Source organism: Rutidosis leptorrhynchoides, chromosome 3 (assembly GCF_046630445.1).
Source record: "Rutidosis leptorrhynchoides isolate AG116_Rl617_1_P2 chromosome 3, CSIRO_AGI_Rlap_v1, whole genome shotgun sequence".
NCBI lineage: Eukaryota > Viridiplantae > Streptophyta > Magnoliopsida > Asterales > Asteraceae > Rutidosis > Rutidosis leptorrhynchoides.
This window is the reverse complement of record NC_092335.1, coordinates 544,869,622-545,013,800: the sequence shown is the minus strand read 5'-3', so window position 1 is coordinate 545,013,800 and position 144,179 is coordinate 544,869,622. Positions and strand designations below refer to the sequence as shown.

The window sequence follows — 144,179 nt, the reverse complement described above, 5'->3', positions numbered from 1 at the left end:
ATAAAGGATTTCGTCCTTTGTAACCTGAGTTTGAACCGCTACCCGCACCTTGCGTGGTTTCTTGTTTCTTGTTGGATTGTTGATGATTACCTTCCCACTTTCTTTTGTTTCCCGATGTCTTGACATCGGTGTTCTTATCCAGAATAATCTGGTCCATCAATTCGTTCGCCATGGTGATAGCTTCATGAATAGTCTTGGGTTTGGATGCTGTAACATTTGCCTTGACCTTTTTAGGCAAACCGTCTTTGTACAGCTCAATCTTCCGTTCTTCGGTTGGTACCAATTCAGGACATAGCAAAGCTAATTCCATGAATCGCTGATTGTAGTTGGTGAGTTCAGTACCAATAGCTTTCAGGCTTCGTAATTCAGCTTCCAACTTCCTAACCTCGTTCCTTGGACAATATTCGTTGATTAGCATTGTTTTGAATTCTTCCCAAGGAGTATCATAAGCTACATCTCCTCCTACGGCCTTCACATAGTTTTTCCACCACGTGAGTGTACTATCTTGTAGGGTGCACGATGCATACTTGGTCATGTCCTTCTCAATACAACCACTGATTTTAAACACAGACTCAATCTTTTCGATCCACCGGGTTAAACCGACCGGTCCTTCTGTTCCACTGAATGATGAGGGCTTGCAACCTTGAAAAGTTTTGTAAGTGCACCCCACACGAGGATTTGGGTTAACTGCAGCACCTCTTGCAGCCTCGACCCATAACATTCTGTCGTTCACTCGCTGATTGATGAGTTCCTGGATTTCTTGTTCCGTCATTCGGTTCAATCGCGCCATAATCTTCAATAAGAATGAAAAAAAATAATTATTCACATGGAATATTATAGATGTAGTATGTATTTACAGTACATCGTAGCTTATTAATAATATGAACCAGTTATTATTATAAAAGCCTTTTCTTCTTATTAGCATTTTATAATTATATCTAGGGTAGTACCTACCCGTTAAAGTTCATACTTAATAGCTTAGTACGAAAATCAATTACTACCACCCAAATAATACTTAACCATGGAAAATTATTGCATTTCACACTTCACTATTTTACATATGCTTATCTTACATCAAACATTAAGCAAACCACACTAGTAATATTATACAAAACATTATATGATCCCATGGTTTAAAACAACAGCGCATCATTTAACCCAAAGCGTTTGTGTTCAAAGAAATCGCTTAAAGGTTATCCTGGTTGTCTCCCTGCGTTTTGGCTGAGGAACCGAAGAACTGGATGTCGGGATAGAACTAATAGGAATAGCGGGAATAGGTGTGGAAGTATCTGGTGGAGTTGGTTCCACAACATCCTCTCTAGACTCGGAATTTAGATTTTCCATTTCAGTAGCCTTTCGTTTCTTTCCTCGTTCGAACTTGTGTTTCGTAATTTCCTGTATTTCTTCCTCCTCAGGATCATTTTCCGGTTCCTCTTCAATTGATTCATCTGGAACTTGTGAGTCTTCCCCAAAGGTGTCGTTTTCATCATCGGATAGATTAATGACTGGAACACCATCTGAAGAGTCTGGTTCGGAGTCGCTGAATGTGATAATAAGTTCTAAGCCAGACATCTATCACATAACAACTAGCACGTTAATACTACATAATATTTACATATTAATTTTTAACCAACAAGGATAAGCAATAGTTTTCGAAATCAAACACGGTCAAAGTCCAGACTCACTAATGCATCCTAACAAACTCGATAAGACACACTAATGCAAATTCTCTGGTTCTCTAAGACCAACGCTCTGATACCACATGTCATAACCCGACCTTAACCATAAGGACGAATACAATAACATATGATTTCATCGCGAGGTATTGACCTCTATATGCGACACTTTTCAAAAACTGCATTCGTTTTTACAATACAAACCATAGCTTTTATTACAAATACAAGGTTTAAACAACTTAATAATGATTATCGTTTAGCGAAAATCTTAGACTTACAAACTTTACATGTGATAATAACAATACGACCTCCAACATATTTTACATTACAAATCCTCCGATATGCAGTTTTATATTTGACACAAATATGCATACTCAAGATCTTGCTTAAATTCAACATGTTGCAGCGGAAGCTTTTAGTTATCACCTGAGAATAAACATGCTTAAAACGTCAACATAAAGTTGGTGAGATATAGGTTTAATGCCGGCAGCGTTATAAATATAGACCACAAGATTTCATATATAAACGTTTCAATAAAAATATTCTAAGTTGTTGAGCACTTGATAACCATACTTAACATTTAATCAACGTCGCATATTCCCTTTATTATGAAATCTTACTACACCGTACCAAGTGTAGTCACCGAAACGAAGTACTGTGCAACCGTTGAATACTGGTCGTCCAGTCCGGTTGGGGTTGTCAGGCCCGATAGATCTATCAACAGGATTCGCGTTTACAATACCGCATGTAAATAGTAGTTACCAAGTTACAGGGAGATATGCCAGTGGTACAACTCAACGTAGAATATATTTTTAAGTACTTGTGTCTATAACGTAAATCATAAAATGCATGTATTCTCATCCCGAAATATTTAGAGTTTAAAAGTGGGACTATATACTCACCTTTTCCTTGAAGGTATTTAACTCGACTTGGTCTTCGATAGATATCACGAACCTAACCATATATATGATATATCAACATATTTTCTTTTTAAGAAATAAACGTTTCATATATATACTTTTAATACTTTTAATAATTTCTTAGTCCGTAGTTAGCAGTCCGATGTTAGTAGTCCACAATTAGTTGCTAAAAAAAATAAAGACCCCATCGTATTCATGTTGATCGGAATTAATCTTGACCCACGGTACCGTGTTGTCAAATGACGTGTTGCGTACATAAAGTACCGTGTTGTCAAATGACGTGTTGCGTACGTACATGAGGTCTTATGATTAATCTTCTCGTGTTGTTTACGGGTGTCCTGAAATATATAAAATTAAATCATGAGTAAATATATATGAAATATCATATTAATTAGGAAAGATATGATTTATTTAATTTTTCTCCAATTATTTTCGTTGTTAAACAAGCTTTGGATACCCGATCTTATTTTAGTCGTAGTTTCTTCGTTACAACTCCGTTTTTGTTGATTCAACTTGCCACTTCCTTGGATCGAGTCAAATTTTAAGAATATGAACTGTAAATACCTTGGTTTACATTCGAAATCACAGGTTATAGTCCAAACTCTAGGTGAATCTTATGAAAGTAATCATTTTTGTCATAAAAACAACATTTAATGGTCATTTTTCTAAAAATACTTATACTTTGAATTAAACCATGAAATTTTTATGTGTTAACATATTCATAAGAAATATCATTTTTCCAGAACATTAACTTCTAATTCAAAGTTCAAGATGGTTTTTAATTATCCAACCCAAAACAGCCTCCGGTTACACTCCGACGACATAGATTCAGTTTTAAGGAGTTCTTTGTAAAAACAAGTTGTATCTTGTTAAATTAGCATATCATTATGATATATTACAAGTCTTGAAGTATTTTAAAAGTTAAGTTAGAAGGATCTATTTAGTTTACGAACAAATTTGAAATCATTCAAACTATGTTCTTGTTGTTAAAATTTTATATCACAAAATAAGATAGCTATATAAATATGAATCGAATAAAACTATGAACAAGGTTACTACCTCAAGTTACTTGGACAAGATTGCTGTAAAAGATGAGTAAAATCCTAGAACCAAAAGAGTGGTGGAGTTGGATCAAAAGGTTGGAAGTAAACTTGTAAATTTGGAAGGATTTTTGAAGTGTTCTTGGAAAGATTTTCTTATGATGTTAAAGTGTTGTTTTTGAAGCTAGATCTTCATGGTTGTTTGCTGAGATATTTAAGGTGTTTAAGGCTCATGAATATGTGTGTGTTTAGCTAGGAAATGAAGGTAAAAGATTGAATTAGAAATGGAATGGGGGGAGGTCTTAAAAACGTGAAAATGGGGAACATGGACAAATTTTCATTTTTGTTATTTTGTAAAATTAGTCATGCATACTTCCAATTCTAATTACCTAGCCTTAAAGGCATGAACAATAGCTGAATAGATGTTGATTTTACATGTATATACCAATAGTAAATACATCTAGAAGATGGGTATGATACCGGTACATATACCCTAGGTATACGTATAGAAATCTTTGAGAAAACGGAACGAGAATTCAAATATAGCTATCTTTTGTAAATATACTTATATTGTTTTATGTATGTAAGCCCTTTAAAAGTGATTAAATACATATCTATACGATGCATGTATAAGTATTATAGATTATAAGTATTTATGTCAAAGAACGTTACGTATAGTTATCGTTTTGAAAACTTAAGTTAGTAGTTTCAAAATATACCTACAACTCATTGTTATTAGTACACAATGAGATGTTAAACATCCTTAGATCATGTTAAATATATATAGATACATATATATACCCAGACGTATAATTATCGTATGTTATATAGTTCGTGATATCATCGGTCAAATTGGACGGTCAAACGTTGTGTAAAACTCTTTTCAAAAACATAAATCTAAACAATTTAGATTGCTTATCATGTTGGTAAGGTTTAATTTATGTAAATATTAATCTTATATGCAATAAACGATCGGAAAAATCCGGGTCGTTAAAGTTCATGTGGTCCATGAACATAGCTGGTGTGTTATTCAATCCAAACGGCATAAACATAAACTCATAATGCCCGTAACGCATTCTAAAAGCAGTCTTTGGGATATCATCCTCCTTAACCCGCATTTGATGATAACCGGAACGTAAATCGATCTTCAAAAAAACAGACGAACCTTGTAGTTGATCAAATAAATCGTCGATTCTTGGTAGTGGATAACGGTTCTTGATGGTAAGCTTGTTCAACTCTCGGTAGTCGATACACAACCTGAACGTACCATCCTTCTTCTTGACAAACAAAACGGGAGCTCCCCACGGTGATGTGCTTGGTCGAATAAAACCACGCTCCAATAGTTCTTGTAGTTGACTTTGTAATTCCTTCATTTCAGTGGGTGCAAGTCTATATGGACCACAAGCTATAGGTGCTACTCCTGGTACAAGATTAATTTGAAATTCGACGGATCGGTGTGGAGGTAGTCCCAGTAATTCTTTCGGAAATACATCGGGAAATTCTTTTGCGACGGAAACATCATTGATGTTCTTTTCTTCAGGTTTGACTTTCTAGACGTTTGCTAGAATGGCATAGCAACCTTTTCTTATTAGCTTTTGCGCCTTCAAGCTACTAATAAGATTTAACTTCGCATTACCTTTTTCTCAGTACACCATTAAGGGTCTTCCCTTTTCGCGCAGAATGCGAATCGCATTCTTGTAACAAACGACCTCTGCTTTTTCTTTGATCATCTAGTCCATGCCAATTATTACATCAAAACTCCCCAATTCTACTAGTATCAAATTAATTTCAAACGTTTCGCCAACCAATTTAATTTTTCGGTTACGGCATATTTTATCGGCTTTAACTAGTTTACCGTTTGCTAATTCGAGTAAACACTTATTATCCAAAGGCGTTAATGGACAACTTAATTTGGCACAAAAATCTCTACTCATATAGCTTCTATCCGCACCCGAATCAAATAAAACATAAGCGGGTTTATCGTCAATAAGAAACGTACCCGTAACAAGCTCCAGGTCTTCCTGCGCTTCTGCCGCATTAATGTTGAAGGCTCTTCCACGGCCTTGCCTATTATCATTCCCCTGGTTTGGGCACTCATTTCTGAAATGACCCGGCTTTCCGCATTCGAAACAAAATAACGGCGGCATTATTTGCTCCGACATTATTTGTTCCTTTATTTCTGTAGGCCGTTGGTCCATAGATTTCACACTTCACTGCACCATAACCAGATCTATTGCATTTGGTGTATAACTCCTTACAAAAACTATCCGGATGGTATTTCTCACACCTTGGGCATTTAGTTTTCTGCCTCTTGTTGTCATTGTTGTTGTTGTTGTTGGGATTGTTGTTGCGGTTGTTATTGTTGTTGGAATGGTTGTTGTAGTTGTTGTTGGGGTTACGATTGTTGTTGCGATTGTTGTTGCGATTAATGTTGCACTTGTTGTTGTGATTGTTGTTGTATTGGTGACCTCTGTCACTGTTTTCTTCCCACTTTCTCTTGCCTTCTTTCATTTTTGCCCCCTCGGACGCCTACCCTTCCATTCTTTCCTCAATCTGGCCCATGAGTTTGTGAGCCATTCTACTTGCGTTCTGCATTGAGGTGGGTGTGTATGAACTTACATTCTCCTGAATTCTCACAGACAGTCCCTTCACAAATGCGTCAATTTGTTCTTCATCATCCTCAAACACTCCCGGACACAATAGAGATAACTCTGTGAATCGTTGCTCGAATGTGGTGATATCGAATCCTTGAGTTCGTAATTCTCTCATCTCAGTCTTGAGCTTATTGACCTCATTCCTGGGACGGTACTGCTCATTCATAATGTGTTTGAATGCTGACCACGGTAGTGCGTAAGCAGTATTTTGTCCCACTTGCTCGAGATAGATGTTTCACCATGTTAACGCAATACCTGTGAAAGTATATGCGTGGCGTATTTCACTCTATCCTCTTCCACACATTTTCTTATTGCAAATACAGATTCAACCTTCTCGGTCCACCGTTTTAGTCCGACTGGCCCTTCAGTTCCATCGAACTAAAGGGGTTTACAGGCAGTGAAAACCTTGTAGGAGCATCCTACACGATTTCCTATGGAGTTAGTTCCACTGCTAGACCCTGACTGATTATTATTGTTGTTGTGCAATGCAGCTTGCACTGCGGCTATGTTCGCAGCAAGCAAAGCACTAAAATCTTCCTCACTCATGTTCAAGGTTTGTCTGGTTGTTGGAGCCATTTCCTTTTAAAAATAGCCAAAAGAGTTAAGTTAATCATATAGAATATTAGGAGTAGTCAATAGTATTTTGTAGCATAATATAAACTTATTATTATAAATGCCTTTTCTTCATATTAGCGTTTTATAATTGTAATTCGGGTAGTACCTACTCGTTAAAGTTCATACTTAATAGCTAATACACAAATTAACTACTACAATTATATCATGAAAAACTATGGTAAGTTATTATGTTATCACATAATAAGTAGTAATATTAATAATAAACCTTCCATGCTTATTTTTATTATTATACAGGAATAAGGAAAATTACATCGCAGATTTTCACACAAACTTAAACACACGTTATAATACATATATTACAAGGCATGGTAAAAGGTAATAACTGCGAGCTCTTCCTTCGGATTTATTTTCTTCTTTTTCTTCGGATTTAGTTCGTTTTGACAATTGCTTGCCGATGCCCATGCCACCCCTAATACGAGCAGTCTTTTTCTCACACTTTTCACAAAAATCTAGCCTCTTAGATGTTCCAGGTCGATAATCAAAGTTTAAGTAGTACGGGTGTGATGTTAAAGCTAAGGGGTATAAAATACTATTAAATTTTACAAGAAAATACTATTAAATACGATACAATTTTACACAAGATATTTATTTATTTATAGAATGGATATACTTAAACCTTGCTACAACATTTAAAGGCAGTGTACCTAATCGTACAGTAGTGTAGTTTTTAGTAAGTTCGGTTCGTTCCACAGGGAATCTTTTAAACAAAGCTTAACGCTATATTAGTTTAATTTATAAAAATACAAATATATATATAAGTAATATTATTATTATAAAAGGGGGGTTTTTACCGTTTAATGACCGGTTTGTCGATTTTAAAACTTAGTCGCAGTTAAAACCTAATGTAAAATATTAAAAATAAATACAAGACTTAATTTAAAGCGCAAAGTAAATAACGATAAGGAAATTGCGATAAATAAAAGTGCGATAAAATAAAATTGCGATAATTAAAAAGTACGATAATTAAAAGTGCAATTAAATACAAAAACAATAAATAAAAGTGCAAAAATTAAAAGTGCAATTAAATATAAAATAAAGGAAATTAAATATGAAATAAAAGAATTATGCTTATTTAAACTTTCGTAATCATGATGTTTGCCGTGTTGATTTTAGTTTTATGCCCATGGGTTAATTGTCCTTTGTCCTGGATTATTTAATATGTACGTCTGGTTTTTGTCCATAACAGTCCATCAGACATAAATATAAAGTGCGAGTGTCCTCGTCAAATTATCCTTATACCCGAAGTTAAATATTCCCACTAATTGGGGACTTAAACTGTAACAAGGTTTTAATACTTAATTTAATAATTACACCAGGATATCGACTGCGTGTAACCCAAGGTTTTAATACTTTGTTAACAATTACGCCAAGTGTCCTTGTACATAATTTCACCCCTGTTTTAATAATTCCATAGACTATTAATTCATTCCCGTGTCCGGTTAAATGAACGATTATTCGTACATATAAATACCCCGCCCATCGTGTCCGATCGAGTGTATATGGTTATTTATAGGTACGTCCAATTGTAAATCTTTATATTAAAATTAACAAACTATCATTTAGTTAAACAAATATAAAGCCCATTAATAGCCCATAGTCTAATTTCCACAAGTGTCGTTCTTTTGTCCAAACCCCAATTATGGTACAAAGCCCAATTACCCATTTTAGTATTTTTAGCCCAACATCATGATTACTTCGATTTAAATAAGCATAATAATAACTTAGCTACGAGACATTAAATTAAAAAGGTTGAACATAACTTACAATGATTAAAAATAGCGTAGCGTTACACGGACAGAATTTCGACTTACACCCTTACAATATGCGCTAACATACCCTTATTATTAGAAATTAAAATTAAAATTAAAATATAAATATATATATATACGTTTAGATAGAGAGATTGATATCTGATATGATGCTCACCAGAATGCGAATTTTTATAGGCATGTGGGCTGGAAAAGGAGCTCATGCGATCACATGAGCTTTGCCCTTCAGGCTCATGCGATCGCATGGCCAGCTGGGGAGGCTCAAAAGTCTACAAAAACGTGGGCTGCTTATTTATTTATTATATAATATAATATATATAATTAAATTTAATTATATATATTATATTATATTCTTGTACTCCGTTGATTTGTAATTTTTAGTCCGTTGCGTCGAGCGTTAAGAGTTGACTCTGGTCCCGGTTCCGGATTTTCGAACGTCTTTTCGTATAATTTAATATCTTGTACTTTGCGTTTTTAATCTTGTACTCTTGTAATTTGTAGACGTTTCTTATCAATAATTGTAACCTCTTTGCTTGTACTTTACACTTTTTAGCTTTTTGGTCATTTGCGTCTTCAATTTGTCGAATCTGTCTTTTGTCTTCACCTTTTATTATTTAAACGAATATCACTTGTAAATAGAACAATTGAAACTAAAAGCTTGTCTTTCTTGAGGGATAATGCTATGAAATATATATTCGTTTTTAGCATTATCAAATATTCCCACACTTGAGTGTTGCTTGTCCTCAAGCAATATAGTCTTAAAATACTATAATCACCTCTTTATTCTTCACACTTTGTACATCAGTGATTTCTATACGGCGGTATAAACAATGGTAGTAACGATGTGGTTTACAGTCCCACATGAGTATAAAATTTAGATCCTTTAAGGAAATTGGATCTTTATGAAAACATTTGATCTTTTGAAAATTAAATCTAGTTTTTTACCCTAGATAAGTTTTCCAGAATAACCCTTCACCAGTGTTTGCAAATTGTTTTTGTGGGTTTAGTGGGTTTCAGATTTGAAAATTTTAGCTCAAAATTTGCGGTTTTGTGTCACCCACTTGCTAACCTTGTATTGGGAAAGCAACACGTCCAGTATACTTGCTCCGTATATTACCTTTCGGTAAACTACCGTCCGGTTATAAAGGAAAGCGTTAAACAAGCAACTGTTAAGGCAATGTCCCCTGACATGCTTTTGTTCATGGTCTAAAACGTATCGGATGCTATTACTATCCTTTGTAGGAGCAATAGTAAAGATCATCCTATAATTTTTCTGGTCTGGCACAAGGTCCTGTCTTCGACCATGCTATACAACCACCGTTCTTACGGTTGACACCCGATTTGGTTCAGGTGACCTAATGAATTTCAGGTGAATTCCTAGGATTTTACGTTCAATGGTAATGAACGCATTGAAAATAGGTTTTCAGAAAACAAATCGGTTTGAAATTTTGATCAAAATATTTTCTCGTTCAAGCTCGAGTTTAGATATCATTGAATTCCATGAGTTTGTAATTCTCAATCTTTAAGGTCAATCTCTAGGATTGAGTAATATCAGTCTTAAAAGCTGATTTTTGATCTTTAAGGAGATTATCCTTTCTGGGGATCTGATTCATTAGTCTTATCAAGCTAATTTGCACGGTGCCCCCATTGTACGAGACAGATCCTCTCATGGTTAGGATAAGTCTGACCACTTGGCGACCCTATTTTATGCTGAGGTTCGTGGATTTCCTGCTGATTTTAGAGATGACTTTTCTAGATTTTTCATCAACCTACAGCTGGTCTGGACGACAACTTCATGACCTAAATCAAGAAGCGCGTTTCTTTTTTGGAAGACTTTACTTCCTTTTAATAATGGAATTGATTCATCGTGTAGATCCATCTTTCTTACAGTAACTCGGGTAAAACTGTTTAGTTTAGTTCAAAGCAAAAGTATCTTCAATTATTTGTTATAGAAATATGTGACATATGTTTAAAATAACTTGGTAAATTTTTCCACACTTGGCTTTTATTTTCTTTTATTTGCCTTTTTATTGTCCTCTATTCCATTTTAAATGAATTCTAACATTTTGGTTTGTTTCTCAATTTATGTCCTTTCCGAGGTAACAATAATTTCGGTGTTAACACCTAGTTTTATCGTTCATAAATATGTATAAACATGATTTTGAGTTCATTTAATTGAAAATTTTGAAAAATTTTACTAGAATTGGGTAGTCAGTATATAAGACTAGGGCTGTTCTTTATTATCAGAGAGCACTAGATTCTAATACAACTACTGTGTTACTAGTATTTTTAATGGTAACCAAGTGTATAAGTTAAAAATTTTAAAAATCCGAAAGAATTTAACCCCTTCCCACACTTAAGATCTTGCAATGCCCTCATTTGCAAGAAATCAGTAATAATTTAAATTATTGAGGGTGATTAGCGTAGAAAAATGATTAAATTTTACCAAAGTTTCCAAACATATTGGCGTTTGTTTTCTGAATGATAAATGGTGCACATCATTTGTTCATTCCGTCTTGTTGTTACATCACATTTATTTTTCATCTTGTCGTCAAAATTAGTAGCTTTTGCTGAACTTAATGCAGTCTTTGAAAATGCGCTGTTTTACACTGTTTTGTACAATCGACAATATACATACATACAAATATAAACATGCATGGCAATTTGAAATGGGATTTAATATCCCACTTTCAAATCCTAAAGGTAAAATATTAGTACACAATAATAATAAAAATGATAAAAATTACATAAATATATCCAATAACATAAGTTTAAACATGAATAATTAAAAAGATAAAAATATAAAAATCATAAAAATAACCAAATGGAACTAAATCAGTCTGGATAGGGGTTCCAGTTCATCTCGTCAGGTGGGTTCCATTGTTGGTTATAGGTGTCCTGATAGGCTTAGTTATAGTCATACCGGTTAAAGGGTGGTCGGATGTCGGGGTTGTGTCGCGGAAAATGAGCAGGTCGAGTAGGCACGTAATTATTTGGTACCTGATATGATACCTGGCTCATGATTTGGTGCTGATGAACTAACCAGCTATCGTGTTGGCGTCGCCTATAATCCTCGTATACTCGCTCGGAGTTCCACTGCTCGTACATACTATGTCTGGTCGCGCTCGTCATTGCTTCCTCATCTATACGAACGTGGACGTCAAGAATAGCATCTCGAAAGACATCCCTAATGTCTTCCGCTTCCTCCATTTCCTCGTCTGAGCCTCTCTCTACCTGAGGATGAGGGCCCTCATAGGGAAGTGCCTGGTTGCGTCTACTCTTCAATACCTTAGCACCTACATAAACTTTCAATCCTAAAGGCTCAACCTGTTCTCTACAAAGCTGTAATGGACCCCCTTGGTTCCTATCAACACCTAAATACTCTCCAATGAGAGTAACAAAAATACCTCCTCCTATTATACTCCCGTCCTGCATTCCTTCTACCATTTTAGATAAATAAAAACCAATACAGTAAGGGATATTGACAAAGCTTCTAGGATCCCGAATACACTTTAGGTAGAATAAATCATGTAAGGTCATTTTTTCCTTATTGTGACCTCTCTGTGTAATCGAGTTAGCCAAAAATCTATGAATGATACGAAGCTCGGCTCTGTCAATATGTGTATAGGAGTGTCCTCCCGCTCGTGTAAAAACATCAAAATGTGACATACGCCTCCAAATGGTGTCAGCGTCAAAGTTGCTATCTACCCTTTCACCATAATGAATCAAATTTGTACAATCGGGTAGTAGCAACTCTCCAGGAGTATATATCTGTAAAGCCCTGGCCATATCCAGCATGGATATTCTGTACATCCTACCGCCAAGGATAAACCTAAGAAATCTTCTATCATCTATTCTAACTATATTTGTATCAAGTGATACAGTACTCATCAACTCAACACACCATTCCTTATATACAGGCCTACGAATGGTGAAAAGACGTTCCCAATCTGTAAAAGAAGAGTTCCCGTACCTCTGAATCAGTAGCAGTCTGACTCTATTAGCTAGTTGAACTCTCTCCAAAGGATCCCAATCGATTACCCTTGGCACCTCTACGTTTTTTGTTACCAATTTAAATTTGTTCCTTTGATATGTCTCGTAATCTCTCCATCTTCTATCAAATCTCAGATTAGGATGCAAAGTGTGCTCAGTAATTGTTGGAAATTCTACTGGCGGCCTCATCGGGAATACTATGAATTCATTAACAAACTGTACCGGATCATAATAAGGTACGTGTTGATCAGGCTGTTGTTGTGGTTCCTGTTGTGGTTCTTGTTCGGGTTCTGGCTCGTGTTGCATTTCTGGTTCTGGTTCTGGTGCTGGAGCAGGTCGTCTAGATGATGATGCTCCTGAACCTCCAGTATCGGCTTTCTGCAAAACACATTAAACACAAAATTTGTGCATTCAAATATGCATTATTGTTAGCAAAATAACAACTTAAATCAATCATAATAACATGTTAAATCAAAATTTAACTTATACACATTTTCACAATTTTTACAATTCTATACTTTTTCAAATAAGCACATATGGAAATGTAGACAAAGTTCATAAGCATTTAACTCAAATAACATGTCAAAATAGTCATTACTAACAATTAAACAAGTCTCAAATGGCAATTATATCAAATTAATCAAGTTCATGAATTTTCGCCTAAAAAGTCCACTTTAATCTTTAAAAATCATGTTTAGGATCAATGTTTGGATCATTTAACTACCTAAACATGTTACACTACTCAATTAAGCAATAATTCATGACAAAAATCGGCCATAACCTGTTTATATCAAAAAACCCCAAATTGCTCAAGAACACAAACCCTAGATTTCTAAAAATTTTGAAGTTTTTGGCTTCAAATCATGTTAAATAGCATCAATCTAGGTTATACATGCATAAAATACTAACAATTTAACACAAATTATACTAGAAATTAACAAAATTGTATTAGGTAAAATATTGGTAATTATAACAAAAACTAGGAATTTATAGAGTTTAGGGGTGTAATTTTTACCTTTTTGCTGAAGAATGAGAATCTAGGCATGATTAGAGCAAGAAAAATGACGAATTACGATGGAAAAATGATGAAATTTGGTGAGATTTTGAGAGAGTTTCGTATATGTGTGTGTGTTGTGGTGAGGAAGACAGACTCGCTGTCTGTTTTGTATCAGGCCAGATTTTTGCCTCCATGCGATCGCATGGAGGTATAAGGAGAATCCCATGCGATCCCATGGGTGCCCGGCTACAGTGATTTCAGGGTTTGTTTTTTTTTTTTTTAATAAAAACTTATACTTTATAAATTATATAATTAATAAAATTTTAAAAATTTGTTTCTTTTTAGGATGAGGGCTTTTCGGATCGATGTCCTAGTCTGTCCCTCGACAAAATTTTAAAATTTGTCAATTCAAAGCGCGGTTTTAAAAGTAAAGATTTTTGGGTTTTTTTAATGTTTTTGGCATACTTTAATTCAATAAGATTAAAAATAATGATAATAAAAGTTCTCGTCCCGCCCTCGGGTAAAGCAATTTCGGTTCAACGACCTAATCTTCAACTCACGACGAATTTTAAAAATCATATTTTTTAACTTAATGAGATAAAGTAAATTTTTTTTTTTTAAATTCACACCAAACTTAAATTTAAAATGCATAAAATTAAAAATTCATATTTTAAAAATTAAAAATTTACACCAAACTTATATTATATTTTTGTTTTTATACATACAAACTTATATTAAAAATATTAAAATTTTCAAATATTTACAATTTTAAAGAAGTATTAATTTTAACAAGTTTATAATATTATTTTAGTATTAATTTTAAAAACAAAGTAAAAATAAAATTAAAAATCTTTTTGGTCTTTTATCCCACTTTAATCAATCAAATATTATCAAAAACATACGCCCCTCTTTTCGGTAAAGTAATTTCGGTTTCATAACCTAATTTAACTCATGACGAATTTTTGAAATATTTTGGTTTGATTGATTAAAGATATTTATACCTTAAGAATAAACGTTAAATTTCGCAGTGATGTAATAAATTTTTGTATGATATCAATAATTTTGTTCGCAAGACCTAATTTTATTGAATACCAATTTAATACTTTATAGCGAATAAATTAGCGTTTATTATCAAAAGGTTAAAAATAAAAATAAAAAATAAAAATAAAAATTGTACAAACTTACCTGTGAAATATATTTCTTAGTGATATGCTATAGTCCACTCATAAGATAGTCGGGTTAATTGGTTTTCCATGGCTACATAGGCGTAACCTCGAGCATTTAAGGTTTTTTCTTCTAAACATATGAACGGTCCGTCTCTGCATAAAGTAACAAATTCGGTATTTGAATAAGTTTGATTATTTGAACATTTACCTTCATGTGACCATTTTCCGCATTTGTGACATTTTTCAAGGTGTCGTGCTCTTGTTTTCGCTGTGGATTTTGATTTTCCTTTATCAAATTGTAACTTATTATCTTTGCATCTGGATTCTTTTCTTACTCCGTCCAATTTACCTCTGATTAATGATACGATTTCATTTGGAAGTGTGTCATTATTACGTTTAGTGATCAAAGCGTGTAGCATTAGACCATGGTTTAATTCACAGGAAGTCTTCATTTCGAAAACCTAAAAAAAATAAAAATTCAGAATGGGGAGAGAAGACTAGTTCTTTAGGGTCTGCTAGGGAAAGACCATTCGGGTTCCATTTTCGAGAACTACACGAAAACAAAAAATCTAACTCTAACAGAAATACATATTATCCTTTAAAGACTTATTTCTCCCCACACTTAGTTAGCTGTGGTATCGAAATTGTGATTAACTTCGTTGTCAATTTCCATCGGACTATCTATGTAATGTTTAACTCTGTGACCATTAACCTTAAATTCAATCCCATTTGAATTTATTAATTCTACTGTTCCGTATGGGAAAACTCTTTTGACTATGAATGGTCCAGACCATCTTGATTTCAATTTTCCAGGAAATAGCTTGAATCGTGAATTGAAAAGAAGAACTCTGTCTCCTTCTTTAAATTCTTTTGAACTTCTGATTCTTTTATCATGCCATTTCTTCGTTCTTTCTTTATAGATTAACGAATTTTCGTATGCTTCATGTCTTAATTCTTCTAATTCGTTTAATTGACTTAACCGTAGACGTCCAGCTTCATGTAAATCAAGATTACATGTCTTCAAAGCCCAAAATGCTTTGTGTTCAATTTCTACTGGAAGATGACATGCTTTTCCGTAAACGAGTTTAAAAGGTGTGGTTCCAATTGGAGTTTTGTAGGCTGTTCTAAAAGCCCAGAGTGCATCCTCCAATTTAATGGACCATTCCTTCGGATTTGATCCTACGGTTTTCTATAAAATACGTTTTAAAGCTCGGTTGGTATTTTCAACTTGTCCACTTGTTTGTGGATGATAAGCGGTGGAGATTTTATGAGTTACTCCATATCTTTTGAGAACTTTCTCAAGTTGATTATTACAAAAATGAGTTCCCCGATCACTTATTAAAGCTTTCGGTGTTCCAAACCTTGCAAAAAGACGTTTTAAAAAGTTAACTACAACTCGTGCATCGTTAGTTGGGAGAGCTTGTGCTTCCGCCCATTTAGATACATAATCAATGGCTACGAGAATGTAGAGATTATTATGAGATTTTGGAAATGGACCCATAAAGTCAATACCCCAAATGTCAAATACTTCACATACTTGAATGACATTTTGTGGCATTTCATCACGTTGAATTATTTTTCTGGCCCTTTGACAAGCATCACAGGATTTGCAAAGAAGGTGTGCATCTTTGTAAATTGTAGGCCAATAGAATCTAGCATCATAAACTTTTCTTGCTGTGAGTTGAGGCCCATAATACCCTCCTGTTGGTCCTATGTGATAATGGTTTAAGATTTGATTGGCTTCATCTTCGAATACACATCGGCGTATTATTCCATCTGGATAACTTTTAAACAAATGTGGATCTTCCCAGAAATAGCGTTTTATATCACTGAAGAATTTCTTTCGTTTTTGGTACGATAATCCTTTTTCATGGAATCCACATACTAAGTAGTTTGCATAGTCAGCAAATCATGGAATTTCATTATAATCTATCTTCCATAGATATTCATCAGGAAAGTTGTCTTATATGGCCGATTCATTTAGAACTTCTAATTCGGGATTTTCAAGACGAGAAAGATGATCATTGGCGAGATTTTCTGCTCCCTTTTTATCTCGGATTTCAATATCAAACTCTTGTAAGAGTAAGATCCAACGTAGTAATCTTGGTTTGGCATCTTGTTTCGAAAATAGGTATCTAAGAGCAGAATGGTCGGTATAGACCACCGTTTTTGCTAGAACGAGATATGAACGAAATTTGTCAAAAGCAAAGACAATAGCAAGGAGTTCTTTTTCAGTAGTTGTATAGTTCGTTTGTGCTCCTTGTAACGTCTTACTAGCATAATATATAGGTTGAAATCGTTTTTCAATCCTTTGTCCTAAAACGGCTCCCATTGCAAAATCACTTGCATCGCACATAAGTTCAAACGGTAGATTCCAATTTGGTGTTATCATGATCGGCGCATTAATGAGTTTTTCTTTAAGTATATTAAAAGATTTGATACATTCATCTGAAAAGATGAATGGAGCATCCTTTTCTAGGAGTTTATTCATAGGAGTGGCAGTTTTAGAAAAATCTTTTATGAAACATCGGTAAAAACCGGCATGCCCTAGAAAACTCCTAACTCCTCTAACATTGGTGGGATGTGGAAGTTTAGCAATTACATCTACTTTAGCTCTATCTACTTCAATTCCTTTCTTTGAGATTTTATGTCCAAGAACGATGCCTTCTTTAACCATGAAATGGCATTTCTCCCAATTAAGTAATAGATTTGATTATTCGCATCTAATAAGCATTCGTTCAAGATTAACTAAACATGATTCAAAAGTATCACCGAATACTGAAAAGTCATCCATGAAAACTTCCATGCACTCTTCTATCATGTCATGAAAAATCGCCATCATGCACCTTTGAAAGGTTGCAGGGGCGTTGCAAAGTCCAAATGGCATTCGTTTGTAAGAAAAAGTACCATAAGGGCACGTGAATGTGGTTTTCTCTTGGTCTTCGGGTGCTATTGGAATTTGAAAATATCCGGAAAAACCATCTAGAAAACAATAGTAACTGTTTCCGGCTAACCTTTCCAACATTTGATCAATGAAAGGTAAGGGAAAGTGATCTTTTCTGGTGGCGTCATTTAATTTTCTATAATCAATACTCACACGCCATCCGGTTACAGTCCTAGTAGGAATAAGCTCATTTTTCTCATTTGTAATGACAGTCATGCCACCCTTCTTAGGCACGCATTGAACTGGGCTTACCCATGGACTATCAGAGATTGGATAAATTAAACCTGCATCAAGCAGTTTAATAATTTCTTTCTTAACTACATCTTGCATATTAGGATTTAGTCTTCGTTGGCGTTGCACATACGTTTTATGACCTTCTTCCATAAGGATTTTATGTGTGCAATACGAAGGACTTATTCCTTTTATATCATGAATCTTCCATGCAATGGCTGGTTTATGAGCTTTCAACACAGAAATGAGTTGAGATTTCTCATTTTCAGTAAGAGAAGACGATATTATTACAGGTAATTCAGATTCACCATGTAAATAAGCATATTCCAAATGGTTTGGAAGTGGCTTTAACTCTAATGTCGGAGGTTCTTCTATCGATGATTTATATCGATATCTGTCTTCTTCTTTTAGCATTTGAATTTCTTCTGTTGTTGGTTCATATCCATTAGCTATTAGTGTAGCTAACATTTCGGTTTCATCAATTGGTTCAGTTCCTTCTCCTAAAGAACATTCTCCTGTTCCTTGTAATTCTGGAAATTCTTCTAACAATTCTGCATGTGATTCTATAGTTTGAATATAATAATATGTATCATCTGCAGATTGCGATTGTTGTATAGCTCTATCAACTGAAAAAGTAACACTCTCGTCCTCTATACTTAGGGTCAGTTTCTTACCAAACACGTCTATCATTGCTTTAGCCGTGTTTAAGAATGGTCTTCCTAATATGAGAGGAACTTGAGAATCTTCTTCCATGTCCAGAACAACAAAATCTACTGGAAATACTAAAGTACCAACTTTAACTAGCATGTTCTCCATTATCCCTCTAGGATATTTTATTGATCGATCGGCTAGTTGTATGCTTATTCTTGTTGGTTTCAATTCTCCAAGGTCTAGTTTAGCGTATAGTGAATACGGCATTAAATTTATACTAGCACCTAAGTCTGCCAATGCTTCTATTGAACTAAGACTACCCAGAAAACATGGAATTGTGAAACTTCCTGGATCAGATAATTTTTCTGGTATCTTATTCAACAGCACTGCTGAACAATTAGCATTCATAGTAACGGCCGAGAGTTCTTCCATTTTCTTTCTATTCGAGATTAGATCTTTCAGAAATTTAGCATATCTAGGCATTCCTGAAATTACATCAATGAAAGGAAGATTGACATTTATTTGTTTAAATATATCCAAGAATTTGGATTGCTCGGCTTCAAGTTTCTCTTTTTCATTTTACTCGGGTAAGGAAGTGGTGGTTGGTATGGTTTAACATAAGGTTTAGCCTTAACTGTGTTATCTTCATTAACCTTTTCAACTACCGGTTCTTTTTCCTTATCTTGTTCAGGTTGTGGTTCTTGTGGAGTAGGAATAGTTTTCTCAGAAATTACAGGTATTTCAGGTGGTTTAAGTGTTGTACCACTTCTTGTGGTAATGGCTTTAGCTGTTTCATTCCGGGGGTTAGCATTTGTATCACTAGGTAGACTTCCCGGTTTTCTTTCACCTATTAACCTTGCTAGGTTACTTACTTCTTGTTCCAGATTTTGAATAGAAGCTTTATGATTTCTAAATGCTTGAGCATTTTGTTCATTAGTTTGTTTCTGAGATGTGAAAAACTGCGTTTGAGTTTCAACTAGCTTCGTCATCATATCTTCTAAATTCGGCTTTTTATCATCGGTTTGTGGTGGTTTGTTTTGAAAATTAGGTCTTTGTTGATTGTAAGTATTATTGGATACTTGTTGATTGCTAGGACCTTGTTGGTTGTTGTATGGAATATTTCGGTTATAATTCTGGTTTTGATTGTAAATTGGTCTTGGCGGTTGATAATTATTCTGATAATTATTTCCAGGCCTTTGGTTTATGTATGAAATATTCTCTCTTTGTTCCATTGTTAGTTCAATACTGAGACAATCTTTTGTCAAATGTGGTCCTCCACACTGCTCACAACTAATTCGTATTGAGTGTATATCCTTAGTCATCTTTTCCAATCGTCTCTCGACAGCGTCTATCTTTGCGGAAATGGAATCTAACTCATGGCTAGAATCGGCTCTAGTTGCTTTAGATGATCTAACGATATCTTTTTCTTGGTGCCACTCATGTGAGTGGGAAGCAGTGTTATCAATAATTTTGTAAGCATCAGTTTCGGTTTTCTTCATAATAGAACCACCAGCTGCTATATCGGTGTCTTTCCTTGTAATGATGTCGCATCCTTGGTAGAATATTTGTACTATTTGACAGGTGTCTAAACCATGTTGCGGACATCCTCTTAATAACTTTTCAAATCTGGTCCACGCCTCATATAGAGTTTCATTTGGTTTCTGTGTGAACGTAACAATTTCTCCTTGAAGTCTTACGGCTTTAGATGCCGGAAAGAATTGTTTAAGAAATTTTTCAACTAAAACGTCCCATGTATCAATCGCCCCTTCAGGTAACGATTCCAACCAATCTTTGGCTTCTCCCTTTAAAGTCCAGGGAAATAACATGAGATATATCTGTTCATCCTCAACTTCTCGGATTTTAAATAGAGTGCAGATCCTATTAAAGGTACGAAGATGTTCGTTTGGATCTTCCTTCGGCGCACCACTAAATTGGCATTGATTAGTCACCATATGTAGAATTTGTCCTTTGATTTCATAATCTGGCGCATTAATGTCAGGATGAATAATTGCGTGACCTTGGCCAGTGCGTTTAGCTCGCATTTGGTCTTCCATACTTAAAGGTTCCAGATTCTCCATAATTGAATTTGTTGAATCTGAATCACTAGAGGATTCTGATTTAATGGTTCGTTCCTCAATAATCTCTGTTTGAATGATTGGTGGTTCCGGAGGAAAAATTAATGGTTCAGGATCTATGAATTGTCCCTGAATATTCTCCGGATTCTCAATTGTGAGGTCGGGTTCAAAAAATGGATAATCGGAAATTTGAATTGGAGTACTTGGTCGACTGGATGATGATTCTAAAGAAAAATCAACGGCGACAATATTTGCTAGATGTCTTGATCTGGTTACAGGTGGTGAACGTACAAAAGGTAGTGAACGTCTTGCTCGGTGCATTCACTGAATATCCTATTAGTTTTTAAAAGGAAAGAAAAATTATATAAGTTATCCAATTAATAGACTTTTCTGATTTTGCCCACGTTTCGAATAGCCAAAAGATGCAGCAGAGGGGCATGATTCGTTTGGTCTCAATATAATTGAGTACTGTTTGGCTCCAATAACCCGGTCCACGTACAAATCCAACTATTACTACGAACCAGAAAATTTTGATGTCTATCAATTTAACCACTTAAAATAAATTTTCGTAATTTTAAGAAATTTAGATAAGAAATAGAATAAAAATCTATGTCCTAAAACTAGAATGGCGAGAAATAAGAAAGAAAAAGATTGCGCGTCGAAAAATGTCGAAAAATAAAAGGGTTGAAAAATAAAAGGCGTCAAAAAATAAGAAAGAAAAAAAAAATGACTATAAAACTTTAAAACACTCGACTAACCCAACCTTATTATTATCACTAACTTAAAATTAAAATTGCAAATTGAGATTACTAATTGGAGTGATAATTGATACATAGGTAAAAGGCGTCGAAAAATGAAAGTAAGAAAGTAGCGCGTTGAAACTTAAAAAGGAACTAAAAACTAAGAATTAAAAGTTGCGTCTAAAAATATTAAAGCTTACAAGTAAAACTATATCTCAAATGGCAATAACTTAAAAAGGTACTAAAATTTAAAAACGGCGTCGCAAAATTCTAAAGCACTTAAATCTTAGTCTAAAGAAAAAGCACTTAAGGGATTTTACGGCAAAGCCTAAAAATCTAGAAATAAAAATAACTATGGCAAAAACTAAGTTTAAAACTAAGTACGAACGAAAAATATAAAAATTATGCTAAAACAATTAAAAAGGGACAAAATATAAAAATATACTAAAAGTTGTAAAAAGTACAATTTTTATATTATTTATTTTATAAAAGTATTAATTTTTATATATTTATAAAACTAATTAAAACTTTAAATACAAATTAAATAACAAAACTAAATTAACTAATAAAATACTAAACCCTAATTAGGGTTTAAGTATAATTAATAATAATACTCCGTAATGATTACTGAATTAGGGTTGTATGTGGCCTGTCAAAAGACCTCATGCGATCGCTTGAGTTTATGCCTTCGGGCTCATGCGATCGCATGAGCTTGAATTTTGGGCCAGTTTACGGGCTGTAACAGTACCGGGCTCGAGTATTTATTATTTTTTTTTTTCGGTTTTAAATATTTATATAATATAATTACAAAATATTTAAATAAAATTTATATTTTTACAAACTAAAATAAAAATAAAGAAACTTTATAAAACTTATATATTTAACAAAATCTTAAAAATATTTATATTTTTGTTTTCTTTTTATATTTTTGAATTTTTAAAACGTATTTTTACAAAAGCGTATTTTAATAAAAGTAAACTAAAAATAAAAATCATTTTTTTTTATATTAGCGTTACGCTTCCGGCTTTTAAGCTAGATTTCAATCCCCGGCAGCGGCGCCAAAAATACTTGATGTTAAAGCTAAGGGGTATAAAATACTATTAAATTTTACAAGAAAATACTATTAAATACGATACAATTTTACACAAGATATTTATTTATTTATAGAATGGATATACTTAAACCTTGCTACAACGCTTATAGGCAGTGTACCTAATCATACAGTAGTGTAGTTTTTAGTAAGTCCGGTTCGTTCCACAGGGAATCTTTTAAACAAAGCTTAACGCTATATTAGTTTAATTTATAAAAATACAAATATATATATAAGTAATATTATTATTATAAAAGGGGGGGTTTTTACCGTTTAATGACCGGTTTGTCGATTTTAAAACTTAGTCGCAGTTAAAACCTAATGTAAAATATTAAAAATAAATACAAGACTTAATTTAAAGCGTAAAGTAAATAACGATAAGGAAATTAAGATAAATTAAAGTGCGATAAAATAAAATTGCGATAATTAAAAAGTACGATAATTAAAAGTGCAATTAAATACAAAAACAATAAATAAAAGTGCAATAATTAAAAGTACAATTAAATATAAAATAGAAGAAATTAAATATGAAATAAAAGAATTATGCTTATTTAAACTTCCGTAATGATGATGTTTGACATGTTGATTTTAGTTTTATGCCCATGGGTTAATTGTCCTTTGTCCTGGATTATTTAATATGTCCGTCTGGTTTTTGTCCATAACAGTCCATCAGTCATAAATATAAAGTGCGAGTGTCCTCGTCAAATTATCCTTATACCCGAAGTTAAATATTCCAACTAATTGGGGACTTAAACTGTAACAAGGTTTTAATACTTTATTTAATAATTACACCAGGATATCGAATGCGTGTAACCCAAGGTTTTAATATTTTGTTAACAATTACGCCAAGTGTCCTTGTACATAATTTCACCCCTGTTTTAATAATTCCATAGACTATTAATTCATTCCCGTGTTCGGTTAAATGAACGATTATTCGTACATATAAATACCTCGCCCATCGTGTCCGATCGAGTGTATATGGTTATTTATAGGTGCGTTCAATTGTAAATCTTTATATTAAAATTAACAAACTATCATTTAGTTAAACAAATATAGAGCCCATTAATAGCCCATAGTCTAATTTCCACAAGTGTCGTTCTTTTGTCCAAACCCCAATTATGGTACAAAGCCCAATTACCCATTTTAGTATTTTTATCCCAACATCATGATTACTTCGATTTAAATAAGCATAATAATAACTTAGCTACGAGACATTAAATTAAAAAGGTTGAACATAACTTACAATGATTAAAAATAGCGTAGCGTTACACGGACAGAATTTTGACTTACACCCTTACAATATGCGCTAACATACCCTTATTATTAGAAATTAAAATTAAAATTAAAATATAAATATATATATACGTTTAGATAGAGAGATTGATATCTGATATGATGCTCACCAGAATGCGAATTTTTATAGGCATGTGGGCTGGAAAAGGAGCTCATGCGATCGCATGAGCTTTGCCCTTCAGGCTCATGCGATCACATGGCCAGCTGGGGAGGCTCAAAAGTCTACAAAAACGTGGGCTGCTTATTTATTTATTATATAATATAATATATATATAATTAAATTTAATTATATATATATATTATATTATATTCTTGTACTCCGTTGATTTGTAATTTTTATTCCGTTACGTCGAGCGTTGAGAGTTGACTCTGGTCCCGGTTTCGGATTTTTGAACGTCTTTTCGTATAATTTAATATCTTGTACTTTGCATTTTGAATCTTGTACTCGTACTTTGCATTTTGAATCTTGTACTCTTGTAATTTTGAGACGTTTCTTATCAATAATTGGAACCTCTTTGCTTGTACTTTGCACTTTTTAGCTTCTTGGTCATTTGCGTCTTCAATTTGTCGAATCTGTCTTTTGTCTTCACCTTTTATTATTTAAACGAATATCACTTGTAAATAGAACAATTGCAACTAAAAGCTTGTCTTTCTTGAGGGATAATGCTATGAAATATATGTTCGTTTTTAGCTTTATCAGGGTGTTTACGGTATGATTAATCAGGGTTATTCCTGATAACTAAAGGTCCATAGGGTTTGGGATCGGGTTTCTCTATTTTGATAGATAAATATTTCCTCCAATTATTTTTCTTTCCTTTATTATACTGTGCCGGTGTAATTTCTACTACTTTATCAGATTCTTCTTCGAAATCCTTCTCAGAATCCTCTTTCGGTTCCTCGGGAAATTGTGAATCTTCCCAGTATTTTTCTTCTTCAGCGGTGACACCATTGACTAACTTTATCCTTGGTATAATGGTTAAAGGTTTTGACTCAATATCTGAGTCGCTTGAGAGACTAAGGTGATCGGAGTCGCTTGATAGACTAATGTGATCGGATGAAGTCATCTATCACATAATAGCAAGCACGTTAAGAGATTAATATATCTTATAATATGTACATGTTAAGAATATATAGTTTCCAACAAAAGTGATAAGCAATCGTTTTTAAAGCAGACACGGTCGAAGTCCAGACTCACTAATGCATCCTAACAAACTCGGTTAGACACACTAATGCAAATTTCTGGTTCTCTAAGACCAACGCTCTGATACCAACTAAAATGCCCTATTCATATCGATTATAAATGTTTCATATTAATTGGTTTCATTGCGAGATTTTGACCTCTATATGAGACATTTTTTAAAGCTTACATTCGTTTTAAAAAGATACCATAACCTTTATTTCATCCATAAAGGTTTAATTGACATAAAATAGATTATCAATCAACGATAATCTAACCATACAGAGTTTTCCACACAACTATTACATGATGGTTAACAATATATTACAAAAGATGTTTCCGAATGCAGTTTTAAACAATATAATACAAGCATGCTGACTCCAAATCTTGTCTTTAAATAGCATGAAATAGCGGAAGCTCTTAATAACCACATGAGAATAAAACATGCTTTAAAACGTCAACAAAAAATGTTGGTGAGTCATAGGTTTAACCTAAATAATAAATCGTCATAATAGACTACACGATTTCATTTTTCATAAACAACATATAGGCATATCGCAATCTATATAAAAATCATTCATATAATGAACACCTGGTAACCGACATTAACAAAATGCATATGGAATATCCCCAATATACAGGCAATCGCAATCTATATACCAAAACTCGAAGTACTAAAGCAGTTCAAATTCTCTGACTGGGGCATTATAAAGGCCCGTCCTAATCCACCTGGACGAACACATCAACATTTGGTCCCATTGCGAGGTACTGACCTCTATATGATACGTTTTACAAACATTGCATTCTTTTAAAAGACAACTCATTTCAAAATATAACATTTCGATACAAATGACATACGTTTTCCATAATATGAATGACTAAACTGTCATTGACTTAATAATACTCTTGTTAAAATCGAACTACTTTAATGCAACGTCTTTTGAAATATGCTATGAACGACTCCAAGTAATGTCTTTAAAATAAGCAAATGCACAGTGGAAGATTTCTTTCATACCTGAGAATAAACGTGTTTAAAAGTGTCAACCAAAAGGTTGGTGAGTTCATAAGTTTATCATAAATAATAAAATTCAGTAATTTTGATAGACCACAAGGTTTAAATGCTAGGCACAAATGGGTCCGTATCCTATACCCACCTGTAAGCTACATTATGATTTTTAAATACAGTACACCTATCTTGTGTATGAAACCATTTTTCATAATGCTTAGCAGAGGAGGGACGTACCATTTTCTCCCCCGTAGGTTGCCTCGCGAATTTTAATAACCATACACATATCTTGTGTACAAAAAAACATAAGCAGGAACACTCATCTGCTAAAATTATTCTCTCTATAAACTTTCCTGGTAACCAACCTTAACATATAAATCGCATCAAGAATATCCCCAAAATAAACAGACTTCGTCTGTAATACAGTTAATCTCATCTGTATATATATAAACCTCGAAGTACTAAAGCATCCATAACCTGGATGGGGGTTGTTAGGCCCAGTAGATCTACCTTTAGGATTCGCGTCAATTAGGGTGTCGTTCCCTAATTCTTAGGTTACCAAGCTATAATAAGCAGGGGTGATATTCGGTATAACAATTTCATTCGAGGATTGTTTTACATGTGTCTATCGCGTCAAACATTTATAAAAGCATTTTATATATTCTCAGTCCTAAAAATATATATTTCAAAAATAAGTAAAAAGGGAGCAAATGAACTCACGATACGATATTTTGTAGTAAAAATATGCATACGACTGAACTGAACAATTGCACGGTTAGCCTCAGATTCACGAACCTATATCAGTAATATATATTAAAACATATAATCGTAATCGAACCAATTTATATATATTTAGTTATGTATTAAGATTAATATTTATATATAATTTTATTAATACTTATAATATATTATAATGTTTATTTGATATACAATTTAATTAACGTTATATCAATATAAATAATATTATATTAGTTAAAACATAATATTATGTAATATTAGTATACTTATGTAATAAATATATTTTTATATAAATATCTTCTGTTTGCAAAAAAATTAATAATTGTAATAATACTAGGTTAAGGATAATAATAATAATGATAGTAATAATTGTAATAATAATAATAATAATAATAATAATAATAATAATAATAATAATAATAATAATAATAATAATAATAATGTTAATTTTAATAATGATAATTTTAATAAAGATAATGATAACAAAATGATAATTTTATTAAAAATGTTAATTTCAATGATAATACTAATTTTAATAAAAATGATAGATTTAAAAGTAATAATACTTTTAGTAATAATGATAATAATTTTAATGATAACAATACTAATAATGATAATCATATTAATAATAATAATGATAATATTAATAATAATACTTATGTTAATAATAATAATAATAATAATAATAATAATTATTATTATTATTATTATTATTATTATAAAATGATACTAATACTAATATTAATGAAAATAATAATAAATTATGTTATTTTCATAATATCACTAATAATAATAATAATAATCATAACCATAATAATAATAATAATACTTATATCAATATTAATAATAATAATAATAATAATAATACTAATACTACTTAATGATATTACTTAGTAATAACAAAAATGATAATAATATTAATCCTATTATTTATATTAACATAATAACAAGAATAATTAATATTAATAACAATAATAATAGTAATAATAATAATAATAATAATAATAATAATAATAATAATAATAATAATAATAATAATAATAATAATAATAATAAAAATAGACTACCTTTAAAAGCTTTTTCCAAAAAAAAATGGCACAGACCGGGCTCGAACCCGCAACCTCTCGCTAACCTGAACACTCTATAAACCAATCGTCTGTCATTGTTTTTCTGAAATCATACAATCCTAATATTTATTTAACCCTTTTTCTGTTTACCTTCTTCTTCTTCAAAATTTAAATTGATCAGAGATCGATTAATAATCAATCCAGCTAGTTCAAGTCTTGAACTATTATGTGAAATCAAAATTCAAACAACCAGTTGTAATTGATTTGCGTTAACAGAAAAAATAAAAAAAAACAGAAATAGACGTGAAGAACACGACTATGAACTCAAACTTCAATTCAACAATTTAGATCATTTTAGATTGTAATTTCAACATGATATATGCTCTAAATCATTCATGGAAATTTCTGAAGTCCTTAATTTAACTTGAATCATAACAGAAAATTCGAATTTGTTCTAAGAACCATCGGTTGACTTTTATTTCAAAAACTTTGACCTCAAAATTAGAATTCGATAGGAAAAATTGGTGTTTGAAACTTTGAAGATAATTTGATTACAAGTTTCCTAACAACACTACATTTATACATTTTGAAATTTGATTCGAAATCGAGTTGTTGGTAAAATTGCATCAAGAACAGGGGACAGCTATAATTTCTTCAAATTTTCGTTTAAATTCAATCAGACAAGGGTTGTAATGGTTTTAATTCATAATGATAATGAAAGAACTGAATGACTCTTCTCTAATATCATGATTTAATTGGTTGTTTTATAGCAAATCAAGTCGACAAACTTTATTCCATCAGACAGAAAATTAAATAAAATAAAAATAAAAATTGACATCGATTTGTAACTGAATTTGTTTGTTATTGTGACTTGATTTTGACAGGTAACAAGTTTAGAGATAGGAAACAAAAATCAATACAGTTTAGATAGTGATTTGAAACTGATTCCATTTATAAAATTCATTGTTATATTATTTTTAATAATAAATAAATATAAATATATTAATAATAATAATTCTATTAATATTAATAATAATAAATGATAATAATAATTATTAATAATAATTTTCATAGTACTATATTGATAAAGATAATAATAATAATAACAATAAGGATAATGATAAAAGTAAATTAGATAATGAAAATAATAATTTTAAATGAAATTGATGATTTTTAGTAATAATAATAATAATAATCATAATAATAACTAAATTTATAATTTTAATCATTCTTATAATAATCGTTATATTTAACATCTTTATTTTGATAATTATAACCTTAAAATTATAATTATAACAACAATAATAATAATAATAATATTAATAATATTAATACTAATATTGGTATTAATACCAAAAATAATAATGAAAGTAATGATAATATTACTATAACAACTATATTTTAACTTTAATTACATTAAATATATTAATATTATGATAACCACTTTATCATCTTGTATATTATTTTACATATTTAATTCTACTGATTAAATTTTATTTTATTATTTTAAATTATTATATATACTTATATTTATATTTAAATATATATATATATATATATATATATATATATATATATATATATATATATATATATATATATATATATATATATACATATTTATTTACAAATAATTGTTCGTGAATCGTCAAAAACAGTCAAAGGTCAAATGAATTCATGTAAACAGTTCAAAAATTTTGAGACTCAACATTACAGACTTTGCTTATCCTGTCGAAATCATATAAAGATTAAGTTTAAATTTGGTCAGAAATTTTTGGGTCATCAAAGTACCTACCCGTTAAAGAAATTTCGTCCCGAAATTTGAGTGAGGTCGTCATGGTTATCAATAAGAATGTTTTCATGACGAATATGAGTTGGAAAAAAAATGAATTTTATCACGACTGAGTAATATGGATAAAATAATTCGATTACTCGAAGCGTATGAGTGAAGCTATCACAAAAGGGTGAAATGAAGAAAATAAAGATTCGTCTTAACGTTTGACATAGTTACGGTTGATTTCCGGGATTCAAGGGATTTAAAGAAAATCTTTGTAATCTATATAAGATCTGATTCTTCGGTAAATAAGGAAATTAGGATCCTTTTAATTAAATGCAGTAATCTATCTCGATGGTTATGTCTGATATTTCACTATAAATTCATCTCTCCCATTCCATTATTTTCACCACTCCAATACTTTCTTCCTTAATTCATACTTCCAAAAGATTGTGAAAATGCTTAATCCAGTTCTAATCCTTGATATTTTCCTAACCATCGCATCTTTCATTCTTCTTTTTCATTTACCACCAGAGAAATCTGTTTACTTTTACCATTACCTTGGAGTTATGATGGTTTTAATTCTCCCATGTCTTTATATTGCTATACGCATTGATATATACGGTTTGTAATTTCTATGTTGTTATCTTACTTATATTTTCCCTTATATTTCGGAGTTCCATGTCTTTGTTTTCTATTCTCGAATTTAAGTAAAGCAAGTAATGGTCCTGAATTAGTAGGTATGGAGTTTCGAATGAACCTAATGTTCTAAGCAGAAAGGAAAAGTAATAGCACGATTTGATTTGGTAAATTACCAGAAATAACAGAAAGATAGAAATATCAAGAAAATATTTTCTTGATATGTTTAGAGATTAAGTAGAATGAAAGAGTTATGTAACATAGCACATGATGAGTGTAAGATCTGTAAATCATCACGTTCCATTAGAAATTCAGCATGACTTACTGTAATATAACCACGTTGGCCAGACGTCATTATATTATACTAACTCATGCTTTAATTCTCAACACTTCTCCAGAAATTATTCATAATTTAAACTCGAATGTTATAGAATTTAGAAACTAAAACAGTTTCATATATGATGTAACACAGATAGCACGAAGAGATAAATAATCTCGGACAAGAATATTTATGAAGATATCTTCAGAAATATCGAAGATATTTATAATGAAAGATACAATAATATTTTGAAATTTTTAAGATCGAAGGATGATGAAGAAAATTCTTTCGCAAGGATTTCAAATAAGTAAGGAGCAAGATATTCACTAAAGATTTCATCAGAAACAGAATCATCTGGATTACTTAAGTACAAGTTTAGCCTTTGTGATTTGTCTACAGTCCCTTTTATGGTTTGCTCAATCCGTTTTCAGTTCCAAATCTGAGTTTTTTCAACACACCATTCTTTATTATCAAATCTTTGGCCATTACGACCATCCATAACTTTTGCTGCTTCATCAGCATTCACTGTTACCATATCTGAATCATTGGTTATCAATCCGAGGTGTTTTCAAGAGTTTGAAGAGTTTGAATGAAGATTGTAATTGTCAAGATACAAATGATGTTTAAGATGGAATCAAGTGGCAAATTTTGAAGAAATGTTTAGTTTCATATGTTATAATCAATATTTTAATACCTTTTAATTGTCCATTGTTAGTAGTCCAATGTTAGCAGTCCAAATATAGTCCAATAGTCCAATAGATAATCTAATTAATCAAGACGTATTGTAAACGTATTGTCTAAGACTCAATCACGACCCATTGTACAACTATTGTCTTAGAATTAATCTAGACGTATTGTGTACATGTGCCTTACGATTTATCCGACGTATTGCATATCTATTGTCTTAACTAACCAAGATTATATTATATTGTCTTAGGTTTAACCAAGACTAGTATATTATAAGGAAATAGTCATAACGGATATAGGAACAGTTAGCTAGGATATTGTTAGCGTGGATTCTTAACAAAATTTTACATACATAATTAGTTTGTTTCTAATAAATTTTATTTTGTCCAATATTTTCTTCATTATGCGACCTGTTAAAACTTGACTTAGATTCTGATCGGTAAAAATTCGTATATGAAATTGAATTGGAATGAAAATGGTTATTCGTGGAAGAACGAATACGTATATCTGTGGTTGTAAGTAGAATAGTAAATGATTGTTGAATCCGAATCGAAGAATGTACAATGTAACTTATTAATGTGAAATTTAAATATTTCTCGAGTATTACCTACCCGTTAAAATATTCTCGTCATTAACAGTTTGTACAAAAGAATTTTTAAATTACAATCTTTATGAAAATATACTTACATATATATTTTCTTCAGATGTAATCATGGATTTAATGAGTCAATATGATATTAAACTCTTCTGATTTACCGTTAGAACTAGAATACATAATCTCTAAAACATTAGAGATTACATAGTTGCCATGAAGAATGAAGATAAATGATGTAGAACGATACGTGGAATGAAGATAATTGATGTAGAACAAGATGTAGAACGAAGGTAGTTGATGTAGAACAAGATGTAGAACGAAGATAATTGATGTAGAACAAGATGTAGAACAAAGATTATACTCGAGATATAGTTTGTGATGTTGAGGTTTGTGATGCGGATGTTATTGTTGGTGGTACTGGTGGTGTTGCTGGTGCTTGTAATCTTTGCACCATATTCTCCAAAGCCACTACTCGAGCGCGAAGCTCGTTGATTTCTTCGATTACTCCGGGATGATTGGCGATTGAAACAAGTGGATGAATAAGGTTTAGAATAGTAGATATTGTGTAATCATTGCGAGCTATTCTGGAAATGAGGGTGTAAATGGTGTTCCGGATCGGTTCGCTGGTAAGTGCTTCAGTTTCTTCGCCAAGAGGTGAATTCGGTTGGTGGAAAGGATTGCCTTCTTCTTGTCTCCATTGATTAAGTCGACTACAAACCCATCCCCAATTCATCCAAAATTGATGATGGCTAATTGGTTGATCCATTTCGGTTACACTGCTTTCGGAGCTCGAGTGCAAATCCATATCGGAATAATTGTCGGAATCTGAGGAACTTGAACTGGTTGCAGAATTAATCTTACACGGTTAGATAAAGGATTTTTGATATGCAATGATTTTAGGATATAAGATGATACTCTATTTACATAGAAAACCTATATATAGAAGATCCCGTAGATTATGGAGGAACTTTCGAAAGCTGTCAGGCAAAGTTTACAGTAACAGATACGCTAAGAGATGAATTTGTCTATACACTATCTATGCAGTAAATGCAGTTAGACGTGTCTAGACTTAAGAATGATAAGCAGGTAATTTTTGACAAGAAATGATAAACAAAATTTTGACATGCAGACACGGTCAAAGTCCAGACTCGCTAATGTATCTTAACAACTATCAGTTAGACACACTAATGCAATTTCTGGTTCGCTAAGACCAACGCTCTGATACCAACTGTAAAGGCCCGTAGTAATCCACCTGGACGAACACATCAACATTTGGTCCCATTGCGAGGTACTAACCTCTATATGATACGTTTTACAAACATTGCATTCTTTTAAAAGACAACTCATTTCAAAATATAACCTTTCGATACAAATGACATACATTTTCCATAATATGAATGACTAAACTGTCATTAACTTAATAATACTCTTGTTAAACTCGAATGACTTGAATGCAACGTCTTTTGAAATATGCTATGAACCACTCCAAGTAATGTCTTTAAAATTAGTAAATGCACAGCGAAAGATTTCTTTCATACCTGAGAATAAACATGCTTAAAAGTGTCAACCAAAAGGTTGGTGAGTTCATAAGTTTATCATAAATAATAAAATTCAATAATTTTTATAGACCACAAGGTTTAAATGTTAGGCACAAATGGGTCCGTATCCTATACCCACATGTAAGCTACCTTGTGATTTTTAAATACAGTACACCTATCTCGTGTACGAAACCATTTTTCATAATGCTTAGCAGAGGAGGGACGTACCCTTTTCTCCCCCGTAGGTTGCCTCGCGAATTTTAATAACCATACACATATCTTGTGTACAAAAAAACATAAGCAGGAACATTCATCTGCTAAAATCATTCTCTCTATAAACTTGCCTGGTAACCGACCTTAACATATAAAGCGCATTAAAAATATCCTCAAAATAAACAGAACTCATCTGTAATACAGTTAATCTCATCTGTATATATATAAACCGCGAAGTACTAAAGCATCCATAACCTGGATGTGGGTTTTTAGGCCCAGTAGATCCACCTTTAGGATTCGCGTCAATTAGGGTGTCGTTCCCTAATTCTTAGGTTACCAAGCTATAATAAGCATGGGTGATATTCGGTATAACAATTTCATTCGAGGAATGTTTTACATGTGTCTATCGCGTCAAACATTTATAAAAGCATTTTATGTATTCTTAGTCCCAAAAATATATATTTCAAAAATAAGTAAAAAGGGAGCAAATGAACTCACGATACGATATTTTGTAGTAAAAATATGCATACGACTGAACTGAACAATTGCAGGGTTGTCCTCGGATTCACGAACCTATATCAGTAATATATATTAAAACATATAATCATAATCGAATAAATTTATATATATTTAGTTATGTATTAAGATTAATATTTATATATAATTTTATTAATACTTATAATATATTATAATGTTTATTTGATATATAATTTAATTAACGTTATATGAATATAAATAATATTATATTAGTTAAAACATAATATTATGTAATATTAGTATACTTATATAATAAATATATTTTTATATAAATATCTTCTGTTTGCCAAAAAATAATAATTGTAATAATACTAGGTTAAGGATAATAATAATAATGATAGTAATAATTGTAATAATAATAATAATAATAATAATAATAATAATAATAATAATAATAATAATAATAATAATAATAATAATAATAATAATAATAATAATAATAATAATAATAATAATAATAATAATTTTAATAATGATAATTTTAATAAAGATAATGATAACAAAATGATAATTTTATTAAAAATGTTAATTTCAATGATAATACTAATTTTAATAAAAATGATAGATTTTAAAAGTAATAATACTTTTAGTAATAATGATAATAATGATAATAATTTTAATGATAACAATACTAATAATGATAATCATATAAATAATAATAATGATAATATTAATAATAATACTTATGTTATTAATAATAATAATAATAATAATAATTATAAAATGATACTAATACTAATATTAATGAAAATAATAATAAATTGTGTTATTTTCATAATATCACTAATAATAATAATCATAACCATAATAATAATAATACTTATATCAATATTAATAATAATAATAATAATAATACTAATACTACTTAATGATATTACTTAGTAATAACAAAAATGATAATAATATTAATCCTATTATTTATCTTAACATAATAACAACAATAATTAATAATAATAATAATAATAATAATAATAATAATAATAATAATAATAATAATAATAATAATAATAATAATAATAATAATAATAATAAAAATAGACTACCTTTAAAAGCTTTTTCCAAAAAAAATGGCACAGACCGGCTCGAACCTGTGACCTCTCGATAACCCGAATACTCCTTAAATCATTCATCTGTCATTGTTTTTCTGAAATCATACGATCCTAATATTTATTTAACCCTTTTTCTGTTTACCTTTTTGTTCTTCAAAATTTAAATTGATCAGAGATCGATTAATAATCAATCCAGCTAGTTCAAGTCTTGAACTATTATGTGAAATCAAAATTCAAACAACCAGTTGTAATTGCTTTGCATTAACAGAAAAAAAAAGACCTGAAGAACACGACTATGAACTCAAACTTCAATTCAACAATTTAGACCGTTTTAGATTGTAATTTCAACATGAAATATGCTCTAAATCATTCATGGAAACTTCTGAAGTCATTAATTTAACTTGAATCAAAACAGGAAATTCAAATTTGTTCTAAGAACAATCGGTTGACTTTTATTTTAAAAACTTTGACCTCAAAATTAGAATTCGATAGGAAAAATTAGAGTTTGAAACTTTACAGATAGTTTGATTACAAGTTTCCTAACAACACTACATTTATACATTTTGAAATTTGATTCGAAATCGAGCTGTTGGTAAAATTGCATCAAGAACAGGGGACGGCTATAATTTCTTCAAATTTTCGTTTAAATTCAATCAGACAAGGGTTGTAATGGTTTTAATTGATAATGATAATGAAAGAACTGAATGACTCTTCTCTAATATCATGATTTAATTGGTTGTTTTATAGCAAATCAAGTAGACAAAATTTATTCCATCAGACAGAAAATTAAATAAAATAAAAATAAAAATTGACATCAATTTGTAACTGAATTTGTTTGTTATTGTGACTTGATTTTGACTGGTAACAAGTTTAGAGACATGAAATAAAAATCAATACAGTTTAGATAGTGATTTGAAACTGATTCCAGTTATAAAATTTATTGTTATATTATTTTTAATAATAAATAAATATAAATATAATAATAATAATAATAATAATAATAATAATAATAATTCTATTAATATTAATAATAATAAATGATAATAATACTGATAATAATAATTATTAATAATAATGTTCATAGTACTATAATGATAAAGATAATAAGGATAATAATAACAATAAGGATAATGATAAAAGTAAATAAGATAATAAAAATAATAATTTTAAATAAAAATGATGATTTTTAGTAATAATAATAATAATAATAATAATAATAATCATAATAATAACTAAAATTATAATTTTAATCATTCTTATAATAATAGTTATATTTAACATCTTTATTTTGATAATTATAACCTTAAAATTATAAATATAACAATAATAATAATTATATTAATAATACTAATATTGATATTAATACCAATAATAATAATGAAAGTAATGATAATATTACTATAACAACTATATTTTAACTTGTAATTACATTTAATATATTAATATTATGTATTATTAATTATGTAATATTTAATAATTATATATTATATATTATATAATAGTGTATATTGAATATTGAATATTTATACCTTTTAATATATATTTCAATATACATATAATAATAATTACATACAGAAATCATATATATGTATTTATATTTATTTTGATAACCACTTTATCATCTTGTATATTATTTTACATATTTAATTCTAATGATTAAATTGTATTTTATTATTTCAAATTATTATATATACTTGTATGTATATATATATATATATATATATATATATATATATATATATATATATATACATATTAATTTACAAATAATTGTTCGTGAATTATCGGAAACAGTCAAAGGTCAAATGAATTCATGTAAATAGTTCAAAAATTTTGAGACTCAACATTACAGACTTTGCTTATCGTGTCGAAATCATATAAAGATTAAGTTTAAATTTGGTCAGAAATTTCCGGGTCGTCACAGGCGTGTCAATGCCCATAGATCCATCTTTAGGATTCGCATCAATTAGTGGTCAGTTCACTAATTCTTAGGTTACCAAGCAAAAACAGGGATATCCGGTATAATAATTCAATCATAGAATGTAGTTTCAAGTACTTATGTCTATTTTGTAAAACACTTACAAAACTGCATGTATTCTCATCCCAAAAATATTAGATAGTAAAAATGGGACTATAACTCACTTGAATAGATTTTTTCAATTTGTTAAAAAATTAGACTTGGTCTCGAAATGATTCACGAACCTATAACAATTATATATATATCAAAATATAATACAATTACATTCATATCATATTTTTAATTACGTGTGATGATTTAAGTTGTCAAGTTAGTGGTCATCGTTAGTATTCCAATAGTCCAATAGTCTAATAGTCTAATATATAATCTTAGAATTTAATCAAGACTTATTGTATACGTATTATTCTAGACTCAATCACGACCCATTGTACACGTATTGTCTTAGAATTAGCCCAGATGTATTGTGTACATGGTGTCTTACGATTTATCTGAACGTACTACATAACTGTTGTCTTAACTAATCAAGATTATATTATATTGTCTTAGAATTAACCAAGACTAGTGTATTACAAGGAAATAGTCATGAAATATTTAAATACATATAGAATATAGGAAAAGTTAGCTAGGATATGGTTAGTATAGATTTTGTTAAATTAATCACGTAGCTAAAACTAGTTTTCCTAACCAATATTGTTTTGGCCATAATTTCTTCATTACAAATCAGTTTTGAGTGAATCAAATTGCTATGGTTTTGTAATGAACTCAATTTTCCAAAACTAGACTATAAAAGTGTTGGTTTATAGTCAGAGTTACAGTTTACAAATCAATTTAGAAGAAGGTGGTCGTATCCGTCGTAAAAACGACATCTTAATGACCATTTTGAAAAACATACATTCACTTTGAGTTTAACCATGATTTTTGGATATATTATCATCTTCATATGAAATAAAATTTTTCTAGAACACAAACTTTCAATTCAAAGTTTAAGATAGGTTTTAAATATCCAACCCAAAACAGCCCCCGATTTCTCTACAACGGTGTATGTTCAGATTTACGGTGTTCTTTATATTTACAAGTTATAAATTCTAATGTTAGCATATCATATAGATATATTAAATGTGTTTAAGTGTTTTTAAAAGTCAATTTAGAAGGATTAACTTTGTTTGCAAACAAGTTTAGAATTAACTAAACTATGTTTTAGTGATTACAAGTTATATATTCCGAATAAGATAGCTATATGAATATGAATCGAACAAGATTATGAACAAGGTTACTACCTCAAATCAAATGAATAAGGTTGCTGGAAAAATATGGAATTGCTCTTGAGCTTGATGATGTTCTTGAAAGCTTGGAAATTTTTGAAGTAGAATCATGGAATGAAACAAAGTTCAAGTAAGATTACTACTTGATTTAAGATAATTATGTTTATAGAAATTGAATCAAAGCTTGAATATGATTATTACCTTGATTTAGAATGAAAAGTTGATGAGATTAGATGAAAGTTATTGATCTTGGATGATTGCTTGGAATGGATTTGAAAGATTGAAAGTAATCTTGCAAACTTGAAAGGTTTCTTGAAGTGTTCTTGAATGATTATTTTTATGATGATTAAAACTTGGATTTTGATCTAGTTTTTGATGTAGATTACTTAAGGTTACCGAGTTCTTGAGTAGGTGTTTAAGAAGAATGATGTAGATGAATAAAACTTGAAAGAAAATTGGAAATGAAAGTGTATGTGTGTGTGAGATGTATGTCGTGATTATGTATATAGATATATAGATGTATTTTGTTTTGTTTTCTTGCTCATAAGTCATGCTAGTTGTCAAATGGTTAGTTCCACATGTTTCTTAATTATTTAAGGCTGCTAAGGAGCATAATTTTATTGGTATATACCAATAGTAAATACATCTAGAAGCTGCGTATAATACGGGTAAAAATATCGTATGAATACGAGTAGAATTCTTAAGAAAATTGAATGGGAAAATGAGTATAGCTATCTTTGTTGAGTATTAGTATATTGACATTTTTATTTAAGTCTTTCAAAAGTGTATTAATACATCATAATACAATACATATGTATTCATTTTAATTTAGGAGTTATTACGTCGTTAAACGTTATATATATATATATATATATATATATATATATATATATATATATATATATATATATCGTTTCGAAAACCTTAAGTTAGTAGTCTCATTTTATGTATATAATTCATTGTTAATATACTTAATGAGATACTTAATTACCATTTTATCAAGTTATATATATATATATATATATATATATATATATATATATATATATATATATATATATATATATATATATATATATATATATATATGTCCATATATATACTATTATATCATTTTTACAAGTTATGACGTTCGTGAATTGTCGGACGAACTGGGTGGTCAAACGTTTATATAAAACCCGTTTCAAATATTCAAGTCTTAACAACTTTCATTGCTTAACATGTTGGAAATATTTATTTATGTAAATATTAATCTCATATATATATATATATATATATATATATATATATATATATATATACATATATATATATATATTTACGGAAAAATCTGGGACGTTACAAAATGAGCTTGCAAATGAGGAAAACATCTTCTCTTGAGACTTTTATCATTGATTTCAAATAAGGTAAATGCAGATTTTTGTCCCTTGACAAACCACTAGCATCCAAACTTCATTACCCAAATCTTTAAACCCTTGTCTTCATCTTTGATGGAAGTATCTTGCTTCATTGGTGCTTGTTACAAGTCAATTGTATTTGTTTGAATGTAGTTGGAAATACTTTGACTAGTTGCATTAATCATAAAGAGATAAACCATTACATTCCAAACCTCATATCCCATGCCACAACACTCCAATTTTAATTTCCCAAGTCTTCTCTATTTTTTCAACTTATGAGTGGAAGTATCTATCTTCATTGGTGGCTTACAACATGCCAAAGATGACCATTTTAACACAAGTGAAGACTTCTTGAAAGTTACACTAATCTTCCAAGTTAATTATACTTAACCATGTAAGTATAGTTTCAAGGGTTAAGAGGAGAGCATCTCTTTCGTTGGGACTTAATGACCATCCTAATTATGTCTAGATAAACTTTAGGATTAAAATGATATCTTGCAACACTTATGTGTATAACCTTAATTGCAAGCTAAATTGTCATTATGACGTCATTAGGGGTGATTAACCAAGATTAGTGTTTTAGTGATCAAAACTCATTTGGATATGAACGAGGCAACTATTCTAAGAATGTTTAAACAAGTTTCATAAATTATAGATGCCCCGAAGTAGTTAAACATTTTTCGATAAAAAATCCGGACAGGAGAAACTGCGGTCGACCCACGGCTGACCATGGAGTCGACCGTGTACCTTGTTTCGTGGAACCAAGGTACATGTCATCCCACAGTCAGACTTGCGGTCGACCGTGAACCTAAGTGTGCTCCTTCAGTATTTTTTCAAATGACTGTTTTGACTTTAACGGTTTTGTGTATTGGTCGTTTGCTAGAGATTGTGTAGGCTTGTGAACTTGTGTTGTTCTATATGCTGCTTAAGCACACAAGACTTGGTGTCATCATCAAAACAAAGTGGTTAACATTTGAATATTATCATTGGGTCACTAACCAACAAATTCTTTTAGTTTAAACAAAGGTTGTAATAGTTAAGTATATTTAATCAAGTAATTAAATAAGAGTCATGGGTAATTTTCAACTTATTCTTTTATTGATATCAATCCCAAAGAATCACAACTATTCAAAGGCGGAACAAATAGTTAGTTGATACAGATTACACCTAAAATAGCTAAAGAGGATATCTTAAGCTTTTACAAAATTTGGACTCTATTTAACCCACACCACTAAATATTACAATAGTGGATATATCTATTTACAAGAGTCCTATTAACCATGTAATAGATCTATTATCCACTGGTACATAGGATGTTTGTACTTGTGCCGACAACATCATCAGAGAGCGTGCTCTCCTTCTTTCATCTTTGGTGGCTATTTGCCGGAACACCCCAAATTTGTTTGGCAATACTATTTGAATTAAGAAATAGAATGTTGGGTTCCCTAGGCGTTGACAAAGGAATAACCCATGTCTGCACATGCGTTAAACTTCTATATTCCCACGTGGTCTTGTAAGGTCTCTTGTCAGTCGCCGATACGTGCCCTTTTCTGTTCAACTTTGTCTTCGACTTCTGTTGATTAGTACAATTGATGTAGACCATACAGAAAACTATTATGCTTGTAATGGAGCATAATTGTCTAAGTGTTGTATGCTGCTACCAGCTATGCTGGTTCTTCTACTGGTTCACTTGATCTTCTACATTTGCTGGGCACACATCCTGTGCTGGTTGAAGAATACTGTCTATCTTGTGCTAATAGACCAGGCAGCATACTGAGACAGTTGACACAACAATAAATGCTGTCTATACATAAATAAACCTATGCTGGCCGCACATAACAATTAGTGTATATAAGACTATTTTGTCATAATTAAATCCTTAAACATTTTGGGGACTCAACAGAGGTCGATGTCGGTTAGAGAGGTTGGTCTTGTTATTTAATATGGGTCTTTGTCGTTATGTAGTTTGTATTTTCAGTTTTTTCAATTCCTTATATCTGTATGTCGTGTGGTATTTAGTTTTATGGCGAGACTCGGGTTTAGTTAGCTCTAGTTTTGAGCCGGTTGCATTGGTAGGTGAGTTTACTGTCCTCGAGTTCCGTATGTATTTTTTTCTCTTTTGTTATATCGTGTTCTTTTTTGTCTCTTCCGATATAAAGATTTTGATATAGAATTTTCGTTTTTTTGCAAGGAAAAAAAATCTATGGCTGGATCACATAATGACCGGGTATGCCTAAGTGAAACTAAGATACATTTATATTAGAACGTGTCATGTTTAATTTAACTAGTAGTAATATATGTTGAGATGGTAAAAAAAAATAATGATTAAATAAATGTTAAAAACTACATAGTAGTCATGGCCGTGCGTGGCTGTGAGCATCTGCGTTTTACTCACTTGTATAGATATTGCGGGCGGGATGGTCACCCTTGTACAAAACTATATGTTTCTTTTTAAAATATTTTATATGTTACGTGTTTAACAAAATTAAAAGAATTTAGTTAAACCTACCAAATTCAAATAATTTAATTTCAATAATATAACTAATCAAACTCAAATAAATTACTCCCTCCGTCCCGAATTAATTGTCCAGTATTCCTTTTTGGGACGTCCCAGATTAATTGTCTACTTCCAAATATGGAAAGTAAATTTGATAAAGTTTACAATATTGTCCCTAATGAATTAATTAAATTACAAAGTTGAGAGAGATTTATAATTAATTAGTTGAGGGTAAAACAGTAAAGTAAGAAAAAAGTACAGAAAGAGTACAGTGTGATAATGACATTTCTTAAACTGTGTGTTTTTTGTCTGGAGACAATTAATCTGGGACGGAGGGAGTATATGTTTAATATTCCCGAACAAAAGAAAATTTGTAATAAAAATTATATTAAATAAAAGTAAATAATTTAACATTTAATAGGGTTACCATTAAACAAATTAAAAAAATATATATATGTTATTGTACAAAGTTAATATTAAAGCTACAAATTAATAAAATTTAAAACAATCTCACAAAATAAAAAAATTAAACATTTAAAAAAATTGTAATGTAATTAAAAAAATCATGACTTTGAAAACCCGCTACTTTGAAACTATAAAGAAATGCATGTGACTTTCACGTTTAGCTGATTAAACGTCAAATCAGAAGGGACTTTTGAAAAATAGTACAGTAAAGATTAGATTTAGATTGTTATATGTGTTATAACCAAGTTTCCTAACTTCAAAGGTCACTAAATAATTAATTAATTAATGATGTGATTTGCTACCTAAAACCACTATTATATACCACGTCTCTTTCGTCCGTTGCGACTGTAACATTTTAGTACTAAACCATCTCGACTTCGTCCCGTCTTCTAATAAGTTGATCAACGGTCAAAAGTCAGGTCAAATACAGGAAAAATTGGGTCAACGCGGGTCAAAAGTCAATATTCGGTTAAAATCGATTATAAGTCAGTCAAATCATTCAAAATTGACGTAATTTAGTGTCCCCCTTTTGTATTATATTAACGATAATAATAGCGATTACAGTACAAACTTGCTAACGAAATTTTTTGACTTTAAAATATTTGTATATATATAATAAAGTTAACATTTGTCAAAGTCCGTCGGCTCTATTTTTGAGTCAACAGCAAATGTCGATTTATTGGCGTATTGACTGCCGTTTAGAGCCTAAATTGAATTCCAGGCATGATTTAAAACTCATCGAAATTTGATTCTACCATTTTCATGGCGTCTCAATTTTATTTTACTATTTTTTTTAAAAAGATTTCCTACTTATTGGCCAGATCTCCACTCGAAAGCAATCTCTTTATCCGTCGAATAGAGAGATTGATGATTTTCTCTACTTTTGAGAGTGTTTCACCGTGGGTGGAAAAATAACTTGTTTTTATTCTCGGATAGGTAAGAAATTTCTACATCTCTCCTCCTCATACAACACTAATGTGGTATTTGATTTTGTTGTTGTTGTATTAGTCAACGTCCGTCTCGACATCCATTTTGACCGTCACGACGTTTTAAAGGTCCGACCGTCTCGACCCCGTCTCCAATCTCACCTTGCCTAAAACACACCTCAAAAATAACGTGTGTTTTTGTATATATGATTAATAATTTGACTAGGTCATATATACCTAAAGCAAAACATTCGTCCACGTGATAACATGAACATTTTGGAAAATAGCCAAAAGCTTTTTCTCATTCTACGCCTAAATCCAATCCAATCCAACTAAATACATTCGTCTATGTTAAATAAGGGATAAAATATATGCACATTGCTAGTCAGTGACTGATCAATTATATTTGTATTTGTATATAACTGAAAAAAAACGAAGAAATCAACAATAAGATTATGGGTCCTACCTGCCTTGGCCTATCTTCAAAGATATTTTTGTGTGGTGCATATGTATCTTATCGAAACAACTCCAGATATATCTATCGAATTATTATTTCCAATTTCTAAACAAAATCTAACCGAGAAAAAACCGCACCATCTTGTTTCGGTAAGCTCTATCATACTCATATTTTTTCATATTTGCTAAAAATCATACAGTTTAACAAAAATATAATCATCACATTGGTAATCAATCGAGTTTTCTTCTTTTTCGACTTAACTCATGCACTATTCATTCATTCATTAAGATTGAAACTAGACGCTTATTTTTTTAACATAAAATAATAGATATAGACTGAGAGGAATTGTGAATTTAACGTTCAATGTTAGATTTTAGGTCAAACTTTTATTAGTAACGTGATTGTGGTCTGATAAGAGTACAAACATGTAGATAGACATTTTTTTCCGAGTCTATTATTTTATAAACGATTTTTTTAACGTAGAAACATCAAAAACTCAACCACTCAGGATCACGACGATGAAGTAAGCAACCTGATATTCTTTAAATACTATCTAATCGTTTATTTTTGCAGCAACAAAATGAACGATATATCGGCTTCGAATCCGCAATGGGTGTATGACAGTCCAATACTCTCCGATGTTGAGGAAAAATTAAGGCGTTTCTTGGTTGAGTTAGGGATTGCTGGTCGAATCACTGGCATCCAGGTTCATATATAATCATCAGTTTTTAACTATTGTTTTAGTGGTTGCAGTAGCGGATCTAGAATCACGGGTGTTAGTAGTTAAAAACCCAAAAAAGTTTAACTATCCAATGGTGTCAGTCAAAAAAATATACACATGAATCACTAGTTAAAATACCAAACAAGTTTTCACTACATCGCGCGTATTTAATTGATAGTTAGTCTGTGCTACAGTGCCAATGCATTAGGTCCGCCCTTGAGTGGTTGTGGTTTAGACAACCGTACAAAGTATGAATGCACACTCATAGATTTACAAAATAAAAAATAAAAAAATAAAAAGACCATGACGAATTTTTTTTGTTATTTTGTGATTGTTAGGTTTGTGCGTACAAGGACGGGAAAGTGATTATTGATACTGCAGCTGGAGTGTTAGGAAAAGATGATCCCCGTCCAGTACAAAATGATAGTTTATTTCCTGTTTTCTCTACGACTAAGGGCGTGACAGCAGGAATGGTTCATTGGCTTGCTGATAAAGGGTATGTTCTCAAGCTAGTTAGAGGTGTCAAAATGGGCATGTTGGGTTTACGGGTTAAAAGTGTGTATATTTTTTAGTTTAAGTTGGTTGATTGACCTGATAACTAACGGTATGTGTTTTCATCATAGGAAATTGAAGCTGGATGAAAACGTTGCAAACATTTGGCCAGAGTTTGGTAACAAGGGGAAAGATCAAATAAAGGTTTACTGATTCAGATACTTTTATTTTCAAACTTTATTATGGTACTGCAGGAACCTCATCATTATCATTATGGTAAAATAAAGATCGTTGACTAGAATAACTTAATACAGGAGGGTGGACTTGAATTACTTAAAGAGTAATAAGAAGTGAAAAGGGTACATGTGACAATTTTGACCCATTCAACTTTCAATATCTCTATTTGGGTTATGTTTATCACTGATCACATATGTTGATTGATAGTTATCTTACGTTCAAAATCATAGCAAACAGTGAAAAAAAATTGGACAAACTAATAAAATGACATCATTCTTTTACATGCTTGGGTACAAAGCTAGTAGATTGTAAATTATTAACTCCGTATTTATTTAATTCTAAGGAATGCTTGAGATCGGATCATCTCAACGCTGTTAGAGTATAGATTACAAACTATTATTTCGACCCATGCCTATATTTAATCTTCTAGGTGAGTCGGTTACAAGGAACGATCTGGTCACTTACTTTTTGCATTTTCTAATACTATGTACACAATTTTGTAGGTTAATCATGTACTTAATCATACAGCTGGTTTACACAATGCTCTCGCCAGTATTACTAAAGATGCTACATCTTATTGTGACTGGGACGAGTGTCTAAAGCGCATTGCTATGGAGGAACCTGAGACTGAACCTGGTCGTCAACAGTTGTATCATTATTTATCATATGGTTGGTTATGTGGCGGAATAATTGAGGTACTACATATTACACATCCTTTCTATTCTCACTTTCATTAATCACTCTTTTGTTTTTAGGGGTCATGTTAATTTCTTTAGGTTATATTTTTAGTGGTCAACGCTAGAAAGTCATGGATAACAGCAATGGAAAATGACCATTTCTACGAATTTTCCACTAAAAATTTCCTTCAAAAGTACATGGAAAAAAAGTTCTCCCATGAACTTTTCAACACGTGGTTGATATCATCCGTACCAAAAATTAGAATAAAAACAAATTTTTTTTAATCACCGAATCTTGACTTGAGTGGTATGGGGTGAGATCCAACTTGGGGTACTACCAACCTAGGTTCGATTCTCACTTCAAGCAGGGCTCTGAGGGGGTTTTCTCAACCTTCGATGGTACTGCCAACATCGTTGCGAATTTGGTTTTCTCCTAACACATATGTGGGTGATAAATGAGAGTATTCGATGTCGATATCGCCGTTAAAAAAAGAATAAAAACATTTTTATAAGAGTGCTACCCATATAATATATTCTTAAAAGACATTTTTAAACAATAATTTGGTTAGGTATGATTTGTTAATATCCAAACTCCCAAACAAACCAAATTACTCTTGTTCTGTCGGTAGGTGGTTGCAACTATAATGCAAAATCCCTACTTTTAGTTGTAGACAGAATTGGAAGGCAGCAACGACGACATTATTGTAATGGTAATTTCCTTGATCAAATAATGGTACAAAGCTAGCTATAACTAGATAGAATGAATCAAACTCAAAAGCTAGAAAGGCCATACAAAGGGCCATGCAAAATAAGCCGTTACATAGTTAGATATAGTACACACTCTGCATTTCGAGCGGAAGAGGAACAATCACTCAAACTTGGGCGAAATTTCTCAAACGGGCAATGAAGCTCATGAAAGGTTGTGTAACCAGCAGGTCTCAGTAACTGCATTAGCAACACCGCGATACTTAGCTTCTAAACTAGATCGGGAGGGTGTGTGTTGGCGCTTTGACGACCAATATATCAAGTTGTTATCGAGAAAAAATCAGTAACCAGATGTGGAGTGACGAGTGGTAGAGCATCATGTCCAGTCAGCATCCGAATAACCAATAAGGAAAGTAGTTGATGATACAAATAGCTAAAGTGTCATATCAAGAGTCCCCTGAATGTAGCAAATAATCCGTTTGAGGGTCAAGAAATAGGGCTCCCTAGGATCATGCATGAACAAACATATCTTCTGAATGGCATAAGCGAGGTCGGGCCGCATGAAAGTAAGGTACTGGAGAGCATCAGCAAGGCTGCGATAGAAGGTAGGGTCAGACATATGCGTGCCCTCTACCCCTAGTATAGAGATGGTGTCAAGGTTACACTGTAACATGTCTGCACGGTCGAGAATCTTAGTAGCATACTTCTTTTGGGAGAGAAGCATAGTAGTAGAAGTGCGAATAACCGAAATCCGCAAGAAATGATTCAACATATCTAAATCAGTCATTGAAATTTCTTGATGAAGAGGTCTTGAAGTAGAGGAGTAGAGGATATTGTCAGAATGTCGTCAACATAAAGCAGTAGATAAGCCTTGTCATAACCCCGTCGATATATAAATAATGAAGAATCACGACTATGCAAAATGCTAATACCAGGCCCGCGTGGCCTGTTTGAGGCCATATTGAGACTTACGGAGAGGGAAAAAGTAATCAGGGTGTTCTAGATCTCGAAAACCAAGAGGTTGATTCATATAGATGGTCTAAGTAAGACTTTTGTTAAGAAATGGAGTATTGACATCAAGATGATGAACATGCCAATGATGAGAAATGGAAAGACTAAGTATTGTACGTATGGTTGCCGGCTTAGCAACCAGATTAAATGTCTCATCATAATCAATCATGATCTGTTGGTTGCGCCATGCTTGCAACCAATCACGCTTTGTAGAGACTAAGAGAACCATCTGCATTATGCTTGTGCTTGAAGAGCCACATGAAACTAACAATGTTCACATCCGGTGGGCAAGGCCTATTATTGTATTTAATCAAGGAATTATATATGTCTTGCATATCATTTTCCTAATTTGGGTCAGAGAGGGTTTGGGGGTAGGACTTCGGAACCGTAGGAATATTTGATACATTGAGATTTAGGCGTTGAAGTGGTTGGTGTGTACCAACACGCCAGCGAGTAATCTTGAGATGAGTGGATGGGAAATGTCTACTCATGGGATGAGCGAGTGATCACGCGAGCCATTAATTATGGGAAACATGTTTTCATCAAAAGTGACATGTCGAGATATAATAATTTTATTTGAGGCAAGATCGAGGCACATTATCATCGGTGGTTGGGGACATTCGAGGTAGACCTTGGTTCCAAATTATTTGTGTTATTAAGGTGAGGGTTTTATAGATAACCTAAGACTCGGAGAAAGGCGTAGTTTGATTTTTAATTATAGAGACGAGAGGGAGGAATCTCCTTATTGATTGCAAAAGAGTGAAGGATGTAAAGAAGACAGACAGCCATGTGTAATGCTTTTACCCAGAATTTAGGAGGTAAATGTTCTTGAAAAAGAAGTGTGCGAATTATGTTGCTTATGGTTCATATTATGCGTTCTGATTTCACATTTCTTGGGAAATTTAAGGACAAGAGATATGTATATGAATGTCATTTGAATCAAAAAGTTAGAGAATTGATTTAATAAATTTACTCCATGATCAAAGTGAAAAGCTTTTATTACACGATTAAATTGTGTTTTAACAAATGAACGAAAGTGAAAATATTTATGATATGCATATATCTATTATGCAAAAGATAAACCCAAAGATAATGTCAAAAATGATCTAAGAAACATATATAATATTTAATTCCACTAAAACTTGGGAGTGGAGAAGTCTACAGATCGGAGAGTGAATAACACAAAAGAAGAGCTTACTTTAGATATCGAATTAGAAAATGGAAGTCTCAAGTGCTTGCCAAGTTGACATGTGAAATGCCCCGTTCATATCGGTTATAAACGTTTCATATTAATTGATTTCATTGCGAGGTTTTGACCTCTATATGAGACGTTTTTCAAAGCCCGCATTCATTTTAAAAACAAACCATAACATTTATTTTATCGTCAAAGGTTTAAAAGTCATAACCTAGATTATCAATCATTGATAATCTAAAAATACTAAGTTTTTACACAACCATTACAATATATTACAATCACAGACATCCGAATGCAGTTTTTAAACAATATCATACAAGCATGCTGACTCCAAATCTTGTCTTTAAATATCATGCAACAGCGGAAGTCTTTTAATAATCACCTGAGAATAAACATGCTTAAAATGTCAAAAAAAATGTTAGTGAGTTATAGGTTTAACCTATATAATAAATCTTCGTAATAGACCACAAGATTTCATTTTCTTAAATAGCATACATGCATATAGCAATCTATATAAAAATCATTCATATGTTGAACACCAGGTAACCGACATTAACAAAATGCATATAGAATATCCCCCGCATACCGGCACTCGCAATCAATATGCTATATACCGGCAATCGCAATCAGTATATATATAAATCGAAGTATTAAAGCAGTTCATATCTCTGACTGGGGCGTGTCAATGCCCATAGATCTATCTTTAGGATTCGCGTCAATTAGGGGTCATTTTCCTAATTCTTAGGTTACCAAGCTAAAAGGGGTGATATTCGGTATAGTAATCCAACCATAGAATGTAGTTTCAAGTACTTGTGTCTATTTTGTAAAACATTTACAAAGCTGCATGTATTCTCATCTCAAAAATATTAGATAGTAAAAATTGGGACTATAACTCACTTGCACAGATTTTCAATTCGTTGAAAATCAGACTTGGCCACGGATCGATTCACGAACCTATAACAAATATATATATATATATATATATATATATATATATATATATATATATATATATATATATATATATATATATATATATATATATATATATATATATATATATATATATATATATATATATATATATATATATCGAAGTATGATAAAAATACATTCATATCATATTTTTATTTACGTGTTGATGATTTAAGTTGTCAAGTTAGCAGTCCAATGTTAATAGTCCATATATAGTCCAATAGTCGAATATATAATCTTGGAATTTAATCAAGACGTATTGTATACGTATTGTACAAGACTCAATCATGACTCATTGAACATGTATTGTCTTAGAATTAACCCAGACGTATTGTGTACATGTGTCTTACGATTTATCCGACGTATTGTATAACTATTGTCTTAATCAATCAAGATTATATTATATTGTCTCGGACTTAACCAAGACTAGTATATTACAAGGAAATAGTCATAACATGTTTAAATATATGTATAATATAGAAAAAGTTAGCTAGGATATGGGTAGTACAGATTTTATCAAAATAATCCCGTAGCCATTTTAGGCTATTTCTAACCAATATTGTTTTGCCCATAATTTCTTCGTTACAAATCGGTTTTGAGTGAATCAAATTGCTATGGTTTTGTAATGAACTCAATTTTCAAAAACTAAACAGAAAGAGTGGTGGTTTATAGTCGAAGTTACAGTTTACAAGTCCATATTGAAAGAGGTAGTCATATCTGTCGAAAGAACGACACCTTGATGACCATTTTGAAAAACATACTTCTACTTTGAGTTTAACCACCATTTTTAGATATATTATCATGTTCATATAAAATATCATTTTCCCAGAAAACAAATTTAAATTCAAAGTTTAAGGTAGCTTTTAATTATCCAACCCAAAACAGCCACCGGTTTCACTACGACGGCGTATGTTCAGTTTTACGGTGTTCTTTGTGTTTTCCAGTTTTAAATCCTTAAGTTAGCATATCATATAGATATAATACATGTGTTTAGTTATTTTTAAAAGTCAAGTTATAAGGATTAATTTTGTTTGCGAACAAGTTTAGAATTAACTAAACTATGTTCTAGTAATTACAAGTTATTTTCTTCGAATAAGATAGTTATATAAGTATGAATCGAACGAGGTTATGAACATCGTTACTACCTCAAGTATAGTAGGTAAACCTACTGGAAGTGATGAGAATTAATCTTGAGCTTCAAATGATCTTTTATGGCTTGGAAGTTCTTGAAGTAGAATCATGGAATGAAAACAAGTTCAAGTAAGATTACTTCTTGATTTAAGATATTATGTTTATAGAATTTAATCAAAGCTTAAATATAATTATTACCTTGATTTAGAATGAACACCTACTAATATAAATGAAGATTTCTTGAGGTTGGATGATCACTTGAAATGGATTTGCAAGATTGAAAGTAATCTAGCAAACTTGAAAGGGTTTTCGAAGTGTTCTTGAGTGATTGTTTTGTATGATGCTCTATGTTAGGATTTTTGAGATAGATTGAGCTAAATTTTGATGAAGATGATGAAGAACACTTAGAACATAAAGATAGAACTTGAGAGAGATTAATTTGATGCAAGAAAATTGAAATGAGAATGTGTTTGTGTGTATGATCATTCACGTGAATGTTGCCTCATCATATAGGCTCCATTAGTTTGTAATTTTGCTAATTATTTGATGCTAGATGTTAAATGATGGTTCCCAAATGTTTGTTGACTCATTAAGGGCTGCTAAGAGCTGATCATTTGAGTGTATATACCAATAGCATATACATCTAGAAGCTGGGTATTATACGGGTGAAAATACTGTATGAATACGAGTAGAATTTTTGATGAAAACGAATGGAAATACGATTTTAGCTATCTTTGTTATGTATAAGTATTTTGATATATGTATTTAAGTCTTTCAAAAGTGTATTGATACATCTTAATACAATATATATATATACATTTTAGTTAATTCGTTAATTCGTCGTTAATCGTTACATATATGTAACGTTTCGAAACCCTTAAGTTAGTAGTCTCATTTTATGTATATAGTTCATTGTTAATACACTTAATGATATACTTAATTATCATTTTATTATTTTAAACATAGTGTATTAATATATCTTAATACGATACATATGTATTTATTTTAGTTAAGACGTTATTATGTCGACAATCGTTACATATATATATCGTTTCGAAATCCTTAATTTAGTAGTCTCATTTTATGTATCTAACCCATTGTTAATATACTTAATGGGATACTTACTTATCATTTTATCTTGTTATATATATATATATATATATATATATATATATATATATATATATATATATATATATATATATATATATCATCATCATGTCGTTTTTACAAGTTTTAATGTTCGTGAATCGTCGGACAAACTGGGTGGTCAAATGTTTATGTAAAATTCATTTCAAACATTCAAGTCTTAATAAGTTTGATTGCTTAACATGTTGGAAAAATTTAATCATGTAAATATTAATCTCATATATATATATATATATTCATGGAAAAATACGGGTCGTTACAGTACCTACCCGTTAAATAAATTTCGTCCCGAAATTTTAAGTAGGTGTAGATGTTGACGCATCTTCTGGGAATAGGTGCGGGTATTTCTGCTTCATCTGATCGTCATGCTCCCATGTGAAATCGGGTCCTCTACGAGCATTCCATCGAACCTTAACGATTGGTATTTTGCTTTGCTTACGTCCTTTAACCTCACGATCCATTATTTCGACGGGTTCTTCAACGAATTTAAGTTTTTCCTCCATCTTAATTTCGTCTAAAGGAATAGTGAGATCTTCTTTAGCCAAGCATTTCTTAAAATTCGAGACGTGGAAGGTGTTATGTACGCCGGCGAGTTGCTGAGGTAGTTCAAGTCGATAAGCCACTGGTCCAACACGATCAATTATCTTGAATGGCCCAATGTATCTCGGGTTTAGTTTCCCCCGTTTTCCAAAACGAATGACACCTTTCCAAGGTGATACCTTAAGCATGACCATGTCACCAACCTCAAATTCTAAAGGTTTTCTTCTGACATCGGCTTAGCTCTTTTGCCGACTCCTGGCTGTTTTCAACCGTTGTTGAATCTGAATGATCTTCTCAGTAGTTTCCTGGATAATTTTTGGACCCGTAATCTATTTATTCCCCACTTCGCTCCAACAAATCGGAGACCTGCACTTCCTACCATAAAGTGCCTCGAATGGTGCCACATCAATACTCGAGCGGTAACTGTTATTGTAGGAAAATTCTGCTAATGGTAAATGTCGATCCCAACCATTTCCAAAATCAATAACACATGCTCGTAGCATGTATTCAAGTGTCTGTATCGTCCTTTCACTTTGCCCATCTGTTTGTGGATGGTAGGTAGTACTCATGTCTAGACGAGTTCCCAATGCTTGATGTAACGTCTGCCAAAATCTTAAAATAAATCTGCCATCCCGATAAGTGATAATAGAGATTGGTATTCCATGTCTGGAGACGACTTCCTTCAAGTATAGTCGTGCCAATTTCTCCATTTTATCTTCTTCTTTCATTGGTAGAAAGTGTGCTGATTTGGTAAGATGATCGACAATTACCCAAATTGTATCATAACCACTAGCAGTCCTTGGCAATTTAGTAATGAAATCCATGGTAATGTTTTCCCATTTCCATTCCGGAATTTCAGGTTGTTGAAGTAGACCTGATGGTTTCTGATGTTCAGCTTTGACTTTAGAATAAGTCAAACATTCTCCTACGTATGTAGCAATATTGGCTTTCATACCTGACCACCAAAAGTGTTTCTTGAGGTCTTGGTACATTTTCCGCGCTCCAGGATGTATTGAGTATCTGGTTTTATGTGCTTCCCTAAGTACCATTTTTCTCAAATCCCCAAACTTTGGTACCCAAATTCTTTCAGCCAAATACCAGGTTCCGTCCTCCCGAATAGTAAGCTGTTTATCCAATCATTTGGGTATTTCCTTTTTAAAACTTCCTTCTTTCAAAACCCCTTGTTGCGCCTCTTTTATTTGAGTAGTAAGGCTGGTATGAATAATTATATTCATAGCTTTTACTCGGATAGGTTCCCTATCCTTTCTACTCAAAGCGTCGGCTACCACATTCGCTTTCCCCGGGTGATAACGAATTTCATAATCATAATCATTTAGCAGCTCAACCCACCTACGCTGCCTCATGTTCAGTTGCTTCTGATCAAATATATGTTGGAGACTTTTGTGGTTGGTATATATGGTACATTTGACCCCATATAAGTAATATCTCCACATCTTCAATGCAAAAACAACAGCGCCCAATTCCAAATCGTGAGTCATATAATTCTGCTCGTGAATCTTCAATTGTCTAGACGCATAAGCAATTACCTTCATTCGTTGCATTAATACACAACCGAGACCTTGCTTTGAAGCGTCACAATAAATCACAAAATCATCATTCCCTTCAGGCAATGACAATATAGGTGTCGTAGTTAACTTTTTCTTCAACAATTGAAACGCATTCTCTTGCTCATCCTTCCAGTCAAATTTCTTCCCTTTATGCGTTAATGCAGTCAAGGATTTTGCTACACTAGAAAAATCTTGGATGAATCTTCTGTAGTAACCAGCCAATCCTAAGAATTGACGTATATGCGTTGGAGTTTTCAGGGTTTCCCACTTGTCTATAGATTCAATCTTTGTCGGATCAACCTGAATGCCTTCCTTGCTCACTACATGACCGAGAAATTGCACTTTTTTCAACCAAAATGCACACTTAGAAAACTTAGCGTACAGTTCTTCCTTCCTCAACAATTCTAGCACCATTTTCAAATGTTCTTCGTGCTCTTGGTCATTCTTAGAGTAAATAAGTATGTCATCGATGAAAACAATGACAAATTTGTCTAGATATGGCCACACACCTGGTTCATGAGGTTCATAAACACAGCTGGTGCGTTAGTCAATCCAAACGGCATAACCATAAACTCATAATGACCATAACGCGTCCTAAAAGCAGTCTTTGGAATATCATCCTCCTTCACCCGCATTTGATGATAACCGGAACGTAAATCAATCTTCGAATAAACCGACGAACCTTGCAATTATTTCTAGGTAGTGGATAACGGTTCTTGATGGTAAGCTTGTTCAACTCTCGGTAGTCGATACACAACCTGAACGTACCATCCTTCTTCTTGGCAAACAACACATGAGCTCCCCAAGGTGATGTGCTTGGTCGAATGAAACCACGCTCCAAAAGCTCTTGTAATTGACTTTGTAATTCCTTCATTTCGCTGGGTGCAAGTCTGCCAGGAGTATGAGCTATCGGTGCAGCTCTCGGTACAAGATCTATTTGAAATTCAACGGATCGGTGTGGAGGTAGTCCCGGTAATTTCTTCGGAAATACATCGGGAAATTCCATTGTAACGGGAACATCATTGATGTTCTTTTCTTCGGATTTGACTTTCTCGACGTGTGCTAAAATTGCATAGCAACCTTTTCTTATTAGATTTTGCGCCTTCAAGCTACTAATAAGATTTAACCTCGTGTTACCCTTTCCTCCGTACACCATTAAGGGTTTTCCCTTCTTGCGCATAATACAAATCGCATTCTTGTAACAAACGATCTCTGCTTTCTCTTTGATCATCCAGTCTATGCCGATTATTACATTAAAACTCCACAATTCTACCGGTATCAAATTAATTTTAAACATTTCGTCAACCATTTTAATTTTTCAGTTCCGGCATATTTTATTGGCTTTAACTAATTTACCGTTTGCTAATTCAAGTAAACACTTATTATCTAAAGGCGTTAATGGACAAATTAATTTGGCACAAAAATCTCTACTCATATAGCTTTTATCCACACCCGAATCAAATAAAATATAAGCATGTTTATCGTCAATTAGAAACGTACCCGTAAAAAGCTCCGGATCTTCCTGCGCTTCTGCCGCATTAATATTGAAGACTCTTCCACTACCTTGCCCATTATTATTCTCTTGGTTTCGGCATTCGCTTCTGAAATGACCCGGCTTTCCGCGTCCATAACAAATAACGGTGGCATTATTTACCCCGACATTATCTGTTCCTTTATTTCTGTTAGCCAATGGTCCGTAGACTTCACACTTCGTCGCACCATGACCCTTTCTATTACACTTGGTACATGATGCCAAACAGTACCCAGTCGGATGGTACCCTTCACACCTTTGGCAAGGAATTTTATGCCTCTTGTTGTCATTATTGTTATTGTTGTTGTTGCGGTTTTTATTGTTGTTGGGACGGTTGTTGTTGTTGGGGTTACGATTGTTGTTGCAATAAATGCTGCGATTGTTGTTGTAATAGTTGTTGTTGTTGTATTGGTGACCCTTGTCACTTTCTTCCCACTTCCTCTTGCCTTCTTTTATTTTCGCCTCCCCGGCCGTCTGTTCTTTATTTCTTCCCTCAATCTAGCCCATGTGTTTGTGAGCCATTCTACTTGCGTTCTGCATTGAGGTAGGTGCGGATTCACTTAAGTTCTCCTGAATTCTCACTGGCAGCCCCTTCACAAATGCATCGATCTGTTCTTCCTCGTCCTCAAACATACCAGGACACATTAGAGACAACTCTGTGAATCGTCGCTCGTATGTGGTGATATCGTTTCCTTGCGTTCGTAGTTCTCTAAGCTCTGTCTTGAGCTTATTGACCTCATTCCTGGGATGGTACTGCTCATTCAACATGTGCTTGAATGCTGACCACGGTAGTGCATAAGCAGTATCTTGTCCCACCTGCTCGAGATAGGTGTTCCACCATGTTAACGCAGTACCTGTGAAAGTACGCGTGGCGTATTTCACCCTATCCTCTTTAGTACATTTGCTTATAGCAAACACAGATTCGATCTTTTCGGTCCACCGTTTCAGTCCGACTGGTCCTTCGGTTCCATCGAACTCAAGGGGTTTACTGGCTGTGAAAGCCTTGTAGGAGCATCCTACGCGATTTCCTGTGGAGTTAACTCTACTGCTAGACCCTGAGTGATTGTTGTTGTGCAACGCAGCCTGCACTGTGGCTATGTTCGCAGCAAGAAAGACACGGAATTATTCCTCGCTCATGTTCAGGGTTTGTCTGGTAGTCGGTGCCATTTCCTTCAAAGATAGCCAAAAGAGTTAAGTTAATCATATTGAATATTAGGAGTAGTCATTAGTATTTTGTACCATAATATGAACTTATTATTATAAAAGTCTTTTCTTCATATTAGCGTTTTATAATTCGGGTAATATCTACCCGTTAAAGTTCATACTTAATAGCTAACACACAATTTAACTACTACCATTCTATCATGAAAAACTAAATACATTAATACTTCACGCTTAAACTTTTGATACAATATCTTACAATCATACAATACCACTATTTTACATAGCACACGATAACTATTATACACGGCGTGAAGTATGGTCGCTGCTGAAACAAAACTAGTTAAACTCAAATCGTTTAGTAAACACACTCAACTCGTAGGACCAAAAACAAGACATGCATTCCGGTTTAATCAATATTATTTCCCATCCCTGTTTAAATGGAAAATAACCGTTGTGGCCCCTGATAGTGTAGCATGTTGCGACGTCATCAAAAGGATGGGGGTTACATAATACCCAACAGTGCCGTAAAAAGTCAAAAACCTTATTTCTCACCTCAACCACTAAATCCGTTATCAGTGGAAATACTCGATTGAGAATTTGTAATCTGAGGTTCTTTTTCTCTGTTTGGTGTGAGGCAAACAAGACCAAACCATAAACATAACACGCTTCAAGTTGCATACTTGCAGCTTTTTCTAATGAATGCAGTCCTATATTGGGGTATATGGAATCAAAATAAGCCCTCAACCCGTAGCGGAAAATTGCATTAGAGTTTCCAGAATACATAGCCATAAATAAAATATGGGCCAACTTAGGGTCTCCCCAAGGTGAGATACACCACCTATCAAAGGAAAGCCTTTTATAAACAAGGCATGCTTGGAATGCCTTTCGAATGCTTTGTAAACTGACTTTGCTATAAATAATTGGGCCGATGAATCTTGACCAACTCTAGACAAGATTTCAACAATCATTTCCGATGGTAGATCTTCTAACATATTCGGTTGTCTATCCCTAACATCCATTTTTGTATTCGTTTTAAACTGTAAAAGAGACGAAAAATATGCTTAGATCTATAGAAGAAGATGACGGTAAATAACAAGCCATAACAAGCAATTTTAACATATAGCATAGAAACACAAGCACGCTATAATACATATATTACAAGGCATGATAAAAGTACTAACTTCTAACTTTTTAATCGGACTCAGTTGCTTCATCTTCCTCAGACTTAGTTCGTTTCACTAATTGTTTACTAATACCCATACCACTCCTAATACGAGCAGTCCTTTTCACACCCTTTTTAGAAAGACCTAGTCTTATAGATGTTCCCGGTCGATAATCAAAGTTTAAGTGATACGGGTGTTTACGGTAAGAACGGTCAGGGTTATTCCTGATAACTAAAGGTCCATCGGGTTTGGGATCGGGTTTCTCTATTTTGACCGATGATGATTTCCCCTTACTATTTTTCTTTCCTTTATTATATTGTGCCGGTGTAATTTCTACTACTTCATCGGAATCCTCATCGGGATTCTCTTCCGGTTCCTCGAGAAATTGGAAATCTTCCCAGTATTTTTCTTCCTCAGCGGAGACACCATCGATCAACTTTAACTTTGGTACATTGGTTGAAGATTTTGACTCAATATCTGAGTCGCTTGAGTGACTACTGTAATCGAAGTCGCTTGATAGCCTAACATGATCGGATGAAGTCATCTAACACATAATAACAAGCATGGTAAGAGATTAATATATCACATAATATTTACATGTTAAGAATATATAGTTTCCAACAAAAGTGTTAAGCAATAGTTTTTTTAAAACAGACGGTCGAAGTCCAGACTCACTAATGCATCCAAACAAACTCGGTTACACACATTAATGCATATTTCTGGTTCTCTAAGACCAATGCTCTGATACCAATTGAAATGCCCCGTTCATATCGATTATAAATGTTTCATATTAATTTGTTTCATTGCGAGGTTTTGACCTCTATATGAGACATTTTTCAAAGCCTGCATTCGTTTTAAAAACAAACCATAACCTTTATTTTATCGTCAAAGGTTTAAAATTCATAACCTAGATTATAAATCAGTGATAATCTAAAAATACTAAGTTTTTACACAACCATTACAATATATTACAATCATAGACATCCGAATGCAGTTTTTAAACAATATCATACAAGCATGCTGACTCCAAATCTTGTCTTTAAATAGCATGCAACATCGAAAGTCTTTTAATAATCACTTGAGAATAAACATGCTTAAAATGTCAATAAAAATGTTGGTGAGTTATAGGTTTAACCTATATAATAAATCTTCGTAATAGACCACAAGATTTCATTTTCTTAAATAGCATACAGGCATATAGCAATTTGTATAAAAATCATTCATATGATGAACACCTGGTAACCGACATTAACAAAATGCATATAGAATATCCCCAGCATACGGGCACTCGAAATCAGTATGCTATATACCGGCAATCGCAATCAGTATATATAAATCGAAGTATTAAAGCAGTTCATATCTCTGAATGGGGCGTGTCAATGCCCATAGATCTATCTTTAGAATTCGCGTCAATTAGGGGCCATTTCCCTAATTCTTAGGTTACCAAGCTAAAAGGGGCGATATTCGGTATAGTAATCCAACCATCGAATGTAGTTTCAAGTACTTGGGTCAATTTTGTAAAACATTTACAAAGCTGTATGTATTCTCATCCCAAAAATATTAGATAGTAAAAATTGGGACTATAACTCCCTTGCACAGATTTTCAATTCTTTGAAAATCAGACTTGGCCACGGATCGATTCACGAACCTATATATATATATATATATATATATATATATATATATATATATATATATATATATATATATATATATATCAAAGTATGATAAAAATACATTCATATCATATTTTTATTTACGTGTTGATGATTTAAGTTGTCAAGTTAGCAGTCCAACGTTATGAGTCCAATGTTAGTAGTCCAATGTTAGTAGTCCATATATAGTCCAATAGTCCAATATATAATCTTGGAATTTAATCAAGACGTATTGTATACGTATTGTACAAGACTCAATCATGACCCATTGAACACTTATTGTCTTAGAATTAACCCAGATGTATTGTGTACATGTGTCTTACGATTTATCTGACGTATTGTATAACTATTGTCTTAATCAATCAAGATTATATTATATTGCCTCGGACTTAACCAAGACTAGTATATTACAAGAAAATAGTCATGACATGTTTAAATACATGTATAATATAGAAATTTAGCTAGGATGTGGTTAGTATAGATTTTATCAAAATAATCCCGTAGCCATTTTAGGCTATTTCTAACCAATATTGTTTTGCCCATAATTTCTTCGTTACAAATTGGTTTTGAGTGACTCAAATTGCTATGGTTTTGTAATGAACTCAATTTTTAAAAACTAAACAAAAAGAGTGGTGGTTTATAGTCGGAGTTACAGTTTACAAGTCCATTTTGAAAGTGGTTGTCATATCTGTCGAAAGAATGACACCTTGATGACCATTTTGAAAAACATAATTCTACTTTGAGTTTAACCACCATTTCTAGATATATTATCATGTTCATATGAAATATTATTTTCCCAAAAAACAAACTTTAAATTCAAAGTTTAAGATAGATTTTAATTATCCAACCCAAAACAGCCCCCGGTTTCACTACGACGGCGTATGTTCAGTTTTACGGTGTTCTTCGTGTTTTTTAGTTTTAAATCCTTAAGTTAGCATATCATATAGATATAATACATGTGTTTAGTTGTTTTTAAAATTCAAGCGAGAAGGATTAACTTTGTTTGCGAACAAGTTTAGAATTAACTAAACTATGTTCTAGTAATTACAAGTTATTTTCTTCGAATAAGATAGTTATATAAGTATGAATCGAACGAGGTTATGAACATCGTTACTACCTCAAGTATAGTAGGTAAACCTACTGGAAGTGATGAGAATTAATCTTGAGCTTCAAATGATCTTTTATGGCTTGGAAGTTCTTGAAGTAGAATCATGGAATGAAAACAAGTTCAAGTAATCTTACTACTTGATTTAAGATAGTTATGTTTATATAATTTAATGAAAGCTTAAATATAATTGTTACCTTGATTTAGAATGAACACCTACTAATATAAATGAAGATTTCTTGAGGTTGGATGATCACTTGAAATGGATTTGCAAGATTGAAAGTAATCTAACAAACTTGAAAGGGTTTTCGAAGTGTTCTTGAGTGATTGTTTTGTATGATGATTTATGTTAGGATTTTTGAGCTAGATTGAGCTAGATTTTGATGAAGATCATGAAGAAAACTTAGAACATAAAGATATAACTTGAGAGAGATTAATTTGATGCAAGAAAATTGAAATGAGAATGTGTTTGTGTGTATGATCATTCACGTGAATGTTGCCTCATCATATAGGCTCCATTAGTTTGTAATTTTGCTAATTATTTGACGCTAGATGTTAAATGATGGTTCCCACATGTTTGTTGACTCATTAAGGGCTGCTAAGAGCTGATCATTTGAGTGTATATACCAATAGTATATACATCTAGAAGATGGGTATTATACGGGTGAAAATACCGTTTGAATACGAGTAGAATTCTTAATGAAAACGAATGGAAATACGATTATAGCTATCTTTGTTAAGTATAAGTATTTTGATATATGTATTTAAGTCTTTCAAAAGTGTATTGATACATCTTAATACAATACATATATATACATTTTAGTTAATTCGTTAATTCGTCGTTAATCGTTACATATATGTAACGTTTCGAAACCCTTAAGTTAGTAGTCTCATTTTATGTATATAGTTCATTGTTAATACACTTAATGATATACTTAATTATCATTTTATTATGTTAAACATAGTGTATTAATATATCTTAATACGATATATATGTATTTATTTTAGTTAAGACGTTATTACGTCGATAATCGTTACATATATATATATATATATATATATATATATATATATATATATATATATATATATATATATATATATATATATATATATATATATATATATATATATATATATCGTTTCGAAATCCTTAATTTAGTAGTCTCATTTTATGTATCTAACCCATTGTTAATATACTTAATGGGATACTTACTTATCATTTTATCATGTTAAATATATATATATATATATATATATATATATATATATATATATATATATATATATATATATATCATGTCGTTTTTATAAGTTTTAACGTTCGTGAATCGTTGGACAAACTGGGTGGTCAAATGTTTATGTAAAATTCATTTCAAACATTCAAGTCTTAACAAGTTTGATTGCTTAACATGTTGAAAACATTTAATCATGTAAATATTAATCTCATATATATATATATATATATATATATATATATATATATATATATATATATATATATATATATATATATATATATATTCATGGAAAAATACGGGTCGTTACATCATGCATGACATGGCATGAGAGACTTCATTTTATAACAAACAATAGAGTGACTAGAAATTAAAAGACTAAGCACATCATTTCCAGGATGACTAAGTCGTTGATGCCAAGTGGTATCGGAGGTGAGCAGTGCTTGATGGATTGGCCTCGAGACAGACTTCTTGACCTGTTACAAGTCCCATGTGCTGTCACATCAGAGAAGGAGATGGCGTGTTAAATAGTCCTTTACAGAAATCGGTCTGTCAAATTGTATCGAGGCTTTATTTTTATAGGTAAATTGACGTACATACATGATATTTTTTACAATATTTGGTGTGACAAGGGCGGCGGGAATAGGTGTCTCATCACCCACATAGGCAGATAAAGACAATTTTTAAACACACGATTAAGACTATATACAAATGAAGAGAGATGAGAATATACACCGGTATCTATGTTCCAACTTGCATCTATAACTGGTTCCTAAAAAACCTGTTGATCAAGAGGAGTGGGCCGTTGAGTTACAAAAGCTTGTCGGATCCCAAAAGGATGTTTTAACCCAAAAAATGTGTTCACTAGTCTTATGTGTATGCCCAAAAGAAAATTCCTGATGTGTTCTAGTATATATAAGTAAGCTAGGCTCATTCCTGTTTTGATAAGTGGGATGTTGGGCTTGAAGAGTGTCCAAGTCATTCCTTGAGGTTGAGAAGATCCATTATATTAGGTCTGGGCATGATGGGCCATTGTAAGCTGGTGATTTACCTTTTGGGGCGCTTTGATAATTCTAATCAATTGGGCTTGCGATGGGGAGGTATATCGTGGGTTTAAGCAAGTATACCGATGCATGTATATTAACACGCGTGATGAGTTCAAATATATCAATGCTTCTATATTAACACACGTAGATTATTATGTAATTGCGCAGAAAAACCAGTGTCTTAAATACTTATACGTGTAGATGTGTATATGAATGTGCAAGCAAACCAATGCCTTTAATATCTATATTCTTGATATTTTATAAGTGTTGTATATTAAATCACCGCCCGGGTAGCTGTACACCCTAGCGCACACATGAAAACCAATGCCTTATGTAGGTAATAAACCAATGTTACATCAAGAGTCATCTGGTGAAACCAATGCTCGGGTATAGTGACAATTAAATCAATACTTGTACTTTATAGTCATAACTGGCTTCACTCTAGTAAGCAAGGATTATCTAGCATCAAAAGAAACCATTCCTTTCCTCTATACCTAATATATATGTCTAGCCTTATAACCAAACAGGTTTCTGTTGTGTGTGAGCTAGAAGTCATCCCCTTAAGTAGGCAGAACCACACTAAAAAGTTGTGTGGGTGAAGGATGGTGCGAAAAGTAAGAAATAAGCCAGGTAGACAGGAAAGTAAGAGGATAAAGTTCAGCCGTATATTTCACATACCGAGAAATGGAATATGAATCTCATAGATGGTGGATAAATTCCCTTCGAGCTAATCACTGGCACTGTTATCTCCATGGACTTAACTAATATCGTAAATGATTTTGTTGTACCACAACTCATCGCAAGGGAGAAACATCCCATGAAAATAATAAATATGATGTGTATACTGGTCTAACAAACCCTTAAATGTTTTACGGTATACGACCAATCATAACCGAATGAAAATAATCCTTTCGACTAGTTATACTCATATCATGGCAGCCACCATTTTAATAGTACTAAAGTATTTAGTGGTGTTGAAATTAAGGATTAAACTGATACCAATTTTAGAAGGGGGAGTGTATAAGCACGTATATGACAGTCATCAAATAAAGTGATGCCATGGGCTCATGCAGTGTTGGCATGAGATTATATTAAGTGTCCATGGTGTTAAGCGACACAGCCATGGATACACAAATTGATGCCATTGGAGCGGTGCGGCCATGGACTTATAATGGTTGTCCACGCTCTTATGCGATGTGGCCATGCACTTATAACAGTTTTCCATAGTCTTACGACATGCGGGCATGGACTTATAACAGTTGTCACTAGTCGTACGCGATGCAGCCATTGACTTATAACAGTTCTCCATGGTGTTACGCAATGCGGCCATGGACTTATAATAGTTGTATATGGTCTTATGCGATGCGACTAATAATTTATAATAGTTGTCCATGGTCTTAGACGACACGACCATGGATGAAATGACCCAGCCCGTCATTTTTCGGCCCATAAATTTTTTTTCCTTTATAATACATTAATATTATTGACATTAAGGTCCCATACATGTTTCCAAAACACTTCCATTACAAAAATAAGTTTGGACAACTTTAAAATGTTTAATACATAAGTTTAAATATCTAAACGGGCATACACCTCATAGTTTTACCAAAACCCGTTTACAACATCAAAAGATAGTTTCAACCCGACTAGTTTAATTTCCAACAAAACCGAGCATGGTGATTGGGAAAACACTACCCAATCCTAAATCGATCCAAAAGCAAAGTGTTCTAAAGCAACCCGCAATATCCAATAATCCCCGTGCTTACCCTTGCCACCTCTTCCACGCGAATCTATAAAAATATAAACAACGAGAGGGTAAGCTATAAAGCTTAGTGAGGATAAACATACTAGATACATACATAATCATAAAATGAATACGTATCACCAACACAAGTAATAAACACATACCGCATCCTTGTATAACTAAGCAAAGCTATACATAATGTACCACCATGTTAACCTGCAAGATTAACTACAACAACAATATATATATATATATATATATATATATATATATATATATATATATATATATATATATATATATATACGCAATACCCAAAAATCCCAAGGTTAACCACGCGTCCTAGTGTATCCAAAAACTCACGTGATACACTACCTCAAACCACATGACAATAGGGATGTCCGAACTACACGAGACATTGTGAATCCGAACTACACGAGATTCACTAGTGAAGCGGAACTACACGCGAATCACTACCTTAAGCCACAAGAACAACAATGGGAACGTCCGAACTACACGCGACATTGTGAATCCGAACTACACGAGATTCACTAGTGAAGCCGAACTACACGAGAATCACTACCCAATTCACCTCAACAACATCAACGAAGTTGACCTACTTGTCAATGTGAATCTGAAACGCCCGAGATTAACTACCCCAAGGGTGGTAACCCAAAATGCACAAACGTGCCATGAGGACCCAAAACGCATAGAGTCCATCATCCCACACACATGTAAAGTGAACCCGAACGCATAAGGATCACTTTACCCCACCCGCACCTATCCTATGCATACATACGCATATAATATATTTACACTCACCTTAGCGCCTTGATGAATGCAAAGCCAAATCCGCAAACCGCCAATGGAAAGTACCTATTCCATTTATCACATAACAAACAACACAATTAGGATGGATTACAAACCAACCCAAATTGACACTTAGTGCAATTTTGACCCAAATGCAGTTCCAAGCACAAACAACGCCCAGACTAACCAATAATCACTCAACGCTAGTGAAAATGGTGCTATAACGCCAATTAAACTGAAACACAAGTATTAAATACTTGTCTCTCCCAATTTGACCCATAAACCCTAATTTTGACCCATTTCAAAATTAGTCTTCCAAATACACCCAAATGGGTTCCAATACGTCCATAATCACCAATCCTATTGATTATACTTCAAATTACTAGCCCTAACATGACCAAATCGTTTTTCAACCCAAAACCCACCAACAAGGGTCAACAACACCAATTACTAGCTTCAAACTTCCATTAATGAGCTAGGTGAGTTTTCTCAAGAACTTACAAGTTCAAACTCTAACATGAACATCAAATCAAACAAATGAAATTCATAGTTAGAACTTACCACCACTACCAAAATGTGGCCAAGAACGAGATGAACAACCTTAACACTTGCACTTTGATGAGATTTCCACTTCTTCTCCAAACCAAGCTTTCTCTCTCTAAAATGGAGGTTTCTTACTCTAAAAGAGATGAGAGAGTTTGAGTGGGTGAAATGAGATCCAAGATAAGATCTTGATCTGATCTTATGGCCCCAAACTGACACCCATGTGAAAAGACCAAAACACCCCTCATTTAAGCTTTTAAAAACGAGTTAGAAATGCAGATCTAGTAACAAGAACGTCATTCTAACATAGGAACGTCGTTCCACTTATACGTAACAAGAACGTCATTCTTAAATCTGGAACTCCGTTCCAAATTCTTCTCTAAACAGCTTCTGATCAAATTTTACTTAAAGAACGTCGTTCCACTACCTAGAACGTCGTTCCACTCTCTGGAACCTCATTCCACCTGATTCTGATGTAAATTCTGAAAATGCATAAGTGTTAGGTTCACTCTTAGTGGCACTTCTGAGAACACTCTCTGGTGGCACTTTCTGGTGATACTTTCTTGCGACACTTTCTGAAGTATTAAAATTTAGGGTGTTACAACTCTCCTCACTTAAACTGGATCGCGTCCTCGCGATCTGAACCTCATCGCAAACAAGGAAAGTACACATTCCTCAACTTTTCGAGTTCTCACACAACCCTGGACCCTTCAATGCCGCCATTGCATCCTATAAGTCCCACTTCTTTGGAACGTAACGTTCTATCCACACAACGATCCTTCCACGATTCCTTGGCACACTCCAACCTACGATTTAGAGTATCATCGCCAATCCGACAATCTACTCGGACCATCTGCACCACGCACCCAGTAGTGGAATCCCCACGCGTTTTCCGGTAACTCGAACCGACACGCAATCTTTCTTAAGTCACCACCCGTCCACCTTTTCCAAGTGAACTTTTACTTGACCGTCCGTTAAAAGACAGTCTTAACACTTCCGCACGCATAAGTTCTCAATACTCTAGAGAACTCATTCTCAACGCGTTCAACACCCACCTGCCTCTACATGAGACAATCAAAATTGACACCCTACATCCCTAGTTCGCTCACCAATGGACGACTTCCGACAAATCACTTGAACACGCCCACCAAACCGAGGCAACACCGTACCCTCCGGGTACATACTCCCTCACTTAGGGTTTTACCCCATACTTTCACCGCCAAGATGTTAACACCCCGCGGAATTTCAACATTCCTCATTACACATGATCGGTCTCAACGTTGGTCATACACAACAATTCTTCGCGGACTTACAACAAGGTACTCGAACCTCGCCCTTTCAAATCGGTCAAACATTAACGCCCGCTAATCATCACAATAAACCACAGTTGTATCTTCGGGTTTCTCATCGGTACCTAAGTACAAAGTGACCACACCATCGGAGTGAAGCACTTCACTAGTAGGTATAAGGAGGCACCTGACGCAGTGTTATGCAACTCCCATCACTACCACCGAGTCTCAAAAGGTCGACCCTTACGGGGTCTACTCTCGGTGTCACACGTCACCTGACTACTCGAAGTCACACAAATTCAACGAACCTTACGGCTCAACGCCCACAACTTTATAGCGTCACCCGCTAGTCACCATCCACCTAGGCCGCACAACTAGCCTATTTACCTTTCAACTCATCACTAATGAGACGCTTGGAAACACCAAGGCTTACACCCTTCCAACTTCGTCGTAACCATTAACCCAGTTACCTTTCACATCAAATCTAGTCAACAACCATGAATCCACTCGCACACGTACGTGGCCGACGAAAGCGCCTCCCAAAATGGCACTACCACGCATACACGCACAGAAAAGTGGTCGACAAATAGTGAACAAAACTCACCATATAAATCACATGCAAAAGTGGCCGACGAAGAGTGAACAACACTCGCCACACACACACCAAACTGTAATCGTGGTCAACGAAGAGTGAAATCTCACGGGATCAGTCACCACTCTACATCAAGTGGTCAACGAAGAGCGAATCCTTACGCCAGGATGTCACTAGCCACCACACTCACAACGAGCATCAAGACACAACACTCCAGATAAGACGATCACACGTCACGTACCCTCATATGGTGATAAAACACCCGGTACACACTAACCCAATAACACGCTCACACAAGGGAACGGTACTTGTACAATGACCGTTGGTACTCGCACAATGACCGAAAGTGTACATACGCCTTGTAACACTAACCCTTAGGTTGTATCGAACTCGCGAACTTAAACCCACCTAACACGCCCACGCACACATGATGATATGGTATCGAACGCTCGAACTTTAAACCCGTATCACATGCCAACACGATGTGGTATCGAACACGCGAACTTTAAACCCACATCGCATCCACGCTCTTTCGACCTCGATTACTCAACGAGTTGTGTAACATCGCGCCCTGTATACACTATAGTGAATCCGGATGGATATCACTAACCGTATCACCGCAAACAAATAAATCCTTATGCATATACACATAATCATTCTACTCACTAGGACACTATCACATCCAATGTCCTACGGGTCTCCCTCGAGCGAGCTTAACGACCCAACACCAACCCAAATGCCTAAGCACAAAAGACTCGCACAGTAGAGTCAAGGCACAACACACTAATCATACACTCTACCGAGTGCAACCCAAAACCATAAACGTAAGCCGACCGCTCGCTACAAATTTTCTCCAAAGGAGAATAAAGTTTAGCTAAGGCTTACATACACACTGCACGTTATTACAAACTAACAACATACGAATATCACACTAAAAGTACCTGAACGTCTTCTCGCGACGCCCGCCGCCGCTAGCTCAGGACACTCCGCCTTGCGATGTCCTTCTTCACGGCAATTGAAACACTCAACGCCGCTACTTCTCGATACCGGGCACTCCCAAAACTTGTGCCCTCTTTCACCACAATTGAAACACCTAGACGTACTAGCGCCCGACACTCCTTTCCCCACACTACCCATGCTCACAATTTCACTTTTGGCTTTCTTGCTCGGAGCGCCAAACGAGCTAACCTTTCTCTCACCAGAAGTATCACCAACCATCGTAGGAGTATATGATTCAAAACCCTTAGCCACGACAAATAACTTAGCAAAAGAGTTCACTTGCCCAATAATAATCTTCCCACACAAATCATCATTCAAAGTATTACGAAAATCCTCCATCAACAACCTATCGTTATTAGTATACTCGGGGCAAAATCGAGCCTTAGACAAAAAGGTAGCCCTAAGAGTATTTAGGTCCATAGACCCTTGTCGCAAACTTCGCAACTCATCACGCAATCGCATCAAATCGGCTTGTGTCCGGAACTCCTCAAAGAATTCCTTCTTAAAATCGTCCCACGATAACCTCATGAATGGTTCTTCACCAACGATGTCAATCTTACCATCCAACCAATTCTTTGCATTACCCCGCAACAAACTAGTAGCGAGTCTCGTTTTCTTGTCCGGAGGACATTCACTTGTATGAAAACACCCTTCGACATCTGAGATCCAACCGGTACTCACTAACGGATCGGGATCTCCGTAGTACATGGGAGGTTTAGTCACTCTAAAGTTCCTGTAACTAAACTCATTTTCACCATCACCTCGAGGTTTGAGAAATCCCCTTTCGAACTCTTCTCGTAGCGCACTCATTTGGTCCGTAATCGCAGCTTCAATCCTAGCCGTCATCTCATCATCGTCGCTTCGTTCTCCATTCGAAGTACCGCTTCTCATCGTTATTCTAAAGAATGCAAATCGACCAAATAACGAAACGTAAATAAACCACACACAACACCGCCCCATCTCGCTTAACACCTGTCGTACATCACTTGTTAGACACGATTTGCACTCGTAACAATGGTAGTTAGTCATTATTACGCGCACACGCCATCTCAACTCATTAGTACAATGACTATCTTGCTCAATGATATACACAAACGCAAACACGAACTCAACGCGATATATACACATGCAAGAATAATATCACAACACAATCACAATCCTAGCTAGTTCACCTACAAGCTAAGGCACTAACCAAATCCCCGTCCGACCTATACTCCTACAAGTCCCACAACAAATAAGCACACACAAAAGTCTAAGTCTAGGCACCTATCTCAAGTCGCCTAAATCCCTTAGACCATGCTCTGATACCACTTGAAATGACCCAACCCGTCATTTTTCGTCCCATAAATTTTTTTCCTTTATAATACATTAATATTATTGACATTAAGGTCCCATACATGTTTCCAAAACACTTCCATTACAATCATAAGTTTGGACAACTTTAAAACGTTTAATACATAATTTTAAATATCCAAACGGGCATACACCTCATAGTTTTACCAAAACCCATTTACATCATCAAAAGATAATTTCGACCCGACTAGTTTAATTTCCAACAAAACCGAGCATGGTGATTGGGAAAACACTACCCAATCCTAAATTGATCCAAAAGCAAAGTCTTCTAAAGCAACCCGCAATATCCACTAATCCTCGTGCTTACCCTTGCCACCTCTTCCACGCGAATCTATAAAAATATAAACAACGAGAGGGTAAGCTATAAAGCTTGGTGAGGATAAACATACTATATACATACATATGCATAAAATGAATATGTATCACCAACACAAGTAATAAACACATACCGCATCCTTGTATAACTAAGCAAAGCTATACAAATGTACCACCATGTTAACCCTCAAGATTAACTACAACAACAACAATATATATATATATATATATATATATATATATATATATATATATATATATATATATATATATATATATAGTGGTAGGATCAAGAGGCAAGTAACCATTCGGGGGGAAGCGGGGGGAAGCAAAAACTTTTTTTTTTTCATTTTTTGAAAAAACTTTGTTCATGAACATTATAGATGAGATGAAAATATGAACATTTAGTAGAGACACTTTGTGATAAATGTTTTTATTTTGGCAGGAAAACGCCGAAGAAGTAATATATAACAATTATCGTGTTTTTTCGAGCGTATTTTGAGGTTTTAGCTATTGGGGTTTAGATATTAGGGTTTAGATATTAGGGTTTATAGCATTTAGATATTAGGGTTTAGAAATTTAGGGTTTAAGGTTTAGATTTAGGGTTTAGATTTAGGATTTAGATTGAGTTTTTAACACGAACGGTTTAGAGTTTAGGGTTTAGGGTTTAGGGTTTGGTGTTTTGAGTTTATGGAATAAACCCAAAACACCAAACCCTAAACCCTAAACCCTAAACCATAAACCCTAAACTCTAAATCGGACTAAATTTTACTTCACAAAACATGAAGAAAAAAAACGTTCATATTCTTCACGAACAATATTATCTTGAATGTTATTTTTGTCGATCGTTTTCCCGCCTAAATAATAACATTTATCACGAAGTGTCTTTTCTAAATGTTCATATTTTCGTGTGATCTTGATGCCGAAAAAAAAATTTTCAAAAAAACGAAAAAAAATAAAAAATTTGCTTCCCCCTTCCCCCGATTGGTTACTTCCCCATTGATCCTGCCCCTATATATATATATATATATATATATATATATATATATATATATATATATATATATATATATATATACACACGCAATACCCAAAAATCCCAAGGTTAACCACTTAACCTTAAACGCATGGAAGTTGGTCAAAACCTCACGCGTCCTAGTGTATCCAAAAACTCACGTGATATACTACCTCAAACCACATGACAATAGTGATGTCCGAACTACATGAGACATTGTGAATCCGAACTACACGAGATTCACTAGTGAAGCCGAACTACACGCGAATCACTACCCTAAGCCACAAGAACAACAATGGGAACGTCCGAACTATACGCGACATTGTGAATCCGAACTACACGAGATTCACTAGTGAAGCCGAACTACACGAGAATCACTACCCAATTCACCTCAACAACATCAACGGGGTTGACCTACTTGTCAATGTGAATCTGAAATGCCCGAGATTCACTACCCCAAGGGTGGTAACCCAAAATGCACAAACGTGCCATGTGGACCCAAAACGCATAGAGTCCATCATCCCACACACATGTAAAGTGGACCCGAGCGCATAAGGATCTCTCTACCCTACCCGCACCCATCCTATGCATACATACGCATATAATATATTTACACTCACCTTAGCGCCTTGATGAATGCAAAGTCAAATCCGCAAACCGCCAATGGAAAGTACCTATTTCATTTATCACATAACAAACAACACAATTAGGGTGGATTACAAACCAACCCAAATTGACACTTAGTGCAATTTTGACCCAAATGCACTTCCAAGCACAAACAACGCCCAGACTAACCAATAATCACTCAACGCTAGTGAAAATGGTCCTATAACGCCAATTAAACTGAAACACAAGTATTAAATGCTTGTCTTCCCCAATTTGACCCATAAACCCTAATTTTGACCCATTTCAAAATTATTCTTCCAAATACACCCAAATGAGTTCCAATACTTCCATAATCACTAATCCTAGTGATTATACTTCAAATTACTAGCCCTAACATGGCCAAATCATTTTTCAACCCAAAACTCACCAACAAGGGTCAACAACACCAATTACTAGCTTCAAACTTCCATTAATGAGCTAGGTGGTTTTTCTCAAGAACTTACAAGTTCAAACTCTAACATGAACATCAAATCAAACAAATAAAATTCGGAGTTAGAACTTACTACCACTACCAAAATGTAGCCAAGAACGAGATAAACAACCTTAACACTTGCACTTTGATGAGATTTCCACTTCTTCTTCTCTAAACCAAGCTTTCTCTCTCTAAAATGGAGGTTTCTTACTCTAAATGAGATGAGAGAGTTTGAGTGGGTGAAATGAGATCCAACATAAGATCGTGATCTGATCTTATGGCCCTAAACCGATACCCATGTGAAAAGACCAAAACACCCCTCACTTAAGCTTTTTAAAAAGAGTTAGAAATGCAGATCTGGTAACAAGAATGTCGTTCCAACATAGGAACGTCATTCCACTTATATGTAACAAAAACGGTGTTCTTAAATCTGGAACTCCGTTCCAAATTCTTCTCTAAATAGCTTCTGATCAAATTTTATTTAAAGAACGTCGTTCCATTACCTAGAATGTCGTTTCACTCTCTGGAACCTCGTTCCACCTGATTCTGATGTAAATTCTGAAAATGCATAAGTGTTAGGTTCGCTTTTAGTGGCACTTCTGAGAACACTCTCTGGCGGCACTTTCTGGTGACACTTTCTGGCGACACTTTCTGAAGTATTAAAATTCAGGGTGTTACAATGGACTTATAATATTATATCATAGGCATTCTCGACGCAACCATGGACATACAATATAATGCCATGGGCTTACTCGACGCAGCCATGAACTTATATATGATGCAATTGGCTTACGAGGTGTGGCATGGACTTGAAATAAGTGTCTGTGGTCTTACGCGATTCAACCATGGACTTATACATTGCGAGTTAATTGCATGTTAGGATTGAACATCACAGAAAGTGATATTGGGTATTAATGCCGCGTACTGGCAGCGAGAGGGGAATAATGGAACCGCATTGCAAAATGTTTGCATCACATGTACTTTCCTTTCCCATGAAGAATACACTCAAAGCGAGTCTGGTATGGAATCAATGACGGCATCCTGGAGTATGAACCGATATCGGCCTGCTATTCTCCGCAGGTATAATGATGTTCTTCGGTAACCAACCTAGAAATAGGTGTATTAGGGTGTGAAGATGTCAACGACAAAAGAAACCTTTCTTTGCCATTGGTTATATGCTAGTATCATGCTAGCCCCAGTTCAAGATAACTAAAGTATTTATTTGTGTTGAACTAACATTAATATCTTAGTACAAAATTTATGTGCGAAAGAGTCGGATGTCATTCCTATTTATGAATCAAGCTAGTCATGTGTGAATTTGTTTTTGAATGACAGTATTAAGGTCACTGACAGAGCCATTAGCAACTCACCCGATCATACCCAGGAAGTCACATGTCATGCTCACTTCCGACACGTGTTAGGAGGAGACCTAAAGATATACGGAAAACCCCTGTGGGAACCTTGCTAGATATGGACAGAACCCACCTTTGCAAGAAATCTAGAGGATTCCATAACCAACTACAAAGCAAATTTCATTATGAAACTCCCAAGTGAGACTCAAACTGGAGGCCTCTCGGACACCCCAGAACGGCATTAATCACTAAGCTAAATGGAGATGGTTACTAGCCACGTGTGAATTACTAACTAATCGCGTGCAAATTAATTTCGTAAACCAAGTCACATGTCAAAACTATAACACAACATAATAAACTTTAATCAAAGTATGCAGACACATGTATTATAATCCACATATAGCTCAAGCCATTGGAAAAGCCGTCGAGTAAAGTTACATGTGAAATGCCCCATTCATATTGATTATAAACATTTCATAATAATTGATATCATTGTGAGATTTTGACCTCTATATGAGACGTTTTTCAAAGCCTGTATTCATTTTAAAAACAAACCATAACCTTTAATTCATTCATAAAGGTTTAAATGACCCAACGTAGATTATCAATTAATGATAATCTAAAATACAACGTTTACACATGACCATTACATAATGGTTAATAATAATATGTTACAACAAGATGTTTTCGAATGCAGTTTTTAAAGAATATTATAAAAGCATGCTGACTCCAAATCTTGTCTTTAAATAGCATGCAACAGCAGAAGCTCTTAATAATCACCTGAGAATAAGACATGCTTAAAAACGTCAACAAAAATGTTGGTGAGTTATAGGTTCAACCTATATATCAAATTGTAATAATAGACCACAAGATTTCATTTTCCATAAATTGCATACATGCATATAGCAATCTGTATAAAAATCATTCATACGATTAACACCTGGTAACCGACATTAACAAAATGCATATAGAATATCCCCCACATACCGGCACTCGCAATCAGTATGCTAAATACAGGCGTATAGCAATCTGTATAGAAATTGAAGTATTAAAGTAGTTTAAATTCTCTGACTGGGGCGTGTCAATGCCCATAGATCTATCTTTAGGATTCGCGTCAATTAGTGGCCATTTCACTAATTCTTAGGTTACCAAGCTAAAGGGGCGATATTCGGTATAGTAATCCAACCACAGAATGTAGTTTCAAGTACTTGTGTCTATTTTTTTTACAAAGCTTCATGTATTATCATCTAAAAAATATTAGATAGTAAAAATGGGACTATAACTCACTTGAATAGATTTTCAAATCTTTGAAAATCAGACTTGGCCTCGAAACGATTCACGAACCTATAACAAATATATATATATATATATATATATATATATATATATATATATATATATATATATATATATATATATATATATATATATATATATATATATATATATATATATCAAAATGTAATACAATTATATTCATATCATAATTTTAATCACGTGTGATGATTTAAGTTATTAAGTTAGTAGTCCATCGTTAGTAGTCCAACGTTAGTAGTCCAATAGTCCGATAGTCCAATAGTCCAATATATAATCTTAGAATTTAATCAAGACGTATTGTATACGTATTGTTATAGACTCAATCATGACCCAAGGTACGTGTATTGTCTTAGAATTAACCCAGACGTATTGTGTACATGGTGTCTTACGATCTATCCGAACATATTGTATAACTATTGTCTTAACTAATCAAGATTATATTATATTGTCTCGGAATTAACCTAGACTAGTATATTACAGGAAAATACTCATGATGTTTAAATACATGTAGGATATAGGAAAAGTTGGCTAGGATATGGTTAGTATAGATTTTGTGGAATTAAAACCGTAGCCTATATAGCTTGTTTCTAACCAATATTGTTTTGCCCATAATTTCTTCATTACAAATCGGTTTTAAGTGAATCAAATTGATATGGTTTTGTAATGAACTCAATTTTCTAAAACTAAATTTAAATGTATAAGTTTATAGTTGGATTTATAGGTTACAAGTCAAATTTGACAGAGGTGGTCATTTTCGTCGAAAGAACGACATCTTGATGACCATTTTGAAAAACATACTTCTATCTTGAGTTTAACTATGATTTTTGGATATATTATCATGTTCATATGAAATAACATTTTCCCAGAAAACAAGCTTTAAATTCAAAGTTTAAGATAGTTTTTAAATATCCAACCCAAAACAGCCCCCAGTTTTACTACGACGGCGTAAGCTCAGTTTTACTGTGTTCATCGTGTTTATAAGTTTTAAATCATTATGTTAACATATCATATAGATATATTACATGTGTTTAGTTATTTTTAAAAGTCAAGTTAGAAGGATTAAGTTTGTTTGCAAACAAGTTTAGAATTAACTAAACTATGTTTTAGTGATTACCGGTTATATACTCCAAATAAGGTAGTTATATAAGTATGAATTGAACAAGGTTACTACCTCAAGTTTATAAGGTAAACCTACTAAAAAAAGATAAGAATTAATCTTGAGCTTCAAAGGATCCTTGATGGCTTGGAAACTCTTGAAGTAGAATCATGGAATGAAAACAAGTTCAAGTAAGATTACTACTTGATTTAAGATAGTTATGTTTATAGAATGTAATCAAAGCTTAAATATAAATATTACCTTAATTTATAATGATAACCTATTGTAAATAACAAGAGTTTCTTGATCTTAGATTATTACTTGAGATGGATTTGAAAGATTGAAAGTAATCTTGCAACCTTGAAAGGGTTTTCGAAGTGTTCTTGAGTGGTTATTTTGTATGATGATCTATGTTTGGATTTTTAAGCTAGATTGATGTAGATTTTGATAAATATGATGAAGAACACTTAGAACATAATTATAGAACAAGAGAGAGATCAATTTGATGAAAGAAAGTTGAAATGAAATTGTGTTTGTGTGTGTGCATATGGCCGTGAATTTTAAATGGCCATATAGGCTCCATTAGTTTGTAATTTAGCTAATTATTTGATGCAAGATGTTAAATGATGGTCTCACATGTTTCCTAAATAAATTAGGGCTACTAAGAGCTGATCATTATGTGTATATACTGTAGTGACCCGAACTTTTCCATGTTTATATATATTAATTGAGATTGATATTTACATGATTAAATGTTTCCAACATGTTAAGCAATCAAACTTGTTAAGACTTGATTAATTGAAATATGTTTCATATAGACAATTGACCACCCAAGTTGACCGGTGATTCACGAACGTTAAAACTTGTAAAAACTATATGATGACATATATATGGATATATATATAGTTAACATGATACTATGATAAGTAAACATATCATTAAGTATATTAACAATGAACTACATATGTAAAAACAAGACTACTAACTTAATGATTTTTAAACGAGACATATATGTAACGATTATCGTTGTAAAGACATTTAATGTATATATATCATATTAAGAGATATTCATACATGATAATATCATGATAATATAATAATTTAAAATCTCATTTGATATTATAAACATTGGGTTAACAACATTTAACAAGATCGTTAACCTAAAGGTTTCAAAACAACACTTACAAGTAACGACTAACGATGACTTAACGACTCAGTTAAAATGTATATACATGTAGTGTTTTAATATGTATTTATACACTTTTGAAAGACTTCAATACACTTATCAAAATACTTCTACTTAACAAAAATGCTTACAATTACATCCCCGTTCTGTTTCATCAACAATTCTACTCGTATGCACCCGTATTCGTACTCGTACAATACACAGCTTTTAGATGTATGTACTATTGGTATATACACTCCAATGATCAGCTCTTAGCAGCCCATGTGAGTCACCTAACACATGTGGGAACCATCATTTGGCAACTAGCATGAAATATCTCATAAAATTACAAAAATATGAGTAATCATTCATGACTTATTTACATGAAAACAAAATTACATATCCTTTATATCTAATCCATACACCAACGACCAAAAACACCTACAAACACTTTCATTCTTCAATTTTCTTCATCTAATTGATCTCTCTCAAGTTCTATCTTCAAGTTCTAAGTGTTCTTCATAAATTCCAAAAGTTCTAGTTTCATAAAATCAAGAATACTTTCAAGTTTGCTAGCTCACTTCCAATCTTGTAAGGTGATCATCCAACCTCAAGAAATCTTTGTTTCTTACAGTAGGTTATCATTCTAATACAAGGTAATAATCATATTCAAACTTTGGTTCAATTTCTATAACTATAACAATCTTATTTCAAGTGATGATCTTACTTGAACTTGTTTTCGTGTCATGATTCTGCTTCAAGAACTTCGAGCCATCCAAGGATCCATTGAAGCTAGATCCATTTTTCTCTTTTCCAGTAGGTTTATCCAAGGAACTTAAGGTAGTAATGATGTTCATAACATCATTCGATTCATACATATAAAGCTATCTTATTCGAAGGTTTAAACTTGTAATCACTAGAACATAGTTTAGTTAATTCTAAACTTGTTCGCAAACAAAAGTTAATCCTTCTAACTTGACTTTTAAAATCAACTAAACACATGTTCTATATCTATATGATATGCTAACTTAATGATTTAAAACCTGGAAACACGAAAAACACCGTAAAACCGGATTTACGCCGTCGTAGTAACACCGCGGGCTGTTTTGGGTTAGTTAATTAAAAACTATGATAAACTTTGATTTAAAAGTTGTTATTCTGAGTAAATGATTTTTATTATGAACATAAAACTATATCCAAAAATTATGGTTAAACTTAAAGTGGAAGTATGTTTTCTAAAATGGTCATCTAGACGTCGTTCTTTCGACTGAAATGACTACCTTTACAAAAACGACTTGTAACTTATTTTTCCGACTATAAACCTATACTTTTTCTGTTTAGATTCATAAAATAGAGTTCAATATGAAACCATAGCAATTTGATTCACTCAAAACGGATTTAAAATGAAGAAGTTATGGGTAAAACAAGATTGGATAATTTTTCTCATTTTAGCTACGTGAAAATTGGTAACAAATCTATTCCAACCATAACTTAATCAACTTGTATTGTATATTATGTAATCTTGAGATACCATAGACACGTATACAATGTTTCGACCTATCATGTCGACACATCTATATATATTTCGGAACAACCATAGACACTCTATATGTGAATGTTGGAGTTAGCTATACAGGGTTGAGGTTGATTCCAAAATATATATAGTTTGAGTTGTGATCAATACTGAGATACGTATACACTGGGTCGTGGATTGATTCAAGATAATATTTATCAATTTATTTCTGTACATCTAACTGTGGACAACTAGTTGTAGGTTACTAACGAGGACAGCTGACTTAATAAACTTAAAACATCAAAATATATTAAAAGTGTTGTAAATATATTTTGAACATACTTTGATATATATATGTATATATTGTTATAGGTTCGTGAATCAACCAGTGGCCAAGTCTTACTTCCTGACGAAGTAAAAATCTGTGAAAGTGAGTTATAGTCCCACTTTTAAAATCTAATATTTTTGGGATGAGAATACATGCAGGTTTTATAAATGATTTACAAAATAGACACAAGTACTTGAAACTACATTCTATGGTTGAATTATCGAAATCGAATATGCCCCTTTTTATTAAGTCTGGTAATCTAAGAATTAGGGAACAGACACCCTAATTGACGCGAATCCTAAAGATAGATCTATTGGGCCTAACAAACCCCATCCAAAGTACCGGATGCTTTAGTACTTCGAAATTTATATCATATCCGAAGGGTGTCCCGGAATGATGGGGATATTCTTATATATGCATCTTGTTAATGTCGGTTACCAGGTGTTCATCATATGAATGATTTTTAACTCTATGTATGGGATGTGTATTGAAATATGAAATCTTGTGGTCTATTGTTACGATTTGATATATATAGGTTAAACCTATAACTCACCAACATTTTTGTTGACGTTTTAAGCATGTTTATTCTCAGGTGATTATTAAGAGCTTCCGCTGTCGCATACTTAAATAAGGACGAGATTTGGAGTCCATGCTTGTATGATATTGTGTAAAAACTGCATTCAAGAAACTTATTTTGTTGTAACATATTTGTATTGTAAACCATTATGTAATGGTCGTGTGTAAACAGGATATTTTAGATTATCATTATTTGATAATCTACGTAAAGTTTTTTAAACCTTTATTGATGAAATAAAGGTTATGGTTTGTTTAAAAATGAATGCAGTCTTTGAAAAACGTCTCATATAGAGGTCAAAACCTCGCAACGAAATCAATTAATATGGAACGTTTTTAATCAATAAGAACGGGACATTTCAGTTGGTATCCGAGCGTTGGTCTTAGAGAACCAGAATTTTGCATTAGTGTGTCTTATCGAGTTTGTTAGGATGCATTAGTGAGTCTGGACTTCGACCGTGTTTACTTGAAAAATGATTGCTTAACAAATTTTGTTGGAAACTATATATTTTTAACATGTGAATATTATGTGATATATTAATCTCTTAACGCGTTTGATATTATGTGATAGATGTCTACCTCTAGAACAAGTCCCATTGACTCACCTAATAATAATGAAGAGTTAAATGTAAATTGGAATGATTCGTGGACTGATTCACAAGTTCCCGAAGAGGAACCGGAAGAAGAGTCGGAACCGGAAGAAGAATCGGAACCGGATGAAGAAATAGAACCGGTGGGGGAAATAATAAAACGGTTAAGTAAAAGAAAATCCTCAACCAACCGACCAAGGTTAATTATGGTCAATGGTGTTTCCGCCAAGGAAGCAAAATATTGGGAGGATTACCAATTCTCCGATGAATCGGATTCCGACGAGAATTCCGATGATGTTATAGGAATTACCCCAACTGAATTTAAAAAGGCAAAAGAAAATAATAAGGGAAAGGGCATAAAAATAGAGAAATCTAATTCCAACCCCGATGAACTTTATATGTATCGTCAACCCCCGAAGTCCTTAAGTTGTAACAATGACCCGGGAACCTCTAAACCACCAGGTTTTTCTAAACCAATGTGGATCACGACGGCTCGTATTAGGAGAACATCATATATCCCTAGAAACTTGGCAAAACGAACCAAAACCGAAGAAGAAGAAACAAGCGAGTCGGAATAAGATAGTTGTATTCGTGTGGTGTAATATATGTAATATAGTGTGCTTATGCTTTATGATATATGTAAAAAAAAATTGCTTGTATTAATAAGTATTTTTTTTTTATGAATCTAACTCTTGTCTATTTTACAGTATAAAAACACAAAATGGATAGACAACCCAATATTTTAAGAGACCTACCCGGAGACATGATTGATGAAATCTTGTCTAGAGTCGGTCAGAATTCTTCGGCACAACTATTTAAGGCGAGATCAGTTTGTAAGACATTCGAAGAACGTTCCAAGAATGCCTTGGTTTATAAAAGGCTTTCGTTCGAAAGATGGGGGATATCACATTGGAAAATCCATAAGTTACGATGTGTTTACTTTGACGCATATATTGCGGGGAACCCAAATGCTATTTTACGCAATGGGTTAAGAAATTATTTTGACTCAATATATCCGAATATTGGACTTCGTGATTTAGAAAAAGCGGCTAACATGCAACATAAAGAAGCATGTTATGCTTACGGATTAGTAATGTTCGCTTCTCACCAAAGTGAGAACAAGAACATCGGGCTACAACTATTAAACAAAACGTTCCCACAAGTGACGGAGTCGGTAATTGGGGTAAGAAATGAGGTATTTAGATTGTTACGGGACTGTTGGACATTACGTAACCCTCGTCCCTTTGACGACGTTACAACACGCTGTCTTATCAACGGCCATAACGGTTATGTTCCACAAGACCAAGGATGGGAAGTAATCCTAGTAAAACCAGAATGCATGACTTGTTTCTGGACGTATGAATTACGTGTCTTTATTGCCTTTGCTGAACGACTTGTGTACTAGCTAGAATTATCTTCACAACCATCTTGTATCAAATTTATTGCGTGCTATATTTTATGCTATATGTAAAATAAGCGGTATTGTAAGTTTGTAAAATATTGTGTAAAAGTTTGAACGCGAAATATTATTATAATCAGTTTTTCATATAGAATTGTAGTAGTTGAATTGTATATTAGCTACTAAGTATGAACTTAACGGGTAGGTACTACCCGAATTTAAACTTATAAAACGCTAATATGAAGAAAAAGCTTTTATAAATGAGTTCATATTATGCTACGAAATACTATTAACTACTCTTAATATTCTGTATGATTAACTTGTTCCATTTAACTATTTTGAAGGAAATGGCACCGACTACTCGACACACCGTGAATATGATTGAAGAGGAATTCCGTACTTTTCTAGCTTCAAACATAGCCGCAGTACAGGCTGCGCTACATACCAACAATAACCTTGGATCTAGCAGTACAGGAAATCGTGTAGGATGCACCTACAAAGAATTTACTACCTGCAAACCTTTGGAATTTGATGGAACCGAAGGACCGATCGGATTGAAACGGTGGACCGAGAAGGTCGAATCGGTGTTTGCCATAAGTAAGTGTACTGAAGACGACAAAGTAAAGTACGCTACGCATACCTTCACAGGTTCTGCGTTAACATGGTGGAATACCTATCTAGAGCAAGTGGGACAAGACGATGCATACGCACTACCGTGGTCGGCATTCAAGCACTTGATGAACGAGAAGTACCGTCCCAGAACCGAGGTCAATAAGCTCAAGACAGAACTTAGAGGGTTACGAACCCAAGGATTTGATATTACCACGTACGAAAGACGATTCACAGAATTGTGCCTATTGTGTCCGGGAGCATTCGAAGATGAGGAAGAGAAGATCGACGCGTTTGTGAAAGGATTACCGGAAAGAATCCAAGAAGATATAAGTTCACACGAGCCCGCCTCCATACAACAGGCATGTAGAATGGCTCACAAACTCGTGAACCAGATTGAAGAAAGAATTAAAGAACAGACTGCTGAAGAGGCCAATGTGAAGCAAGTTAAAAGAAAGTGGGAGGAAAACGGTGATAAGAATCACCAATACAACAACAACAGCAATTACAACAATAATCGCAACAATTATCCCAACAATCGCAACATCAATCGCAACTACAACAAACGGCCCAACAACAACAACAACAACAACAACAACAACAACAGCAACAGCAACTACAACAATCATCCCAACAACAATAATAACCGCAACAACAACAACAATCAGAAGCAGCTATGCCAAAGGTGTGAAAAGAATCACTCGGGGTTCTGCACCAAATTTTGCAACAAGTGTAAAAGAAATGGTCATAGCGCGGCGAAGTGTGAGGTCTACGGACCAGGGGTTAATAGAACGAAAGGAACAAATGGTGTCGGAACGAGTAATGGCGGAGCAAGTAGTGTCGGAGCAAGTTATGCCAATGTAGTTTGTTATAAATGTGGAAAACCAGGCCACATTATTAGAAATTGCCTGAACCAGGAGAACACGAATGGACAAGGCCGTGGAAGAGTTTTCAATATTAATGCGGCAGAGGCACAGGAAGACCCGGAGCTTGTTACGGGTACGTTTCTTATTGACAATAAATCTGCTTACGTTTTATTTGATTCGGGTGCGGATAGAAGCTATATGAGTAGAGATTTTTGTGCTAAATTAAGTTGTCCATTGACGCCTTTGGATAGTAAATTTTTACTCGAATTAGCAAATGGTAAATTAATTTCAGCAGATAATATATGTCGGAATCGAGAAATTAAACTGGTTAGCGAAACATTTAAGATTGATTTGATACCAGTAGAGTTAGGGAGTTTTGATGTGATAATCGGTATGGACTGGTTGAAAGAAGTGAAAGCGGAGATCGTTTGTTACAAAAATGCAATTCGCATTATACGAGAAAAAGGAAAACCCTTAATGGTGTACGGAGAAAAGGGCAACACGAAGCTACATCTTATTAGTAATTTGAAGGCACAAAAACTAATAAGAAAAGGTTGCTATGCTGTTCTAGCACACGTCGAGAAAGTACAAACTGAAGAAAAGAGCATCAATGATGTTCCTGTCGCAAAAGAATTTCCTGATGTATTTCCGAAAGAATTACCGGGATTACCCCCACATCGATCCGTTGAATTTCAAATAGATCTTGTACCAGGAGCTGCACCAATAGCTCGTGCTCCTTACAGACTCGCACCCAGCGAGATGAAAGAACTACAAAGCCAATTACAAGAACTTTTAGAGCGTGGTTTCATTCGACCAAGCACATCACCGTGGGGAGCTCCTGTTTTGTTTGTCAAGAAGAAAGATGGTACATTCAGGTTGTGTATCGACTACCGAGAGTTGAACAAACTTACCATCAAGAACCGCTACCCACTACCGAGAATCGATGACTTATTTGATCAACTACAAGGCTCGTCTGTTTATTCAAAGATTGACTTACGTTCCGGGTATCATCAAATGCGGGTGAAAGAAGATGATATTCCAAAGACTGCTTTCAGAACACGTTACGGTCATTACGAGTTTATGGTCATGCCGTTTGGTTTAACTAATGCACCAGCTGTGTTCATGGACCTTATGAACCGAGTGTGTGGACCATACCTTGACAAGTTTGTCATTGTTTTCATTGATGACATACTTATTTACTCAAAGAATGACCAAGAACACGGTGAACATTTGAGAAAGGTGTTAGAAGTATTGAGGAAGGAAGAATTGTACGCTAAGTTTTCAAAGTGTGCATTTTGGTTGGAAGAAGTTCAATTCCTCGGTCACATAGTGAACAAAGAAGGTATTAAGGTGGATCCGGCAAAGATAGAAACTGTTGAAAAGTGGGAAACCCCGAAAACTCCGAAACACATACACCAGTTTTTAGGACTAGCTGGTTACTACAGAAGGTTCATCCAAGACTTTTCCAGAATAGCAAAACCCTTGACTGCATTAACGCATAAAGGGAAGAAATTTGAATGGAATGATGAACAAGAGAAAGCGTTTCAGTTATTGAAGAAAAAGCTAACTACGGCACCTATATTGTCATTGCCTGAAGGGAATGATGATTTTGTGATTTATTGTGATGCATCAAAGCAAGGTCTCGGTTGTGTATTAATGCAATGAACGAAGGTTATTGCTTATGCGTCTAGACAATTGAAGATTCACGAACAAAATTATACGACGCATGATTTGGAATTAGGCGCGGTTGTTTTTGCATTAAAGACTTGGAGGCACTACTTATATGGGGTCAAAAGTATTATATATACCGACCACAAAAGTCTTCAACACATATTTAATCAGAAACAACTGAATATGAGGCAGCGTAGGTGGATTGAATTATTGAATGATTACGACTTTGAGATTCATTACCACCCGGGGAAGGCAAATGTGGTAGCCGATGCCATAAGCAGGAAGGAAAGAGAACCCATTCGAGTAAAATCTATGAATATAATGATTCATAATAACATTACTACTCAAATAAAGGAGGCGCAACAAGGAGTTTTAAAAGAGGGAAATTTAAAGGATGAAATACCCAAAGGATCGGAGAAGAATCTTAATATTCGGGAAGACGGAACCCGGTATAGGGCTGAAAGGATTTGGGTACCAAAATTTGGAGATATGAGAGAAAAGGTACTTAGAGAAGCTCATAAAACCAGATACTTAATACATCCTGGAACGGGGAAGATGTACAAGGATCTCAAGAAACATTTTTGGTGGCCGGGTATGAAAGCCGATGTTGCTAAATACATAGGAGAATGTTTGACATGTTCTAAGGTTAAAGCTGAGCATCAGAAACCATCAGGTCTACTTCAACAACCCGAAATCCAGGAATGGAAATGGGAAAACATTACCATGGATTTCATCACTAAATTGCCAAGGACTGCAAGTGGTTTTGATACTATTTGGGTAATAGTTGATCGTCTCACCAAATCAGCACACTTCCTGCCAATAAGAGAAGATGACAAGATGGAGAAGTTAGCAAGACTGTATTTGAAGGAAGTCGTCTCCAGACATGGAATACCAATCTCTATTATCTCTGATAGGGATGGCAGATTTATTTCAAGATTCTGGCAGACATTACAGCAAGCATTAGGAACTCGTCTAGACATGAGTACTGCCTATCATCCACAAACTGATGGGCAGAGCGAAAGGACGATACAAACGCTTGAAGACATGCTACGAGCATGTGTTATTGATTTCGGAAACAGTTGGGATCGACATCTACCGTTAGCAAAATTTTCCTACAACAACAGCTACCATTCAAGCATTGAGATGGCGCCGTTTGAAGCACTTTATGGTAGAAAGTGCAGGTCTCCGATTTGTTGGAGTGAAGTGGGGGATAGACAGATTACGGGTCCGGAGATTATACAAGAAACTACCGAGAAGATCATCCAAATTTAACAACGGTTGAAAACCGCCCAAAGTCGACAAAAGAGCTACGCTGACATTAAAAGAAAAGATATAGAATTTGAAATTGGAGAGATGGTCATGCTTAAAGTTGCACCTTGGAAAGGCGTTGTTCGATTTGGTAAACGAGGGAAATTAAATCCAAGGTATATTGGACCATTCAAGATTATTGATCGTGTCGGACCAGTAGCTTACCGACTAGAGTTACCTCAACAACTCGCGGCTGTACATAACACTTTCCACGTCTCGAATTTGAAGAAATGTTTTGCTAAAGAAGATCTCACTATTCCGTTAGATGAAATCCAAATCAACGAAAAACTTCAATTCATCGAAGAACCCGTCGAAATAATGGATCGTGAGGTTAAAAGACTTAAGCAAAACAAGATACCAATTGTTAAGGTTCGATGGAATGCTCGTAGAGGACCCGAGTTCACCTGGGAGCGTGAAGATCAGATGAAGAAGAAATACCCGCATCTATTTCCAGAAGATTCGTCAACACCTTCAACAGCTTAAAATTTCGGGACGAAATTTATTTAACGGGTAGGTACTGTAGTGACCCGAACTTTTCCATGTTTATATATATTAATTAAAATTGATATTTACATGATTAAATGTTTCCAACATGTTAAGCAATCAAACTTGTTAAGACTTGATTAATTGAAATATGTTTCATATAGACAATTGACCACCCAAGTTGACCGGTGATTCACGAACGTTAAAACTTGTAAAAACTATATGATGACATATATATGGATATATATATAGTTAACATGATACTATGATAAGTAAACATATCATTAAGTATATTAACAATGAACTACATATGTAAAAACAAGACTACTAACTTAATGATTTTTAAACGAGACATATATGTAACGATTATCGTTGTAAAGACATTTAATGTATATATATCATATTAAGAGATATTCATACATGATAATATCATGATAATATAATAATTTAAAATCTCATTTGATATTATAAACATTGGGTTAACAACATTTAACAAGATCGTTACCCTAAAGGTTTCAAAACAACACTTACAAGTAACGACTAACGATGACTTAACGACTCAGTTAAAATGTATATACATGTAGTGTTTTAATATGTATTTATACACTTTTGAAAGACTTCAATACACTTATCAAAATACTTCTACTTAACAAAAATGCTTACAATTACATCCTCGTTCTGTTTCATCAACAATTCTACTCGTATGCACCCGTATTCGTACTCGTACAATACACAGCTTTTAGATGTATGTACTATTGGTATATACACTCCAATGATCAGCTCTTAGCAGCCCATGTGAGTCACCTAACACATGTGGGAACCATCATTTGGCAACTAGCATGAAATATCTCATAAAATTACAAAAATATGAGTAATCATTCATGACTTATTTACATGAAAACAAAATTACATATCCTTTATATCTAATCCATACACCAACGACCAAAAACACCTACAAACACTTTCATTCTTCAATTTTCTTCATCTAATTGATCTCTCTCAAGTTCTATCTTCAAGTTCTAAGTGTTCTTCATAAATTCCAAAAGTTCTAGTTTCATAAAATCAAGAATACTTTCAAGTTTGCTAGCTCACTTCCAATCTTGTAAGGTGATCATCCAACCTCAAGAAATCTTTGTTTCTTACAGTAGGTTATCATTCTAATACAAGGTAATAATCATATTCAAACTTTGGTTCAATTTCTATAACTATAACAATCTTATTTCAAGTGATGATCTTACTTGAACTTGTTTTCGTGTAATGATTCTGCTTCAAGAACTTCGAGCCATCCAAGGATCCATTGAAGCTAGATCCATTTTTCTCTTTTCCAGTAGGTTTATCCAAGGAACTTAAGGTAGTAATGATGTTCATAACATCATTCGATTCATACATATAAAGCTATCTTATTCGAAGGTTTAAACTTGTAATCACTAGAACATAGTTTAGTTAATTCTAAACTTGTTCGCAAACAAAAGTTAATCTTTCTAACTTGACTTTCAAAATCAACTAAACACATGTTCTATATCTATATGATATGCTAACTTAATGATTTAAAACCTGGAAACACGAAAAACACCGTAAAACCGGATTTACGCCGTCGTAGTAACACTGCGGGCTGTTTTGGGTTAGTTAATTAAAAACTATGATAAACTTTGATTTAAAAGTTGTTATTCTGAGTAAATGATTTTTATTATGAACATGAAACTATATCCAAAAATTATGGTTAAACTCAAAGTGGAAGTATGTTTTCTAAAATGGTCATCTAGACGTCGTTCTTTCGACTGAAATGACTACCTTTACAAAAACTACTTGTAACTTATTTTTCCGACTATAAACCTATACTTTTTCTGTTTAGATTCATAAAATAGAGTTCAATATGAAACCATAGCAATTTGATTCACTCAAAACGGATTTAAAATGAAGAAGTTATGGGTGAAACAAGATTGGATAATTTTTCTCATTTTAGCTACGTGAAAATTGGTAACAAATCTATTCCAACCATAACTTAATCAACTTGTATTGTATATTATGTAATCTTGAGATACCATAGACACGTATACAATGATTCGACCTATCATGTCGACACATCTATATATATTTCGGAACAACCATAGACACTCTATATGTGAATGTTGGAGTTAGCTCTACAGGGTTGGAGTTGATTCCAAAATATATATAGTTTGAGTTGTGATCAATACTGAGATACGTATACACTGGGTCGTGGATTGATTCGAGATAATATTTATCAATTTATTTCTGTACATCTAACTGTGGACAACTAGTTGTAGGTTACTAACGAGGACAGCTGACTTAATAAACTTAAAACATCAAAATATATTAAAAGTGTTGTAAATATATTTTGAACATACTTTTATATATATATGTATATATTGTTATAGGTTCGTGAATCAACCAGTGGCCAAGTCTTACTTCCCGACGAAGTAAAAATCTGTGAAAGTGAGTTATAGTCCCACTTTTAAAATCTAATATTTTTGGGATGAGAATACATGCAGGTTTTATAAATGATTTACAAAATAGACACAAGTACTTGAAACTACATTCTATGGTTGAATTATCGAAATCGAATATGCCCCTTTTTATTAAGTCTGGTAATCTAAGAATTAGGGAACAGACACCCTAATTGACGCGAATCCTAAAGATAGATCTATTGGGCCTAACAAACCCCATCCAAAGTACCGGATGCTTTAGTACTTCGAAATTTATATCATATCCGAAGGGTGTCCCGGAATGATGGGGATATTCTTATATATGCATCTTGTTAATGTCGGTTACCAGGTGTTCACCATATGAATGATTTTTATCTCTATGTATGGGATGTGTATTGAAATATGAAATCTTGTGGTCTATTGTTACGATTTGATATATATAGGTTAAACCTATAATTCACCAACATTTTTGTTGACGTTTTAAGCATGTTTATTCTCAGGTGATTATTAAGAGCTTCCGCTGTCGCATACTTAAATAAGGACGAGATTTGGAGTCCATGCTTGTATGATATTGTGTAAAAACTGCATTCAAGAAACTTATTTTGTTGTAACATATTTGTATTGTAAACCATTATGTAATGGTCGTGTGTAAACAGGATATTTTAGATTATCATTATTTGATAATCTACGTAAAGCTTTTTAAACCTTTATTGATGAAATAAAGGTTATGGTTTGTTTAAAAATGAATGCAGTCTTTGAAAAACGTCTCATATAGAGGTCAAAACCTCGCAACGAAATCAATTAATATGGAACGTTTTTAATCAATAAGAACGGGACATTTCATATACCAATAGTATATACATCTAGAAGCTGGGTATTATACGGATACAAATACCGTACGAATACGAGTAGAATTCTTGATGAAAACAAATGGGAATACGATTATAGCTATCTTTGTTAAGTATAAGTATTTTGATATATGTCTTTAAGTCTTTCAAATGTGTATTAATACATCTTAATACAATACATATATATACATTTTAATTAAGTCGTTATTTCGTCGTTAATCGTTACATATATATATTGTTTCGAAACCCTTAAGTTAGTAGTCTCGTTTTATGTATTTAACCCATTGCTAATATACTTAATGAGATACTTAAATATCATTTTATCATGTTAGATATATATATCTCCATATATATCTCATTATATCATTTTTACAAGTTATGACGTTCGTGAATCGTCGGACGAACTGGGTGGTCAAACGTTTACATAAAATCCGTTTCAAACATTCAAGTCTTAACAAGTTTGATTGCTTAACATGTTGGAAACATTTAATTATATAAATATTAATCTCATATATATATATATATATATATATATATATATATATATATATATATATATATATATATATATATATATATATATATATATATATATATATATATATTCATGGAAAAATCCGGGTCGTTATAGTACCTACCCATTAAATAAATTTTGTCCCGAAAGTTTAAGCAGTTGTAGGTGTTGGCGCGTCATCTGGAAATAAATGCGGGTACTTCTGCTTCATCTGATCTTCGCGCTCCCGTGTGAACTCAGGTGCTCTACGAGCATTCCATCGTACTTTAAAGATTGGTATTTTGCTTTGTTTGAGTCCTTTAACCTCACGATCCATTATTTCGACGGGTTCTTCAACGAACTTTAGTTTTTCGTCAATTTTAATTTTGTCTAAAGGAATAGTGAGATCTTCTTTAGCTAAGCATTTCTTCAAATTCGAGACATGGAAGGTATTATATACGTCGGCGAGTTGTTGACGTTGTTCAAGTCGATAAGCCACCGGCCCAACACGATCAATAATCTTGAATGGTCTAATGTATCTCGGGTTTAGCTTCCCCCGTTTGCCAAAACGAATGACACCTTTCGAAGGTGATACCTTAAGCATGACCATGTCACTAACCTCAAATTCTAAAGGTTTTCTTCTAATATCCGCGTAGCTCTTTTGTCAACTCCTGGCTGTATTCAACCGTTGTTGAATCTGGATGATTTTCTCAGTAGTTTCCTGGATGATCTCCGGACCCATAATTTGTTTATACCCCACCTAGCTCCAACAAATTGGGGACATGCACTTCCTTTCATAAAGTGCCTCGAACGGTGCTGCATCAATACTCGAGTGGTAGCTGTTGTGGTAGAAAAATGCTGCTAATGGTAGATGTCAATCCCACCCGTTTCCAAAATCAATAACACATGCCTGCAGCATGTCTTCAAGTGTCTGTATCGTCCTTTCACTTTGCCCATCTGTTTGTGGATGATTGGCAGTCCTTAGGTCTAGACGAGTTCCCAATGCTTGATGTAACGACTGCCAAAATCTTGAAATAAACATGCCATCACGATAAGAGATAATAGAGATTGGTATTCCATGTCTGGAAACGACTTCCTTCAAGTATAGTTGTGCCAATTTCTCCATTTTATCATCTTCTTTCATTGGTAGAGAGTGTGCTGACTTGGTAAGACGATCGACTATTACCCAAATAGTATCATAACCACTTGCAGTCCTTGGCAATTTTGTAATGAAATCCATGGTAATATTTTTCCATTTCCATTCCAGAATTTCATGTTGTTGAAGTAGACCTGATAGTTTCTGGTGTTCAGCTTTGACTTTAGAACAAGTCAAACATTCTCCTACTTATGTAGCAATATCGGCTTTCATACCTGGCCACCAAAAGTGTCTCTTGAGGTCTTGGTACATTTTTCCCGCTCCGGGATGTATTGAGTATCTTGTTTTATGTGCTTCATTATGTACCACTTTCCTCGAATTCCCAAACTTTGGTACCCAAATTCTTTTAGCCAAAAATCGAGTTCCGTCTTCTCGAATATTAAGTTGTTTATCCAATCCTTTGGGTATTTCATTCTCGAAACTTCCTCTTTTTAAAACCTCCTGTTGTGCCTCTTTTATTAGAGTGGTAAGATTAGTATGAATAATTATATTCATAGCTTTTACTCGGATAGGCTCCCTTTCCTTTATACTCAAGGCGTCGGCTACAACATTTGCCTTTCCAGGGTGGTAACGAATCTCACAGTCATAATCATTTAGCAGCTTAACCCACCTACACTGCCTTATGTTCAGTTGCTTTTGATCAAATATATGTTGGAGACTTTTGTGGTCGGTATATATGATACATTTGACCCCATATAAGTAATGTCTCCACATCTTCAATGCAAAAACAACAACGCCCAATTCCAAATCGTGAGTCGCGTAATTTTGCTCGTGAATCTTCAATTGTCTAGACGCATAAGCAATTACCTTCGTTCGTTGCATTAACACATAACCGAGACCTTGCTTTGAAGCATTACAATAAATCATAAAATCATCATTCCCTTCGGGTAATGACAATATAGGTGTTGTAGTTAACTTTTTCTTCAACAATTGAAACACATTCTCTTGCTCATCCTTCCAGTCAAATTTCTTCCTTTTATGCGTTAATGCAGTCAAGGGTTTTGCTTCTCTGGAAAATTCTTGGATGAATCTTCTCTAGTAACCAGCCAATCCTAAAAACTGACGTATGTGCTTTGGGGTTTTCGGGGTTTCCCACTTTTCTATAGATTCAATCTTTGCTGGGTCCACCTGAATGCCTTCTTTGCTCACTATATGACTGAGGAATTGCACTTCTTTCAACCAAAATGCACACTTAGAAAACTTAGCGTACAGTTCTTCCTTCTTCAACAATTCTAGCACCATTTTCAAATGTTCTTTGTGCTCTTGGTCATTCTTAGAGTAAATAAGTATGTCATCGATGAAAATAATGACAAATTTGTCTAGATATGGCGCACACACTCGGTTCATGAGGTCCATAAACATAGCTCGTGTGTTAGTCAATCCAAACGGCATAACTATAAACTCATAATTACCGTAACGCGTTCTAAAAGTAGTCTTTGGGATATCATCCTCCTTCACCCGCATTTGATGATAACCAGAACGTAAATCAATCTTCGAATAAACCGACGAACCTTGCAGTTGATCAAATAAATTGTCGATTCTTGGTAGTGGATAACGGTTCTTGATGGTAAGCTTGTTCAACTCTCGGTAGTAGATACACAATCTGAACGTACCATCCTTCTTTTTGACAAAAAAAGACAGGAGCTCCCCACGGTGATGTGCTTGGTCGAATGAAACCACATTCCTGTAGTTCTTGTAATTAACTTTGTAATTCCTTCATTTCGCTGGGTGTAAGTCTGTAAGGAGTACGAGCTATCGGTGCAGCTCCTGGTACAAGATCTATTTGAAATTCGACGGATAGGTGTGGAGGTAGTCCCGGTAATTCTTTCAGAAATACATCGGGAAATTCTTTTACGATGGGAACATCATTGATGTTCTTTTCTTCGGGTTTGACTTTCTCGACGTGTGCTAGAATGGCATAGCAACCTTTTCTTATTATCTTTTGCGCCTTCAAGCTACTAATAAGATTTAACTTGGCCTTACGCTTTTCTCCGTACACCATTAAGGGTCTTCCCTTTTTGCGCAGAATGCGAATCGCATTCTTGTAACAAACGATCTCTGCTTTCTCTTTGATCATCCAGTCCATGCCAATTATTACATCAAAACACCCCAATTCTACTGGTATCAAATTAATTTTAAACGTTTCGCCAACCAGTTTAATTTTTAGGTTCCGACATATTTTATCGGCTTTAACTACTTTACCGTTTGCTAATTCGAGTAAACACTTATTATCCAAAGGTATTAATGGAAAACTTAGTTTAGCACAAACATCTCTACTCATATAGCTCCTATCCGCACCCGAATCAAATAAAACATAAGCAGGTTTTTCATCAATAAGAAATGTACCCGTAACAAGCTCCGGGTCTTCCTACGCTTCTGCTGCATTAATGTTGAAGGATCTTCCACGGCCTTGTCTGTTATGATTCCCTTGGTTTGGGCATTCATTTCTGAAATGACCCAGCTTTCCGCATCCATAACAAATAACGGCGGCATTATTTGTTCTGACATTATTTGTTACTTTATTCTTGTTAGACATTGGTCCATAGACTTCACACTTCATCGTACCATGACCATTTCTATTACACTTGGTACATGATGCCATACAGTACCCGGTCATATGGTATCCTTCATACCTTGGGCATGAAGTTTTCTGCCTCTTGTTGTTATTGTTGGAGTTGTTGTTGTTGCGATTGATATTGTTGTTAGGACGGTTGTTGTAGTTGTTGTTGGGGTGATGGTGATTGTTGTTGCGATTAATGTTGCGATTGTTGTTATGATTGTTGTTGTGATTATGGCTGTGATTGTTGTTGTTGTATTGGTGACGCTTGTCACCGTTTTCTTCCCACTTCCTCTTGACTTGTTTCATTTTGGCCTCCTCAGCCGCCTGTTCTTTAATTCTTCTCTCAATCTAGCCTATGAGTTTGTGAGCCATTCGACTTGCCTTTTGCATTGAGGTGGGCGTATGAACTTACATCCTCCTGAATCCTCTCCGGTAATTCTTTCACATATGCGTCTATCTGTTCTTCATCATCCTCAAACACTCCTGGACACAATAGAGACAACTCTGTGAATCGTCGCTCGTATGTGGTGATATCGTATCCACGAGTTATTAATTCTCTAGGCTATGTCTTGAGCTTATTGACTTCATTCCTGGGACGATACTGCTCATTCAATATGTGTTTGAATGATGACCATGGTAGTGCGTAAGCAAAATCGTGTCCCACCTGATCGAGATAGGTGTTCCACCATGTTAACGCAGTACCTGTGAAATTATGCGTGACGTATTTCACCCTATCCTCTTCAGCACATTTGCTTATTGCAAATATAGATTCGACCTTCTCGGTCCATTGTTTTAGTCCGACTGGTCCTTCGGTTCCATCGAACTCAAGGGTTTACAGGCAGTGAAAGTCTTGTAGGAGCATCCTACACGATTTCCTGTGGAGTTAGTTCCACTGCTATACCCTAAGTGATTGTTGTTGTTGTGCAGTGCAGCTTGCACTGCGGCTATGTTTGCAGCAAGAAAAGTACGGAATTCTTCCTCGCTCATGTTCAAGTTCTGTCTGGTAGTCGGTGCCATTTCCTTCAAAATAGCCAAAAGAGTTAAGTTAATCATATAGAATATTAGGAGTAGTCAATAGTATTTTGTAGCATAATATGAACTTATTATTATAAAAGCCTTTTCTTCATATTAGCATTTTATAATTGTAATTCGGTAGTACCTACCCGTTAAAGTTCATACTTAATAGCTAATACTCAAATTAACTACTGCAATTCTATCATGAAAAACTAAATACATTAATACTCCATGCTTAAACTTTTGGTACAATATATTACAATCATACAATACCATTATTTTACATAGCACACGATAACTTATTATACAAGGCGTGAAGTATGGTAATGCTGAGACAAATCTAGTTAAACTCAAACCGTTCAGTAAAAACACACAACTCATAGGACCAAAAACAAGACATGCATTCCAGTTTAATCAATACTATTTTCCATCCCAGGTCATGTGGAAAATAACCATTGTGACCCTTGATAGTGCAGAACGTTGCGACGTCGTCAAAAGGATGGGGGTTACATAATACCCAACAGCATCATAACAAGTTAAAAACCTTGGTTCTCACCTCAACCACCAAATCCGTTATCAGTGGAAAGGTTCGATTAAGAATTTGTAATCCAATGTTCTTTTTCTCTGTTTGGTGTGAGGCAAACATGACCAAACCAAAAACATAACATGCCTCTTTTAGTTGCATATTTGAAGCTTTTTCTAAACAACGAAGTCCTATATTGGGGTATATGAAATCAAAATAAGCCCTCAAGCCATAGCGAAAAATCGTATTAGGGTTTCCAAAATATATAGCCATAAAGAAAATATGGGCCAACTTATGGTTTCCCCAAGATGAGATACACTACCTATCAAAGGAAAGCCTTTTATAAACCAAAGCATGCTCGGAATTCCTTTCAAATGCTTTGCAAACCAACTTCACCATAAACAATTGAGCCGATGAATCCTGGCCAACTCTAGACAAGATTTCATCAAGCATTTCCTGTGGCAGATCTTTTAAAATATTCGATTGTCTAATCTTAACATCCATTTTTGTATTTCGTTTTATACTGTAAAAGAGATGAAAATTATACTTAGAATTATAGAACAAAATGATGGGAAATAACAAGGCATAACAGACAATTTCACATATAGCATAAAAGCACAAGCACGTTATAATACATATATTACAAGGCTTGGTAAAAGTTAATAATTGCAAACTCTTCACTCGGATTTATTTGCTTCTTCTTCTTCGGACTTAGTTCGTTTTGCTAATTTCTTACCGATGCCCATACCACCCCTAATACGAGCAGTCATTTTCATACCCTTTTCAAAAGGACCTAGTCTATTAGATGTTCCAGGTCGATAATCAAATTTTAAGTGATACGGGTGTTTACGGTATGAATGGTCAGGGTTATTCCTGATAACTAATGGTCCATCGGGCTTGGGATCGGGTTTCTCTATTTTGATAGATGAAGATTTCCCTTTATTATTTTTCTTCCGTTTTATTAAACTGTGCCGGTGTAATTTCTATTATTTCATCGGAATCCTCTTCGGGATTCTCTTCCGGTTCCTCAGGAAATTGGGAATCTTCCCAGTATTTTTCTTCCTCAGGAGACACCATCGACCAACTTTAACTTTGGTACATTGGTTGAAGGTTTTGACTCACTATCTGAGCCGCTTGAGTGACTATTGTAATCGGAGTCGCTTGAGAGACTAACATGATCGGATGAAGTCATCTATCAGATAATAGCAAACACGTTAAGAGATTAATATATCACATAATATTTACATGTTAAAAATATATAGTTTCCAACAAAAGTGTTAAGCAATCATTTTTAAAACAGACACGGTCGAAGTCCGGACTTACTAATGCATCCTAACAAACTCGGTTAGACGCACTAATGTAAATTTCTGGTTCTCTAAGACCAACACTATGATACCAACTGAAATGCTCCGTTCATATTGATTATAAACGTTTCATAATAATTGATATCATTGCGAGGTTTTGACCTCTATATGAGACGTTTTTCAATGCCTGCATTCGTTTTAAAAACAAACCATAACCTTTAATTCATTCATAAAGGTTTAAATGACCCAATGTAGATTATCAATTAATGATAATCTAAAATACAACGTTTACACACGACCATTACAAAATGGTTAATAATAATATGTAACAACAAGGTTTTTCCGAATGCAGTTTTTAAACAATGTTATACAAGCATGCTGACTCCAAATCTTGTCTTTAAATAGCATGCAACAACGGAAGCTCTTAATAATCACCCGAGAATAAGACATGCTTAAAAACGTCAACAAAAATGTTGGTAAGTTATAGGTTTAACGTATATATCAAATTGTAATAATAGACCACAAGATTTCATTTTCCATAAATAGCATACATGTATATAGCAATCTGTATAAAAATCATTCATATGATGAACACCTGGTAACCGTCATTAACAAAATGCATATAGAATATCCCCCACATACCGGCACTCGCAATCAGTATGCTAAATACAGGCATATAGCAATCTGTATAGAAATCAAAGTATTAAAGCAGTTCAAATTCTCTGACTGGGATGTGTCAATGCCCATAGATCTATCTTTAGGATTCGCGTCAATTAGTGGTCATTTCACTAATTCTTAGGTTACCAAGTTAAAGGGGCGATATTCGGTATAGTAATCCAACCATATAATGTAGTTTCAAGTACTTGTGTCTATTTTGTAAAACTTTTACAAAGTTGCATGTATTCTCATCCCAAAAATATTAGATAGTAAAAATGGGACTATAACTCACTTGAATAGATTTTCAAATCTTTGAAAATCAGACTTGGCCTCGAAACGATTCACGAACCTATAATATATATATATATATATATATATATATATATATATATATATATATATATATATATATATATATATATATATATATATATATATATATATATATATATATGTATATATATATGTATATATATATATATATGTATATATATATATATATGTATATAAATGTAATACAATTATATTCATATCATATTTTTAATCACGTGTGATGATTTAAGTTATTAAGTTAGTAGTCCATCGTTAGTAGTCCAACGTTAGTAGTCCAATAGTCCAATAGTCCAATATATAATCTTAGAATTTAATCAAGACGTATTGTATACGTATTGTTATAGACTCAATCATGACCCAAGGTACGCGTATTGTCTTAGAATTAACCCAGACGTATTGTGTACATGGTGTCTTACGATCTATCCGAACGTATTGTATAACTATTGTCTTAACTAATCAAGATTATATTATATTGTCTCGGAATTAACCAAGACTAGTATATTACAAGAAAATACTCATGACATGTTTAAATACATGTAGGATATAGGAAAAGTTAGCTAGGAAATAGTTAGTATAGATTTTATAGAATTAAAACCATAGCCTATATAGCTTGTTTCTAACCAATATTGTTTTGCCCATAATTTTCTTCATTACAAATCGGTTTTGAGTAAATCAAATTGCTATGGTTTTATAATGAACTCAATTTTCTATAACTAAACTTTAAAAGTATTAGTTTGTAGTCGGATTTACAGGTTACAAGTCAAATTTGAAAGAGGTCGTCATTTTCGTCTAAAGAACGACATCTTGATGACCATTTTGAAAAACATACTTCTATCTTGAGTTTAACCATGATTTTTGGATATATTATCATTTTAATATGAAATAACATTTTCCCAGAAAACAAGCTTTAAATTCAAAGTTTAAGATAGTTTTTAAATATCCAACCCAAAACAGCCCCCGGTTTTCCTACGACGGCGTAAGCTCAGTTTTACGGTGTTATTCGTATTTACAAGTTTTAAATCCTTATGTTAGCATATCATATAGATCTATTACATGTGTTTAATTGTTTTTAAAAGTCAATTTAGAAGGATTAAGTTTGTTTGCAAATAAGTTTAGAATTAACTAAACTATGTTTTAGTGATTACCGGTTATATACTCCAAATAAGGTAGTTATATAAGTATGAATCGAACAAGGTTATGGACAAGGTTACTACCTCAAATTTAGAAGGTAAACCTACTGGAAAAGATAAGAAATAATCTTGAGCTTCAAAGGATCCTTGATGGCTCGGAAACTCTTGAAGTAGAATCATGGAATGAAAACAAGTTCAAGTAAGATTACTACTTGATTTAAGATAGTTATGTTTATAGAATTTAATCAAAGCTTAAATATAAATATTACCTTGATTTAGAATGATAACCTACTATAAATAACAAGAGTTTCTTGATCGTAGATGATTACTTGAGATGGATTTGAAAGATTGAAAGTAATCTTGCAACCTTGAAAGGGTTTTCGAAGTATTCTTGAGTGGTTATTTTGTATGATGATCTATGTTTGAATTTTTGAGCTAGATTGATGTACATTTTGATGAAGATGATGAAGAACACTTAGAACATAATGATAGAACAAGAGAGAGATCAATTTGATAAAAGAAAGTTGAAATGAAATTATGTTTGTGTGTGCATATGGCCGTGAATTTTGAATGGCCATATAGGCTCCATTAGTTTGTAATTTAGCTAATTATTTGATGCTAGATGTTAATTATGGTTCCCACATGTTTTCTAAATCATTTAGGGCTGCTAAGATCTGGTCATTATGTGTATATACCAATAGTATATACATCTAGAAGCTGGGTATTATGCGGGTACAAATACCATACAAATACGAGTAGAATTCTTGATGAAAACGAATGAGAATACGATTATAGCTATCTTTGTTAAGTATAAGTATTTTGATATATGTCTTTAAGGCTTTCAAATGTGTATTAATACATCTTAATACAATACATATATATACATTTTAATTAAGTCGTTATTTCGTCGTTAATCGTCACATATATATATATTGTTTCGAAACCCTTAAGTTAGTAGTCTCGTTTTATGTATTTAACCCATTGTTAATATACTTAATGAGATACTTAAATATCATTTTATCATGTTAGATATATATATATATATATATATATATATATATATATATATATATATATATATATATATATATATATATATCTTATTATATCATTTTTACAAGTTATGACGTTCGTGAATCGTCGGGCGAACTGGGTGGTTAAACGTTTACATAAAATCCGTTTCAAACATTCAAGTCTTAACAAGTTTGATTGCTTAACATGTTGGAAACATTTAATTATGTAAATATTAATCTCATATATATATATGGAAAAATCCGGGTCGTTACAACATGCACTGATTGTTAATGTATGTAGGCTTCGGGAGAGGCTTACTTGGTGGTTAAGTTAGGGTTTGGCCAACCCTAATTTAAATGGGCCGGGCTTAGGTTAATTAGACCAGGGTTTATCTTAATCCTTATCTATAAATACTCTCTCATATGTACATGCTTTGTAACACCCTCCAAATTAATAATATACACTCTAGTTCCAAAGTGGATGTAGGTTTCACCTAGAAACTGAACCACTATAATTCTCGTGTTCTTTTATTCTGTGTTTATATTTTCAGCTATTGTGTTTGTGATTGCTAGTCGATTAGGGTTTCTACTCTGATAAAGGCAGGTTCTAGCCTTAACAACTGGTATCTAGAGCTCAGGTTTAACCCTAGCCGTCACCAACAGCTGCTACAGTCACAATCAAGGTGACCGTCACCTTCTCCAGTTGTTGCTGTTGTTCGATTAAGCAGATTACAGATCTGCTGTTGCTGTTACAAAGTCTACTACTGCTGTTTTTTTTTTTAATCAAGGACAGCCGTCATTAACAGCTTCTTTAACAGCTGCTGCTGTTAGGATCTGTTGCTGTTACAATTAAGGTGCAGCCGTCACCTTCTTCACAGCTGATAAACACCAACAGATAGCAGCCTCTGCTACAGTTAATCACACAGCTGCTACCGCCGCCAACAGGAGCCTCTGTTACCATCAATTACAGCCCAATAACAGGTTTTTTTTTTGCTGCTGTTCCAGATCTGATAAAGCTAGCAATGGCAGAAGAAGGAAGGATTAAAATTGATAAGTTTGATGGGCAAGATTTTGGGTGGTGGAAGATGCAGGTTGAAGATTTGCTACGTCAGAAGGATCTGATAGATGCTTTGAGTGAGAATAAACCAGAAAAATTGAAAGACGACGAATGGAAGACGCTTGACAGGAAAGCCCTAGCTGTTGTCAGGCTCACACTGATAAAAAGTGTTGCCTTTAACATTGTGAACGAAATCACGACACATGGTTTGATGAAGACCTTAGCTAATATGTATGAGAAGCCGTCTGCTTCTAACAAGGCAAGGTGTTTTTAATCAGACAGTTGGTGAACACCAGGTTGAAATAAGGTGCTTCAGTAACAAACCATGTTAATAACTTCAACAATATTATCTCTCGGTTACTGTCAGTTGATATCAAGTTCGATGATGAAGTTAAAGCTCTTCTATTATTATCTTCATTACCTGAAAGCTGGTCGGGTTCAGTCACAGCTATCAGTGGATCCACAGAGTCCTCAAAGCTCAAGTTTGAGGGCATTCGTGATTTTATTCTTGGAGAAGATATAAGAAGAAAGAGCTCAGGAGAACCATCAGGAAACTTGCTGAGCACTGAAGAGAGGGGTAGGAGAAAAGGCAGAAGTAACACCACCGGGGGAAGGTCAAAGTCAAGAAGGAGCAGTGTGTCGAGAACAAGGAATGATATTAAATGTTGGAATTGTCAGGAGACTCGGCACTTCCGAAACCAGTGCACTAAGCCAGTAACATCATCAAAACCAAGGGAAGTTAATGTTGCAGCTGCAACAGATGATTATGATAACGTCCTTGTTTGCTGCGTTGAGAATACAACTGATGCTTGGGTTATGGATTTAGGAGCATCGTTTCATGCTACTCCAAGTCCACATTTGATGAAGAATCTACGAATAGGCAATCTTGGTAAAGTTCGTTTGGCTAATGATCATTGTCTTGACATTACAGGGATTGGAGACTTAGAGCTGAAGACCTCTTTGGGCACTAATTGGACCTTGGAAAATGTCCGAGTTATTCCTGGCCTAAAGAAGAAACTAATCTCTGTTGGACAACTTGATGATCAAGAATACAGTGTGCTATTTGGTGAAGGTCAGTGGAAAGTAATAAAGGGGAACTTAGTAATAGCCAAGGGTAAGAAGAGAGGCACTCTTTATATGGCAGAAGTTCCAGCTAATGAAGTAAATGCAGTTTCCAATGATCGAAGCTTAACCAGTCAGTGGCACCAACGTTTAGGTCACATGAGTGACAAAGGAATGAAAATGCTAGTGTCTAATGGTAAAATTCCTGGTGTAAAGAGAGTTGAATCGGAATTTTGCGAGTCATGTGTTCTAGGAAAGAAGAAGAAGGTCACCTTCGCAAAAGCAGGCAGAACTTTAAAGGCTCATAAGTTGGAGCTGGTACACACAGATGTGTTCGGGCCTACTCCTGTTTCTTCGTTGGGAGGAGCACGCTATTATGTTACTTTCATCGATGATTCAACACGCAAGGTATGGGTTTACTTTCGTAATAATAAATCTGATGTATTTGAAGCTTTTAAGAAATGGAAATCTGCTGTTGAATTATCTTCTGATTTGAAGGTAAAATGCATGAAGTCGGATAATGGAGGAGAATACATCAGCACCGAATTCGTTAACTATTGTGCTGATCATGGCATTCGGATGATCAAGACGGTTCCAGGTACTCCACAGCAAAACGGAGTTGCAGAAAGGATGAATCGTACTTTAAATGAGAGAGCACGTAGCATGAGACTTAATTATGGGCTACCAAAGACTCAATGGGCTGATGCAGTAAGCACTGCCGCTTATTTGATCAACCTTTCTCCATCAGCTCCGCTTGATTTCAAAATACCCGAAGAAGAATGGAGAGGTAAAGCAATCAGTTATGAGCATCTAAAAATATTTGGGTGCAGTGCATATGATATTAATAAAGATGGTGACAAACTTGATGCAAAAGTAAATAAGTACTTGTTTATTGGTTATGGGGGAGATGACATGGGTTACAGGTTATGGGATAACAAGGGAAAACATGTTATCAGAAGTAAACATGCCACCTTCAATGAAGCAGAATTGTACAAGGATTTCAACTCAACACCAAAAGAAAAAGAATCAGTTGAATTTGAGGTTGACACAGAGACAACTAGAGAAGATGAAAGGGAAACTCCAGAGTATGAAATTGAAGTTCCAATGAGAGTTCCTAATAGTGAAAGCTCGGAATCTGATCACGAGCAGACTTCTGATAGTGGGAGCTCAGATTCTGATGATGAGCAGCCCTACAGCCCCCACCACAACCTGACCAGTCTAATTGGGTCAGGAGATCTACACGAGTCACAAGACAGCCAGTTAGGTTTAGTCCAACAGTTAACTATCTTCTTTTGACAGAAAATGGGGAACCAGAAAGTTATTCTGAGGCAATGAAGGTGAAAGATTCGTTCCAGTGGGAGCAGGCTATGAAAAGCGAGATGGAATCTTTATTGAAAAATCAAACTTGGAGGTTAACCAAGTTACCACCAGGAAAAAGGGTCTTACAGAATAAATGGGTTTTCAGAGTCAATGATGAAGGGGATGGTTCTAAACGATACAAAGCAAGATTAGTTGTCAAAGGATTTCAACAAAAGAAAGGAGTTGACTATGCTGAAATCTTTTCTCCAGTAGTGAAGATGACGACTATCAGATTAGTTCTAAGTATGGTGGCAACCGAGAAGTTACACTTAGAACAGTTGGATGTTAAAACAGCCTTTCTTCATGGCGACATTGAAGAAGACATTTATATGTCTCAACCAGAGGGGTTTTGTGTCAAAGGAAAGGAGAATCTTGTGTGTAATCTAAAGAGAAGCTTGTATGGTTTGAAACAAGCTCCCAGACAGTGGTACTTGAAATTTGATAATTTCATGGAGAAGACAGGATTCATGAGAAGTTCTACAGATCATTGCTGTTATTTGAAGAAGTTCAAGAGCTCCTATATTATATTGCTTCTTTATGTCGATGATATGTTAATTGCAGGTTCTGATATGGTTGAAATACGCAATTTGAAGAAGCAATTATCTAGAGAATTTGAAATGAAGGATCTCTGGCCAGCTAAGCAAATTCTCGGTATGAGTATATGCAGGAATAAAGATGGGTCAGTTTCTTTATCTCAAGAAAAGTATATTCGTAAGGTTCTTGAAAAGTTCAGAATGAATGGTGAGTCTACAAAGCCAAGAAACACACCGTTGGGAAGTCATCTAAAGCTTTCTAAACATCAGTCTCCTAAAACTGAAGTAGAAAAAGCAGAAATGGCTAAGGTTCCTTATGCATCCGCAGTGGGTAGTCTAATGTACGCTATGGTGTGTACAAGACTTGATATAGCACATGCAGTTGGGATGGTTAGTCGCTTTATGTCAAGTCCGGGGAAAGAACATTGGGAAGCAGTGAAGTGGATACTGCGGTATTTAAAGGGTACTCCCAAAGTTGGGTTATGTTTCAAGGGCAGGGATACTACTCTCAGTAGTTATTCTGATGCAGATCTGGGTAGATGCAATAATACCTTCAAGAGCACCACCGGGTATGTATTCACTATAGGAGGAACAGCAGTGAGTTGGATGTCTAGGCTTCAAAAGAGCGTGGCTCAATCTACTACCGAAGCAGAATACATGGCCTTGACTGAAGCCAGTAAAGAACTAGTGTGGTTGAAGACATTCATGAAAGAACTGGGCAGCAAACAGACAGAATTTGTCTTATATTGTGATAATGAGAGCGCAATCAAGTTAGCAAAGAATCCAGTCTATCATGCTAAGACGAAGCACATTGGCATGAAGTATCACTTTATCAGAGAACGGATAAGCAATGGAACATTTAATCTGGAGAGCATTCCAGGTTCAAAGAATCCGGCAGATATGTTCACCAAACCAGTAACGCTGGATAAGTTGAAGCTGTGCATAGCTTCAACTGGCCTTCAGGAACATTGAAGAGAAGGCAGGAACTAGAGAGAGTAGAGACGAGCAAAGTCTTGCGGAGCAGAAGTACAAGAGTGTATATCGATGGTATTCGAAGCCTCCAAGTGGGAGATTGTTAATGTATGTAGGCTTCGGCAGAGGCTTACTTGGTGGTTAAGTTAGGGTTTGGCCAACCCTAATTTAAATGGGCCGGGCTTAGGTTAATTAGACTAGGGTTTGTCTTAATCCTTGTCTATAAATACTCTCTCATATGTACATGCTTTGTAACACCCTCCAAATTAATAATATACTCTCTAGTTCCAAAGTGGATGTAGGTTTCACCTAGAAACTGAACCACTATAATTCTCGTGTTCTGTTTATATTTTCGGCTATTGTGTTTGTGATTGCTAGTCGATTAGGGTTTCTACTCTGATAAAGGCAGGTTCTAGCCTTAACACTGATAGGATCCAGGTTTCATGCATCAACTTGAATGAGCATTGTAATTGTAAATACAAGCAAATCAAACCTATATTTATTACGTGGTGCGTCGGTCGTGATGCGGTTGTGGTCGGGCGCGAATGCGATTGAGCATAGTTAACTTTATCACAATCGAGCGGTAATTATGGATATGATTTAGCGAATATTGCGGATGTTTGTGAGATGGATAGTAATGAATTAAATGATTAAAAATTCCATTAATAAGAAATTAATTGATGCAAGAAGTCGTGTGATTATGAAATAATATTTGTCCCGACTGTAGGGGAGGATGAACAAGGGTTGTAGATGTAGGGGTTTTTAACTTGTTGAGGCTCTAATACCATATTGTAATTAATAATAGTACAAAGCTAGCTAATAGCTATATATACAATGAATCAAACTCAAACGGGCTAATACTAAATGAAAGGCCATACAAAGGCCATGCAAAATAATCATTACATAGTTGGATATAATATAATACTACATAAACAAGTTACCTATAAGAGATAAATACCATTAAAAGTTGAATTTATAATAGTTGATGTTGATAAGCATATAATAATAGTGGCATATTGACACAAACGATCCTTAAAATCTCTGTTTAATCTCTTTCCACCCAGTCGATCTCAACTAAATCACTCTTTATATCTTCTTGAAGAAGATAAATCGGTCCCACTTATCAAGGGAAATTCAAAATAATTATAAGGTTTTTTTAGCAGTGTCAAACTACATTGTTTTTGTTATTATCCTGAATTATGATGCATCGGTTTTTGAATGTGCAGCATGCATCTGGGAAGAAGTTTCAGGATATTTTAGAGGATGCGTTTGTTCGTCCACTTAATCTCGAAGGCGAGTTTTATATTGGAATTCCCCCTGGTAAAGATCAAACAAATTTTCACTGTTACTTCTCATTATATAAGAAAATTACTTCTCATTATATAAGAAAACATTGGCCACAACATTATAATGAAAGTGATTTTTAATGCTTGTTTTAGGTGTGGAATCTCGTGTCGCAACTGTTACTATAGATCCAAGTGATCTCGATACGATCCACAATTTCCTTACAGCTGTAGCCAGTTCACCCACGCCCTTCCTGCCATCCTCATTCACGTTTGAGGAAGCTTATAGAATTATAACATCATCTAATGAACTTAATGTACGTTGTGCCAAAATACCTGCGGGCAATGGGCACTTCTCTGCTCGAGCACTAGCCCGCTTCTATGCTGCTCTCGTAGATGGCGGTGTGGTCCCACTTCCACATCCCTCTACTACCATAAAAACCAAAGAAACCATTGACATAAGTGATAACGTGGATTTTAAAATCTTTAACAACACCAAAGAAAATATTCATGATGCATTTATGGGAACTGGAGACTACACGGATTTGGTTTTTCCAAATGGGAGGTTTGGGCTCGGGTTTGTCAAATTTAACGCTGCTGATGGTTCTTTAATTGGGTTCAGTCACTCAGGTTTAGGAGGATCAGTAGGATATTGTGACATACGTAACAGGTTTGCAATGTCTGTTACATTAAACAAGTTGACAATGGGCGGTTTTACGGATGAGATAATCCGTTTTGTTTGCTCGGAACTTAATCTTTCTATACCATCCGACTATGCAGAGTCAACAACAAAAATTAATTAAGGAATTAGTGATGAATAAGGGGGCTACATCTGAATATGTTAATTAAGAATAATAATGAATAAATTTAATATAAGTGTTTCTTTATGATATATGTAACATTATAGCCGCATGGAGTTGATTTAATGTATAAATGAAGTTATATATTCTTGTTATCTTACTTTTTTGTCAATTTTTTGAAAGTTGATCGTTACATCACTTCTTTTGTATTATCAGGTGCTATATATACTGTAATACCTTTTGTATTTTATAGGTTACATTAATATTTCCTCTAGCATAAAATAATAATTTAATCCTTGTTACGAAAATAATGTCTCAAATAAGTGGATGACCCGTATTGTTACACATCCCTTAACACCATGCTTTTACCCCAAGCTACTAAAATTTGTACCATAAATAGGTCATGAATACAAGCTTTACACTTGTACCATTCTTACACATATACAAGTGTTTATTTTCTATATTCTAACATTTCTTAGAACTCTTAGTGCAAAGATTCGGTCACTAATATTTTTCATAAAGCACTAAAATATAATACGTTATCAGCACAAGAGTTTCATATAATAAAGGTTAACTCAAGCAATCTGTTGGAGCCGTTTGGATCTTGGGATCGAAGGTTTTCGTGAATCGTTGACGTTGGGGATCGAATGAGCAGAATGTAGTGACCCGAACTTTTCCATGTTTATATATATTAATTGAGATTGATATTTACATGATTAAATGTTTCCAACATGTTAAGCAATCAAACTTGTTAAGACTTGATTAATTGAAATATGTTTCATATAGACAATTGACCACCCAAGTTGACCGGTGATTCACGAACGTTAAAACTTGTAAAAACTATATGATGACATATATATGGATATATATATATATAGTTAACATGATACTATGATAAGTAAACATATCATTAAGTATATTAACAATGAACTACATATGTAAAAACAAGACTACTAACTTAATAATTTTTAAACGAGACATATATGTAACGATTATCGTTGTAAAGACATTTAATGTATATATATCATATTAAGAGATATTCATACATGATAATATCATGATAATATAATAATTTAAAATCTCATTTGATATTATAAACATTGGGTTAACAACATTTAACAAGATCGTTAACCTAAAGGTTTCAAAACAACACTTACATGTAACGACTAACGATGACTTAACGACTCAGTTAAAATGTATATACATGTAGTGTTTTAATATGTATTTATACACTTTTGAAAGACTTCAATACACTTATCAAAATACTTCTACTTAACAAAAATGCTTACAATTACATCCTCGTTCAATTTCATCAACAATTCTACTCGTATGCACCCGTATTCGTACTCGTACAATACACAGCTTTTAGATGTATGTACTATTGGTATATACACTCCAATGATCAGCTCTTAGCAGCCCATGTGAGTCACCTAACACATGTGGGAACCATCATTTGGAAACTAGCATGAAATATCTCATAAAATTACAAAAATATGAGTAATCATTCATGACTTATTTACATGAAAATAAAATTACATATCCTTTATATCTAATCCATACACCAACGACCAAAAACACCTACAAACACTTTCATTCTTCAATTTTCTTCATCTAATTAATCTCTCTCAAGTTCTATCTTCAAGTTCTAAGTGTTCTTCATAAATTCTACAAGTTCTAGTTACATAAAATCAAGAATACTTTCAAGTTTGCTAGCTCACTTCCAATCTTGTAAGGTGATCATCCAACCTCAAGAAATCTTTGTTTCTTATAGTAGGTTATCATTCTAATACAAGGTAATAATCATATTCAAACTTTGGTTCAATTTCTATAACTATAACAATCTTATTTCAAGTGATGATCTTACTTGAACTTGTTTTCGTGTCATGATTCTGCTTCAAGAACTTCGAGCCATCCAAGGATCCGTTGAAGCTAGATACATTTTTCTCTTTTCCAGTAGGTTTATCCAAGGAACTTAAGGTAGTAATGATGTTCATAACATCATTCGATTCATACATATAAAGCTATCTTATTCGAAGGTTTAAACTTGTAATCACTAGAACATAGTTTAGTTAATTCTAAACTTGTTCGCAAACAAAAGTTAATCCTTCTAACTTGACTTTTAAAATCAACTAAACACATGTTCTATATCTATATGATATGCTAACTTAATGATTTAAAACCTGGAAACACGAAAAACACCGTAAAACCGGATTTACGCCGTCGTAGTAACACCGCGGGCTGTTTTGGGTTAGTTAATTAAAAACTATGATAAACTTTGATTTAAAAGTTGTTATTCTGAGAAAATGAGTTTTATTATGAACATGAAACTATATCCAAAAATTATGGTTAAACTCAAAGTGGAAGTATGTTTTCTAAAATGGTCATCTAGACGTCGTTCTTTCGACTGAAATGACTACCTTTACAAAAACGACTTGTAACTTATTTTCCGACTATAAACCTATACTTTTTATGTTTAGATTCATAAAATAGAGTTCAATATGAAACCATAGCAATTTGATTCACTCAAAACGGATTTAAAATGAAGAAGTTATGGGTAAAACAAGATTGGATAATTTTTCTCATTTTAGCTACGTGAAAATTGGTAACAAATCTATTCCAACCATAACTTAATCAACTTGTATTGTATATTATGTAATCTTGAGATACCATAGACACGTATACAATGTTTCGACCTATCATGTCGACACATCTATATATATTTCGGAACAACCATAGACACTCTATATGTGAATGTTGGAGTTAGCTATACAGGGTTGAGGTTGATTCCAAAATATATATAGTTTGAGTTGTGATCAATACTGAGATACGTATACACTGGGTCGTGGATTAATTCAAGATAATATTTATCGATTTATTTCTGTACATCTAACTGTGGACAACTAGTTGTAGGTTACTAACGAGGACAGCTGACTTAATAAACTTAAAACATCAAAATATATTAAAAGTGTTGTAAATATATTTTGAACATACTTTGATATATATGTATATATTGTTATAGGTTCGTGAATCAACCAGTGGCCAAGTCTTACTTCCCGACGAAGTAAAAATCTGTGAAAGTGAGTTATAGTCCCACTTTTGAAATCTAATATTTTTGAGATGAGAATACATGCAGGTTTTATAAATGATTTACAAAATAGACACAAGTACGTGAAACTACATTCTATGGTTGAATTATCGAAATCGAATATGCCCCTTTTTATTAAGTCTGGTAATCTAAGAATTAGGGAACAGACATCCTAATTGACGCGAATCCTAAAGATAGATCTATTGGGCCTAACAAACCCCATCCAAAGTACCGGATGCTTTAGTACTTCGAAATTTATATCATATCCGAAGGGTGTCCCGGAATGATGGGGATATTCTTATATATGCATCTTGTTAATGTCGGTTACCAGGTGTTCACCATATGAATGATTTTTATCTCTATGTATGGGATGTGTATTGAAATATGAAATCTTGTGGTCTATTATTATGATTTGATATATATAGGTTAAAGCATGTTTATTCTCAGGTGATTATTAAGAGCTTCCGCTGTCGCATACTTAAATAAGGACAAGATTTGGAGTCCATGCTTGTATGATATTGTGTAAAAACTGCATTCAAGAAACTTATTTTGTTGTAACATATTTGTATTGTAAACCATTATGTAATGGTCGTGTGTAAACAGGATATTTTAGATTATCATTATTTGATAATCTACGTAAAGCTTTTTAAACCTTTATTGATGAAATAAAGGTTATGGTTTGTTTTAAAATGAATGCAGTCTTTGAAAAACGTCTCATATAGAGGTCAAAACCTCGCAACGAAATCAATTAATATGGAACGTTTTTAATCAATAAGAACGGGACATTTCAGTTGGTATCCGAGCGTTGGTCTTAGAGAACCAGAATTTTGCATTAGTGTGTCTTATCGAGTTTTTAGGATGCATTAGTGAGTCTGGACTTCGACCGTGTTTACTTGAAAAATGATTGCTTAACAAATTTTGTTGGAAACTATATATTTTTAACATGTGAATATTATGTGATATATTAATCTCTTAACGTGTTTGATATTATGTGATAGATGTCTACCTCTAGAACAAGTCCCATTGACTAACCTAATAATAATGAAGAGTCAAATGTAAATTGGAATGATTCGTGGACTGATTCACAAGTTCCCGAAGAGGAACCAGAAGAAGAGTCGGAATCGGAAGAAGAGTCGGAACCGGAAGAAGAGGAACCGGAGGAGGAAATAGAACCGGTGGGGGAAATAATAAAACGGTTAAGTAAAAGAAAATCCTCAACCAACCGACCAAGGTTAATTATGGTCAATGGTGTTTCCGCCAAGGAAGCAAAATATTGGGAGGATTACCAGTTCTCCGATGAATCGGATTCCGACGAGAATTCCGATGATGTTATAGAAATTACCCCAACTGAATTTAAAAAGGCAAAAGAAAATAATAAGGGAAAGGGCATAAAAATAGAGAAATCTAATTCCAACCCCGATGAACTTTATATGTATCGTCAACCCCCGAAGTCCTTAAGTTGTAACAATGACCCGGGAACCTCTAAACCACCAGGTTTTTCTAAACCAATGTGGAAAACGACGGCTCGTATTAGGGGAACATCATACATCCCTAGAAACTTGGCAAAACGAACCAAAACCCAAGAAGAAGAAACAAGCGAGTCGGAATAAGATAGTTGTATTCGTGTGGTGTAATATATGTAATATAGTGTGCTTATGCTTTATGATATATGTAAAAATTGCTTGTATTAATAAGTATTTTTTTATGAATCTAACTCTTGTCTATTTTACAGTATAAAAACACAAAATGGATAGACAACCCAATATTTTAAGAGACCTACCCGGAGACATGATTGATGAAATCTTGTCTAGAGTCGGTCAGAATTCTTCGGCACAACTATTTAAGGCGAGATCAGTTTGTAAGACATTCGAAGAACGTTCCAAGAATGCCTTGGTTTATAAAAGGCTTTCGTTCGAAATATGGGGGATATCACATTAGGAAATCCATAAGTTACGATGTGTTTACTTTGACGCATATATTGCGGGGAACCCAAATGCTATTTTACGCAATGGGTTAAGAAATTATTTTGACTCAATATATCCGAATATTGGACTTCGTGATTTAGAAAAAGCGGCTAACATGCAACATAAAGAAGCATGTTATGCTTACGGATTAGTAATGTTCGCTTCTCACCAAAGTGAGAACAAGAACATCGGCCTACAACTATTAAACAAAACGTTCCCACAAGTGACGGAGTCGGTAATTGGGGTAAGAAATGAGGTTTTTAGATTGTTACGGGACTGTTGGACATTACGTAACCCTCGTCCCTTTGACGACGTTACAACACGCTGTCTTATCAACGGCCATAATGGTTATGTTCCACAAGACCAAGGATGGGAAGTAATCCTAGTAAAACCAGAATGCATGACTTGTTTCTGGACGTATGAATTACGTGTCTTTATTGCCTTTGCTGAACGACTTGTGTACTAGCTAGAATTATCTTCACAACCATCTTGTATCAAATTTATTGTGTGCGATATTTCATGCTATATGTAAAATAAGCGGTATTGTAAGTTTGTAAAATATTGTGTAAAAGTTTGAACGCGAAATATTATTATAATCAGTTTTTCATATAGAATTGTAGTAGTTGAATTGTATATTAGCTACTAAGTATGAACTTAACGGGTAGGTACTACCCGAATTTAAACTTATAAAACGCTAATATGAAGAAAAAGATTTTATAAATGAGTTCATATTATGCTACGAAATACTATTAACTACTCTTAATATTCTGTATGATTAACTTGTTCCATTTGACTATTTTGAAGGAAATGGCACCGACTACTCGACACACCGTGAATATGAATGAAGAGGAATTCCGTACTTTTCTATAGCCGCAGTACAGGCTGCGCTACATACCAACAATAACCTTGGATCTAGCAGTACAGGAAATCATGTAGGATGCACCTACAAAGAATTCACTGCCTGCAAACCTTTGGAATTTGATGGAACCGAAGGACCGATCGGATTGAAACAGTGGACCGAGAAGGTCGAATCGGTGTTTGCCATAAGTAAGTGTACTGAAGAGGACAAAGTGAAGTACGCTACGCATACCTTCACAGGTTCTGCGTTAACATGGTGGAATACCTATCTAGAGCAAGTGGGACAAGACGATGCATACGCACTACCGTGGTCAGCATTCAAGCACTTGATGAACGAGAAGTACCGTCCCAGAACTGAGGTCAATAAGCTCAAGACATAACTTAGAGGGTTACGAACCCAAGGATTTGATATTACCACGTACGAAAGACGATTCACAGAATTGTGCCTATTGTGTCCGGGAGCATTCGAAGATGAGGAAGAGAAGATCGACGCGTTTGTGAAAGGATTACCGAAAAGAATCCAAGAAGATATAAGTTCACACGAGCCCGCCTCCATACAACAGGCATGTAGAATGGCTCACAAACTAGTGAACTAGATTGAAGAAAGAATTAAAGAACAGACTGCTGAAGAGGCCAATGTGAAGCAAGTCAAAAGAAAGTGGGAGGAAAACGGTGATAAGAATCACCAATACAACAACAACAGTAATTACAACAATAATCGCAACAATTATCCCAACAATCGCAACATCAATCGCAACTACAACAAACGGCCCAACAATAACAACAACAATAACAACAGCAACTACAATAATCATCCCAACAACAATAATAACCGTAACAACAACAACAATCAGAAGCAGCTATGCCAAAGGTGTGAAAAGTATCACTCGGGGTTCTGCACCAAATTTTGCAACAAGTGTAAAAGAAATGGTCATAGCGCGGCGAAGTGTGAGGTCTACGGACCAGGGGTTAATAGAACGAAAGGAACAAATGGTGTCGGAACGAGTAATGGCGGAGCAAGTAGTGTCAGAGCAAGTTATGCCAATGTAGTTTGTTATAAATGTGGAAAACCGGGCCACATTATTAGAAATTGCCCGAACCAGGAGAACACGAATGGACAAGGCCGCGGAAGAGTTTTCAATATTAATGCGGCAGAGGCACAGGAAGACCCAGAGCTTGTTACGGGTACGTTTCTTATTGACAATAAATCTGCTTACGTTTTATTTGATTCGGGTGCGGATAGAAGCTATATGAGTAGAGATTTTTGTGATAAATTAAGTTGTCCATTGACGCCTTTGGATAGTAAATTTTTACTCGAATTAGCAAATGGTAAATTAATTTCAGCAGATAATATATGTCGGAATCGAGAAATTAAACTGGTTAGTGAAACATTTAAGATTGACTTGATACCAGTAGAGTTAGGGAGTTTTGATGTGATAATCGGTATGGACTGGTTGAAAGAACTGAAAGCAGAGATCGTTTGTTACAAAAATGCAATTCGCATTATACGAGAAAAAGGAAAACCCTTAATGGTGTACGGAGAAAAGGGCAACACGAAGCTACATCTTATTAGTAATTTGAAGGCACAAAAACTAATAAGAAAAGGTTACTATGCTGTTCTAGCACACGTCGAGAAAGTACAAACTGAAGAAAAGAGCATCAATGATGTTCCCATTGCAAAAGAATTTCTCGATGTATTTCTGAAAGAATTACCGGGATTACCCCCACATCGATCCGTTGAATTTCAAATAGATCTTGTACCAGGAGCTGCACCAATAGCTCGTGCTCCTTACAGACTCGCACCCAGCGAGATGAAAGAACTGCAAAGCCAATTACAAGAACTTTTAGAGCGTGGTTTCATTCGACCAAGCACATCACCGTGGGGAGCTCCTGTTTTATTTGTCAAGAAGAAAGATGGTACATTCAGGTTGTGTATCGACTACCGAGAGTTGAACAAACTTACCATCAAGAACCGCTACCCACTACCGAGAATTGACGACTTATTTGATTAACTACAAGGCTCGTCTGTTTATTCAAAGATTGACTTACGTTCCGGGTATCATCAAATGCGGGTGAAAGAAGATGATATTCCAAAGACTGCTTTCAGAACACGTTACGGTCATTACGAGTTTATGGTCATGCCGTTTGGTTTAACTAATGCACCAGCTGTGTTCATGGACCTTATGAACCGAGTGTGTGGACCATACCTTGACAAGTTTGTCATTGTTTTCATTGATGACATACTTATTTACTCAAAGAATGACCAAGAACACGGTGAACATTTGAGAAAGGTGTTAGAAGTATTGAGGAAGGAAGAATTGTACGCTAAGTTTTCAAAGTGTTTTGGTTGGAAGAAGTTCAATTCCTCGGTCACATAGTGAACAAAGAAGGTATTAAGGTAGATCCGGCAAAGATAGAAACTGTTGAAAAGTGGGAAACCCCGAAAACTCCGAAACACATACGCCAGTTTTTAGGACTAGCTGGTTACTACAGAAGGTTCATCCAAGACTTTTCCAGAATAGCAAAACCCTTGACTGCATTAACGCATAAAGGGAATAAATTTGAATGGAATGATGAACAAGAGAAAGCGTTTCAGTTATTGAAGAAAAAGCTAACTACGGCACCTATATTGTCATTGCCTGAAGGGAATGATGATTTTGTGATTTATTGTGACGCATCAAAGCAAGGTCTTGGTTGTGTATTAATGCAACGAACGAAGGTGATTGCTTATGCGTCTAGACAATTGAAGATTCACGAACAAAATTATACGACGCATGATTTGGAATTAGGAGCGGTTGTTTTTGCATTAAAGACTTGGAGGCACTACTTATATGGGGTCAAAAGTATTATATATACCGACCACAAAAGTCTTCAACACATATTTAATCAGAAAAAACTGAATATGAGGCAACGTAGGTGGATTGAATTATTGAATGATTACGACTTTGAGATTCGTTACCACCCGGGGAAGGCAAATGTGGTAGCCGATGCCTTGAGCAGGAAGGACAGAGAACCCATTCGAGTAAAATCTATGAATATAATGATTCATAATAACCTTACTACTCAAATAAAGGAGGCGCAACAAGGAGTTTTAAAAGAGGGAAATTTAAAGGATGAAATACCCAAAGGATCGGAGAAGCATCTTAATATTCGGGAAGACGGAACCCGGTATAGGGCTGAAAGGATTTGGGTACCAAAATTTGGAGATATGAGAGAAATGGTACTTAGAGAAGCTCATAAAACCAGATACTCAATACATCCTGGAACGGGGAAGATGTACAAGGATCTCAAGAAATATTTTTGGTGGCCGGGTATGAAAGCCGATGTTGCTAAATACGTAGGAGAATGTTTGACGTGTTCTAAGGTCAAAGCTGAGCATCAGAAACCATCAGGTCTACTTCAACAACCCGAAATCCAAGAATGGAAATGGGAAAACATTACCATGGATTTCATCACTAAATTGCCAAGGACTGCAAGTGGTTTTGATACTATTTGGGTAATAGTTGATCGTCTCACCAAATCAGCACACTTCCTGCCAATAAGAGAGGATGACAAGATGGAGAAGTTAGCACGACTGTATTTGAAGGAAGTCGTCTCCAGACATGGAATACCAATCTCTATTATCTCTGATAGGGATGGCAGATTTATTTCAAGATTCTGGCAGACATTACAGCAAGCATTAGGAACTTGTCTAGACATGAGTACTGCCTATCATCCACAAACTGATGGGCAGAGCGAAAGGACAATACAAACTCTTGAAGACATGCTACGAGCATGTGTTATTGATTTCGGAAACAGTTGGGATCGACATATACCGTTAGCATAATTTTCCTACAACAACAGCTACCATTCAAGCATTGAGATGGCGCCGTTTGAAGCACTTTATGGTAGAAAGTGCAGGTCTCCGATTTGTTGGAGTGAAGTAGGGGATAGACAGATTACGGGTCCAGAGATTATACAAGAAACTACCAAGAAGATCATCCAAATTCAACAACAGTTGAAAACCGCCCAAAGTCGACAAAAGAGCTACGCTGACATTAAAAGAAAAGATATAGAATTTGAAATTGGAGAGATGGTCATGCTTAAAGTTGCACCTTGGAAAGGCATTGTTCGATTTGGTAAACGAGGGAAATTAAATCCAAGGTTTATTAGACCATTCAAGATTATTGATCGTGTCGGACCAGTAGCTTACCGACTTGAGTTACCTCAACAACTCGCGGCTGTACATAACACTTTCCACGTCTCGAATTTGAAGAAATGTTTTGCTAAAGAAGATCTCACTATTCCGTTAGATGAAATCCAAATCAACGAAAAACTCCAATTCATCGAAGAACCCGTCGAAATAATGGATCGTGAGGTTAAAAGACTTAAGCAAAACAAGATACCAATTGTTAAGGTTCGATGGAATACTCATAGAGGACCCGAGTTCACCTGGGAGCGTGAAGATCAGATGAAGAAGAAATACCCGCATCTATTTCCAAAAGATTTGTCAACACCTTCAACAGTTTAAAATTTCGGGACGAAATTTATTTAACGGGTAGGTACTGTAGTGACCCGAACTTTTCCATGTTTATATATATTAATTGAGATTGATATTTACATGATTAAATGTTTCTAACATGTTAAGCAATCAAACTTGTTAAGACTTGATTAATTGAAATATGTTTCATATAGACAATTGACCACCCAAGTTGACCGGTGATTCACGAACGTTAAAACTTGTAAAAACTATATGATGACATATATATGGATATATATATATATAGTTAACATGATACTATGATAAGTAAATATATCATTAAGTATATTAACAATGAACTACATATGTAAAAACAAGACTACTAACTTAATGATTTTTAAACGAGACATATATGTAACGATTATCGTTGTAAAGACATTTAATGTATATATATATCATATTAAGAGATATTCATACATGATAATATCATGATAATATAATAATTTAAAATCTCATTTGATATTATAAACATTGGGTTAACAACATTTAACAAGATCGTTAACCTAAAGGTTTCAAAACAACACTTACATGTAACGACTAACGATGACTTAACGACTCAGTTAAAATGTATATACATGTAGTGTTTTAATATGTATTTATACACTTTTGAAAGACTTCAATACACTTATCAAAATACTTCTACTTAACAAAAATGCTTACAATTACATCCTTGTTCAATTTCATCAACAATTCTACTCGTATGCACCCGTATTCGTACTCGTACAATACATAGCTTTTAGATGTATGTACTATTGGTATATACACTCCAATGATCAGCTCTTAGCAGCCCATGAGAGTCACCTAACACATTTGGGAACCATCATTTGGCAACTAGCATGAAATATCTCATAAATTACAAAAATATGAGTAATCATTCATGACTTATTTACATGAAAACAAAATTACATATCCTTTATATCTAATCCATACACCAACGAACAAAAACACCTACAAACACTTTCATTCTTCAATTTTCTTCATCTAATTAATCTCTCTCAAGTTCTATCTTCAAGTTCTAAGTGTTCTTCATAAATTCTACAAGTTCTAGTTACATAAAATCAAGAATACTTTCAAGTTTGCTAGCTCACTTCCAATCTTGTAAGGTGATCATCCAACCTCAAGAAATCTTCGTTTCTTACAGTAGGTTATCATTCTAATACAAGGTAATAATCATATTCAAACTTTGGTTCAATTTCTATAACTATAACAATCTTATTTCAAGTGATGATCTTACTTGAACTTGTTTTCGTGTCATGATTCTGCTTCAAGAACTTCGAGCCATCCAAGGATCCGTTGAAGCTAGATACATTTTTCGCTTTTCCAGTAGGTTTATCCAAGGAACTTAAGGTAGTAATGATGTTCATAACATCATTCGATTCATACATATAAAGCTATCTTATTCGAAGGTTTAAACTTGTAATCACTAGAACATAGTTTAGTTAATTCTAAACTTGTTCGCAAACAAAAGTTAATCCTTCTAACTTGACTTTTAAAATCAACTAAATACATGTTCTATATCTATATGATATGCTAACTTAATGATTTAAAACCTGGAAACACGAAAAACACCGTAAAACCGGATTTACGCCGTCGTAGTAACACCGCGGGCTGTTTTGGGTTAGTTAATTAAAAACTATGATAAACTTTGATTTAAAAGTTTTTATTCTGAGAAAATGAGTTTTATTATGAACATGAAACTATATCCAAAAATTATGGTTAAACTCAAAGTGGAAGTATGTTTTCTAAAATGGTCATCTAGACATCGTTCTTTCGACTGAAATGACTACCTTTACAAAAACGACTTGTAACTTATTTTCCGACTATAAACCTATACTTTTTATTTTTAGATTCATAAAATAGAGTTCAATATGAAACCATAGCAATTTGATTCACTCAAAACGGATTTAAAATGAAGAAGTTATGGGTAAAACAAGATTGGATAATTTTTCTCATTTTAGCTACGTGAAAATTGGTAACAAATCTATTCCAACCATAACTTAATCAACTTGTATTGTATATTATGTAATCTTGAGATACCATAGACACGTATACAATGTTTCGACCTATCATGTCGACACATCTATATATATTTCAGAACAACCATAGACACTCTATATGTGAATGTTGGAGTTAGCTATACAGGGTTGAGGTTGATTCCAAAATATATATAGTTTGAGTTGTGATCAATACTGAGATACGTATACACTGGGTCGTGGATTGATTCAAGATAATATTTATCGATTTATTTCTGTACATCTAACTGTGGACAACTAGTTGTAGGTTACTAACGAGGACAGCTGACTTAATAAACTTAAAATATCAAAATATATTAAAAGTGTTGTAAATATATTTTGAACATACTTTGATATATATGTATATATTGTTATAGGTTCGTGAATCAACCAGTGGCCAAGTCTTACTTCCCGACGAAGTAAAAATCTGTGAAAGTGAGTTATAGTCCCACTTTTGAAATCTAATATTTTTGGGATGAGAATACATGCAGGTTTTATAAATGATTTACAAAATAGACACAAGTACGTGAAACTACATTCTATGGTTGAATTATCGAAATCGAATATGCCCCTTTTTATTAAGTCTGGTAATCTAAGAATTAGGGAACAGACATCCTAATTGATGCGAATCCTAAAGATAGATCTATTGGGCCTAACAAACCGCATCCAAAGTACCGGATGCTTTAGTACTTCGAAATTTATATCATATCCGAAGGGTGTCCCGGAATGATGGGGATATTCTTATATATGCATCTTGTTAATGTCGGTTACCAGGTGTTCACCATATGAATGATTTTTATCTCTATGTATGGGATGTGTATTGAAATATGAAATCTTGTGGTCTATTATTATGATTTGATATATATAGGTTAAACCTATAACTCACCAACATTTTTGTTGACGTTTTAAGCATGTTTATTCTCAGGTGATTATTAAGAGCTTCCGCTGTCGCATACTTAAATAAGGACAAGATTTGGAGTCCATGCTTGTATGATATTGTGTAAAAACTGCATTCAAGAAACTTATTTTGTTGTAACATATTTGTATTGTAAACCATTATGTAATGGTCGTGTGTAAACAGGATATTTTAGATTATCATTATTTGATAATCTACGTAAAGCTTTTTAAACCTTTATTGATGAAATAAAGGTTATGGTTTGTTTTAAAATGAATGCAGTCTTTGAAAAACGTCTCATATAGAGGTCAAAACCTCGCAACGAAATCAATTAATATGGAACGTTTTTAATCAATAAGAACGGGACATTTCACAGAAAAACCGGATCATTTTGGATCGGATTAGAACGATGCTCTAGAGTCTTGATTCGACTTGTGTGGGTTTTTGGGATGACTTAAGATGATGAGAGAACGACCGGAAGTGATTAGGGTTGATGGAATGAGCATCAGGTACAAATGTGCATCATCGCCTCTATTTATACTAATCGGGCTTTTTATGTTGGTTGATTAGAACTTGGGCCTTAATATGCACCAACATACTCCCCCTAGGACCTAGTTCGATCAACATTCCTTCTTTTCTCGGATTTAAACACCAGCAAACTCCCTTGAGGATCATCATACTCCCCCTCGGATGTGGCATTACATTCAGTTTCACGAGACTTTTCCTTATGCACCAATAAACTCCCTTATATGGCACATACTTTCTCTCTTCATCTTTATCCTTGTTATATTCCAATGATAATCGCAAGTCAATACAATTATCAAGAAATACTATCTGTTGAACCTTTGAGTAAAATCTCTTTAGATACCCGGAGAGTTATACTCAACTATCTTCAAAGCTCACCAGTCATCAGATTAACCCTAACTTATGACTGTTGTGACTTCAGGTTCTTCAATCTCTTCAAATCTTCTTAGAAGCAACGAAATTTAAGATTTGACTTTGTTTGGCCCATTAATAATCAGACGTTTCTGATTATCCCACGGTAACTTCTATTTCTTTCTAAAGCTTCATAACCTGCACATGTAAACATCACAAAGCCCAATGACATATATAATCATGAGCACGTTAGACCTAATCAATCTCTCATTTCTTTACAACATAAACATCATAAACATCGACACGGTTAATTAAGCAGCTTTATTTCTTTTTTTCACGTACGCCATTCCTTCACTTCAACAGAACTCCAGAAGCTCCAACTTTAACTTCTTCTTACATTTAACATGGCTCGTACGTATATCGACTTTGACAAAATGTTGGTCAGATCAAACCTTCAGTTCAAACACACTGGTTTAACCATTTTGACTCAACAATTTTCACAAACATTCAAAACAAACACATTGAATTTCAATCATCAAAAACATTTAAGCCTTTCACACAAACTCAACTTCAGTCTTATACGTCAATTTGAAATCACATGAGTAGCCAAAAAATAAATAAGACAGAAAATATTTTTGGATTTTCTAAAATTTATGCTAAAAGACACTAAAAATATTTTTTTATTTTTCATAGTATGAATGCATGTATGAAAAGCATATGCAATTACACTAAAATAATAACATGCAATTTAACAGAAACAAAATCACATATTTTTGCGAGATGTTGATCTTAACATGGAATCAATACTAAACTATAGTAGTAATTCATCATCGTTCAATTCTTAAGATTAAGTACCTACAGATTAAAACTCTGATTATAGATATCAAGTCACATTAATCTTTCATATTCTTTCCTCATAGACATTTTGATGATCACGTTGATTAATTACTTTAACATATTGCTATGTTAGATTAGATCATAGAATCAGTCCTCATTTGAGATCGCACGATGTATCAGGTAGTCAATTGAGCACTAAAGTCCAGACGATGTCCGTTATCACTAGCACATATTTTTGATCTAATTGAACAGGAGATAGTCTCACTGTATTTTGAATATTCCTATCAGCCATGGGCTTCTACCTCAACCTATACCTTCAATTTAGATGGGTCGGGTGGATCTCATAGTATTTTGAATATTCTGAGATGTACATACACAAACGCTACAAGCCCCATGCTTTTAATCTGTGATAGCATAACTTGGATTACATATCTGTAAATATGTTTCTCGCTTCTTGTCTTAATGGGTATATCGTATATCACAAGCACAAGGATACTCGGCAGTTCAATGTGAACCCCTGGATCAACAATCTAAGCCACACGAGAGCGGCACACTATTAATGATTTGAGATTTGAGCATAGATCTTCTTTAATTATGGGAACTCTCCTCATTATCTTTCTACTTGATTGATTTTGAATTGAATTCTTCATCTTTGAAAATTTGAATATTGTTTTCATCTTGTTGAGACTTGACTAGAACTTTATGCAGATGCTCGTTGACTTCATAATTACTTTGGATGCGCAAATCATTCATAGGTGTTCTCCCTTAAAGACAAGGACGGCCCGTGATGGTCGAATATACTTTTAGACATTATTTTTGAAATATATTTACTTCTGTATAAGCTAACCTTTTTATGTTTGGATTCAAGTATTACGATCCGATAGAATTTGATATACAATATATGTACAAAATATCCTCACCTTTTATTGATCACCTGAATATCCCAATTAGTCGTCAGACTCAATGGTAGAGCAAATTTTGATTATTGCTTGGGGATATTCAACGCCAAATATGTCCAATATAAATCTCAATAGGGAATACCCTCACCTTCTGTTGATTTCCTGAATAATTATTTCTAGAATATGTACACGTGATAATTAGGTGACTACCATTCAACAACTGTAAATCTTTCCATGATTTCTTTATCAAGATATTTACATGATTATGAGTGTGATCATCTCATTCTATGATTGAGTCATAAGGCTTAATAGTACTTGATATGAATAATCACTGATTTAATCTATGCTACTTACTATACGTGCAAGTTAATCAAGCAACTCATTTTTTTATTTTCTAATTTTTTTGTGTTTTTCATTTTATAATTGTTTTCAGATGTTGCCATTTTCTCCCCCTAAAATACTAAAACCGAAAATCTTTTGGCTTTTGGGATTTTATGCAATCAGAAAATAAAATGCAATGCAGAAATTTAAACTACCTAACGTGCAAATGTAAACAAATACAATAAAGAAAACATAAAAAGAGTTGGTTACTCATTTGATGTTTCGTTTCTGGGACGATATCATACTAATTTTTGACACTAAATTACATTACTCAACGCATTCTACACTAAATTGTGTAGAAGCCAACAATATATGTTTCATTTCAGGTTGTATACTGAAGATATGCAAGCCATTCTTCCTGGGCAGTTATGTGCGGACCACCCCGTTGTCGATAATCCAGCTGCTATCAACAAGGTTAAACAACATGGCGACCTACACAAGCTCAAAAACATGATTAATTCAAAGTGGGAACCCAAGCCCGAATGGCCGTGGGTTTTTCATCGACACCAACAACCTATAAATCCACCCATTTTTCCGTGGATCCTGACGATGTCAAATTCACATCACTATCACTAGTACTACCACCTCCATCAGACTTAGCTTTCCAAAACTGACGCTTAGATGGTGATTGTTTATGATAAGCAATTTCCGAGACAAATTTAGGAGGTGTGGAAGTCCTTAAAGTTGGGGTGGAAGCACGTTTCTTAATAGGAGAGGCTAAACGATTCTTGAAAAATCTGTTGTTCTTCTATTTTGACCTAGACAAATTTTCATTAAACGTGTGGTTCAGGTCAACCTTCCTATATGGTGTATGAGACCTCTTTGGACAATTCCATGCAACATGTCCTAATTTTCCGCAATCAAAACATGTTCTACGGTCAGCAAATTTACCCAAGTAATGAGCTGCTTTCCTATTAGGTCTACATTCGTGACTCATAATCCGTCTATGTAGAGGTATGTACCTATTTTCCACATTTGGAGTCTTTATAGGGACCCTAGGGATAATCTTATATTCTAGGTCTCCTTCCTCAGTAACAAGCTTGGCCACTCGATTGTGATCAGACTTAACCTTGGATTTTAATTTAGACTTAGAGGACGTAGATTTAGAGGCCTTTCTTGGTTTTAACCTAGGTTAACCAACAGGTTTTGACACAACCTCTTCAACTGTCTCATCATTAGTAAGAACTTCCTCAATAAACTTAGGCACAATGCTAGGCTTGGGAATCTCATCTAGAGATGGAAGTCCACACATGGGAGCAAAAATATCCTCCTGTACCACACTAGGTCCCTTTTGGAACTTAAGTTGAGCTAACTATGTGTCTTTTATTCTTGGTTTCCTGGACCTCTCAGTAGATTTAGGCTTAGGTTTCTTAGAGTCACTATCCCTATGAACATTTTCAGGATCTTTCAAGATGGTATTGGGTTTTGTCTCGGTTTGAAAAGGTTTACAACCTTTCTCAGTGTCAATATCAGTATCTGACTCTGTTTCATAGACACTCTCTACAGGTTTCTTAACCTCTATCCTCTCAGTCTCAACTTGTTCCTTCATAGACTCTATGCGTTTCTCCTTTGTCTCAATGGGTTTCTCCTTAGTCTCAACGGGTTGTTGTTTAAGGATCTCATTTCTACACTTCTCACGAGGCTTATAGATGTATTCATCTCTAAGAGGAGTTGCAACCTCGTTGTATCTTATACCTTTCTGTTTATCAGTCTTAGGAGGGGTTGGAGGTCTGTGGCACATACTTTGACCTCTGCCAATTATCAATCCCAGCCTTCTCAGTCTCAAACTTTATCTTAAAAGATTCCTTTTATTTCTTAAGGCTTTCTATCTGATTCAAGTACAATGTAATGACTTTCTGATCATCTATAATAGTTGCTTTTAAGAACCCTATCTGATTTTCTAATGTCTTAATAACATCTACATATTCCTTCTGCTTATTGAGATAATACACTGCATCCTGATAATTCTTCTTATTTTTCCGATTTTCTAAACTTAAGTTCTTAAGTTCAAGCTTAAGTTTTGGACAATTCTCACAAGTTACAGGAATTTCACTAAGCTTAGAAATGACACATTCAAGTCTATCAATTTCCTGCTCAAAATCAGTACATTTAGAACAAATAGAAGTAGATTTAGTGTGTACCTTATCATTGCTTGACGTGTTGGCCATGAATGCACAGTTGGTTGTCGAGTTCGAGACCTCAATTTCAGACTCCGACCCAGAACTGTCTGACACTATCCCCAGCTTCTCAATACTATCAGCAGCAACATTCACAACTGGCTCTTCTTCCATAGCTGGATTTTCAATCTCAGTAGCAGCATCACCATGATCACCTGAAGATTCGTCTTTAAAGCAAACACTAACCATCTCAATATCATTCTTAAACCCGAATGCAAACACATCGTTTATCTTAGAATCTTGAAGTATATTGATTCTAGTACATTGCTCCAATTCCTTCCCCCTCAACTTGGAAATAAATGAATTGAGAGTGAGAACATTATTTGTAGCCCAAGCTCTCGATTCAAGATGCTCAATGTATGCATTCCATTTCCTTGGCAATCCCTCTTTTAGAACTTTTACAGCTTTAGATTGTGTCACCTCAATTCTACAATTCTCCATCTCGGATATTAGACGATGATACCTCGCTATCGTATCTTCTAAACTTTCAGTCCTCAGAGCCGTAAAATCTTTCCATTCATGTTTCAAAATCTTTTCCTTATTTTTCTTCATTCCATTATCCATTATAATCACTAACTTTAAATTCTCAAAATCTATGTCTCATTTTTTTTTTTATTTCAGAAACACAGTCGGTCAATGGAGGAGAGACAGTCGGTCGAGGGTGTACAATCGGGCAGCACTTCGTTACAATTTTAAAAATTGGTATTTTAGACAATCGGTCGTGTGAGTCATTTCAATCGGTCGAGGGAGTGAGAAAATCGGCCGAGGGAGTGAGACAATCGGCCGAGGGAGAAAACAGGGTGTTCTTGGTGATTTTTGCAGAATTCGGCATGTTTAGTGGTGGTGCATGGTGGTTCGCGGCGGAGATGACTCAAAACATGAAATTAGGAGCTGAAAACTTGCAGACAGGTACTAGATATAATTTCTAACACTTCTACGTTTCTAGATTTTCAAATAACACAAAAAAATTCACGAACCCGATTGATTTTTAAACCGAAAATTTTGAAACTAAATCTCAGATTTCTCACTCGAAACGTAATGAAAATGAGATCTATAAATTGTCGAACGTTTTTATGATCACAAAGAACATATAACACTAATCAATTAGAATTTTTTAACATCCACACACGATTATTCAATTTTTGAACAAAAACATGATAAATGCAGAGAAAAACTCGATTTTTTTACTCAAAAATGAAATCACGCTATGAACGATTGATCCTACAAGCCTTAGCTCTGATACCACTTTGTTGGAGCCATTTGGATCTTGGGATCGAAGGTTTCATGAATCGTTGATGTTGGGGATCGAATGAGCCGAACATGATCGTTTTGGATCAGATTAGAACGATGCCCTAGAGTCTTGATTCGACTTGTGTTGGTTTTTGGGATGACTTAAGATCATGAGAGAACGACCGGAAGTGATTAGGGTTGATGGAATGAGCATCAGGTACAAATGTGCATCATCGCCTCTATTTATACTAATCGGGCTTTTTATGTTGGTTGATTAGAACTTGGGCCTTAATATGCACCAACACAATCACAAGTCACGAATCAAGGTTAGCCAATTTCTTAAATAATATATAGGTAACTATCATCATTATCATCACAATCATCAACATAAATGAATAAAGAAATATTATCATACACACTTAAAAATATAATACTATCAACATCTTTGAATACTAATATTTGGACTACTAGCATTTGAGACTACTAACTATCTAACTTTTATTATTTATGTTTACTAACATGTACTTATATATATACTAACCTTCCTATTTATGTTATCTTACTTTTATTATGTGTACCGATATTTATTTATATACACTAACATTTATATTTACGTTATCTAACGTTTATTAATGTTTACTTACATCTATTTACCCAACCAACATTGTATATTTCATGCATAGTTATGTTTATTCTTAAGTCTATTATTTTTGCACGGTAACATTTATTCTTTAATTATTATTCTTATCTTAATCTCTGTATTTATACTAAACGTATTTATAGTACATGTATTTATTGTAAATGTATTTATACTAAATATATTTTTAGTTTTATACAAACCATTTTTTCTATTTATTTAAATCTCTTTATATACAGCGGGTACAACACGGTATTTAAATCCATATAACAACGTTATAACGGTTATATTTTTCTATTTAAATCAAACATCTCTCTATTCACATTATCATAAAACATCAGATTATTTCTTTCAGAGAGTTTTGTGAAGATGATTCACATGTTTTTGATTTATGTTGTTGTATTGGTCATACTAGCTATATCATCCTTCTTCTTGTTAGACTACCACCGAATGAATTTTATTTTTCTCTCAGATTTGTAATTCTATCATGCCTCGCTATGTGTTTGTATGTACGAATTCTAATTTATCTGTTGTTTGTCTTAATTTTGATAATAGCACATACATCGAACATAACTAAGCCTAAATTTTCTCCTCTTGATGTAAGTAGAAAGAACTATATGCCATAAGTTCTGAATGTGGAAACACATCTTGAATCAATGATATTTTAGAAACCATGAATGAAAATTCCAATTGTTCTAAACAAGAAAATGCAATAACATGTATTTTTCTTCGTAAACATATTGACAAGCCCTTAGAATTTGAATACTATATAATATAAGATCTAAGTGTAATATGAAAAAAACTCAAAGATAGATATGATATTAGTTATCAAGAAATAATTGTGATTCATGAAGAAATAAAATTGATGATGTTAGTAAATACTCTTGCAAGAATCTGTAGATTTTTATTTTATAATATGGAAATATGGGTCATTAGTATACATAAATACATCAACATTTTGATTAGCACTACAAAGAATTCCCAAACGAAAGGAAACGAGAATCATATGGTGGATAACCTTGATTAAGTAAACACTGAGGTAACCTTTAGACTTAAATGATCTTAATCTTATAAAATGACTACATTTTTATGTGTCACTCATTAATAAATGATTTTACACTATAACATATCGATATTTATTAGGTGTTATCTTTCATATACTTTTGATTATAACTTGTTTGCATGTAATATGTTTTGATGATTTTTTTGATATATTTACTCATTATTTATATATCTTATTTGAAGTTTTAATATCAATCTTGATGGAGTACCACATCAATTAAATGTTAAGATCTTTCAATGGCAGACAGTGGTACTACACACACTATACTTAAATCTAAAAATATTTTATTGATTTGAAGCTGACAGAAGAGATTATAGATACTATATTAGGTCTTGTAGACTAGATGCAAGCGAAGAAAAAGGTAAAATTTATATTACCAAATGGTATAAAGTTTTCGATTAATAATGCCATTATTTTCTCCCAAGTTGAAGGGTGAGACTTGATAATGATGGTGAGTTTATATCTCAAACATTTAATGACTATTGCATGTGTATGGGGATTGTTGTAGAACGTCATGTTGCTCATGTGAATACACAAAATGATTTAGTTGAATCATTAACTAAACGTTTGCAGCTAATATCTAGACCATTGATAATAAAAACATTTAGTTGTGCGTTATATGTTCATTTCGCCCCGCCACAATGCACAAAAAGGGTCCTTAAAGAAGGTTGAGAATATATGTTGAATATGAAACATATTCTGTTATAAGATAAATTAAACCCATGAAGGGTGAGACGTTTTGCTGATTGTCAATTTAAAGAAACGTTGTTCCCTACATTAGGGGGAGAAATGAAAAAAGTAAGTAAAAGATGTACATTGGTGTGTGAACCTCAATCGAAGTATCTTGATCCTTGCACAAAACAATGTGAGACATAAGTTCAAATAATAATGTATATGTAAGATAATAATACGCTATTCGGTTAGCGTATAGAAAATGCATCTTTAAAGAAGAACCAAACACCATAAACGTGAATAAAAACATTAAAATTAACCAAGTATAAACGCAACATCGGATTGCGAATAGACAATGCGGACAGCGAATAAAGATGAAACTTATATGATGAAGAATACGAGTTGACTGGTCAAAATTCTGAAGAATAAGGGTTGACCCACCAATCAGGACATGACACGTCAAAGAACCTTTGACCTTTTTTGCCTATAAATATGCCACCTGGATTTCATTAATAGGCAGATTCAATCACTGTCAGAGCAGAACTTTCTCTTTCTTCAGAAGAACTTTCTCTCTCTAAGTGTTTAACCAAGTTTGACCTCAACTGGATTCGCAACTTGACTCTGAATCCGGTAATCATTGTTAATACGGAGAGCTTTCAAGGATTCAAACCGCTCACCGTTAACGTGATTGTGATTTTCACTCGTATCCTATCAGCAATCCGAATTTGGTACGATCATTTGGCACCATCCGTTTTTTAATTAGTTTTGAGCTTTCTTCTACAAATAGAAAAAAGAACAGTATAAGAAGATGGGAGGAGATCAGGGAAAGACAATAACTCAACAATCTTCAAAGAAAATAAATGAAGAAAACAGCAATGAGATTACAGGAAGAGCAAATAAAAGCATACAACAAGTAAAATTTTCACCAATACAACCTTTGCAGTTATTTGTCAATTCGCAGAGAAAGGAGCAAAGTGAAACATTTGATGAAACAGCCAAGAATGATGAGCAAGAAATCTTGAAGATTCATGCAATGCAATTGTTGGAAGTAATCATGGATAAAATAAGAAAGGAGAGAGATGAAGGAATACCAAAGAGATTATGAGAGGCAGGTGATGGATTGAAAGGAAAAATGATAACAGAGTGTCTTGGCAATGAATGAGAAATAACTGAAGAATCATCAAATAAATTCTTAGCCAATATTCTTTCACGAAAAGCATCAGAGAAGTATAGGCATTCTTTAGCACAAACAGAAACAAAAGAAACATCTGTTGATAATTTTTTCGCACTAATCACAGGGGAAGAGTATCACACCCCCAGTTAGGGCCTGAGCGAAATGTGACTTAATATCAAATAAACCAATATATTATAATATACAAGAACAATACTAAATGATTAAATAAACTTTATTGAGAGTACGCAGCGGAAAATGAAATGTCGTTACAATGATGGAAGTAACAATAATGTAAATGTTCAAATGAAAAAGTAAATAATGCGATATCTCTTGATCCTATGTCCAAGTAGCATCACATAAGTAGTAAGTAAGAAAGCTTGGATCAATCAGCACCTGAGACAAAACATGCTAAAGTGTCAACCAAAAAGGTTGAGTGAAGTTCACAGGTTTAACAAATAAGTTTGACCGTTGTTTTAGACCACAATATTTAGTTTATAAAGTTGATCTCTAAATCAAAAAGTTATGCCAATGCGTGATATTTAGACTAAATGTTCAAGTTTGCCCCAAAGACAAGTTGTAGTTTATACTTGTCGGTTTAATTTCATTATTAAGTAATACAAAGACTTAGTCAAATGTATCGGGGACGTTACTCCCGATAGGCCTACCCCCAATAATTAAGCATGCATTCAATGAGCAATTAAAAATATCACTGTAGGGAATTAGTCGGACATAGCCGGGTATAGCATAGTTTAGTAGTTTGGTACTTGTGTCTAAGTTGTAAAATGTAAAAACATCATGTGTCTCACCCCAATAAAAGTAAGTAAGTTTACTAGCAATATAGAGTGGGGCTATGAATTCACCTTTGTAAGTAGAGAGAGATGACGATTATTCCTTGGAATAGAAAGTTGGAACGAACAGAAAGTCAACCTATTGACATTTAAAAGTAGTAAGTGTTTTGCCCCATGTTTAAGTAAATGTTTAAGTATGATAGTGTTTTAAGTATAGTTCATTTTCCTTTTCTAGTAAGTTTCTATTTTTAGAAATTTTCCACTTTTAGTAGGTTCCTTATTTTAGTAAGTTTCTATAACTAGAAAGTTTCTACTTTTAAGAGTGTTTTCCATTTTAGGATACTTGCCGTATTAGATAAGCTTCCAATCACCCCTTTCCCTTCGAATGGCCATTTCAGGTCTAGGTGAAAGGACCCGTCCTAATCCATCTGGACGAAGTCCATATCGATTACAACGATTCACAATAGTTGATTACATCGTGAGGTACTTGACCTCTATATGATACATTTTACAAACATTGCATTCGTTTTTAAAAGACAAACTTTCATTTCATCGAATGTTGAAAGGCATGCATACCATTTTATAATCTATCTAACAATAATTAACTTAGTAATAATCTTGATGAACTCGACGACTTGAATGCAACGTCTTTTGAAATATGTCATGAATGACTTCAAGTAATAACCCTAATACGAGCAAATGCACAGCGGAAGATTTCTTTCATACCTGAGAATAAACATGCTTTAAAGTGTCAACCAAAAGGTTGGTGAGTTCATTAGTTTACATAAATAATCATTTCATAATTTTAATAGACCACAAGATTTCATATTTCCATTTCTCATAAACATACGTCCCATGCATAGAGACAAAAATATCATTCATATGGATTGAACACCTGGTAACCGACATTCACAATATGCATATAAGAATATCCCCATCATTCTGGGATCCTCCTTCGGACATGATATAAATTTCGAAGTACTAAAGCATCCGGTACTTTGGATGGGGCTTGTTGGGCCCGATAGATCTATCTTTAGAGTTCGCGTCAATTAGGGTGTCCGTTCCCTAATTCTTAGATTACCAGACTTAATAAAAAGGGGCATATTCGGTTTAATAATCCAGCCATAGAATGTAGTTTTAAGTACTTGTGTCTATTTCTTAAAACAGTTATAAAAGCAGCGCATGTATTCTCAGTCCCAAAATATATATTGCAAAAACATTTAAAAAGGGATTAATGAAAACTCACCTAATGTATTTTGTAGTAAAAATACATATAATGCCATTGAACAACTAAATAAATGCAGGGTTGGCCTCGGATTCACGAACCTATATCATTTGTATATTTATTAATATACATAGTTGTAATCGAACAATATATATTATAACTTTATATATTGTTTATTTAATTTGTATATATATATGTTTGAAAATGATTATTATTTATATAGTTATATATATATATATATATATATATATATATATATATATATATATATATATATATATATATATATATATATATATATATATATATATATATATTAAAAATACCTAATTTATTTTATATGTGTATTTATATAAAAATTGTTAATATAAGATATTCATACTTGTGTGTAATATTATTTATGAGTATATTTTTATATACTTAATAATATGGTAATTTAAAGTTGTATTTGATTATAATGATAATATTAATAATAACATTATTTATAATAATAATAATTATAATAAGAATCATAGTAATAATAATAGTGACAATAATAATAATATTAATATCTTAAGATTTTAATAATTTTATGTCTGTACGTACATATATGTAAATACTATGTTTATAAATTTTCATGTTCATAGCTATGTTATTTATATCCTAATCAATATAAACTTTATAGTTATATACATATTTACTTATTCAATATCATACGATTTTAGTTCATAAACTTTTAATACTTAACTATAATCTTAATTGTAACAATAGTCATAATAATAATAGTAAATTATCTAATTGATAAAAATTTTAATAGTAACAATAATTATAAGAATATTAATAATAGTAATGATATTATTAATGATTATACTTATGTTAATAATAATAATAGTCATAATAATAATAATAATAATAATAATAATAATAATAATAATAATAATAATAATAATAATAATAATAATAATAATAATAATAATAATAATAATAATAATAATAATAATAATAATACATGTATTAGATAAAATTCATAATACTTATTCATAAGGTGATAATAGCTATAACACTAATAATAACAATAACAGTAATAATAATAATAATAATAATAATAATAATAATAATAATAATAATTAGATTACTAATAATAATAATAATAATAATAATAATAATAATAATAATAATAATAATAATAATAATAATAATAATAATAATAATAATAATAATAATAATAACAATAATAATGATAATGATTTTTGAAATGAAAAACTACCTCAAAAACTGTTTAACAAAATAATTGGCACTAGCAAGGATCAAACCCGAGACCTCTAGCTACCACGCAAATAATCAAGACCATTCCTCCATCCATTCCTTTCCTGAATTAATACGGATTTAAATTCTTTTAACCCATTTCATATTCTGTTTCTTTTTTTCTTCTTTTTCCATCTAAACTAGTCGACCAGGGATTTGAGTAGCAAGACACTTATTAAAATTTTTGGATTTGTATACAAATTTGAAACAATTAAACAACTGTAACTTCCAAACTAATAGCAAAATTCACGAAAAAAAATGAAAAGAACAAGCGACCTCGGTCGCTGTTTAAAAGAGAAAAAAAAATTATGTTTTCGATTTACAGAACTTATTAGACAAACATTATAATACGAAAAATATTGTAATCCATTCCCAGAAACTATCTCAATCGTCAATTGATTCAAAAACATCAACACGAACGCAAATTTGATCCAAGAACAAATGTTGACTTTTGAAACATAAAACTTTGACTCCGAAATTCTTACACGATATAGAAAATTGGAAGGTGCGATTTTACAGGAAGTTTCACTAAACAATTTCTAATAACATTGCATTATCACATTTTTAAATTATTTTCGAATTCGATTTTTTGGAAAAATATGGAAGAACAGAGGTACCTGCTATGGTTCTTCAATTATTTTCAGTTTTTCTTCAGAAATTAAGAGCAGATATCGTGTTTGTGATTGGTTATCATAATATAAATTCGAACAGTTTCACCTAACGAGTGATATTGATTGATTTATATAAAAAAAAATTTTTGTCGACAGCTAATACTCAGGACAAAAAAAATATATAAAAAAATAAAAATAAAAATATAGAAAAAGGATACTAAACAGAATTTGTTGGTGTTCATCAACTGGTTTCGGTAACACACAAAATCAGAGACAAGAATCAATTTTTAAGCAGTAGGAGAAATAAAGTAGATAGTGATAGCACCGATTTCTATTAACAGTCCTTATTCTTGAAATAAATTAATATTAATAATTACTAATTAATAATAATTATATTAATGGTACAATTTTATTAGTAATAATATTAATAATATTGTTAAAGATATTAATACAAAAAGTGGTAATTCTATCATGATAATACTAGTAACATTAATAACAATATTAATAATTTTATTAATAAGTAATAATAAAAATAATGATATTTATATTAATATTAGTATTAATATTAGTATTTATAATGATAAGGAAAGTATAAATTTTAATACAACAACTATATTTTAAATTATATTACATATTATTAATTATATAATATAATCATATATCATATGATAATCCTTATTAAATATTTATTATTTATAATTTATATAGTATATTATAATTAATCATAGTAATCATATATATTTATATATAGATTCAATTTAAAATTTACTCTTAATTATTTTGTGTCTTTTTTTTTAAATAATTAATTCAAATGTTAAAATTATACTTTATAAATTTCAAATTATTATATATACTTACATTTATTTATATATATATGTATATATATATATATATATATATATATATATATATATATATATATATATATTATTTATTTATTTATTTATCAATAATGGTTCGTGAATCGTCAGGAAATGTCAAAGGTTAAATGCATTCATGAAAAGTAGTTCACATATTTTGGGACTTAACCTAACAGACTTTGCTTATCGTATCGAAATCATATAAAGATTAAGTTTAAATTTGGTCGAAAATTTCCGGGTCGTCACAGTACCTACCCGTTAAAGAAATTTCATCCCGAAATTTGAGTGAGGTGGTCATGGCTAACAATAAAAATGTTTTCATGACGAAAATGAGTTGATAAATTGATTTTTATCATCATTGAGTAATATGGATAAAAATAATTCAATTATTCGAAAAGTACGAATGAAGCTATCACCAAAGAGTGAAATAGGAAAGTAAAGATTCATCTTAACTTTTGACGTTTTGTTTGTTGAATTTCGGAATTCAAGGGATTTAAAAAAAAATCTTTGAAATCTATAAGATCTGATTCTTCGGCGAATAAGGAAATTAGAATCTCTCTAATTAAATGCGGAGATATGCCTTGATTACTCTGTCTGATATTTCCATTATAAATTAAATCTTCCGTTCCATTATCCTCACCATTCCTATACTTTCTTTCTTAGTTCGTACATCCAAAAGATTATGAAAATGCTTAATCCAATTCTAAACCCTGATATTTTCCTAATCATCATTTATGTCATCCTTCTTTTTAATCTTCTACCAAAAAATCTGTTTACTTTAATATATCCTTGGGGTGACACTATTCTTAATTATACCGTGTCTTTATATTGTTATTCGTATTATTATCCACGGTTTGTACCTTCCGTGCTGTCATTGGGCTTTATATTTTCCCTTATACTTCGGAGTCCCTACTTCCGTCTTCTATAGTCATTGTCATTCACAGTTAATGCTCTCTTTCCTTTACTGCGATTTATACCCCAATTTCTGTTTCGGAGCTTTGTCCCTCCGTTTCTTCTTCTTACGATTAAGCACCGCTTGTAATGGTCTAGAATTCGCAGATATAAGTTTCAGAATGAACCTTGTTAATGTTCTAAGAAGGGAATGGTAATGGCACGATTTTGATTGATTAAATTACCAGAATACCCTGGAAAAGACCGAATCATCAAGAAATATTTTCTTGATATTTTAAAGATTTAAATAGAATACAAGAGTCATGTAACATGGCACATGATGACGTTAGAGTCTGTGAATCATCACGTTCCATTAGAAACTCAGCATGACTTACTGTAATATAATCACGTTGATCAAGTGTCATTATATTATACAAATTCATGCATCAATTTCTTTACATTTCTCCAGAATTTATTCATAAATTAAACTTAGATTTTTCAGAAGTTTCCAATATAATGAAACACAGGAAGCACGAAAAGGTATATAATTTCGAACGAGAATATTTATGATAATATCCTCAGAAATATCGAAGATGTTGATGATGATATTTTGGAATTTCTAAGTTCGATGGTTGATGGAGAAAGATTTTCCGCAAGATTTTAACATGACTTCGGAGCAAGATATTCTTTAAAGATTTCAACGGATCCAAAATTATCTGGATTCTTTGAATATAGGGTATGGTCCTTGTATTTGTCCTTTGTCTCCTTCATGGTTAGCTCAATCCGTTTTCCAGTTCCAACATTTCTGAGCTTTTCCAACATACTATTCTTTATCATCAAAATTTCGACGACTAAGGTCGTTTACGGTTGCCTACAGTTTCTGCTGCTTCATTCAGCTTTTTCAACATTCAGAGTATCGATTCGTAAATTGGGTGCCTTTTCAAAATTTCAGAATTGAAGATCATAATTCTAGGAGATAATTGTTATATGTATACATATAATTATTAATGTAGAAATGCTACGAGATTCAAAATACTGATTGCTAATTCTCGGTAATTGGTATGGCAATTAGTGTTACAGGGTATAGATGAATACAAAATGGGGTTCAAATGAATATAATGATTTTTCAGAAAGTCCAAATTCATTGAAGTTGCTGGTAATTTTTACTGCTAATGTGGTGAAATATAAATGGTTCTCCGGTAACGATGATGACAGGCAACTTATATGTCGAGGTTATAATAAGGCTAATTCGAATGGAAAGTCAAATTGGCTAATTGGAAAAAGAGTTGAAATGTTATTTTCGGTAATAACAATGTCAAAGGAGCTAGAATAGATACGTGTTAAATTTTTACACAGGTTCCGAGTGTTTTCAGGTGCATACCTATATGCATCAATCTTTTCTTCCGTAGATGAAGTGCGGTTGATTCATCCTCTCGATTGAGGTGTTTTTAAGAATCCTGAAAGGTTTGAACGCAGATTGTAATCATCAAGATACAATTGAGGTTTAAAATGAAATCAAGTGGCAACTTGAAGAAATGTTTAGTTTCATATGTTATATTCAATATTTTAATTCATTTTAATTGTCTAATGTCTTTAGTCCACAGTCGATAGTCCACATTTAACAGTCCAATAATTCATATATAATTTAATATATAATATTCGAATTAATTAATATGTATCGTGACCCGTATACGTCTCAGACTCGATCACAACTCAAAGTATATATATTATTTGAGAATCAACCTCAACCCTGTATAGAGAACTCGATCATTACTGCATATTGAGTGTCTATGGTGATTCCAAATAATATATATAGATGCGTCGATATGATATGTCAAAACCTTGTATACGTATCCCGATATTTAAAGTGCGTAAAATAAATAAAGAAATTAAATGACGATAAATAAAATGCGTAAAGTAAATAACAGAAATTAAATGACAATAATTAAAATTGCGATAATTAAATTGCGATAAAATAAATTGCGATAAATAAATTGCGATAATTAAATGGTAATACGGAATTAACAGTTAGCTAGGAACAGTTAGCTAGGATTTTGTTAGCGTGGTTTCTTAATAAAATTTAATATTGTTAATTAGTCTGTTTCTAATCAATTTTTATTGTGTCCATTATTTCTTCATTATGCCACTTGTTGGATTCTGATAGGTCAAAATCCAAATATGAAATTGAATTTGAATGAAAATAGTTATTCTTTGGTGAACGGATACGTATCTCGGTGGTTGTAAATAGGATAGTGAATAACTGTTGAATCAGATTCGAAGAATATACAGTGTAACTTTTTAATGTGAAATTTAAATATTCCTCGGGTATTACCTACCCATTAAAATATTTTCATCATTAACAGTTAGTACAAAAGAATTTTTAATTACTACCTTTTTGAAAACATATATACATATATATTTTCTTCAGATGTAATCATGGTTTTAATGAGTCAATATGATATTAAACTCATTTGATTTACCGTTAGAATAAGAATATATAATCTCTAAAACATTAAAGATTATATAATTGCCATGTCGAACGAAGAAAAAAAATGTAGAATGATTCGTAGAACGATGATTGTACTCGAGGTACAAAATGAGATGTTGAGCATGTAATGTTGAAACTTATGTTGTTGGTTGTACTGTTGATGCAGGTGATGTTGCTGGAGCTGGTACGTTTTGCACCATTATTCTCCAAATTGATTACTCGAGCGCGAAGTTCGTTGACTTCTTGTATTACTCCGGGATGATTGTCGGTCGGAACGAGCGAATGAATAAGATCTAAGATTTGAGATAGTATATAGTCGTGACAAGATACTCTAGAAATGAGGCTGAAAATGGTGTTTCGAATAGCTTCGCTGGTAAGTGCTTCAGGTTCCTCGCCAAGAGGTGAATTCGATTAGTGGAAGGGATCGCCTTCTGCGCGTCTCCATTGATTAAGTCGACTACGAACCCATCAGATGAATTGGTTGATTCATTCTGGTGACACTGCTTTTGGAGCTTAGATGAAACTCCAAATTAGAATAACTGTCGGAATCCGATGGATTCGAACTGGTTGAGGGATTCGTCTCGTACGATCAGATGAAGGATTTTCGATAAGAAATAGATTATAGGATGTAGATTAGTATCCTGCAATAAATAATTTACATATACGTATATAATACTAAAATCTCATAAGTTACGGAGGAATCTACGGAAGCTGTCAGGCAAAGATAACAATAACAGATACGCTAAGATATGAATTAGCAGATACGCTAAGATATGAATTTTGTCTATACACTATTCATGCAATCAATGCAGTAAAACGTGTCTAGACTAAGAATGATAAGCAAGTGATTCCCTAAGAATAATAAGCAGGAAAATTTTTGACACGAAGTGATAAGCAAAACTTTTGACATGCCGACACGGTCGAAGTCCAGACTTACTAATGCATCCTAACGACTTATCAGTTAGACACACTAATGCAGACCTGGTTCGCTAAGACCTCGGCTCTGATACCAACTTAAAGGACCCGTCCTAATCCATCTGGACGAAGTCCATATCGATTACAACGATTCACAATAGTTGATTACATCGCGAGGTACTTGACCTCTATATGATACATTTTACAAACATTGCATTCGTTTTTAAAAGACAAACTTTCATTTCATCGAATGTTGACAGGCATGCATACCATTTCATAATATATCTAACAATAATTGACTTAGTAATAATCTTGATGAACTCGACGACTTGAATGCAACGTCTTTTGAAATATGTCATGAATGACTTCAAGTAATAACCCTAATACGAGCAAATGCACAGCGGAAGATTTCTTTCATACCTGAGAATAAACATGCTTTAAAGTGTCAACCAAAAGGTTGGTGAGTTCATTAGTTTACATAAATAATCATTTCATAATTTTAATAGACCACAAGATTTCATATTTCCATTTCTCATAAACATACGTCCCATGCATAGAGACGAAAATATCATTCATATTGATTGAACACCTGGTAACCGACATTCACAATATGCATATAAGAATATCCCCATCATTCCGGGATCCTCCTTCGGACATGATATAAATTTCAAAGTACTAAAGCATCCGGTACTTTGGATGGGGCTTGTTGGGCCCGATAGATCTATCTTTAGAGTTCGCGTCAATTAGGGTGTCCGTTCCCTAATTTTTAGATTACCAGACTTAATAAAAAGGGGCATATTCGGTTTAATAATCCAGCCATAGAATGTAGTTTTAAGTACTTGTGTCTATTTCGTAAAACAGTTATAAAAGCAGCGCATTTATTCTCAGTCCCAAAATATATATTGCAAAAACATTTAAAAATGGATTAATGAAAACTCACCTAATGTATTTTGTAGTAAAAATACATATAACACCATTGAACAACTAAATAAATGCAGGGTTGGCCTCGGATTCACGAACCTATATCATTTGTATATTTATTAATATACATAGTTGTAATCGAACAATATATATTATAACTTTATATATTGTTTATTTAATTTGTATATATATATGTTTGAAAATGATTATTATTTATATAGTTATATATATATATACATATATATATATATATATATATATACATATATATATATATATATATATATATATATATATATATATATATATATATATATATATATATATATATATATATATATATATATATATATATATATATATATTAAAAATACCTAATTTATTTTATATGTGTATTTATATAAAAATTGTTAATATAAGATATTCATACTTGTGTGTAATATTATTTATGAGTATATTTTTATATACTTAATAATATGGTAATTTAAAGTTGTATTTGATTATAATGATAATATTAATAATGACATTATTTATAATAATAATAATTATAATAAGAATCATAGTAATAATAATAGTGACAATAATAATAATATTAATATCTTAAGATTTTAACAATTTTATGTCTGTACGTACATATATGTAAATACTATGTTTATAAATTTTCATGTTCATAGCTATGTTATTTATATCCTAATCAATATAAACTTTATAGTTATATACATATTTACTTATTCAATATCATACGATTTTAGTTCATAAACTTTTAATACTTAACTATAATCTTAATTGTAACAATAGTCATAATAATAATAGTAAATGATCTAATTGATAAAAATTTTAATAGTAACAATAATTATAAGAATATTAATAATAGTAATGATATTATTAATGATTATACTTATGTTAATAATAATAATAGTCATAATCATAATAATAATAATAATACATGTATTAGATAAAATTCATAATACTTATTCATAAGGTGATAATAGCTATAACACTAATAATAACAATAACACTAATAATAACAATAATAATAATAATTAGATTAGTAATAATAATAATAATAATAATAATAATAATAATAATAATAATAATAATAATAACAATAATAATGATAATGATTTTTGAAATGAAAAACTACCTCAAAAAGTGTTTAACAAAATAATTGGCACTAGCAAGGATCAAACCCGAGACCTCTAGCTACCACGCAAATAATCAAGACCATTCCTCCATCCATTCCTTTCCTGAATTAATACGAATTTAAATTCTGTTAACCCATTTCATATTCTGTTTCTTTTTTTCTTCTTCTTCCATCTAAACTAGTCGACCAGGGATTTGAGTAGCAAGACACTTATTAAAATTTCTGGATTTGTATACAAATTTGAAACAATTAAACAACTGTAACTTCCAAACTAATAGCAAAATTCACGAAAAAAATGAAAAGAACAAGCAGCCTCGGTCGCTGTTTAAAAGAGAAAAAAATATTACGTTTTCGATTTACAGAACTTATTAGACAAACATTATAATACGAAAAAGATTATAATCCATTCCCAGAAACTATCTCAATCGTCAATTGATTCAAAAACATCAACACGAACGCAAATTTGATCCAAGAACAAATGTTGACTTTTGAAACATAAAACTTTGACTCCGAAATTCTTACACGATATAGAAAATTGGAAGGTGCGATTTTACAGGAAGTTTCACTAAACAATTTCTAATAACATTGCAATTTCACATTTTTAAATTATTTTCGAATTCGATTATTTGGAAAAATATGGAAGAACAGAGGTACCTGCTATGGTTCTTCAATTATTTTCGGTTTTTCTTCAGAAATTAAAAGCAGATATCATGTTTGTGATTGGTTATCATAATATAAATTCGAACAGTTTCACCTAACGAGTGATATTGATTGATTTATATAAAAAAAATTTGTGTCGACAGCTAATACTCAGGACAAAAAAAATATAGAAAAAAAATAAAAATAAAAATATAGAAAAAGGATACTAAACAGAATTTGTTGGTATTCATCAACTGGTTTCGGTAACACACAAAATCAGAGACAAGAATCAATTTTTAAGCAGTAGGAGAAATAAAGTAGATAGTGATAGCACCGATTTCTATTAACAGTCCTTATTCTTGAAATAAATTAATATTAATAATTACTAATTAATAATAATTATATTAATGGTACAATTTTATTAGTAATAATATTAATAATATTGTTAAAGATATTAATACAAAAAGTGGTAATTCTATCATGATAATACTAGTAACATTAATAACAATATTAATAATTTTATTAACGATAATAATAAGTAATAATAAAAATAATGATATTTATATTAATATTAGTATTAATATTAGTATTTATAATGATAAGGAAAGTATAAATTTTAATACAACAACTATATTTTAATTTATATTACATATTATTAATTATATATTATAATCATATATCATATGATAATCCTTATTAAATATTTATTATTTATAATTTATATAGTATATTATAATTAATCATAGTAATCATATATATTTATATATAGATTCAATTTAAAATTTACACTTAATTATTTTGTGTCTTTTTTTTAAATAATTAATTCAAATGTTAAAATTATACTTTATAAATTTCAAATTATTATATATACTTACATTTATTTATATATATGTGTATATATATATATATATATATATATATATATATATATATATATATATATATATATATTTATTTATTTATCAATAATGGTTCGTGAATCGTCAGGAATCGTCAAAGGTTAAATACATTCATGAAAAGTAGTTCACACATTTTGGGACTTAACCTAACAGACTTTTCATATCGTATTGAAATCATATAAAGATT

The 144,179-nt window shown here is 33.2% G+C and overlaps 1 protein-coding gene across 1 annotated transcript; it reads left to right on the top strand.

Annotated features, from left to right (window-relative positions):
- Nucleotides 1-44,338: 44,338 nt before the first annotated feature.
- Nucleotides 44,339-108,259, top strand: LOC139902910 (uncharacterized). Its single transcript, XM_071885598.1, has 7 exons — nucleotides 44,339-44,345; nucleotides 44,770-44,902; nucleotides 45,256-45,413; nucleotides 45,541-45,613; nucleotides 46,150-46,341; nucleotides 107,192-107,285; nucleotides 107,405-108,259. The coding sequence occupies exons 2-7, from the start codon at nucleotides 44,777-44,779 to the stop codon at nucleotides 108,049-108,051; spliced, it is 1,290 nt and encodes a 429-aa protein (XP_071741699.1). The 5' UTR covers nucleotides 44,339-44,345; nucleotides 44,770-44,776; the 3' UTR covers nucleotides 108,052-108,259.
- The last annotated feature ends 35,920 nt before the right edge of the window (nucleotides 108,260-144,179 follow it).

Excerpts from the sequence above, each read along its gene's own strand:
- LOC139902910 (XM_071885598.1), top strand. The coding sequence starts at position 44,777 with ATGAACGATATATCGGCTTCGAATCCGCAATGGGTGTATGACAGTCCA. Across the intron at positions 44,903-45,255 it reads GTCGAATCACTGGCATCCAG|GTTTGTGCGTACAAGGACGG; the intron begins GTTCATATATAA and ends TGTGATTGTTAG. Across the intron at positions 107,286-107,404 it reads TTATATTGGAATTCCCCCTG|GTGTGGAATCTCGTGTCGCA; the intron begins GTAAAGATCAAA and ends TGCTTGTTTTAG.